The sequence below is a fragment of the Salvia splendens genome, chromosome 6 (assembly GCF_004379255.2).
Source record: "Salvia splendens isolate huo1 chromosome 6, SspV2, whole genome shotgun sequence".
Lineage (NCBI taxonomy): Eukaryota > Viridiplantae > Streptophyta > Magnoliopsida > Lamiales > Lamiaceae > Salvia > Salvia splendens.
Window position 1 is genome coordinate 35,652,993 of NC_056037.1, and position 139,003 is coordinate 35,791,995.

Below are 139,003 nucleotides of genomic sequence, written 5' to 3' on the forward strand. Positions count from 1 at the left end.
AAATTGAATCCACGTTCGATATCATCTAAATCGCTCCATCTATCTACTTGAGGATAGGTTTGGTTTCTAATCCCCATTTGAATAGGAGTACTTCATGTTAATGTGTCTTCAATAATCCTCTGATAGTCAGTCATAAACATCTCAATTATCAATCTTAATTCCAAAGTTCTGCATGCTAATAAGTACTATTTTCCTCAACTTCAACTATCCTTCTTAAATAAACACTTCAAGATTGATAAGAATTTTAACACGAAATTGATAAAATAAAATCGAGAATGGGAAAAAATAATTAAATAGTATAGTATTGATATAGTTGAATCCACACATCATTACCTATCATTAGTAGTGTCTGTAACAAGAATAAAATTTCTAAAACATTATTAGACGAACTAAAATGAGAATGAGAATGAGAATATTAAAGTACGAAGGGAATACAAATAATAGTAGCATAGGCACCGATTGCGTTTATGCGAGTATAGTTAGGCAATTGAAAACAAATAAACTCATCCATAGGTGTATATGCAAAAACAGACTCAAACTCATAAGTCTAAGCAACCTTTTGGCCAACAAAATTACACCAAGTCTCTTCCAAAGACCCTCGCATCCTTAAAAACCATGGTTTTAAAACTGAGCACCCAAGTCTTGAGACAAGCAGCGCATCAACGTCTTCTTTCCTCCCTAGAAGACATCCAACTCTTCGTACCAGCAGCAGCAGCAGGCTTGCGATCATCCCGCCACCTGTCACCAGCTGGAGGTTCCGCCCGGCTGCCACTGGACCATTTGTCAGCTGCTGGAGGTGGGGCTTGGGCAGCCGCCTCAGCACCTGCTCTTCTGAACCTCGGGACAAACTTGGCAGGTCCAGGCGCAGGTGCGGCTGCGGCTGCAGCTGGGCCAGCAGTAGGTGGTGCATCGGCTGGGCGTGGAGTAGAAAGATCGGCCTTGGGCAGCACAGGAGCAACTGATCTGCCAAAGAGCTCTTCCCTCCGCTGCCTTTCTTTCTCTTCCAGCTCCCTCTCTCTTTGCCTCTGCTTCTCAGCAATTTCATCCAGCTTGGCCTTTCGCTCAGCTTCCTCTTTCTTTCGTCTCTCCATCTCTGCAATATCCAGTGATTGAAAGACAAGTAACGTATCAAAACCAACTCAAGTGAAGGAACCTAGTTTCAAGCACAACAAAATTAATAGACAATATGACAAAGCGGGTCGTGCCATGGAGGGTGGCTAGACCTAGAAACAAGAGCTACTATGATCTAAAAATCAGTTTCAGATTTTAATAGAAAATTACCTTCAAGCTTCCGAGCCTCCTCCTCTTCACGGGCTTTTCTTTGCCTCTCCTCTTCAGTCTGTAGGAAATATATGATTTTCCTCTTAGCTTCCCTTTCCTGTTTACGTGACTGGATAATGTTGCTGATCGTCTCTTCTCTTTCCTTCCTAAGTCTGTCGCGTTCAGCTTTCCTACAATTTACCACACGTTCTTGGAAAACATTCTGCACAAGACCAAGAAAATATGCCAATTATATATACAACATAGAAACTAAACAAGATTTTCACATGGCCAATCGCTTGCTACAGAATATACAGAATGCTCCAAAAAAACCTTGTTCTCCAAGATCCTGCTCAGCCTTCTTTTCTCTTCTAGGTCTCCAGCATGGCGTTGCCTACTTAAATCAACCTCTCGCTGTATCAAGATAAGGGGAAAACAATTAATGGAGTAAATTTTATGCAAATTCAATTATAAGTACAAAAATCATTATTATCATATCACAGTGCATAGAATCTCCTGTGAAAAGGAGCACTAATAGATGAAGTTTCCACCAACGAAGATGACAAATTCAGACCTGATGCTCAAGCTCATGATGAACCTTCTCATCTTCTAAGCGCTTCTGAAATGTAGCTTCAATAACTGGGGCAGCCTCTTCCCTTTTTGCTCTCTCCAAATAATCCATCGTTTTTCCAAGCTTCTGTAGCCTTTTCTCCATCTCTTGCTTCTCCCTGAGCTGCTCACTAACGGCTAGGTCCATCAAAGACTGCTTGGTTAACTTTTCCTGAATTCATATAAAATTCGTTAATTAGAAAAATTAAGGTCAGTAAAACATCAAAGAGATCTATCAAAAGGAATCAATTCACTCACCCCCTCTAAGACTGTTTTCTTTCCTTTCTTCTTTCCCCGCTTTTCAGCTTCCTGCAGTAATGCTTGGGCTTCCTCAAGCTCACGTTCTTCTATTTCCCGGCGAATTCTTTGATTCTTCATTTGCTCAAATTCTATGGCAAGCCTTTTCTGCTCTGCCTCTTCAGTTATCTTCTGTAATTTCAGCTTCTTTGCCTCCTCCTCTCGTTCCTATGAATATAAAAGTCAATGATACTGAATTAGAAATCAAATAACTAACTCACCCACACAAATCCATCCCAATAAGTCAATGACATACCATTTCTAACAGCTGCCTCTCTTGCTCTTCTTTGCGCTTTTCAATTATTGACTTGCGTGCAAGCAGGCGTTTGTGTTCTTTTTCAACTACTTCTACTAAATCTGAAAGCGATTCCCCCAATTTAGGTGTTCCCTTCCCAGGAGGGTATATCATGACCCTTGACTTGCTAAGGGATTCAGCAAGAGTGGAGAGGTGATCTTGTAAACCTTCTGACTCGAGACTCTGAAGAGAAAAGATTCATTTACAGCATTCAATGGAGTCTATGAAGGAAACACACAGGAATTTCAAAACAGAAGTTCAAAAAACTTTAAATGCTGAAGTATATGCCCGGAGGGTATATACACTAGGCAGTAGGCACTAAATTTGTTGTAGGCAACAGGAAGTTGGCAAAAAAGGAATTTCATTATCTTGCAAAGGTTTGGCCCCTAGTGGACCTGGCTACTGAGAGGATGGTGAGGAAGGATATTGGCCATTCCAAGATGTAAGGGGAAATTAAAAACTGGGAAGGAGCATTCAGTTTCACAGCAACAAAAATGTGAACTGTAGCATCAGGGTGATAATAGTATGCTCAATTGGCCATGCTAAGAAACTCAGAAAGATAAAAAAAGGTTAGATGGTTACCTTGCTACCAAAGAAAATTGCACCCTTCCTGTAATTCACTTTCATTGATAAGAAATTATTTTTCACTGCATCAACAGAGATCTTCTCCACCATCGGAAAATCAAAAAAAGGAATTATATTTGATAGGTTTTCAATGGTTATAGTCTGATACACCTGTGAGACCTGGATATATAAAGAACAAAAAAACACAATTATAATGTAAGATACCAAAAGTGTTCCACAGGAAGTCGCATGACATGGCAATACATACCCGCTGAAGTAACCGAAGAGCAGCAAGCTTCTCCAGAGAAGGAACATACTGAGACAGATGTACTTCTGGAACTGAGGAAGCAGAAGCAAGTTTGCCTCCAATTTTTGATATTTTTGTTAGCAGGGGCTGTACTTGCAGTGCAAGGTGTAAAGGGAGAAATTCATGTTCCAAAATATGGTAAAGATCCTTCACTTCCTGAGCTACACAGTTCATAACACCTTTGGCCACCTGAAATGTCCAAGAGACTTAAGAATGACTGAAATGCCAAAAAAAGGTATAAAAATGTAAATCTACGCAATCAATTTTTTAACCACTAAGGTGTATTGTAGGATCTATACTTCAAAACAGTAGGCCTAAGCAATGATTTAAAATGATAAAGATTGTAGCTTACCAAATCCAAGAGCAGTGAGGACCGGCAAAGCTGAAAAGGAATAAACAGATAGTTACATAATCGACAAATTAAAAAAATAGAGTATCACAAAGCAAAAGATATAGCCAGGACAACTATTACCACTTCTCTGTTCTCTGGTTTTGACTCAACATCAAATGCAATAAGGTTTGCCACTCTGAAATTTCGTTCTTTCTCATTTCCAAGCTCCAAATGAGATGCTCCATACGAACGATCATAAGGGGTTACTGAGAGTGCAGCTAGGACAGCAGATGAAGCTATCATCTGCAGGTCCTTGTGATTAAGGTTCTTGTTAAAGCTTTTCTGGAGTGAGAAAAGCTTAAGCCATGCATAAGCATGATAAAGATGATTGGATGACATCCAGAAGATTTCTGAAAGCTTAGAATAGTATACAACCATCAACGAAGATTTAGGCGTTTTTTTAACCATGCACATCAATCCAAATATGTCCTCAATAGAACGAAAGGCTTCCTGCAAATCAGAAGTAAAGAATGAACTTAGAGAAAATTATAAGGATTGCACAAGTAAGTTATTAGCAATACCTAAGTGCATTTATGGGAATAAGAATAGATAACTTACTAACCTGCCAAAGCTCGAGCTCAGTTGCAACTTTCAGTTGCTCAAATCTGGTGTCCAGATACAACTGCAAACTCTCAGGAAGAGTAAGGTCAGGTCTATCTCTCTGGTCCCTGTATTTGTTGAGGTTTGCAAGGTGATTCCTGATTATTTCACATAATCTCCGAAACTCGGTAGTCCGTTTGTATTGTTTGCAAAATTGGAAGGCACGATGTGCAGTCATCTGAATATTCAAAATTAGAAGATTGATGAATATCATGCCAACACAGACTGCCAAATAAAAAAATGACCAACAAATAAGAACATGGTATGGCTCATCAAATAAGAACATGAAATTTTTTATACATCCCATTAAAAACAATGTTAAGAAAACACTTATATATGAATAAAATAAGGTAAAGGCAGGATCATGAATATACACATGAAGAACATCATGAACCAAACTGAATATAAATAGTACTACAAAATGAATGTAAACTATAACTATAATGAAGAAACTTACAGCATACAGGGCTTCCAATCTTGAGTTGTTGCGCAGAATTTCAAGAACACTTCTATACGTCTCCCACAAGAACTTAAACCATGGAGTGACAAGCTCCCTGTCTGATCTGTCCTTCCCTTTTTCGCCACTAACATAGCTCAGAAGCAGATCCTCGGGCCTTTTATCTGCTTCTAAATCATCAACATCTAAAGCCTCTTCCAAGGCCTGTGCTTGGCTGCGTGCAAGCTCAGCTTTCTCGGTGGACAACTGCATGAAATGCTTTATCACTTCCTCCAGTGAAGATATGTTGACCTGTTGGCAGATACCACGGTATTGGATAAGGCCATCCTTGGCATGTCTTCCCCTCCTCATGTCAACACACAGCTCCACATACTTGAACATTATTTTTTCATGAGTTCTTGTCCAGGCTCTATACCTCCTCGAGGTAATAAAACTATGAAGAGCCTCAAGTGCTTCTTGCTTTTGTCCAACATTGATCAACTCTGCATCAGCAAATTTACATGTCAATAACAGCTGAGAAAAAAAATACCATCTACAGCTCTATTTAAAAAAAATTATCCCCTTAGTTTCTTCTCTGGGTATTGGACTTCAAAGGTATACAACAAAAATATAACAGATCAATTTTAGAAGAAATTCCCTCCAACCCTTCACACCTCACACACAGTAAGAATTACTACTGGTTGATTTCCAATACTTCAATTATTAAGAAATTAAAAAAGGTTAATCCCAAGTTCCCAACATACTAACATATATGTCAATGTCTGGGTAAAATGACAATAAAAATTGGCAAAACAACAAGATGCACACTGATTTTTATTTGCAGGATAACAATAACTGTGACAGCTTCTTACCTTCAGCACGCTTTAAGGCATTCTCAGGTCTGGCAAAAGTAGCCATATTGGAAGACAATCCAACTGTTGGTACTCTGCAAAATTGGAATTAAGTCAACAAATGAATCATTTTTGTCGCCGTACCGATGTTAATCAGAAGAACATAGTGGTCACCACAATAGCCAATCCAAAAGGAACAAAAACAAAACGCTGATTGCAGCAGATTTTCACCCTTTAATTACAAATATACTGTTACTTATACAGCTTCTCCTCTCTTAAAACAAGGATATCGCTTTGATTTGAGGTAAATAGCGTGTTTATGGACTATCGGAACGAGAAACATCAAATTCTTCAAATTTATGGCTCAGTAGAACAAATTGCAGATTTTCACAGCGAGAAAACAAAGTCGATGTAAGAAACGCCTTGCAGATTTATACGATTCATACTTACAGGCTGAATGTGGAGGTGACTCTCGCGTCGGAGGCCGCAGCAGCGGCAATGAAATCGACGGGCGGCGGCGGCGGATCTGAACACCCGTGCGAAATGTAGTAGGGTTATGGTATCAGGAAAAAATTATGACAATATCTATATGGAGTATATGACCAATAATACAGTGGCATATAGTAGGAGTATTATTTACTCGATAAAACGAAAAAAAATAATGTGCAAAATATATATGATGAATATAAATTATTTTTAAAAATGCATAAATACAAACAAAAATACAAGTATGTCATTTGATTTATTTTATTTTGCATTAGAGTATGTATGATGTTGAATACTCTATGCCCAATAAATATCTTGATTGACACAAACTTTAATAAATTATTTGACGTTTTAAATGATTAGAAAAAATCAGTAAATATATAAATCCTACTTTTTCATTAATATTCTAATAGTTATGGAAAAGTGAAAATATTTAATGAGGATGAACGATATAAGATTTTGAAATGTGGAAATATATGAAAATACTTTTAATGGGTTGAGAAACAAAGCATCTCAAATATAAATATGAAATATAAATACATCAAATTATAGAGATTTCTCATAGTAACACTTTTACCTATAATGATAAACATGCAACATGCAAAGTTCATGAGTTGTGTGTAGACTAGAGTTCAAATAATTAAATTTAATCCCAAATACTCCCTCCGTCCTCAAGAATATGCACTTTGAGGACGGCACGAGAGAAAAAGTAATTAAAGTATTGTTAATGGAGAATAAGTTCCACCTCAATAGATAGAAAAGACTTTCCAAAACTAGAAATTGCATATTCTTGTGGGACGAACTAAAAATGAAAGAATGCATATTTTTGTGGGACGGAGGGAGTAATTTTTAGTGCGATTGTTGAAAACTCACCGCCACTTTAAAAATTCAATTCAATTAAGATATATTGATCTTAACCAAATGGTCAGGGGATTGATCCCTGCTAAGTATGGATCAGCTTTAAATCCCTGGGCTAGCTGTCTCACCCTTTGAGGTGCCTAAAAATCAGCGCGGGGAATAGTCAATGGGCTCGCCAGTGATACCCTCGGTAATTACAAAAAAAAAGATATATTGATCTTAAAAATCATAAATATTGTTTGAATTATGTTATTTTTCGTAGCCTTTAAAATTTATCTTTAAAAATTGTAAATTTTGCTTGAATTCTAATATTTGTCATAAACTTTAAATTAATTATAAATATTATAAATTTTTGAAAGTGTGTAATTTTCTTAACCTGGCCCAAATAGATCTTTTTTTCCACAGATTTGATCTTATGTCGCCCACTGTTAAGTATATGTAGCTTAGTTTGAAAATTGAATTATACATGAAACGGTGTCATCTCGATGTTCTAATTCTTAAATTCGATATTGAATAAGTTGAGCTTAATATAACAAGATACGCCTAGTAATTTTGACGAGTTTGGAGAATGATCCGTCATGAAAAATTGACATCAATCATAAAATCTATGATTTTTAATACTACTACTACTATGTTAAAGTTTATGAAAAATACTAAGTTTCAGCCACAGTGTTATGATTTTTATAACAAATATCACTTCAATTATAAGGTCTCGTCGTTGAAAGCATGAGAAATGGCGAGGACAAACTTTTAGCTTTTCACATCCGATGCTTATGGCCTTTCATCTAAAGTATATCCACATGTTTTATGAGGTGCCTTAATGCCAAGACCTTTCATGTGGTCTCTCATATCCTATAAATTGGTAGTTTTGAAAGATGAGAAAGACACCAACTAAAGAATTTTCTCTTTTCTCTAGCTCTATACATCTTAATGTGCACCAATCCGTAAGCACTAGTCGAGATGTATTTCATTTTGCGGCGAGAGAATACGTTTCTAGTTTTTAGTTCTTTTATAATAGTAAGAGTTTGCATACGTAAAAGCTATATTATTTCCAACCCACATCAACTAGAAAACTTTTTTTTCCATTATTTATCTAGATTTTTTCATATTTTTGTGTAATTTTAAGTTTGGACTATAAAAATCATTTTATGATCAAGTTTTTGTACTTTTGATTATAATTTAAGAAAAATCATCTTCAGTATAACATTTCTGAATCAATCCCTTTTGGGAGACTAGCGCAATAAACCCCAGTGGCCTAGCACTACCGCAGTGCAAGGTGGTGGTGCGTGAGGCAAAGGAGGCGGTCACGATGGGCGGAGTGAGGAAAAGGAGGTGGTTGCGATGGGTGCGAGAGAAATGGGAAATTTCCTTCATTGCAGGATGTTTTACTAAACATTTTTTTCACACGAGGGCGAGCGTGGGGCGAGATTAAAATACCGGACTTAATTTTTATCAATCACTTCTATACTTTGAAACACATTGACATCTCAAGTTCCCCAGCACATGAGCTCGAGCACTATAAAATGTGGACGACCCGAGCTCGAGTTTGCGAGTGTTTGGACTGCAGCCCTAAAACATGGTTGAAGATGCCTCAAGCTGAGTAATAACAATCACGACTTTCAAGGGAAAAATAACAAGTACGGTAACTTGATACTCCACAATTGAACAAGTTGATGATGCAATCTGCAAAGCCAAACAGCTACAAGGAATCACCAAAGCAAAGGCAAGAAAAGAGTTCACGAATCACAATCACCGCATGATCAAACAAGAAGATCTGCAGATTCAACTTTACCTTCTTATATTGGAAAATGAAAATCAAGATAGACCGATTACTCTTCCCGTAGTGGTATCAAGATCTATATCGTAAAAGCAAGGCCTGGTTGGTAAGCCAGGCATTGTACTCATTGTTCCGACTAAAGGATAGATGAAGCCTGCTCCAATGCTTCCTCTCACATCTCTGATTGGTAGAACGAACCCGCTAGGCGCTCCCTTTGCTGAAGCATTGTCTGAGAATGAATATTGGGTCTTCGCCATGCAGATTGGCAATCCACTGAATCCTTGTTTGCTATACATCTCAATCTGTTTCTCTGCCTATTTTATCCAAAACAATAAACAAAAACTAAGCTTCTGTCTACTCCTTGTTTCTCAATGACCAAATTAAACTATAATCAATTGCTACACTTATAATGAAATCTCTCTACATTTATCCTCATTAAAGTCTAAAACAGATCATTTGCAACTCCATTGTGCTTATGTAGTCCAAATCCCGACTCATCAAATTTTCCATTCAATATTATTCAACTGATATGGTCTCATGTGGTTCCCAAAATTTATTCCTGGTGAACCTAACATTGGTGTTGAAATAAAAATTTGAGGATGATATGAAGGTTTTCTACCCCAATTGCACATCATGCAGAACCCTAGAAACTTCCCATCACTAATAAGGCTATCAGTCATTTCTAAGTATTCGTGATTTTCTTCTAGTTTCTGATTATTTCTCCTAAGGAAACATTTATATTTCAATCATGTCTTAGATAAACATAAGCAAAGAGCATAGAACATGGAAAAAGATTTATAAAGCTATATTGATTCGATACCTGCTCCGAGTACTCTACACCACTAGCTCCATATGACTTTGCTATCGCCTCTATTTTCTCCTTGATACTCGCATCCAGAGGATACAAGAATTTTAAAGGTTGTGTAACATTCTCGCAGGCTTTCTGAACTGCAATTCCAAGGTCAACCTGAAATTACAAATGCCAAATGTTTTATTCACTTATGTCAAATGACGATCCAAGCAAGAAGCATATCTGAATATACAATCATAAGGTAGAGAGAGAACTAACCGCTCCTTTCCCTCCATGGGCATGATGTGTACAAATTACTGCATCAAAAGCACCAGCGGATAATGCCATACTCCTGACTGCATTGAGTTCAGCCTCCGAGTCAGTTGAAAACTTGTTCAAAGCCACCACCACATTAACCCCATAAGCTTTTGTGTTTGAAATGTGTCGTGCTAAATTAACGCAGCCAGCTTCAACAAGAGCCACATTCTCGGTCACATAAGCACGGTCAAGTGGCTTTCCAGCAACCACTGCAGGCCCTCCACCATGCATTTTGAGGGCCCTAATGGTTGCCACGATAATTGCACAATGAGGCTTTAAACCACTGTACCTACACTTTATATTCATAAATTTTTCAGTCCCTATATCAGCACCAAACCCTGCTTCTGTAACCACAAACCCGCCTGGCCCCACAAGCTTAAGGGCAATTTTATCTGCAACAATCGATGAGTTTCCATGAGCGATATTTGCAAAGGGACCTGCATGAACCAGAACAGGGGTACCCTCCAGAGTCTGCATAAGTGTAGGATTGATGGCATCTTTCATTAACACAGTCAGAGCACCTCCAAGTCCAAGGTCATCGGCAGTGATGGGATCACCAGCTTTGCTATTCCCAATTACCATTTTACCAAGCCTCTCCCTCATATCAGATAGGGAAGTTGTGAGAGCCAAGACTGCCATAATTTCACTAGCAACTGAGATGTCAAACCCTGTCTCTCTTACCATACCTTTCTCTTCAGGGCCCTGACCAACAGTAATTTTCCTCAAGAAACGGTCATTCACATCCATAACTCTTCGCCATGTAATGGATTCAGGATCTATATCAAGCCTGGCAAACTTTTTAACTTCTTCTTGAGTAAGCTCTTCAGGCACAGACTTTGAGATACCTAGCTTTTTCAACCGCCTAAGCATGATATCGTTGAAGCTCCGTTTCCCCTCTTTATTTGGTGGACATAAGCGGTTAAAAAGAGCTTTATCAGATTGAGACGATTCATGGAATATTCTAGTATCAATGGCAGCAGCAAGAAGGTTATTTGAAGCCGTTATTGCATGGATGTCCCCTGTCATATGAAGATTGAATTCATCCATCGGAATCACTTGGCTATAGCCTCCACCCGCTGCACCCCCTTTGATCCCAAATGTTGGTCCTTGTGAGGGCTGACGTAGGCATGTGACCACCTACAAATCCAAACATAACAAATAAGCAAGCAAAAACTCTTTACATTTGATGTTAACTAAATTACTTCACATTAGATTGATTGCAAATGGTAATTATGTCAAACGGCAAATCATTTTAGAGCATCTCCAATAGTACTGGACGTCAAATAGCCATCAAATAGCCTTCACACTGCCACATCACCAGCACTACAATTCTCCTGCCACATCAGCTTGCCACATCAACTGGACATCAAATAGCCCTCACATAGCCTTCACACTACCTTTCCACATCACTAATAACAATTATATAATTTAATTTACACTTGTATCAACATACGGAATTTAATTTACGAGACAAATACGGAAAATTCGAATAATAATATTAAAATTTAAAAAATACATTATTTTTAAAAAAAGGTACAATAATATAAAAAAAGTACAAAAATTAAAAAGTACATTAATTTAAAAAAGTAAAACAAAATCACTCATCGCCGCCGTCCTCGTCTCCGTCGTCGCCCAGCGCTTCTTCACCGTCGTCGCCGCCGCCTCCGTCGCCACCTACGCCGCGGCTATTCCCGCCGGTGTCCCTCCTCACCGCCTCCAATTCTTCACGCTGGCTCTGGAGCAATACACGAAGAAAATCCTTCACCTCGGGGTCCACCGCCGCTTGGAAGTCTGCTAAGGTCTTCACCATTTGAGCGCGCGTTTGTTGGCGCGCGAAGAATTTGAGCTCCTCGGTAGACCTGCCGAGGGGGATGCCGAATGGACGTCCTGGGAACTCGGGGTGCCCCCCTCGCAACCTGCTGGGCCCGCCTTTGCCCAACCGGGCGAGGTCGGCGACCGAACGACCGAGGAGTCGGGACCTCCTGGGCCGTCTCAGGGAGGTCTGACGAACCACCGCTGCTGCCGCTATAATCTCCGGTATAGTTCAGTCTCTGCCTCTTCGGCCAGCCAGCGTCGACGCCTGCCCGGAATTTCTCCGACTCGTTGAGCACAACGTAGCAGTTCCAGTAGGTGAACTCATAGTACTTCTTATCCGGATCGGGGTAGGCTCTCTCCGCAATCCTCCTGCAGTCTTCCTCTGTTTGGCCACTGGTCTGCATGCGGAGGGCGTTGGCGTACAAACCCGAAAATCGAGAGACGCCAGCCCTGATTCGGTCCCAGCACTTCCGGACCTCCTCCCCGGTGCACGGTCTCCCTTCAGGGCAAAATGCCCTGTAGGCTGCGGCTATCTTGGCCCACAAGTTGACGATCCTCTGGTTGTTCGAAACCAGAGGATCGTCGCAGACACTCACCCACGCCTTGGCAACCGCAACGTTCTCCGCGTCTGTCCACTTCCTCCGGCCTTGGATTTCGGCTTGGGGCTGCGACGACTCGCCGACCTTCTTCGCCTTGCCCTTCTTCTTACCTCGCCCTACTCCCTGGCTTTGAATGAGAGTTTCCGAAACCTCGTTAATATCAAAACCCAAGTCCGCTAAGGAGAAGGTCTCCGTATACTGTGCATCCGTTGGGGTCGATGTATGCGAAGAACTGGTGGAAAAATCAAAAGTCGGCCGATAGGCGTTGTCCCCCCCGTGCGTCCCCTGCGCCGGAGGAATCATCTGTTGCGCCGGTGGCTGCATGCCGGGTGCCCACCCCGGCATCATCTGCATAGGGGGCTGCATGCCGGGTGCCCACCCCGGAATCATATGCTGCCACGGGTACATGTTGTAGTACCCGCTCATCGGAGGCCAACCACCTCCCCCAGGAGCCGGGGAAGTATGGGACCCTGCCCCGGGAGTCGGGGGCGTCTGAGACCCTACACCGGGAGGCGGGGGAGTCTGAGACCATCCCCCGGGATTAACTGGAGTACCTTCGTAGTTGTTCTCCATTGCTCGTTATTGATCTTGTACAGAAAGTAAGGTAGAGAGAGAGTACTCGTTAAAACAAGTGGTGCGAATGAAAATGAGGTTCAACGCGCGTATATATAGTGTTTTCGAAAAAAAAAAAAAAAATTTAAATCCGACGCCGGTTTGGCGCCGATCCGGGACGCACAATGGCGCCCGTGAGAATCGGCGTCGGAACCGGCGTCAGCGCGGGAATCGGCATGGCGACGCCGATTTTGACGCCGATTTCGCCCACGCCGGTTCCAATGGTTCGGCGTCAAACCGGCGTGGGCGAAAAATCGGCGTCGCGGTGGTGACGCCGGTTATTGGAGATGCTCTTAGGGCCAGTATTATCCCACTATATGTGATTGAAGCATGTGAGCTAAAACACACGAGAATCAACATACTTTTCATCATCTACTAAGGTGAAACAGTGGAAAACAACCAAGCAAGCTAGCGAATCTATTAAAATCAGAAGAAATCAAATGTAAACTGTTAGACAACGATACCTTTTTATTGAGAAAAGCTCCGAGTGCCTGACAGAGACCAACGGTAGTAGTGGACTTGCCTTCACCCAGAGGCGTCGGAGTGATTCCCCCAACAACCACATAATAACCGTCTCCATTTCCTCCATGTTCATCCAGCGCCGACAGCAGCACCTACAATTTAACTGGAATCAGCTCAACCGTTTCCAAAACACCGAAAGAGATCTAAAGCAACCATGAATCAAGCACATCGCGAAAGCTACAGAAGAGCAGAAATAGACATCAGCTAACAGTAATCAATCACAACACAAAACACCTCTGTGTAAGCTAGATTAACCTTTTATCGATTATGTCTACAAAAGAGCAGATGATTACAATCGCGATCACACACACAGAGAAGATATACTTAAAATTAATTACCTTAGCCTTGTATTTTCCATACAAATCGTAATGTTGCGGGCTGAGATTGAGATCCTGAGCGATCTCGGAGATGTGAAGAGGCTCGATGGAGTTGGCTATGTCGATATCGGCCGGAACCGGCGAGACCACTTCGAGTTTCCTTGTTGTCTTTCCCATTCTGTCTCTCAGTCTCACTCTATCAGGGCGAAATTGAATGATTGAATTGGTGTTATCAATTCGCAATAAATTGGGATGTGTGTTTTGCAATAAATTGGGATGAGACTTCATTTCCAGCTAATGATTATCTGCCACGCTAGCTTAGGAAAATAGTAAATTTTAAAAATGAGAATAAGGATTTGAAGGTGCGATATCGACGACTGCTTGTCCGCCACGTGGAAAATAAAATGAAAAAATAAAATGGAGATGCGGGGTATCGTCCCCGTACCTCTCGCAGGGCTACACCCCCCATGTTGGACTAATCTAGTCTGGTTTTACATAATGATAATGCTCAATTGGATTATGAAAGAATTTAGGCCATGTTTGGTTGCCAGGATTCTGTCTGGGAAAGTAATCTGATTCCTTAAATTTTAAATTCCTGTGTTTGTTTCCGTTTTTAATCAAACTGGGAAAGTAATCAAAATCCTAAAACAAAGAAAGTTAGTACAATTTTCCAGGATTCTGAATCCTAACTTTTCTTAGGTATTCTTTTTTCCAGTTTTAGGATTCTTACATATTTAATGCAATATAGTACAATTTATTATTATTATTATTATCATCATCATCATCATTATTGTTATTATTTATTACAATGTTTTAAAAATAATTTAAAAGTATAAACCATACTTAATTTCAGGATAATAAATAACTATAATTCCAATTATCATAATTATAACTATATTATTAATATTTATATTTATTTTTATTTTTATTATCATAATAATAATAATTTATTAAATAATTAAATATAATTATAATTATATAATAATATAATAATTATTAATTTATAAATTAGTAATTAAAAATAAAATTGTAGTGAAATTTTAAATTATAAAATTTATTCAATTAAAAATTAAGTAAATATAATGATAATAATAATAATAATCTTATTTATTATTATATTATTATATATTATGATGTATAATCCATATTTAAACTATCCATCGTAATAATAAATAAAATAATATAATTATTATCATTTGTAATTAATAATTTATTAAATAATATGTATTATTATATTTTATAAATAAAAAATGATAAGTATATTTTTAGTTTAGTGTTTAAATCAAATATATACTTTCAAATCTTGATATTTTCCAAACACAGGAAAGTAAAGTTATTAGAAATCATATTCCCGAGAATCATTTTCCCAGAAATCATTTTCCTTACCAACTTTACTTTCCCGCCAACCAAACATGGCCTTAATGGTTAAGGAACAAAATAGCATAATGGTTTTTTGGATTTGATTTGTTAAGAAGTACGGGGGGAATGGGATGGATTTTATTTATGAAAACTATTAAATTATTTATTAGGGAGATCAGTTTTTATTAATTCGGGTCAAATAAATTTATAGTTTTATACAAAATATATCATACTCCGATTAGTTGATTTTAATTGATCTGTGAGCTATATGCATATATTGTAGTATATAGAAGTCCTTACTCATAAGTCATATCCTAGAATACATCACCATTACAAAAAATGCAAATCACACAATATGGACCAAGATTCAAGATGCGTAAAACAATGGAGGAGTACATTATTTAAATCCAAACTCAGTGAAATACAGATAAAAATACAAATATGTACAGGCTTGAGTTTCCTGTGCCAATATTAGCAAGAGTTATTTCTAATGAAAAATGCTCAAAATCACATAATGGTGAGCAGGCACTGGGCAGCAGAGTATTCCACAAAATACAAGCAAAAGGAGGAGAACAAAATGCAGCAAGCTAAAAACAAAAAAACCAAAGCCTATCAAATCCTTCGCTATCTACACCAATCCCACCAAGTCCTTACGACCATAAAACAAAAAACCATCAAAGAACAAACACGAGTTTCTTAACAAGAAATCGTTCGCAACTCATCAAATAAGTTTCTCAACATAGAACCACTTTTAACTCTGAGCCTCTGTATGTTAGTATTCTTCATTCGAGATTTCCACATATATTATAGAAAATGTGTCAATGGGAGAGGCACTGCAATGGCTGGAGAGTGCATACCTTGTTCAAAAAGGTTAAATGTTTGCTCATCCTTCCATACCAGCTGCAGCCAAAACTTTAGAATCATGCAATATCATCATCTTAAAGAAAGAAAAGACGGGTAGGAATATGCATCCGGCCATAATTTCTACCCTTCTTTCCTCATAAAGCATTTCCATAATATCGACTGCATAACATAAACTATCGATGCAAAATAAACAAAGCCACAGGGAGACATCAGTTACTATGGCAGTACTGGTTGTCAATGTATTCATATACTACCACTGTTGCCATTACATAGTACCCAAGATAATGAGCCAAAACAGACATCAATGGTATAGGACAAAAGTTTATGTGATACGGGACTGGGGTACATCAAAACTTCAACAAGGTTGTTGAACACTACTTTTCATGCTCAAATCGGACAAGGAGTTGACTTCCCAAAAGAGGAAGGAAGACACACTAAAAGAAAACACAATAAGCTTTACATCTTCTTCCATGTCTAGCACCGTGCCAAGATACTATAAATCCATGGATAAGCTATGTTGATATTGGGGATTGGGCAAACGAACACGGAATGCCAATAGCAGAAATCAACACGAGGAATCTAAATAAATAATGATCTTAAGGATTACAGTTTTGATATACGAATAAGATGCTCTGATATATGCTTAGAACTGTTGCAAAGATGCTACACATAACACAGAAACAGGCAGTAAGCATTGGAAATAGAAATCATAAAGATTTTCCTATTTGACTTTATATCACTATTGTAGGGTAAGAGAACTTACCTCCAACATAGCAGGCAACTAGGAGAAGATCTACAGACAGTAAGATTGTAATTTTCTCAAAACTTATACCAAAATTTTACTTTTCATAGTTTTCATCAGTTTTGATGTCCTCATATACTACCATTGTCATTACATAGCCTAGATAATGAGCCAACACAGACGACAATGGTATAGGACAAAAGTTTATGTAATACTGAACTAATGAACATCAAAACCTCAACAAGGTTGTTGAGTCTTGCAGCACACTGAAAGAAAACACAATAATCTTTACATCTTCTTCAATGTCTAGCGTCGTACCAAGGTGCTATGAATTCAGGGTAAGCTATGTTGATATTGGGAAAACATGGTCCAATAACAGAATATATATCAACATGAGGAATCAAAATGAAAAAATATTATCTTAAGAATTATGGTATTGATATATGAATAAGATGCTCTGATATATGCTTAGAACTGTTGCAAACATGCTATGCGTAACAGAAATACAGGCAGTAAGCATTGGAGATAAAAATTATCAAGATTATCCTATGTGACTTTATACTCCTATCATTTTTTGTAGGGTAAAAGAAGTACTTGCCTCCAATATAGCAGGCAACCAGGGGAAGATCTACTGACAGTAAGATTGTAATTTCCTCAAAACTTATACCAGAATTTTACTTTTCATCATTTTTTCAATAGATTGAACAAAAATCTCACTTACCTTTGCCATATATGTAAAAGTTAATTCCTATCATTGCAATGTTCCTCCAATCAAAATTTCATTTATTAATAAATATAAGAATGGAACATAAATAAAAAATTCTACTTATTCCATCCCATTCTACCACCCCCTTTTCTAACCCTGTTTGTGAAATGAAACGAAATCATATCCACCCCCTCACTAAATGATAGGAGACACTAAAAACTCTATAGGAATTACTCCTTCTAATTTTCTAAATTTCTTCAAAGAAAACCTCTTGCCTTTCTACCTATTAGGCCCATCCCTGCTCCAGCGCTAACTTTGCAAAAGATTAACTAAAAAGACAAACTCTGTACAAAAGACGCTGTCCCCGACCATGACAGCAAGCTATAGAAGAACAGCTCCATATATTTGCACAAGACTGCTTTTCCATTTATCTGCAAGGCAAGTTGACAAGAATCAGATGAGCATCTCTACTAGTGCCTGGAATCCTGGATAAAAATTGGACATTGCATGAAAGGCATCAAAACAAGCAGTCCATATAAAAAATTACAAGTCGAAACTGGCTACTTCTATATTGTATAAAAGCAGAAAGAAACAAGCATTCAAAAACCATGCTAGTACAAAATTATACGGCCAGGGTTGTAGTAAGTAGGAGTAACTTTGGTTTTGCTTTTGCTCGTTACACTTCAGAAGGAGAAGCTCATTATGATTTATGAAGCATAATTACCACATTTGATATAGAAAACTGAGGCTTTTCAACCCAGTACGGCACAGCAAATGAACTTCGCTATGTTTGCTTAAAGATGATCCTACAATAGCCACCATAGCAAAGATAGCATATACTCCAATTCGTGTGTTTCAAAGACGCCAAATGAAATGCCGTGTTATTTCTTGACAGAAATTCATCCCAAAATCAACAATCTATCTATCTCCTATCCATACCAGACTCCTTCATCGGTGATCCCCTCACAGCCGCCGACCGAGCAGGGCTTCAATTTGAAGGTGCTGCTGCCTGCCTCATAACCATGCTGATGCTGCTCACCTTCTATGGCAAGCCGAGGAAGAGGGGAAAATGGCGGTGTGCCACTTGATTTTCAACGAAAATTACCAACAGGTCATTACATTTGGCGTGTTTGAAACACGCCAACCCAATTGTCTTGACCAATCTGTAAACAAGCACGTTTTTCCCCTTTACATAATGCAAAAAAAAAAGGTTCCCTTTTTTCCATAACCACCCTGAATTCGAATTTTGCCTATGTATTAATGTAGAAGACCACTGGACAGTCAATTTAACAGCACACATACAAAATGCATTCTACAGTTCCCTAGAGGAGCAATAATTCACCAAACACAGTATACAACTACTCTCCATGTTAAACACATATAAATAATAAAACGACAGAATATCACATGAATAATGAAACGAAGTATAGAAGCAACATAACTCACAACAAATGCAAAGAACAACACAGAGCAAACATGATCAAATTATGAACACAGACTCACACAAACGGACATGCAAGCAATTGAAATGCCACAGATGACTCATAAACACTTACCAACAGAGCTCATGCGTCTCTCATCAAGGTATCCCCATCCGCATCGCGCGCGATCACTGATGCCCATCTCCGAAACCTTCGAATTTTGTAGGGCAATTCGCGACGGCACATGGGGCAAGTCTTCTTCTTCCGGAGCCACGGCGCGAGACAATCCTTGTGAAAATAATGCTTGCACGGCGTCACGCTAGCTGCATCGGAGCTAATATCGAAATCCTCTAGGCAAATTGAGCACGGCTGCGTCGACGGAGCTGCTGAAGTAGTGCTACTGACAACAGCAGGAGGAGGATCGTCCTTGCGCCGCCGCGTAGAGCGGGAGGAAGGAGGAAGAGGAGGAGGACGACGACGAGGCGCTGCGCAAATTGTGTGGTGGGAGATGAGGTGGCGGAGGTGGCAGCGAGGGCAGCGGAAGGGGGAGGGGAAGGCGGATGATGACGTGTCCGAGTCTGCGATCGCGGCAGCGGTGGGGGAAATATGGAAGGGGTAATTGCAGTTGTAGCACACGTAGGAGCGGCGGAGTAAGGCGGTGGCGCCGGAGAAAGAGGAGGCGACGCCGAATGCCGGAATTGAACGGAGAATCGGTGGCTGCATTGGTGATGTCTCCGCGAATTCTACTCTTTTTATTTTCCAACTTTTATTCAGTAAAAATATTCACATGGTGATTGGCGTTGGTAAGGATCCCATATCCTAATCCATCTCCTAATACATGCACATAAACATGATTAATGATGGTGGGTCCATCACTCATATTTGTGTGTATACATTAGGACATGGATTAGAATTTACCGTAGGTGATCCTCTCCGAGTTGGCGTGGGCTGAAAGCGACGTGGATGAAAGTCTATATTCATATGGTAATAATTAACCTAATCAAATTTCAATCACATTCGCGATATGAGATAATAATGTTTCTATATTTCGCTGACAAGAAAAATCAATTTGGTTTTTGAACTAATAACCGATTGCTTCGATTTCAGTCAATGGCAGACACATAAAATTATTTAATAACCGATTGCTTTGATTTCAGTCGAGGGCAGACACATAAAATTATTTTAGTAGTGTCTTTATATTCTCATTGTTAAGTTTGAAATTCTACAATAATAATTTTAGTATATTTCGTTGACAATAAAAAACACTTTCTATAAAAAAAATTAAAGGACCATGGTTCTATTTTGAACTTGGTATGGGCTTGATCCCGTTAGCGGTCCATCTTTTTCTGCCAATGCTTTCTAGTTACAGGTTTTGGGTGGTTTTGGCTAGTTAGTTATTTATTGATATGAAATCGTTTTTTCTCATTTTAGCTCGTAAGAGATAATTACAGTTTCATGATTGGAACCATTGGATTCAAATCTAGTTTAACTACGCATTCATATTAGCATGAAAAAAAACATTAATGCAATAGATCAAAATTTGAAAATATATTGTATAACACAAGAAACGCATCATCACAATCACTAAGACCATCAGTAGTGGGGCGCCCTAAGGCGCGCCCTATGGCGCGCCACGTCAGCATTTTTATCCTCCTCCTTCTCCACCTGCAGTGGGCGCCCTAAGGCGCGCCCTATGGCGCCACATCATCAATTTTGTAATATTTACAAAATACATACGAATTAAAAAAAACTAAAATATATTTAAAATACGAATTTTAAAAACTTCATTCATTTAATAAAAATTAATACATTACAATGCGAAATAATAAAAAACGCAAACTCAGCGACGGCGGTTACGAGCCCACACTTCTTCAATCATGTCGCTCATGAGCTGCGCATGCTCCTGTTGGTTGCGCATTGAGGCTTGCCTAGATAAAACCTCATCGAAACCTAACGGTAACCCTCTATCGGGTGTCTCGGTCGATGTGCCGGCAGAGCTAGATGCACGGTCGTCGTCATTCCAATCGGTGATGCTTCCGCCTTCACTCTCGACTATCATATTGTGCATGATTATGCACGCATATATGACATCGGTGATGACTTCCTTCTACCAGAAACGAGCCGACCCTTTCACAATTGTGATCAATGAATGCAAAAGTTATATGTCGGACATGCACAATCGTAATCACTTTAGTGAGAAAATTCTTTTAATGCAAAACGAATTTATGTGTAATGCAAATTACATATTGTTGTAAATGCTAATATTAGTGTGAATGAATAAGATGCTGGTATATTAATATTAATTAAGAAAACTGATATTTTGAGAGATTACCTCCATATGAAAAATAATGAACAAAGTCAGCAATTGAAAATAAAAAATAAGACAAAAATATACTTAGCTTTGCAAAACATGTAAATGACGTAATTTTACCTAATCAATTTCTATAATACTAAATATCAGGATATAAATATGTATGTGTTTTACTATAATAAGGCCATCCACAATAGCGCCTAGCGCACCGCCTAGCCGAGCGTCGGCGCTAGGCGGTCTATTGCAACCGCCCAGCCATTTTCGAAAAAAACCGCCTAGCGCTCGGCGGTTCCGTGGCGCTGGGCTATCCGCTCGGCGCTATTGCAGCGTCCGGATCGCCTAGCGCGATTATTTTTTTTTCGAAACACTATATATACGCGCATTGCACGTCATTTTCATTCGCACCACTTGTTTTAACGAGTACTCTCTCTATCTAAATTTATGTATAAGATCAACAACGGTAAATGGATCTCAACAACGAGCCTACTTCAGGGAGTAGCGGGTCTCAAGCTCAAACTCCCTCGGTCCCCGTGGGAAGTGGATGGAGTCAGATGCCACCATACTACAACATGTACCCGTGGCAGCAGATGATGCCTGGGATTCCAGCCGTGGGGAGTCCGCCGGGGCCCGGGGGGGTTTTCGGCGATGTCGGGGTGGGCACCCAGTGTCCAGATGATGCCGGGGTGGGCACCCGGGATGCAGATGATGCCCCGGGGGTACAGGCGACGCAAGGGACGTTGGCTGGCCGAAGAAGCAACGACTGAACTATACCGGTGATTTCAGCGGCAGCAGCGGTGGTTCCCACGACCTCCCCGAGACGGCCCAGGAGGTCCCAACCCCTCGTTCGTTCGCTCGCCGAACTCGCCCGGTTGGGCACAAGCGGGCTCAACGGGAGGCGAGGGGGGTCGCCGGGGGTTCCCAGGAGGTCCAGTCCGCATCCCCCCTTGACCAATTCACAGCGGATCTCAAATTCTTCGCGCGTCAACAAACGCGCGCTCAGATGGTCAAGATGATGGCCGAATGGCGGGCGGGCGGCGGACCTCGTGGGGAAGAGTTTGCTTCAAACATTGCTCCTGAGCATGCAGGAGGATTTGGAGGCGGCACGGAGGGAAGCCGGCGGGAGTAGAGGCGGCGGCGACGGAGGCGGAGGCGATGGTGGCGACAACGACGGAGGAGACGACGACGGAGCAGAGGAGTGAATTATTGTACTTTTTTTAATTATTGTAATTTTTTAAAATTATTGTAATTTTTTTAAATTATTGTACTTTTAAAAATTTTAATAGTATTATTAATGTTTCCCGTATATGTATCGTAAATTAAATTCCGTATATTGTGTGATTGTTAATTATTTCATTTTTATATAATTGTTATTAGTGATGTGGCTATTGATGTGACTGAGCTATTTATGATGTGGCTAGGCTATGGCTGGGCTATTTATGATGTGGCAGGAGGAGTTTGTGGCTAGGCTATGGCTGGGCTATTGCTGGACTATTCCTATTGTGGATGGCTGGGCTATGGCTAGACTATGGCTGGGCTATTAATATTAATTAAGAAAACTGATATTTTGAGAGATTACTTCCATATGAAAAATAATGAACAAAGTCAGCAATTGAAAAAAAATAAGACAAAAATATACCTAGCTTTGCAAAACATGTAAATGACGTAATTTTACCTAATCAATTTCTATAATACTAAATATCAGGATATAAATCTGAATGTGTTTTACGATAATAATAATGGATGCTATCATATTTCGGCAATAAAATATTACAAAAACATAAAAAATGAGTTATGTAACTTACCATATTGATTGAATCATGAGTAGCGCAAATTAGGCCCGTAAATTCGAGTACCCGAACTCGAAATCTCAAAAATATCATACCCAATACCCGGTCCGTATGTGAAATCGGGTACCCTAATACCCGATGCTGGTACCCGAACCCAACTAATCAGGTACCCATAAACCCGAAGTTATTATATTTCAAATTTATTCTTTTATATAAATTATATTGTGATGAGAATAAAAATTATTAAAGTTAACACAATACTACTATTTAGTGAGTATTATTAAAACTCTAAACTTCAATTCTAAATTTCTAATGTTTTAGCTTTCTCTAAATTTCTAATATATATAAAATAGACATTAGACAAATTGACACTACTTAATTTTAAAATAAAGAAATTTTTGGCATAAATTGAAACATAAAAGAGATTAAAACAATTTTTTAAGAGAATAAATTTACCCTAGATTTACCCTACGGGCAATAGGCCCTATACTAAATAAAAATATTTATCACAAATATATAATTAATCGAATTTAATCGGGTATTAGTCGGGTACCCTAATACGGGTTTCGGGTACTCTAAACCCGAAAAATTATAACATTAACTACCTAAACCCGTACCCAAACCCATAATTTCGGGTTTCGGGTACCCAAAACCCGTCGGGTATTAGGTCGGGGTTGGCGGATTAAATTTGCAGGCCTAAGCACAATTTTGCAATTTTAGGCAGTAGAAGAACAATATAACCTTGAACAATATATTAGTCTATTTCTAATTGACACAGATCGATGACGTGGCACTATCCTGACCATCTGTTTCAGAAATCGAATGAATTAAACTGGTGGGATGCTGTTCATCAAAATTGAGTTTGCTGCAACGAGTTACCAAAAGTTTGCTGAAACCCTAGTTCCATTTTGAGCAATTCCCGCACAACTCAGAGGTATATTTCCTTCTTCTTCTTTTTTTTTGGCTAAAATCTCCGTCTCAATCATTATCCGCGGTGCGATTATTCATAATTGTTTATGAAATTGTTGTTGTCTGATATTTTTGAATTGTGTTTATTTTTTAGTTGTCTGAATGCTGATGTTAATTCGTTGTATTTAGTTGGCGTGTATTCGGTAGGGAAGTGATAGGGTTTTTTGTTGCGTTGATCTGGATTGGACTCGATTTATTAATTTAAAGTGCAACCGATGGGGAGGAAGAAGCCTACAGGTCGTTTCGAGGAGAGCGCCTCTGCTGGGGATAGCGGGGCAGGTAAATCAAATAAGAAGGGGTTTGTGATAGATGATGATGAATACTCTGTCATAACTGAATTATCTGAGGAAACTGTTATTCCTAAAGAGGAGGGTGATGATGCAGCAATTACATTTGGTGTGACAAAAAAGAAGTCAAAGGCAAAGGCAAAAAGAGTGGAGATAACAGACGTGCAGGTGTTTCAGATTTTGGGTTGTTAGGAGTAGATGATGATGCTGATAGTAAGGAAACAGATGATGAGGATGAAGCATTAGGCTTGCCTGGCATTTCTTTTTCTGCGAAGAAGAAGCCTTCTAAGAGTAAAAAGAGTGTCTTTTCTGCATTCGAATTGCTTGCTGGAGAGGAAGAGTGCAGAGATAATGATGAGACTTCCGACGATGATGTTTGTATTACTTTCACTGGTAAAAAGAAGAAGTCATCAAAGGGTTCAAAGAAGACATCATTCAGTTCTGCATTGCTTGAAGAAGAAAATGATGATGCATCTTTTTCAAAGGGTGAAGATGGTTTTGGAAAAGGTGACCAGGAGGATGATATTTTTGCAAATAAATTTTTAGGCAAAAAGAAGTATTCAAAAAAGAAGAATATTGATGATGGTACTGCAGCTGGAATTGGATTTGGTGATGCACCATCTGATATTGTTGAGCATGGTGGTGATTCTAAGGATAACAAGCCAAACAATGAAGAAGTAGCTTCGAAAAACAAAAAGAAGAAAAAGAAAGGTGGGAAAAATCTTCTAGAGGAAGAAGAGGACCTAGACAAGATCCTGGCTGATCTTGGTGCCGGACCTTCTCTCTCTAAACCTCTTCAAGATTCTGCAGTTGCACCTCTTCCAGAGAAGAAGTTACAGAACCAACCTGCAGAACAAGAGGAGGCTGAAGAGGAGGGGTGTGTGGAGACTGCAACATCAAAGAAGAAGAAAAAGAAGAAGGACAAAGACAAAGAGAAGAAGGCATCTGCCGTGGAAGAAAAACCAGAAGATACAAATAGTAAAGTAACTGGTAAGAAAGTCCCGAAGCATGTCAGGGAGATGCAGGAGAGACTTGCTAAACTAAAAGAGGCTGAAGAGACAAAAAAACGGCAAGAAGAAGAGAAGTTGAGAAAAGAAGAAGAGGAAAGGCTTAAACAAGAAGAACTGGATAGATTAGCTGAAGAGAAAAAGCGCTTAAAGAAGGAGAGGGAGAAGGAGAAGCTCCTCAAGAAAAAACAAGAAGGAAAGCTTCTTACAGGGAAGCAGAAAGAAGAGGCTAGGAGGTTAGAGGCAATGAGGAAGCAAATATTAGCTAATGCAAAATTGGATCTACTCACTGGAGAGCCTCCAAGGAGACCTCTGTACCAGAAGAAAAAATCCAAGCCCCAAAACCAATCTAATGGAGCAGCTATTTCAGAAAATGGAGAGAGCACAGATGCAAAAGTGATTCGAGAAGATGTTGTGTCGGAGTTGGCTTCTGTTGAAGCAGAGAATGTTGAGGAAGTGGAGTCTCCGAATGCACCAGTTAAATCTGAGGTAACTGATGTTGTTGATGATGAAGAAGAAGATGATGATGAAGACTGGGATGCCAAAAGTTGGGATGAAGCTGACTTGACGTTACCAGGAAAAAGTGCATTTGCCGATGAAGAAGTTGGTTCTGAATCTGAACCCTTACCTAAGAAGGATATGAAGAACATAGGGACTGCACCTCAAGATGCTGAGCTGCATGCAAGCAAACTAATTGGCTTGGATTTGAAAGTATCTTCAGTTATGCCACCAACGGTGGTGAATGTGGACGTTCAAAAGAACTCTGAGGCAGATGGCAATGAAAAGGACAACAAAAAGAATTCTTCTAATCATGACAAGAATAACAAAATAGGAGCTGATGATGATCAGCCTGTTCACAATGGACAAAACCTTCGGTCTCCTATATGTTGTATTATGGGTCATGTCGATGCTGGAAAAACGAAGTTGCTTGATTGTATTAGAGGTACACACGTCCAAGAAGGTGAGGCAGGTGGGATAACACAGCAAATTGGAGCAACTTATTTCCCTGCCGAGAATATACGGGAGAGAACAAAGGAGCTGAAAGCTGATGCAAAGCTCAATGTCCCGGGTTTGTTAGTGATTGATACCCCTGGACACGAATCTTTCACCAAGTTGCGTACTAGAGGATCAGGATTATGTGATCTTGCAATTTTGGTTGTTGATCTAATGCATGGGTTGGAACCACAGACAATCGAGTCACTCAATCTTTTGAAAAGTGGAAAAACAGACTTTGTAATTGCCTTGAACAAAGTGAGTCACCCCGTATCTTGTCGATGCTGAATTCTTTATACCCATGTTGTTACTCTGTTTTCATTAGGTATTTCCTGTCTGGCAATATAGGTGGACCGACTTTATGGCTGGAAGACTTGCCCTAATGCACCCATAGGAAAGGCAATTAAGCAACAATCAAAAGATGTCATGATTGAATTTAACATGAGGCTAACCCAGGTCATATTTATCTCTTGCCTTATCTAGTAGGTCTCACTGTCTCAGCACCAATTTCTTTCTTATGAAATGCGTTTTTCTGCTACAGGTTATCACCCAGTTTAAGGAGCAAGGCCTCAATACTGAGTTGTACTATAAGAACAAAGAAATGGGGGAAACATATAACATTGTACCAACAAGTGCCATAAGGTTTTTCTAATAAGTGTTTTGCTACTATATGTTTCTATCTGGTTTACTATTTCATAAGTTCTCTCTTACTAGGCTATAAGTCTATGCAATTTCTGACTTGTTGGTAATTGTCAACAGTGGCGAGGGTATCCCAGATTTACTGTTACTGCTGGTCCAGTGGGCTCAGAAGACGATGATTAAAAGGCTTACATATAGTGAGGAAGTGCAGGTTTGTTCCCTCACCTGCATTAGAATGAGAAAGATACTCCAATGGAAATTCTCACCATTTATCTTCAAAATCTACCACAGTGTACTATTTTGGAGGTTAAAGTGGATGAAGGACATGGGACCACAATTGATGTTATATTAGTAAACGGCGTGCTTCATGAAGGGGATCAAATAGTTGTTGGTGGAATGCAGGTATGCATCCCATGCTTAATTTCTATTTTTGGGTTCTTTGGGTGAAGTTATTCACAAGCATTCTGATGGCTTTTTTGGTGCAGGGACCAATTGTTACCTCAATTAGAGCATTGCTAACACCCCACCCCATGAGAGAGTTTAGAGTCAAGGTGAAACTTCGCACTCTATTTTTAGTGGAGGAATTGGCTTTGGTTTTCTAGACCAAATTTTCCTTTCTATTGCTTTAGTAGTTGCTAAGATACCTATTTGTGCATGGAAGTAGTTCTAGAGTATGTTTTGGTTTACTTGGAATTTCAACTGTGGTTTATTGCGTTGGGTGCATGTTTGCAAAAGTTGTCATCTTGTTATGGTGCTGTCACTGCTGTAGCATGCATTGATTGAATTTAATACTTCCATTATTTCTTTCCAGGGAACATATTTGCATCACAAAGAAATCAAGGCTGCCCAATGTATCAAGATTGCTGCACAGGTAACTGTCTCATTCTCATAGCATTCTCACGTAATTAGTATTGTTTTCATCGCAGTACTGTAGGATTTGGGATTGGTAGATTAGGCTGTATGTGATCAGGATCTCCACAATCAGCCCGGAAAAGGAAAAATATTTAACGCACAATGATGTGTTATTTCAATTTTTGTTACTCATTCCTAAGTAGGATTTGGTATTGGCAGAATAGACTGTATGTGATCAGGATCTCCACAATAAGCCTGAAAAAGGAAAAAATGAGTTATGTAACACATGAATGATGTGTTATTTCAATTTTCCCTACCCATTATTAAGTTTATATTCGAACCGACATTGCAGTTAGAAGCCAGAACTGGCCATGTGATGTGATTGATGGACATAATTAAACTGCTTCTTTGTCTTCATGATGATTTATTTTATTCTTATGCAGTGTTTGTTGTTGCTTGTTCTCCCTATTTCTGTGGAAATTGAACCTCATGTAGCAATTAGTGTCATATGTTATGTTAGTTGCTTCGGGATATTGGCTAATACTTCCTCTCTTTCTTTCTTCAGGGACTCGATCATGCTATTCCAGGCTCTAGTCTATTTGTTGTGTGGCCTAATGATGATATAGAGGCTATCAAAAACTCTATCATGGCCTATGTAAATAAAGTGATGAATAGGATTCACGAAAGTGGTAAAGGAGTGTGTGTTCAGGCATCTACACTTGGGTCTTTAGATGCGTTATTGGACTTTTTGGAGTCACCGGCAGTTAAAATACCTGTCAGTACTATAAGTATTGGTCCAGTACACAAGAAGGATGTGAAGAAGGCGAGTGTCATGCTTGAGAAGAAAAGGGAATATGCAACTATACTGGCTTTTGATGTTAAAGTTACACCAGAGGCTCGGGAACATGCTGAGGAACTTGGTGTAAAAATTTTCTCAGCTGACATTATATACCACCTTTTCGATCAATTCAAGGCTTACATAGATAGTTTTAAGTTGGAAAAGAAGAGAGAAGCAGCGGAGGAAGCGGTTTTCCCCTGTGTCCTTAAGATCATGCCAAACTGTGTTTTCAACAAGAAAGATCCAATTGTCTTGGGGGTTCATGTTGCTGAAGGCATTGTGAAGGTAGAATAATTTACGTAGTATTCTAGTAAATTTTGCCTATTACACTATATATTTCTATCGAAAACTGCTCGCAGTTTGATATGTATTAAATGCTTTATGTTTAGCTAGTTCCCTGGTAGTTTCCTCTTTTTAAAATGATTGAAGTTAGAGGGACTTTGAAGATAGAAAGAAGGGGAGTAACTGCCTTTTGAATTTCTGCTTGGTGTTATTTTGAATTCTTAAAGATTTGAGTATAAAAATTTTCTTGTGTGTGTTTGAGTTTCGATATGACTTAAAACGAGAGATTCACTTTAAAGGGAATCGAGTAGTCAGATTTCTCATCAATAAGCATTTTGCATGCAAGAGGGCTGCTATATCTACACCTATAATCTATCTTGTAATGTGTTTCATTTGAGAACTCATATTTCTGCATTCTTCCATCATACAGATTGGAACACCTATATGCGTCCCTAGAAGAGAATTTGTCGAAATTGGCCGGGTAGCATCCATTGAAAATAATCATAAGCCTGTTGATTATGCCAAGAAAGGTCAAAAGGTGGCCATTAAGGTATGAGATGTGATTTTGAAACATTTGGCACTTGGCAGTATGCTGGATATTATGTGCTTTAGATGAGCATCTAAATATATCTCCTTCATTCATGTATGTTAGTCCATGGATGATACCTGGAGCTTTCTCTTGAATTTCTTTCCTAAGAGTTTGTTTATAAGGCTTTGAAATTGATTGTTTTTTTTTCTTGGATTCCCAATATACATAGAAATTTAATAATCTCTGTCCTCATATTTTCTACCATTCTTGTCGCTGGCCTAGAGTGGCACAAAAAGTGCAATAACTGTGTAGAAGGGGTAATTGTTGAATTCTAGGTTGATGTGATCTTGTGATTCAATAAGTACAATCTGTAAGTGAGCTTCTTCAAATCATCCATTTGAAAAATAGTCTTATTGGATACTTCCGAGAAACTGGAAATAGTTTATTCGGGGGGTTTCGTAGCCATATGAATGAGAAAGGACTTAAATATCTTAAATCTACCTCATTTTATGACTAGTCTTATAATATGTATGAAGTGTATTACTCCCTATAGTGTCATTTTTCCTGCTCTTGTAGTGTATTAAGGTTATTCTTTTCAGATAATTAGCAGCAACCCTGAGGAGCAACAGAAAATGTTTGGGCGTCATTTTGAGATGGATGATGAGCTTGTGAGCAAGATCTCAAGAACATCACTTGATGTAATTAAAGAAAACTACGCGGTTTGTACAATCTTATATTACTCCCTACTAGATTTATTGCAAAGCCCCATGAACAATAATCCTCAATCACTCCTTGCCATTGATGTGCAGGATGAACTGTCTACTGAAGAAACAAGATTATTTTTCAAATTGAAGCAATTGTTCAAGATAACATGATTTTCATCTATGATGGAGTTGGATAGCGCTGGGGCTGTTGCTAGCAGGCGACCAAAATAAGAGCTGAAACGAAGCCAGACATTACAGAATTGCACAATTCCCAGTTCTTTAGTGAAAAATGCTGTAGCCTTTTGTGAACTTTGGAAACATAAGTACTCGAGGAGAGCTTTGGTGTCAACTATCCCAAAATTGAGGTTTTCTTGCACACAATTTTTCTCTTGAATTATAGATTTTGTTTAGATTGAAATTACCTTCGTCATAATGACTATAGAGAAGACTTTGCAAAAAAATGGTTACTAGTGAAGTTTCAATTGGACATGCTTGAAATGTACTACAAAGTTTAAGACTTGGTATATGGTGAGCTAACATAAGAAGAATACTGGATGTGGAGACTTAGAATGAGAAGAATATTGTAACGAGCAGTTTTCTCATTCATATGTCAAGCCACTAAATTCAGTTTGAGAGTGCTATCTTTTTCTATTTCTTGCAATATTTCCTCAACAACGATGAAGTAATCAACTGTAGATCTTATATCCATCCATGGGATTGCCTACTCTAACTGTATGAGTGTGTAGCCATGTATTTATTTCCAAAAGCCCATATTTTTTATGGTTAAAAGTACCCTTCAAGCACCTCACAATCCAAACATCCGTTTCCAAGTAATCCGGCATCATCCTATGGTGAATATTGAAAATCCAATTAGCTGTGTCGGTATCATTGAAACGAGGAGGGTGTCCATTCGCACACCTTTATCCGTGAATTGGAGGAGACGGTGAAGGATACCAAAAAGATGTAGGACAAGGTCCCAGCGGAGTTGTGTAATTCTGGCGATCAAGGGGTAGTGAGCCCTTGAGGAGGTAGTGTATTCTGCCATGTATTGGTGGAATCCTGAAACTGCTGTGAAATTCCTGACCGAGTGTGGTGTGAAAGTGAAACTGCTGGGTAGTGGGCGGTTGAATGTAGTGGAAAATTGTTGCCTTGAGAAGTTATAAACGGTTGAGGATGGATATGTGTGTCAATAACCGCCGCAGGTTGCATCCAATGAGCAGCTGTGGAGAACGGAACAGTCGAGGTCGATAATGGCGGATCAGTATCTGGCCGAGCGTCGCTCAGATGCAGCCAATCTGGACTCCATATGGGACATAATCCACTCTAACTGAAGTCTGGGAATAGTTCCCGGGGCAGGAATGGCCACCGTCGGAAGGTTTGTATCAGGCCGAGCATCACTAGTCCGATCTGTTCCCGGTTGGGGATAATAGGTATATTGTTTGGATTGGTTGCCATGAGCACATCAATGAAGGCACCAGATGATACAATGATGATCGTATCGGGTGGCTGCGTGCGGAGGAGTCCTCCGTCAGACAGTCGTTGAAGTTTGAGAGTAAAATGTGAGAGAGATAATTTGGGAAAAGAACTTATCATTCATAAAATTGTAGAGTTGATGACAAGTTCCCTTTTATATTCTAGGACCTCCTATCTCTCGGGAAAGAACCACAAAGAATAAAAACGCTCGACTCACTAAACTCATAGTGCCCAATCCAAATCTAGTTAGGCTGCCCATCCCGTAAAGCAGCAGTTCAAGTACCTATTTCATTGACACTAAACAAGGTCCACAAGGATTCTTCCTCGTCTCACCCACCAAATCCCCACACACTTGGTTCAGCTTCCCATCCGAGAAGCCATACCACACAAGCTTATTCGAGGCTGACCAGTTTCTTGAGAAGAAACAAGGTCTCTGTCGTACTTCAGCCCGGCCGGATAGAATGACTAGGACATTCGGGTTTGCTGTGTGCACTGCTTCTGCTCCTTTCTGCATGTACCTGTACCTGTACCAGTCATCGACGTTTTGTTGAGAGCCGCGGAGCTCGTATGGCCACAGCCGCCCGTCCGGGTTGAAATACACATCTCCGAAGAAACCATTAATTACCATCAAAATTGCTGCAGCACCAACCAGGCTTGCTTCTGTGGTTGTCTACGATTATCATCACATTTTCCTTAGCAAGACTGTCCACCACAGCCTCAAATATGATATTGCTCACTAAATGAATATTTTTCATTTGAGACTCATTGAATTTAAACCCTACATTCATCTCAAAAGTTTGTTCTCATTTAATCAACTAAAAATAGTTTGTGCTTATGTTTGCCAACTTTTGGAAAATGGTAGTAGTATATCAAATTCTGGTCAATAACAATTGTTGTAAAATTATGAATTTTTTCTTTCAAATTTTCCATGAGATCGAATATCGGTGAAATTGTGTCTTTGCAACATTCAAAAATTCCATCCAATAGCGAATTTTATCATTTTCTTCAATAGACTTGGTACATAATTTATGAATGTCATCAATTTAAAAAATATGTGCAATATCAACAATATATTATAAATAGACAGTTAGAATATTTGTTTAGTAAAAATTTAAGAAAAATGTTAAAATTCGTAGTTTTTACAGATAATTTTGAAAATTGTGGAACATAACAAATTTTAAACAAAATCCATGATTTTTGTGATAAATAACCTTAAATTTATGATTTAACCAAGCTAAACAGAGATTATATACTTATATTTGAAAGGGAAATAAAATCAATTTTAATACCCCAAATTATAATATCTTGCCTTGCCATGATGCAAAGTGAAGTCAAGTTTATTTTAATATCCAAAAAAAAAAAACCTAATCAAATCAAATGCCAAAAAGATAATTAAGATGAATGTGCTGACTTCTAACATTAAACACGTGACTTATACCCTACAATTATTATGCTAAAAAGATGGGGAAATGGTAAAAGAGCAGTACTACAAAAATAGTGAAAAGTATCCATCTCAATATTATCTTGTCGGGTATACCAAACGCCACCTTACTTGACAACACAAGTTTTAAGGTAACTTATGAGAGAAAAAAAAAATGGATAAAACTGCCAAGAATAGATAGTAAATTGAATTTAGGTAACGGAACAATATGACTATTTTTTATGAGCGGAGCGGAGGGAGGTAGTACAAGTTTTATTTCAATCTCCATAGCTTTATCACAATGGAGGAGAAAATACAAACAAGTGATCCCACCACAAATTAAGCAGAGAAACAAAGGGATAATAAGCAGCAAAAATCAGCAAAGAGGACCTGCACATTTTCATTTTCAGCAACAAACTCGTTAGTGGTTTTACTAGTTAAATAAGTTGGAGTGGAGGAGCAGAGAGGGTGTTTAATGAATGTATTCTGCCCGTTCCCGCTTAGCTCCGCAGCATTCTGGATGACCCCCGGCTTCCCTAACTCGGTGTATATATGTATATCAAGTAAAAAGTGGCATTCCAATATTGATACTAATAACTGACGCAGACACTTCCCAGAGAGATCACAGATCTCACAAGAACATCAACGAATTCATCTGCTACAGGAAAATCATCCAGTGTTATTATTTCCACAGCTTAACAGAACTGTCATGGCTAGCGGAGGCAACCATTCCTGTCAGAGATGACTGTGCCAGTGAAGCAATTATATTCTCGTGTGCAGGAACCGTCATGCTCTTGTTCTCTACCATGTTCCACAACTCCAAAGCCTACGAATGAAGGGAACCAGCATGTTAGACAACCAAAGTAGGCAAAAGATTATTTACATATGTGCTTGAGTCCGGCTTGAATGAGAGAGAGAGAGAGAGAGTTGGCTACCCGTAGTCCTCCAATCACCAAGAGAGCAGAATAACTTGGATGGAATACACAAGAATGAAATTGGTTTCCATTAGAATTGAGCTCATGTATGCACTCTCCCGAGGCTAATGACCAAACTTTGATGCTGTCCTCACTGACAGAAGCCAACAGCTCACCATTGAGATCCCAGCAAAGATAGTTGACAACACCAGAATGTCCCTAATGAATCACCAAAAGTTATAAGATGACATATAAATTGCATTGCTCAACCTTAGGCCCAAACCCAAGATGTCAATAGCAAGCAAGAAACCTGGAATGAATGTGTCTGCCTGTCGTTTTCCACGTCAAAGATGGAAACCACCTTGTCTGAAGCAGCTGCCAATAGATGTCCAGTTATAGGTTGAAACCTCACTTGTGCACTTCCTACTTGCTGCATGCAGACAAGAAGATTATATTCAAAATTACAACTTATGAAACTGAAACTATTGGGGATATAGATATTTGTGAACAAAAGATGAGTTAGATACCCAACCTTCGACATGCGAGTGCAGGTGAATGGGTTAATACTCCAATAACGTATCTCATTTGAACTATCACAGAAACAAAAAAGATCATTCTTCTTAGGATGGAAGTCGAGGGACATGACATGGGAACTATGCCCGGTGTAAGCTTGAAGACAATAGCTTGGCTGTGCAAAGATAAATTAAACAGGGTAAGTGCCTCAATCAACACATATGACTTCATTATATAATCAAAATCAGAATGTAGGTTTTTTTTTTCTATGTTCAACTACATAATACTACTATATGAATAAGTTATGATTAGAATGTTCCTTGTAGGTGAGCAGGCACATGCTTCAATAGTTTTTTGCCAGCTATCAACAATTTAAAATTTATCAAAGCGAAGGGAAGAAGTAATTACATTAGCTGCATCCCACAATCTGACGGACTTGTCAAATGAAGCTGTAGCAAGTTGAGTAGAATTTGGCCGGAAGCGAACATCAGTAATTAAGTACTGGTGTTCTTCTGGGGTGCTCTCTGTTTGTAAGGTATCCATATTCCAAAGAACAGCCTAGTCCAAGGACCAAGAGAAGTGAGTAGAAAAGTTGGGGAACAATGTAACTAAACCTTAGGTAAACAAATGCAAACGGCATGTAATGACATGGAACACGTTCAATTTATTGAAACACGATATCTGAGAGCTTAGTCACCCCACCTTCTTGTCATGCCCAGCACTTGCTAACAGTTTCCCATCCGAAGAAAAATGGCAACAAGTCACTTTATTTCTTGTTCGAATGCAACCAACTTCTCCAAATGAAAAACCTTAAATAGGAAAATTATGAACGCGAGTTATAGCAATAGAAGCTGTATGAAGCAGCGGAAGACAACATGCCTAGATATCATATACCACCTTTAGAAGTCTCTGTTTTATGCTCAGTAAGATTTTGTTTTAAAGAGCCATACATATTGCCATCGCCCCCATCATGAGACAAGAAGGATTCTACATTATCTTCAAGGGAACCAACGTCACCAAAATTCTCCAAATCATCCTGTGAAAAAAAAACCAATGTATTAGTATGAAGACTCAATCTTACACAGATTATGAACTCCACATTGAATGCTCCTAAACAATAAAAAATGAAATACAAATAAATACTTTGTTAGGTGAAAATGAAATTCAAAATAAAATCAATAATTAATGACAAAACTAGGTCTCACAAGCTGATTTGTAGATGATGCGATTCCACCAGCTCCATCTCCACCATACATCATCATACTCTTGGAAACACTATTAACATTGTGCAGGCTGCTGGCTGTGGTCATCCCATCACCGGGTGTATGCGTTGATTGTGGTGAACCTGGGGAGGGGCCTACCGTATTTCCAGTACCTGTGCTATTGGCAGGTCCAGATGAAGAGTGTTGTTTCCTTTTCCTATTATTCTGTTTCACGGCAAAGCGATCATCATTTTATTATGTATGACAAAAGTCAGGGGATCGTCAGGGAAGAAGGATAGATGTACATGTGCCAAAGGAACAGTTAAAACAAATTACACATACGAACTGCCATAACTGAAAATCAGCACGATTCGGACAACTAAATACTATCAACATGTACCCTGGAATTAACTAACCTGCTGCAATTGCTGCTGCTGCTGCTGCAACTGATCCTGTTGTTGTGAGGACGACTGCTGCATTTGGCCCATTTTCAGCTGCTCAGAATAAGGAATATTATTTTCCACGTACAAAAACTTATTATATGCCACTAATCATAAAGGGAGTCAATTGTATTGTTCTGATTGTAGATAGCACATCTTAACTTAGCAGTTTAAAACTATCCAAATCAGCATATCCCATTGTCCTAGACTCCTTGTAAGAATAATTGATTTATTAGTATAAAGTAGAAAAACCTAATCATCTTTAGTAGTAGTAGTAGTAGTAGTAGTAGTACTTAACATATATCCATTAGACCCAAGTCATTGAATGGTAAGGCTAGCAGCTGGTTGTTAAAATCAATATAACAAAGAAGTCGGAAAAGGAGAAGACGATTTAACCCCCTTTCAAAGCTGTGTTGGCAGCATGCTTTACAAGCAAAACCCTATTCTTTAGCTGAAATTATAGAGACATAACATATACTCATCAAACCTCGGAATATTCAATCATCACAAGTGCATATATTAGTTTACAAAATCAATTCTTATGTTACAAGTGAAAAGGTACACTTTTAACTAATATTTACTAGTATGCTAAGCAAATTAATTAACACCCAACAATCCCATCCGAACTCACCCACTCACAGGGTACCCTAAGCCAAACTAGAAAATTAAAGATAGAGTTAATACTTCACGACTTCACATAATACCAAAAAATCTGAAGCGAGGGACCAAAACTACTGTGAGCTAGCACTGTACATGGTTTCTAGAATTCCACCTAGATTGATGGTTTGCCCATTGGTACATATTCAGGCTTGATTTGGAAAACGTTTTCCAGAGTCCCACAACAGTTTCAAATGCTAAAACAAAAAAATTGAAAATCTAGCATGATGAAGGTTCAAAGGTCAAATTGTGTTATTTAGAATTTCTGAGACGGTAACAACCTTAGGTGAATTGGACTGTACAGGGGAGTAAATAGATCCATCATTTCTTGGAGGTTGACCATCTTTGGCATTAAAATTTCCCCTTGGCACTCCTCCAAATCCATAGTTAGGAGAATTTCCAAGATTCCCCTGTGCCTGGGCCTGTGCAAGGGCTTGCTGCTGTTGTGATGCCAAAAGGAACTGGTTTTGGGTGGACAGGTTTGGCTTTTGCACTTGCAAACCCAAACTTGGCCGTAATTGATCAATTCCCTGTGTGATTTTGTAAGCATCAGAGCTCAAGAGATTCATTTAGGTTCTTCGTCAAAAGAATAGTAGACAAATAAAGCACAACAAACTCACTGTTAAAGGCCAACCCTTCAGTGGAAGACCAGTGACTCCTTGATTTAATCCTGACACAGTAAAAAAATATTACTCCTAAGAAAGAGCAAGAGAACATTTGCATATAATTTTGAGCAACATAAACTTTGATGCCAGATGGAGCTTAAAGCAATCATAACATGCCACAAAGGAAAATGGCAGGAGCAGCTCTTTCCCTTTAAAGATGTTATGACAAATGCTCAATGTACATACTGCTTACATTTTACAAGAGCTTGACATTGGCATGGAAAAGGAGATTACATGAACTACTTCATGAAACACTAAGATCAAAAAAAGGAAATTTGGGGAGGTCAGTAATGTTACCTGCACCACCCAGTCCAGACTTTGACTGGAGAACCTGCCCATAAATTGATGATGGGTCCATAGGCAAAGATTTTTGTGTTGCGCCCAAGTTAACTTCCCCTTTATTGTCCTAAATACGACAAGATTACATTTTTGTTATCTTGGAAAATACAATATAGCAAACTTAAGCATCAAACAATAAATATGGTTTTGGTACTTACAGTAGCCAGTTGAGGCCGTCCTTGCATTTGCTGCAAGGCTGCAGACATACCCCCAGAGTTGCCTTGTATCAACTGCCTGCATCAACCATAGGAAAAGAAACTAATTGTTAATTTAAAAACAATATAATAACTTCAAATTCACTGGTGCTGAATTTGGCTGTATCAGTTTTACCCTTGCTGACCAGAAGCTGATTTAAGAAGTGCCATCCTATTAGCTTCAATGAGGCCTGGAGATGTATCTGAATCCATGGGGTGAGGATGCTTCATCCGTTCTTCATACATCTTCATGGCCAATACACTGGCAGATGGCTGGCCCATCATCCCATCAGAATTCATGGGACCACCAAGCGGTTGATGATTAGGATCCCTTCTCTGTAACTGGGCACTGCGTTGCTGCATGAGTTGCAACTGCTGCATCTGAAGCTGCTGTTGTTGCTCCCTTTGTTTAAATTGTTGAGTCTATGTTTAGTTGAAAAAATTACAAGAATTTATTAAATGGTGCACTTCACACAAGCAACATGGTGCAAGTTCATAACGAAACTAAATAATGCTGCAAATTTTGACAAACCTCTATGTAAGCTGCAGCTGGTTCAGAATGCTTCTCGTTTGTCCTTGCAATGAAAATGTCCCAGAAAACAGACCACCATTCAAAAAGAAATCCTCCTGGTGCATCAATAGCTAAAACAAAACTAGTAGTTAGAAAGGAAGATAATATCCACTATTCCATATCTTTAGAATGAGGAGGTCAACGCAAGCAACACGAAATAATGCAGTTGCATAAGGTCAAGAATCAACAAAAGGATTCTTATCCAACACTAACAAACATATCCTTACCCACAGGATCTGTAGCAACTTTTCCTTCTGTCATGAAAGCTTTTGCAGAATCATGCAGTTTTCTTTTCAATAAATAGTCATGAATGTATACATCGAGCCTGTCAAACATTATCGCAAGTGTGAGTCTTATCAGCGGTGCTTCAGTAATCAAAATAACATATTTTGAAGCTGAAAGTCCTTTTCAGCAGGCAAAATAATGAGCATAAAACAGGGCAACAGAGCCTGTAAATCAAGCGATAATGCTACCGTTGGAAAGAACAATAAATGGGAATAAAGGAGATAATGTATGAACAATAACAATCCTTACATTTTATCAGCTTCCCAGTTACTCTGAGCCATGATTTTATTTTAATTCCCTCGGGGAATTCACTCCTCGAATATACCTCAATCAAGTGCACCTGCAAATACAATTTAATCAGCAAACCCGTTAACTCAAAAGAGTAGAAACAATCACAAGAACTAGAAACCCTAATTTTACGCCCAATCACACAAATTAGAGAGATCAAACCCAGCAATTACGATCCATGCAAGATCCCGATCAGAACTCGACTTCAAACTAAATTTACATAACAATTAACAGGAATCCGGTCCAATAATATCAAATAAACAAAAATGGTCAAGTTGGCGTACTTATTTCCGAATTCAGTTCACAAAACCGCAGACGCATCCAATCTCATCAAAACTAGTCCCTCGAATCATCAGAATTCCGAATCTCAAAGCAATCGCGATATCATTCAATCAAGCTTCTCCTTGCTCACACAAACACTCCGAAAATTGTACACCTCTCAATTTCTTGCTTCTCCACAACTATTTAAATTTTAATACCTCGTTCCAAAAGCAATAGATGGTTCTAAAATCAGATAAAATACAAAAAAAAAATTAGCAGGATTAACAAAAAATTTATAGTTCATGAAGTCCAGTGCGAAGAAAGAAACATAGCTGACTAAAAGAGTGATGAGAGAGAATAAATCGGCTACGGGAAAGGAAAAAATTAGCTGGAAAGCGGTCGGGATCTGAGCCTGAGCATTGTTAGGGGGAATCAAACGCCGGAGTTATATAGGTGCGGAGGCTCGGATGGAGGCTCGTTGTGGGGACTATGTTAAATGGGAGGGTCGGAGGGGTAGGAATGTGAAGGCGTTATATATCGAGCAGCTTTAATGTTAGTGAAGTGGCAGTGGAGTTTACACACGTGGGACCACTGCTGACCTGCTGGGGAAAGATGATCGATGTTTAAGCATCTTGATTGCGACGCGGGTATCACTATAATTGCTGAGCTGGAACTTAGAAGCAAGAGTGCTGAATTAAATATATTATGTTGCCTCGTTTCTTCTGAACCAAGTGGCTCGGGTGTAAGTGGTGTGGGACTCCGAGGCTTGGATTCTTTTTTCACTCGAAATATGTTCACATATGGAAATTTGGAATGTTAGGAGGTTGTATTTTTAAATATTTTGGTAATAATTATATCGTCCCATAAAAATATTTGGACTTTCCATTCTCGCTCGTCCCATAAAAATATGTGGACTTTCCATTTTCGTTCGTCCAACAAAAATATTTGCATTTCATTTTTAGAAAATTATATCAATTTAATAATGTAGGTCCAACTAATCAGTAACTATACTTTAGATATCATTCCCTTCATCTCTCTTATTTTACCAATTTTATCTTAATTATTGTGTCATTTCATTCGCCCATATTTTTATGGGACAGAGGGAGTAAATAATTTGAAATTAGTTACTCAGCCAAATTTTGTAATTAACTAATAATTAATTTTTGAACGTGGATAGAATTTGATAAATGAGTTGGCTGCTCCTATGAACAACAGAATCGGGTGTGAGGTTTAGTTGAATATGCACTATAGGTCATGTGATTTGTCTTTGGTCTGCGTAATCCGTGCACTTTGCACTACCCTTATTAGAATTCATAAAATTACTCCGTGCACTTTGCACTTTGCCCCTCCTCACCCACACAAATCCTTCTATATTTTTGTACAAATTTCCGAATATACATTAACTTTTTCACTAAATGCCTCCTTATTAGAATTCATAAAATTACTCTAGATATAATTTTCCCTCCTATGGTATGATTTTTTGGCTACGCCCCAAAATGTCATGGAATTTGAATAGTAATAGAATTATTTGATAAATGATTCGGTCTCGAAATCCATAGATCTATTGCCGCATTCATTTACGTAGATATATGCACCATTTGAGTCGATTTGCTTGAGAGCTTTTTCTTACCTTTTTATCATATTTAATTTCAAAATTCAATACACCTAGAATTAGTTAACCAACAAATTAATTGATCTGGGCCTTAATTAACATTGGAGATTTTACTACTTATAATTATCTGGTTACTAAACCCAACCCTAAAAAAGCTTTCAGATAATTATGTTCATAACTTTCAAATAATAAAATTTAAACAATCAGGGGTGTTCGGTTTGCAATATTATATCATGGGATTAAATATGTAATGTGTTTGGTTCATGAGATTCAATCCCATAACTCAATTCTAGAAGAATAATAGTGAAATAATTAGTCATAGATAACCCCCTATGACTAAAATAATCACACAACTCAAATCCTAGATTATATCTTAGTAGTATTTTATTTTGGAAATAAAACACCACCTCAAAGTTCAAAACTATTTTTGAAGTCATGATTAACATTTTCTTAGGAAATTTAGAGTTTCATATTTTTATAAATGATTGTAGTAATATATTAAGTAATGTGTTCTTTAATAAATATAGTAATAGAATTATAATGCGGAATATTATATACAAGGGGTTTGTTAGGTTCAGATTTTTTTGTCTAATTGAGAGCTAAGATGCACTTTCAGTCATTCATTCACATTTTTTGCGCGATGTCAACTACTGAGACATTATGTCAACTAGGGGGCATAATTGTTATTTTCGCGCAATGTCAACTACGATGTCAACAACAAATGATATTTATGTAGTGTCAACACCAAATGTTATTTATGTCAACTACAATGTCAACAACAAACGTTATTTATGTCCACTATTATGTCAACAACAACTTTTACAAATAATTAATGTCAACAACAAATATTTTCATGTCAACGACCTATATTATTTATGTCAACAACAACGTTTTACATATAATTTATGTCAACAACATTTTTCATATAATTTATGTCAACGACCTATATAATTCATGTCAACAACATACGTTATTATGTCAACGAGCAATATAATTCATGTCAGAAATAAACATTCTCATGTCAACGACCTATATAATTAATGCCAACAACAACGTTTTACATATAATTAATGTCAACATCAACATTTAACGTATAAATTTTGTCAATAACAACATTTTACATATAGTTGAAAAGAGGTGTGATCAAATACAAACTCCTAACTATAATAAAACTCCAAACTATGTCAACGAAGTGTACAAATTATGTCAACGAGGGCTGATGTCAACGAAGTGTACAAATTCTGTCAACGGGGGTGTACAAATTCTGATTGTTCGATATCAACGGAGTGTACAGATTTGTAGGAAATGTTGACATTAAAAAAATCTCTTATATTAACCGTTGATTACTTGTATTAAGTGAGTAGGATTAAAGTTTGTATAGTTTGTATTATAGAGAGTTTGTAGTTTATCATGACCCTAGTTGACATTATATATATGTAGTTGACATGGATTGTACATATTAAAATTTGTAAAAAATTTTAAAAATAAAATAAATTTAGTGAATAAAATTAAAAATCAATTATATATTATCATTCTGCCCTTTTCATAATTAATCAATCTAAAAATATTTTTCATGTGACAAATTCTGAACCACTCATTTTATAAAAATGAGTGGCTGATAATGAATCTCAATTCTCAAATAGGATAAAAAATCTCAATTGATCATAACCCTTATATACAGTATATATCAGACATTCAATATATATTTACACAGATATGATACTACATGTTTATTTTACACCGCATTTTTTTGTATTATCATATGTCTGGTATACTGCGATATGGGAAAATTTATATATTTACCGTACCAAAATCAATCTGTAAGATATCATATTGTATCATAAATCGGTATTTATAGTATTTTTTGATGCGATAAGTATTTTCAGTATTTCGGTACTCGCCCGTTTTCTAAAATATAAACCCTTCCATTTTTATTCCGTTTCTTTAAAATAGAAACTCTTCATTTTGGGAAACTTCTTTAAGGGGGAACCTATTTTACACTAGTACGCTTTTTCCTTTAACTCTCTTACTTTATTAGTTTAAAATTAATACTCGTACTATTTTCAAGGTTTTTATTTTCGGAAAAAATATTATTCTTTAACCCTAATCAACTTAAAAAAAAACCCTAATCAACTTTATTAATTTAAAATTAATACTCGTACGGTCGTACCATTTATAAGGTTTTTATTTTTAGAAAAAGTATTCTTCAACCCTAATCTACACATGGATACCGTAAAAATCAAATGTAGGTGAATAAACTAACTAAAAAGGATTGTGTTATACTTAATCCCTCCGTCTTACTTATTTTAGAAGTCTCAGATTAATTATTTTTTTAGTGTCCGTCTTATTTTAGAAGTCTCAGATTAATTATTTTTTAGTGTCTCAGGATATTTTTTTTAAATTACTTTTTTTAAAATTTCTTAAAACTCCTGCGAAAGTCAATAAACTTAGGAAAGATAGGAGTAATATTATTCAGCTATTCACTAGATTTGTCATTTGACGGATAATCGCCATAGGGGTATGTATAATGTATCCCTTCCATTTTCTCTCATTTTCAGAGAATAATCTTCACGTGGAAAATCAGGTTCGCACACTCCCAATCCTCTTCTCCTCCAATCCTTCACACCTCTGCTATTTAGCCACATTTGTTTGTTCTTTTTTCTTCTCTCAAAACCTTTTATGTCTCCTCACTACTTTAGTTATTCAATTTGTATCATGTTTGACGAATCTGAATTTCGTTTCGGGTAACCTTTCGTTGACTTTTGGCTCTACATACATTTCACTTGCCAATCCAGATTCGCGGAATTTGAACGCCAATTTCTTTTGAATTTAGTATATTACCTAATGTGAATGAATTAGCGCCATTTGGGTTTTAGATTTCCATGAATGAACCTAGAGCTGATTTGCTCTTCTAGTGTGATTTTACTTATTTTTTAGCAATAGTGGAGATTTCCAGCTGCGTTGTGGTGTTATTATGTCATGTGGCCTTCTTTTTGTTGGTACTGCATCGCAGTTGCATTGTTGTGTGCAGTTTACTGATTTGGAATCGGAAATTTGGTTGGGGAGAATATTCGCACATTGCTTATAATTGGCATTACACGCTTTGAATTTGTTTATGTTATGCTTTGTGTGGTGTTGACACAATTTGCACTGATTATTTTGGAAATGGTGTCATAGACCTAAAGGGTAGAAGAATGTTGAAACACTTGTAGCTGAAACCCCTTCTCGGTAATGTGAAGTGTATGATACTGTTTTCTGCTCAGCTATCTGGTAGCCAAAATGATCATAATGTACATGAAAGTGAACAGTCAGCTGCTATTTCTTTCATCCCATTTAAAACGAAGAAAACAGGGTATCTTGTTGTAAGGTTAATTACTCAGCTACTTATAATTCTTTTATAAGATAGATTTTCTAATGCAGGCTTTAATGTATAAGAATCAGTGTTTTGCGTGTATTATAACTCTTTATGGTTATTTAAACAAACATCAGAATATTGGTTTTTCTTTTAGGTGCTAATCTGAAACATCTAGCAAATCGAGCCTTTTCTATGGTGTCCATAAGCCCAAAGAGGACGTATTGAGAACTTGTATGGTACCTTGCAAATGGCAGAATTTGCAGCCATTCCACCTCATGTCAAGCTGCAAGTTCGTGGCACTCTCTTAGAAGAGTGGTCTTGTCTGCCAAAAATTCCTTATAACCCCGCCAAAAGGTTTGACCTTCTTACCCATAGCTTGATGTCTCATATGATAATTAACATCATGGTAGCGAGTTGGAAGGATGAACCCTATTTTCACTAGTATAATAATGATTACTTTATTCTTATTGTGACCTCGTTGAACTGGCTTAAAACTATAAAATAGATCTTAGATGCTGGGGTTACTTTCAGGCAAGTGCTACGTAGTTTCTCTCCAATGTATAACAAGAAGAATGAGAACCAGAACTGAGAAAGTTCCAGACAACAAAACTAAAAGAAGAATAAAAAGAAGGAAGAACGATAGGACTGCATAAGATGACTTATGGGCTAGAATGCATATAATTTCAAATATTACTATTATTTAGCTTGGGCGCATACAGACTATTATATCTGTCGCATTGTATGATTACTGTTGATCTTGATACTTTTTATATTTGCTTCGGTCTTGTCAGTCTTCCAGTCAAACTAGCCCACTCTGGACATTAACCCCTTCAACTTTATACACTTTGACTTATTATGCCAGATTTATAATTTCCAAAATCTGTTTTTATTTCTTCTTAATTCTTATTATGTTGATTAAATTCATCGCCTGCTTTAGTTTTACCTTGTCCGGGATATATGTTCTTTTCTAGAAGTCATACTTTCCACTTGGCCTTTAACAATCATAGTAATGACGTAGTGCATGCAAGTTGTGCATCACAAAAATCAGTAAGCTTGATCTCCTTGCAATCATAGTAGTAGTGTAACGTGTGAAGGTTTGTGTCTGCATTCCAAAAGTGTATACATTTAAAATTCTAGGTTTTCCATAACGATCTTAAACTTTTTTAAGCAAGGAGGCTCACTGCTGCTTAATTGAACTGCTCAGTTTTGTCTCTTAATCTCCACTGCAGGGTCTTTCCTAGTGGAAGTAAAAAAGTTAGTACGCTGTCTTCCTGCAGAACCATTGCACCTCAAAATAAAATCCTCAATGGAAGTCCAAGATGGAAGACTACCAGGTGCTATTGCTCGAATGCCCTAGCCAATGTTGGTGCTGTAGCTGCAGCTGCAACTACTTCAGACTGGGTCCCGTTCATTGATCAAGTCCTACTTTTGGCAAGTATTAGCCTTACGTATATGGCTGGAGTAGTTCCTCAGGAGAAATCTCCATTTAATACTCAAACAAGTGTGCCACCTTTTGACGTGGTCCCTGAAAACTCTTCCTCCTCGGGTAGGTAAGGAAGGTTAGTGGATGAAATATCATCATACATTTGACGAGTATCGATATGCATAAGATGATAGAAGCACTCTACTCATTGAAATTTAAAGTTCTATTTTTGAGGTACTGTTCTATTCAATTGCAGTTCAGCGACAAATGATGATGAGGTTTGGTTGCAGTTTGCCTGGGATGTTGTAAGAGGCAAGCTAATGGATTCATTATCTACTCTTAGTGATGGGGTAAATCCTAGTGATAACAGTGGGAAATTTGAACTAAACCCTGCAACACAGCCTTCAAGCTTATATGCTGTTACTGAAGGTCCTAGAATAAGACTTCTCTGGAGATCATTTCAGTGGCTTAAAAAAGAGGCAAGCATTTTGCGTATTGTTGCTTTAAATTTGTATTACTGCTTTCATAGCTTAAGCTTTTTTTCTGAAGTCATAGTAGAAGGTAAGCATTGGAAGTGTGAGAAGGGACCTTTTAGATTTACTTCTTCCCCACTATCTTAGCACCTATAGAGCATGTACCCGTCCTTGAAAATAAAGAAAAAGGTTTAGCCAAGCTACATTTTTTCTTTCCTTTCCATGCCACTATTTCTATGTCGTTTTTCCTTCACTACTAAAAAAATTGAAATTTTGTCCTTCAGGTGACCAATATTTCTGTGAACGCTGCTGAAAAGTCTGGAAAGGAATTTTTGGCTGTCTTTGCTGAAACTTTTCAAAAATGCTGCCGCCCTCTATTCATGGCATGGCTTGAAGAGGAGATTCGCCTCATCTCGAGAAAACCTGACAAAGTATCTTTATGTGATGTTTCCCCTACAAGTTGTATAAAGTACATGAAATGAATTAAGATGTATTCCATTACTATAATTTCTTTAATGTTCTCTCTGTCAGGACCTTCTTTCTTTGGCCGAAAGTAAGCTGAATAGATATGACAGCATATTTCAAAATATCAGAAAGTCAGGCAAGGAGGATCTATATGCAGAATTGGTATATGCCCTTAAATTTGGTTCTTCCAGGTAAAAGGAGCATAATTATGTTTGGGAGCAACTTTGGGGTTCCTTCCCTTTGTTTTTTTGCCAGCTCATTTCTTCACTTTGGTTGCATTTCACTTTTAACGCATATAATATTGTTCCTCCCAGAATCTTCTATTCTCTCTACTTGATTAGTATCTTGTTTAGATCCACTGAATGGATTAAGGAATGACTGAGAAGATGCACCAAAATAAGTAATCTAAAGATATTATGATGGTGTAAGATGAGAAAGCCTTTCTTGAAGGAATTACAATGTATTGGTACCTTCAGAATCTTCCATGAGTGCGCCAAAATATGAGATCTGTAAAACCTGCATTCGAAAGGGAGGGCACGACTTCCGGATCCATACTAGGGTTGGATTAAAGAATAGGGAAAGAAGTTTGGGAAATGAATTGAACATGCGCTGAAAGGATCAACTTATATAAACAAAACATACATAAAGTATATGACCATGGTCAAGAAAACCCCCCAATGTACCTCAACTTATGCATTGACAGGAAAGGTGGCTACTATAACTCTACCTTGTTCATCCACCATGGAGTAGCCATATTAGAAGATTTGCTGATCACATTAGCAGATGGCATTGCAAGCATGTACTTGGAGCTTATATCTGTGGATAGTAGCTTGTCCAATGAAATGAACAATCTTGGTTTGAGCTTGTGTAACCTCTCGACCAGATCACTTCAGAGATTACGCAATGAGGTATTGCCTTATATTTATATTTTTATTCCCATTTTGTAATTTCCATCCTTTTGGTTTCTGTGCATATGAACTCATTTTTTGTATCTCGACTGTCTCTGGAAGTGTGGTTAATCTGTAGGGAAATTGGTCTTTAATATCATGAACTTTGCCCAGATTTTGGGTTTTCCCATGAACTTTCAAATTAGTACCATAAATCATGAACTTTCAGATTAGTTTGGTATTTCCCAATAATCAAAAAAAATTTGAAAAAATTCCCTAAAATGTGTTCTAGCGTTTATGAAAGAGAGAAACAAGGTTTTGTGTGTTATTTTTTGTAGCGTAGCGTCACACGTGTGTGTTTCTAATTGAATTCTTTGTGTTTTTATTAAATTTATTTTGTTCTCTTTATTTTTAGAGTTTTATTTTGTTAAATAAAAGTTGTATTGTGTTTAATATTCCAAATAAATACATTACCAAAATGCTGCCAACGTTATATTTGGACCTGTTTAATTCATAGCTGTTGTTTCTGATTCAAGCAAACCGAGTCCTATGAAGAATAATATTTATGTTTTTCTTGATGCAATAACATATACATGTACTCAACAGGAACTTTGCACATTGCAGCTTATTTTTGAGGATACAAAATGCACTTTATAATTTTTTTATTATTATACAATTCTGATAGTGTTCACTGTTCAGGACCCAAGCAAGTTACAACTTACAACTTACAAGTGGGAAAAATGAAATTTGAAATCCTTAGAAGGGTTGAAAATGTTATTCCGGAAATTAATTGCATAAATGAACCATCTGCTATAATTACTTTCCATAGGGACTTGATCCTTATTCCTGTCTTAGCCTTGTCATATAATAATGGATCCTCAAGTGGCAAAACACTAGCAAATGATAAGTACAAATAGAAGATGGCCTCTGATGGAAAAAAGAACAAAGACAATCTTCCCACCCAAAACCAGATTAACTGAATTACGTAAAGCTGCTAATGAACCAAACTCTGAGGATCTGAGGATCACTGTCAAAATCTGGATAGTTGTGCTGATCTCTCTCACATTGTGGGTGATACATAAAGGACACAAGCAAGATTAGGTCTATTAGCTAATAGTATGTGGTTAGGATGTTCTTACTTCACAGGGTTGATGACTAGGATATGGTTTAGTAAATACTGGGTTTTCAAAACGACCAAAATACTATTGTGCTTCCATTTGTATCTCCTTTTACATATCATGACAGGAAAAGGCCTCTGGATGACAGGTGGCAATGCATCAATGGTTGCATCAAAACATGGCTGCAGTGGCATCTATGTATGAGGACCGATTTGACCTTTGCATACTTGAAAGTCAACCTAATGAGTCCAGAGGCAATGAGACTGAACTTTTTGGTTGGTTAAAGAAGATTAGTTTTATGAGATCAGATCCCGTATCATCTGCACTACGTTATGTTACCATCAATAGCATATCTGTACCTGTTAAGAGGACCAAGGAACTGAGGGCCTTGGTTGGGTGGTACGTTCTACTTTGTTTACCATTCACTTGTTATTTATCTGCGTGACTGAGTTAATAAGCTCATTTTTTTCATAGTTGTTTAATATTAACACGTGCACTCATTTCTACATTCATTCCATAATAAATGTGATAATATATCTTCAGTAAGTCCAGAAGCGAAATATGGCCCAATTGCAAATATCTACTGGGATATTTGTGGAAATTCAGATTCTTCGAAGTTTTGTATTTATGATGATTAAATGGCTTTGACATCAACATTGGAGACAATCTTATTTCACTGAAATGCTTCCTAGTAACATAAACTTTCCCGTGACGGAAATAAGATACCCCTCTCTTTAGTCAGGGAGTACGTAGTATCTCTGGAAAGTGTTTTTTTTATAATGTTGGAAGAATGGTTTTGTGGATGATTTTTAAATCTTAGAATTTTTCTGTAACACATTGAATGGACCCATTTTTTTGCATCTTCCTGCTCGCTCCCTTAGATGATGCAGTTATAAGAAGCCACCTTCTAACGTTTTCAACTCAATTATACACTGTATTTGCTGTTGCAGGAGGTACTACTTCAGTCTCTTCCTTGAATTGGCCGACATCAGCATGCCGATTGTCAAGAAGCTTGTTGCAAAAGTCAGTGATGCTATCTCGTTCGTCCTTGTCTGCTTGATAGGAAGGTCTCTAGGGCTAATCTATTCTGGAATTAGGAACGCCTTACGACTAAAGTGAGGTAAAAATAAGCAGGTTGCCTGTTAACATCATACGATGTCCCTAAATTCATGAAATTTTTTGAAGGCTCTTTGTAGAGATAATTGACTTTAGATATAATTCAAGAGAAAAACTTGAACTCCTGCAGTTTAACTGTATTTACAATGGAACCTTCCTTTATTTTGAAGAACATAGAAGACTATTTTGAAAACCTGTTGTATCTCGGTAGTCTGTACATTTCATTCATATTTCGTTTCAATAAGAAAACCATTATGCCCGTGGCCGTGACATTATGGTATGAAAATTATATTGAAAAATGCTTGAACTCTACTAAAAACATGATGCTGGATTAGAGCCTTAGATGGTTGGCTGTCTTAGGCAAGGTTTTTGGACTTCTTCTTATACGTAGCCGAGTTTGCTTAATATAAGACGATTAATATATTCGTTTATCATTAGGTCATTACCCTTTTTCCCTTATTGGGACGTCCCAACAAAGTGATATGCGGAGTATCATCTTTTTGATAAATATTAACCTTTTTTACTATCTACTAGTACTATATTCTCTCTTCACTTATCTACTATATTCTCTCTTTACTTTCTTAATTCTCGTGTCCAAAGTATCTCAATTAACTTGGGATGAAGTTAATTTTTATGTATGTGATTGGACCCTAGCTAGAGTGGGAAGTAGGGATAGAGTGAGCAGAGCTGAGCAATGAGAAATTGAGAATAAAATATATTGGCCTAAAAGAAAAGTGATTCCATTTAGGCATGCAAGTGAAAGCTACATACATTCCTTTGACTGTAAAGTTGTTTTCAAGGTGATGATAAGATATTGCAGAATAATGAGATTTTTTTATTATGGCTATTTGCTCATGCATTATATAGTAAATGAACGTATGATTGATTGTCTCTTTATTCTATCCTGATTTTGTTGTTGAAAAAATTATTTATGAATTTAATTTTCAATTTTTTTTAAAAATTTGTTTTGTTACTGTGGAAAGTAATGGTGGGGAACATGGGAAAACGACATGCAATTGCTAATAGTAATAATCATAATAATAATTCTTTCTAAAAGACCAAAAACAAAGGTATATTTTAGATAAACCCTTTTTCTTTGTGACCCACCAATCTTTACACGACATGAAAATCTTTCTAAAGAAACTTCTTCATTTTCAATTTACTTATTTTAATCAATTTCTTGTTTCCCACATCTCTATAAAGTGAGACCTCACTCTTTCATAGAAAGGGGAGAACAAAAAGAGAAAAAAATCAGTGGACGATTATCAACTTTTACCATTGTATGCATCACATTTAGCTAAACTTAGATCACCATGAAATGTATTCATTTTTGTTAGATGACATGAAACGTCAAGTGTTTGGTATAATTTCTACAAAAATTACTTCATTCTTTACTCCTTTTGAAGTTGTTTGATTGTTGAATTCTAATTAGTTTTAGAATTTAGAGTAAATTAGATTATATAATTATATGGTTTCTCCAAAATTTACGCAATACGAAGAGGGTGTTTGGGAGAACTTATGTTAGACATTTTGAATGTTTCAATGGTTCGTATATATGTTGGGATGATTCAACTTAAGATTTTAATTTGAAAACTTTATCAACAGTAAAAAATTATTGGACGCATTATTTGTTGGAAGTCGTTGATTTCTAAGAGAGCACTAGAGATATGTGGTGGTCGACATATGATTGTGATGTCTTTCTTTATTTTATTTTTTCAATAATTTGGTTTGGACATAGCTGTATGATCTGAAGCTAGACAAGATAATCAGAGAAAACTTGGGTTTCCTAAAAGAGGAGTATAATACAATGATTTTTCCATCAATAGCCATATTGAAAATTTTGAAATCTCAATTCCTATAGACATTTCAAGTAAATGGGGAAAAAGTCATACTCCTACTAGTAAATAATCGGAACATTCATTTATGTAAGTCACTCACTTCTAATTTATTGTAGATTTATTTAGGCTATAGCACTAAAAATTATTATACCTAATAAGTAGGCAATGCAATGGGGATATCACCACATCGTTTTAAAAGGAAAAATTGTTGGGTCACTGGATTACCAAGAGTGATTTATCCATTCATAAAATTGTTGAAGATTTCTAAATTTTAACTTACATAGACATCTCGGGTAACTGGCCATTAACTGGCAACTGAGGCAATAAAAAATGAACACCAATGAATAATAAAAATATTATGATTTATCATTATCTAAGGATGAATTATCTGGCATTGATTTATCTGATTAAGAAGAACAACAGTTGATTAAAAAGTGATGGGACCTGTTGAATTGAAATTGATCACGGAGAAATAAAAGTAGCATAATAATAGGGTAGATCAACAGTCATTATCACGACAATTTGTCTCTATACATATAATACTACTACTTAAAGTGTTAGGATTACTGTTTTACCTAAAACATGTTGTAGTTAATCTGTATCTTCTGATCAATGACTGGAACCAACTTGTTTGATTAAGAAAAGGCGACTTAGTCTTGTAAAAAATGATCAATAATATTTTCTCATTTACTCTTATGATTATTCAAACCTTCGACTTATTGGATCAATGGATGAGAGACGTCTTACCAACTAAGGTGCGCTTCGTTGGTCGGATACAGTGAAGTAGGTCTTAGCCGGAGTCGAAAGACAGAAGCGGTGGTGCGACAACCTTCACTAACAATATGAATCTCAATGTCTAGGGTCGGAGTGAAGCGTGAAATTGACAACTTCAAATGCCAAATTTAATTGTTGTTTTTAACATAAAAATTATAATTTTTGTTTTGCCTTTTATGTATAATTGATGTTAGTTTATGCTGCTTTTTTATTTAAGTTATTCATTTCTTTTTATGACAATAGTATATACAAAATGATCTTGTTTCAGCAAAGATCTCAAATAGTATAGGTGACAAATGATACATGAAAAAGAAGAGCGATCCTATTTTAGGTTTTACTCATCATAATTGCACATTGCTTACCTCATATTGTTGACATGTTTGTACATAATAGTTTTGAAAAATAATGCACTTAAAATCATGAGTGAGCATCAATTTATATACATCAACGGAAACTGCATTAATTTAATTGTCTATATCTTATCTCGTGTCTTGTCTCGAAAAGTTGAATATCATTTCCTAATTTCTGGGTGACCAAAAACAAATCATGTTCTTAATGATAATGTCATTATGAGATTTCTTCTCCATTGACTTTACACGTAAATTGTCGAAAATGGAAGCAAAGGCACATGAGATATCTGTGTATTCTTCTTAAAGAACGCATTTTTTGTTCGACACATAATCTTGCGTAATACAATATTCTGTACCTGTATAATGGAGTGGAGACGTTGCTTTTCGGTATGAAATTTAAGAAATTAAGTAATGATTAATGATCCAATTCGTGGTATGTCATATGAATTCATTAATAACTGTCATATTGGATTGTTGAGTTTAGGAAAAATGGCCATGTAATTAGGTGAGACAAATAATTATATACTGCTTTAAAATGATAACCATATTTATGGTGATAACCTAATAACCTATCATTTTATGTGTCAAAAATATCATTTTTACTGAAAATGATATTTATACACTATAAAATGATATTTTTTCAGCATGCATAAAATGATACTTTTAATCTATAAAATGATATTATGTTTTATAAAATGATATATTTCATCCATAGAATAATAGGTTATTAAGTTATCACCATAAATATGGGTTATCATATAATCACATCCCTATACCCCTATATATCTTTCTTATTATAAGAAGGAATCAAAGAGTTAATAGAAAAAAATATTTATTTATTAAAAAAAAGAGAAAAGGAGAGGTATGTGTGTGTCGTTGGGGCCCATGGCAAAGACAAGACCTTATCTGGGCATTTGCTTTGAACTATGGTGATTGAGAGAATACGAACCATGCATTTCACTTTCTCTCTCCATTTTCTTTTTCTAACTTATACTGTTTGATTTAATTTAGTATTTGCAGTATCTTCATTCCCCTTTTCAACTTAATTTCCACCAACACTTTTTTCTTTGTTATGAAAATCAAACATGGTAGTTAACACATACTCCCTCCGTCCCACATAATTTGACTCAGTTTTCCATTTTTGGCCGTCCCACATAATTTGTCTCACTTCACTTTTACCATTTTTGGTAGTGGACCCCACATTCCACTAACTCATTCATACTCACATTTAATTATGAAACTAATATATAAAAAAGTAGGACCCACATTCCACTAATTTTTTCAACTCATTTTTCTTAAAACTCGTACCCGGTCAAAGTGTCCCAAATTATGTGGGACGGAGGGAGTATCTCTTTTTTCCAAACCTATTGTGCTTGAATTGTGGTTGTTAAATTCACATTAGTTATAATGCAAATAATTTCTAGCTAGTCCTTTCTTACAAAATAAAAGGCTCTAACTCACCAAGGGCGAGTATGAGTACGAAACATGAACAAAGTCCAAACAACATTTCGACACATCAAAAGATAACAACTACTCTAAAAAGAAAGATGGCAATTTTAAGATCATTGAAATTCTATCTACATAGTCAATTTTATATCTTAATTGGGTCGGAGAATCTAGCTAATAAGTGAAAATTAAATTTTAACCATAATAATATATTGAAATTGAAAGGGAAACAAAGTTGATTATGAAACATTAAGTAAGAAATTATGGAGAATTTTCATAACAAAAGCAAAGGACACAATGGCTTCAATCAAAACATTTATTATTCCAATCAACCAGATTTACAAAAAGAAAAGAGATAACAAAACTTTTTTAATCTGATGGATTTTTAAGAAGCATAACCGAAGAAGTAATTTTTGGTGTTTGATATGACCACTATGCACCTAACCTTTGTAATACATAAAGAAATTAGGAAAAAAATGATTATGTCTATAACTTTCAATGTATTCTAATATATTTTACAAATTCATATAATACCCTCACTTTTTCTTGTTTTCTATAAAATGTCTTAGTCATACAGTTATGTATGGTGACGAAAAATTGATTCATCTAGCTGGATCAGATATGATTTATTTAATGAAAAATGTAAAATGTCCTTAACTTTTAGAGTATTCCATAAAATGTCCACAACTTTCACTAAAAAAACTGAATTTTTAGTGTTTCTACTTTATATGTTCATAAAAAATCGATATATTTTCATTTTGTCCGTCTATCGAAATTAGTCTCTATTCTTTATGGTAAATTTATTTCTCTGATGAGACAAGTCTCATTTTCCACTATTTATTTTTTTTCTATGTCTTTATATCTTGCTTCATAAATTTTGTATTAAAATTTGTGTTGTCTACTACAAAAATTAGATTAAAGTTTTCGTCACCAATTTTATGTAGTGAGACATTTTATGCGAAAGGAAAACTAAAAGTTGGGGGTACAATTATGAAAATTGAAGACACCAACGTTAGGAACACAAAATACTAGTCTTAAGTTTTAATTTTTAGGCAGAATATTAGTAATTCTTACTTTAGTTTCACTACAAAATTACTGTAGTGATGAAACTGTTTTTTCTTCTAATTAATTTACAGTTATGACTTAAAACGCCTTAAACGTTGGTGTTGTTTACCTCGAAAAGTGGTAGTCACATTTGGCAAAGAAAATATATTTTGGAAATTTGGAATCAAACAAAGGTAGAAATAAAGGCATACAAATCCACAGCCTGAAAAGCAGGGCACAAAGTCAAATGTTACAGCCTTTATTTCATAAACACCACACCCCATATATTATTCCCCTAAACTTTCATCTTAAGCTAAATTTTCTTTTCTTCACCAAATGTGTATGGAATTTCAAAACCCCTTTTTCCACACACCACTTTAGCCCTAAATCACAAATCATTGTCTCTCTTGGTTCCTTCCTTTGGCTTGATTTCCTCAAACCACAACCTTTTTTTTTGTGGTTAATGGATATTGATTTCTCATCATCAATTGGGGGTGTAGGTTTTGCAAAAAATCTTGCATGGCAAAGAGATTGAAATCCAATTCTTCTTCTTTTTCAACTTTTTTCTGGTTTATGTTGTTCTTCCTCTTCGTCTTTGCTAGGCTTGTGAACTCTTCAAAACCCTCATCTTCAAGCATGGCTTCAACTAGCAATACTCTTCCATCTCATCATACGAGTGCGAAAACAAATGGTTTTCGCCCCAAGAAGAAGGAGCATCGGAGATCGAAAAGAGGGGAGTTTGAAGCAAGTGATCATGAAGTTCCAAGTGGGCCAAACCCTATTTCAAACAGGTAATTACTGATCATGGCAGATCTATTGCTAGATATCTATATGGAGAGGAAGAAGATGAAGAAGAAGATGAAATTTTGTTGTTGTTGTCATCGCTTTGAGTTATTACAGCTTTATATGGTTTGTTAAATTGTGATCTCTTCTCTCTATCAAAGACTACTATTTGTGCTCAGTGAGAAGTTTGTTACACCTTTCTTTTATGTGTAAAACTTTTGGATCCATGTTTTCATTAGAATTGTATAGTTAGAGATATATATAATATATACCATGGATTTATATATATATATATATATATATATATATATATATATATATATATATAGGGTTGTGATCAATTGAGATTTTTTAGCCTAATTGAGAATTGAGATGCATTATAAGCCACTCATTTTTATTAAATGAGTGGTCTAAAATTTGCCACATGGAAAATATTTTTACATTAATTAATTATGAAAGGGCATATTTGTAATTTCATCATATATTTTATTTAATAAATATTTTTTTTATTTTTTTTTAAAAAATTATTTTTTTTTCGATTTTTTATTTTTTATTTATTTTATTTATTTATTATTTTTTTTTTGTCAACTACATATACAATTCATGTCAACTACACACATGTAATGTGTCAACTACATATACAATTCATGTCAACTACACACATATAATGTCAACTACATATACAATTAATGTCAACTACACATATATAATGTCAATTATAAGCTGTTGACATTTGATGTGCAGAGCTATTGACATTTGATGTGCAGACTACACATCGTAGTTGACATAATGTCTCAGTAGTTGACATCGCGCGAAAATTTTAAAAAAATTTAAAAAAAATTAAAAAAAATTAAAAAAAATTAAAAAAAATTAAAAAAATTAAAAAAATTAAATTTTTTTTAGTTGTTGACATTTTAATACGGGTTGTTGACATTTGATATTCTGGCTATTGAAATGAAATGACGATAATACCCCTTAGTTGACATAATCTACTTGCAGTTGACATTTCAAAATGAGTGGCTGAAAATGCATCTCAATTTTCAATTAAGCTAAAAAATCTCAACCTAACAAGACCCTATATATATATATATATATATATATATTTTTTTTTTTGAATTTGAGAATAATTTTTAGTGTAATCTTTTCTAGTAGTAGTATTAATCTTCTGTTTAAAGTGGCACTATTTTTCTCCATTTCTCTCTATACATTTTGGAGTTGATTATTATAATCGGCATAGACCCTTTTGGCTCGACTTTTCATCACATGGTATTTACGATGCAAACTGTAAATTGCCAAATTAAAATTGGCTGAATGAGAACAATATTAATTGTGTGTGTTTGTGTGTATATTTCCGAGTTTGAGTTTTTTTAGGGAAGTTTATTGGGATTTCTGGTTAGCTTTGGATTTGATAGAAAGGATTAGAATCAATTTGGGAACAAAATATTTCATTTCATTTATCTAATGTGGTAAAATATATATGTTGACATATAAAAACTTTTGTGGTAGTTTTCGATTAGAGTTTTATTAAAGAATCTAATAGTAATTATTAGTGATTACTAGTACAATTTAATGTACATACTATATACTAGCAGATTTATCGTGCTAAAAAAAATTAAAATGAAAGATTTAGGACAATTAATGGTGTGTAAAGTGGTGGGTGACAAAACTTTTGTTGTTTTGCTGGATAGTCATTTGAATGGCTTTGAACTTTGCTTTTGTCTTCTCAAATACAGAATCCAAATAATTAAAGTTGATATGTACAAAAAGCTGGCTATTATCACCCTATCATTTCATAATTTCTTTAGTTCATACACACTCTATCATTCATATACATATAATAATGTAGACTGTCATTTGAATTCACTGAAATTTTCATTTGTTAAACTATTACTATAAACGAATAGTCATATGATATTATAAATTTATAGTAGTACTACTCTAGAAACTTCAGTCGATAACGAAAAAAATAGGATAGTATTAGTAGTGTAAAGGAAATTGTCATTTATTTCTCATTAATATTATGTCATTATCAATTGTATACATAGACACGAACGACATATAACAATTAAAAGGACTTGTGATTTTCGAAGACTGGAATATATATACTCCTTATATGAATTCTAAACTGTTCATGTATAATGTATCTACTAATTCATGAAATATTCGAATTGAGACCTTCTGTCGACTGTCAATCATGCATATTTCAATGTTCAATATACAGATTCGGCTCAATGTTTCTCAAAGTATAATTTCAGTGATCGGTTAAATTGGGTGAGTCGAATTTTATCAAGTTCGTAAAAGATAATTCCTTTATTTAGAATAATATTTTTGAAATTCATACATACGTATAACTATTTAATTCGTTCCATGCGCAGTTTTTATAGTATCGTTCAATCCATTCATTTGAGAACATTAACAACATGATTGAAAGTTAATTAAATTAATTAATTACGATGGGGAATTACAATGCTTTTTTATATAATTAAATGTGAAGAAAATGGAAAAAAAATGAGGCGTAAAATGAGCATAAGGTAGTTTTGATTGAGTGACAGTTATTTGAGATTTAAACGGGATCGGCATAAAATGAAGAATGGAAATGTAATAATATGTCAAATAGGTAGGCTTGGTTAATCGATTGTGTGTTAAAGAATCACTTCCTCAACGTCGAATTCCAAGCGAAATCAAGAAACGGGATGACGTCTAATGTCGAGCGCCCAACGCGGGTCGTGACTTGGACGTCAAAAAAAGTTGCAGCTGATCGCGGGGGATCCCGTCGACAGCTTGGGAGTTGTTTCTTGAGGCAAAAGCAATTGAACCAAGTATTGATAATTTTATTCATGAATCGTGTGATAACACATTGGCTCTATTTATAACTAAACCCTAGGGTTGGTTCGACCTATCCTAATACGTTCGGGAAAGAACCAACCAAGAAAACCCAAACGGGGCCCGTGAAAATGGCCCGACTCAATTGTAAACTAAAAATAATAATATTCTAAAAATAAACCAAAAAGGAAAAAGAAACGTAAAAAATAAGAATGCTGCTATTCTACTCCCGGAGCCGCTGAGGCTGCTTGATTCGGTTCCGTGGCCTCAAAGTCCTTGTCGTCGCTGGTGCGCTCTGTTTCTCGGCCGCAGCCGCTGGTGCGCTCTGCTTCTCGGGCGCAGCCACCCGCTCCACCTCCTCGGCGAGCTCCGTCTCGCTGCTGCTAGGGATACTCGTATCATTGTGTTAGTACTATTGTAAGTTGAACCGATTAATCGATTAACCGACAAAAAAAACGTTCCAAACTACCTAGAAATCAGAATCAAGCCGCAATCAGTTAGCCTACTAATCCATCGATTAACTGAAAATATTACATATAATGCTTGCCTTACACATGAGTATGACTACCCCATTTATCTCCTTTCAAACGATTTTTTCTTCCCATTATATAGCCTCAGCACCGGAAAGGGTGCATTCCACTTAGGGCATAGGGGAAGGAGGAGATGAAAAAATCGCTAAATTAAAAACATTTTTCAGCTTACTTTGTTCAAACTACTCCGTTCTCTTTTTACTCTTCTATTTTTTCGCTTGCATACCTTACTCTATTTTCAACAACTCTTTATATGTAGTATTAATTTCTTAAATTCCATGGTCAATGGACATAAAGAGTATCTATTTTAGATGTACTAAAATTGATTTCATAGTCATTCAGTTATACTTCCACAATAGGGACGGACGTCCCCGCGGATATCCCGACGGACATCCCAATAATTAAAGTTCACAAATTCACAAATTAACAACGGAATTAAAATTTCGACACGAATATGGGGAAAATGCAACCATTTTATTTCTAAAAAAGCATACATATTTAAATTTTCAAAAAATATACATAGTTCACCAAAAAAAAAACATCCCAAACTAAAAAACGATTCAAACAAAGTACATGTTATGCCTTTAATCTATATAGTTTGCCGTTAGCCGAAAGAGTGTCCTGACGGTATGATATGTTTTTGTTTAGGCCTTCATTTTCGACGATAAAACATGCGTTAGAGTTTTTTAAAAAATCGTATATATAGAGTTTGCAACAAGCCGTATATATAGAGTTTGCAACGAGCCGACCATATATATAGAGTTTGCAACGAACTGTATATATAGAGTTTAAAATAAATCGAAAATTTGGGACGTCCGCCCCGACGTCTGTCGTGTCGCCGCAATAGCGGTAATCACGACGGACATCGAGGCGGACGTCCTCGGAAACCGACGGACGACCTCTCGTCCGTCGATTTTCATGCAATAGCGGACGTCCGGGACAGATGTCCCGCACGCCGGTCGGACGTCCGCTATTATGGATGCTCTTATAACCAACCAAACACACTCAAAACTTGGAATCTGAACCGAAATGAAAGTTTTGATTAATGATTATCGATTAATCGATAAACGACATACCGATTAATCATCCCTACCCATATGTTTGTACACGCTAGTCTTATAAAATGATTATTATCGCAACACAAGGATCCGCTAAGGGTTGGGCTTTATTAAAATTAGGCTTTTTATTACCGAACATAAGAGGCGGCCCATCACAATCACAGTTACCCACCAGCCCATATTGTTCAATTGACCCGACCCAGTTCACTTTTCTTCGAATTGAAGTGCCGCTGTAACCATAAACCCTACTTCTCCCCTCTTTCTCCCTCTCTCTCTCGCCGGAACGTCAAGATGGTGAAGAAGAGCAAAAGTAAGTGAATTCTCACATTCCCTCTGTTCGTAATCAATTCACAAACTGTTTTATTTTATTGATTGATTGAATGGATGAATTGGGCGAACAGAGAGCAAGAGCAAGAGGGTGCCGCTTAGGAAGAAATACAAGATTATAAGGAAGGTCAAGGAGCACGCGAAGAAGAAAACCAAAGAGGCTAAGAAATTGGGGATCAATAAAAAGACCAAAGTAGAAAAGGATCCCGGCATCCCCAACGATTGGCCTTTCAAGGAGCAGGAGCTCAAGGCCCTCGAGGTCCGCCGCCAAAAAGCAATTGACGACCTAGAAGCAAAGAAAGCCGCTCGGAAGGAGAGGGTATGCTACATTTTACTTCCAATTCCTGAAGAAACAAAATTACTGTGTTTAGTTTAGCTATTGTATGGCTGTTTGTATAGGCTCGATGTATGTATATGCTTGGTGAATAGCTGTTGTAGCTTGTTGTTCAATTTGTATGTATTGTGATTTTGGTGATTGTGTAGGCTCGTAAGAGAAAATTGGGGATTTTGGAGGATGAAGAAATTAAAGAAGGAGAGGAGGGGGTGAATGAGAAACCCACTAATGTTACTAGGAAAGTAGGTATGTGACCAGTCCTTGTTAACTTGTTTTTTTTATAGTGTAAAAACCTTCTGCCTTTATGGTCAGTTTATGGATATTCTGCCATTTTGAACTTTGTTGCAGATAGTTCGGAGAAAGCATTCTACAAGGAGTTGGTGAAAGTCATTGAGGCTTCCGATGTCATATTGGAGGTTCTTGATGCCCGTGATCCCATTGGTACTCGCTGTTTTGACATGGAAAAGATGGTGTTGAGTGCGGGACCGGATAAGCGTCTTGTTCTCCTCCTGAATAAAATAGGTATGCTTCATTTTGTAGTTTAATTTCCATCTGAAGTTTGTAATATTGTAGCTATTTACACATCAGCATATAGTTAGATATTGATGTATTTTGTACACTATGTCAATTGTGATACGATAGTTCTGAACCTTTTTCTGTTGAATATGACTTTTCTCGATTTTTATGAAGATGTTTTTAATTACTATCTGGGTTCTTTATTAATAGAAGTTTGAAGAAGTTGTTTTAAATATGCAACCTTGACAACTGTTCTAAACCGCTAATATACATTACAGATCTTGTTCCTCGGGAGGCTGCGGAGAAGTGGCTCAAATACCTTAGGGAGGAGTTACCTGCAGTTGCCTTTAAGTGCAGCACCCAGGAACAAAAGTCAAATCTTGGGTGGAAATCAGCTCCAAAGACTGGTAAGGGTGGAAAGGGGAAGACTGGAAAGGCTAGCAATCTTCTGCAAACGAGTGACTGCCTAGGGGCTGAAACTCTTATTAAGTTACTGAAAAACTACTCAAGAAGTCACGAGGTACCGTTAAGTTTGATTAATAGGCTGGTGTTGTTGGTTATGTGATGGGCGGCCTATTGTTTTGTTGTATAATATTAATGTATTAATTTCTTGATGAGTGAGTGTTATGTTGACCCTTTTTTATTTTTACTTGTTTGGGTGCAGATCAAGAAATCTATTACGGTTGGGATTATAGGACTCCCTAATGTTGGTAAAAGCAGTATAATTAATAGCTTGAAAAGATCTCATGTTGTCAATGTTGGAGCAACTCCGGGGTTGACTAGATCTATGCAAGAGGTTCATCTTGATAATAATGTTAAATTATTGGACTGCCCTGGTGTGGTGATGCTCAAGTCTGCAGCAAATGATGCTTCAATTGCTCTCAGAAATTGCAAAAGAATCGAAAAATTGGATGATCCAATTGGTCCTGGTAGGTCCGCTTTGCCTTCTGACATAGCTACTAATGTTATGCTGTATAACACGCACTGGTTGGTAACAGTTTAGCTGTTTTGTTAACTGTGCAGTCAAGGAAATCCTAAAGCTTTGTCCTGATAAAGTATTGGTAACTCTTTACAAGATCCCAAGTTTTGATTCTGTCGACAACTTCCTTCAGAAGGTTGCTACAGTCAGGGGAAAGCTTAAAAAGGGTGGTGTTGTAGATGTTGATGCTACTGCAAGGATCGTTTTGCACGACTGGAATGAAGGTACAACGCCACCACTTTAATCGAAAAAATTATTATAAGACTTCTGTTATCTTGGAAATTTTGTGTGTTTTATCAGCCTGAGCTCTGCTAAACTTTATTTTTCTTGACTACTTCAGGTAAAATTCTGTATTATACCATGCCTCCCAAGAGGAATGCAGATGAGCCTTCTGAGGCAAGGATTGTCACAGAACTTGGGAAGGAGTTTAACGTAGATGAAGTTTATGGCAGCGAAACAACTTTTATAGGCAGTTTGAAATCTGTGAATGATTTCAATCCAGTTGAAGTTCCTTCTAATTCCCCATTGAACTTTGACATGACAATGCTTGAGGTTGGTTTTCTCTCTGAAGTAGCATGTCTGGATTCTGATAAAACTTGCTTGACTTATTGATTGATGATTCACATTAATCAATTAGTGATTTTGAAATTCCGATTACTTAAAATTCACGATAATTGATTATGCGCAGGACAAAGAACCACCTCAAGCCAACGATGTAGATCAGCCCATGGAATCTGGTGACGAAGATGAAAAAGCTACTTCTGTGAAGGAGAAATCTGCTACTGTGAGGCAAAATGAAAAGCTGTATGCTGAGGAAGGCATGCTAAATACAAAGAGGAGAAAAGCAGATAAGCAAAGGCGGAAAAAGGAAAATCAGCCGTCTGCGATGGAACATGATGGCAACGATGATTACGACTTCAAGGTTGACTACGTGGAGTCAGCCATGGAAACTGGAGATGATGTCGAAGCCGATGAAACTAAGAACAACAAATTTGGGCTGCCTTCTGGAGTAGAGTTGGATAATGAATGATCAAGAAAAGAACCATTCTGTGAAATTAGAAATGAGTTTGGGTTAAAGTGTAAACTTAAATTACTATACCCATTTTTGTTAGTGAATGGAATTGAGCTTATGCTGGTTGCTGTGGTGTTTTAAAATCATTATAATTTCATTGTATATTATAATACAATCTATGGAGATAAAACCTCAGCACTTGTTATGCCAACATTGTTGACATATTCTTTTAATTAGATTAAATAATTAAAATGAATAAGCATGCCATTATTTTTTCAAACGTAAACATCTTTTTAGATAAATCATTTGAAAAAAATAGTACTGTGTTTTTTTGAACCTCGGATTTATAGGATTAAAGAGTATTCAATCATATTTTAAGAGTTATAGAAACCAACAACATTAAAGAGCAATATTCATAACTGTATATGTAATATCTCTCAATTTTAAATTTACTATAATTAATTATGTTACTCAACAATTAATTTGTCTCCTCTATATTTTATATTAGAAAATATATCATTGATTTGATCCTTAAAAAACATCATTATAATAATTCTTCTCATATTTGCACATCTAATTTTGAATGCAAAATCGTGTTTAATTTTTCGTAAGTAGTAGTATTCTTTTCTTTTTTAATTTAACATAATGATTTATAATAATTTATAAACTTTGAAAATAGATTACCTAGGAGGAGTATACTTATATTCCCCTATTAGTTTCAATTTTATTTCTTTTATCTAACTATTCAATTTTTTACTCAATTTAATTAAATTTAAATAAATCAAATACTACTAAGTCGTAGGCATTGAGGGGGTAGATGGGGAACCATCGTCGATCCTCCTTAAAAAAAGTAGTAGTACTGCTATTTAGGCATATAAGAGCATCCACAACCGTGCTCTTGCCAGCGGCACGGTTGTGGGCCCGGCCCCACTTTTTCTGCCTGCTCTCTGGCAAGAGCACAATACCCACAGTCGTGCTCTTCCGCAAGGACGAGCACAATTAATTTAAAATTCAATTACACAAAAACATTTTCATAATACTAAAAGTCATTAAAAAACCACAATAAATATTACAAATTACAAATAAAATAAAAAAGACATAATTAAAATCCTAAAAATAAAAAATTACATAATTAAAATCCTAAAAATTAAAAATTACCTAATTAAAATACTAAAAATTAAAAATTACATAATTTAAAATTGTCCACCCGTAGCGCCCATCGGAGGCATCTTGGTCGTCGACCGGGTATGGCCGGTAGCCAACCGGAACGCCCGAATCTTGGGTGAGAGGAGGGGCCGAATAGTCCGTTTCCGGACTAGGAAACGGTTGTGAACCGAACCATTCGGGGTTCCAACCGTGGGAGCCCGTAGGGTTATCGTCTTGGCCGGACATAGTGATGTTGTAGGGTGTGAGAGAATGAAGATGAAAATGGATATGGGAGAATGAAGATGAGAATGGATATTGGAGAATGAAGATGAGAATTGTGTAGTTTGATGTGAATTTTTGGGTGTGAAAGTGAGGGTATTTATAGATGAAAGTGTGTATTTTGGGGGGAAAAAAAATAAAAATAAAATAAAAGTGTAAAAAGCGGTAATAAACGGTTATAATTTTTTTGGGAAGTGAAATTTTTTTTAATCATTTTTTTTAATTAAAAACCGATTTTAAATAAAAAAATTTTTTTGAAGGCAACGGCTATGCCGTTGCCCAATCCCGTGCCGCCACGTCAGCTGCTCGCTGGTGCGGCGCTGCTCGATGCTTGCCAGCGGCGCAGATGGCGGTGGCGACCGTCGCCACCGTTGCGGATGCTCTAAAGTTTGGGTTGAGCATTTTTACTACTCCATATTACCTTATCTTGCATGTGTAATAAGTCAAATTTAATTAGTACCTAGTACTATAATATTATATATTCATTAATTTTGTTTTTTACTTGTGTGACGAAAATAAATCACATATATGATTATATAATAATAATTGTCAGTTTTTAATAGTTTATTGTACTTTACATAAATACAGTTATAATACTGTGCAAATTAGTAGTTATCGTTTTGTATCATTTACAATTATATTTGAAGCAAAGAAATCATATACTACTATTGTTTTATATTTTCTCATATAGCGACGTTGATTCATTTTTAAAATATTAAACTTTCATCATGATTACATGATGTTATTTAAGTTATATTTTTTAAGTTAATGACATTTATAGTGTTAGTTTTATTGTAGTATTATAAATAATGCTCAATCCTATGTTTCTAGAGTAGATGTTTTTTCATTTTTACATGCACGCCACCAAACAGTAAATCTTAATTTTTAAATTTTTTTAATGTCAATTCTATATTTTGATTTTTAGTGAAATTATGTAAGAATATTTTATTTAATTAATGTAAATCATGTAACTTTATTTAGATATGTACTTAAAGTTATTGCATTTAAAATGGAAAGTGTGCTGTGTGCATGTTAAATCCCCATTTCTCTCTCAAGAAATTCAAATAAGTTTGTTTCTCTCTCTATAGACTTCTCCCCATACATAAATACACCAACACATTATTTCCGCTTCCTCTTTTCCTCTCATTTCCCCATTTTCCCCAACATCTCTATCTCCCTACGGTTACAGATACGCGCTGAGAGGCTTCGCCTAGGGTTTTTGGGGAGATAGAGAAATAGAGGTGCAGCGATGGGGCAGCAGTCGTTGATCTACAGCTTCGTGGCGCGCGGCACCGTGATCCTGACCGAATACACCGAGTTCACCGGCAACTTCACCGGGATTGCGGCGCAGTGCCTCCAGAAACTCCCCGCCTCCAACAACAAGTTCACCTACAACTGCGACGGCCACACCTTCAACTACCTCGTCGAGGATGGATTCAGTAAGCGCCGCTTCTTCCGATCTGTTTGTTTCTTCATGTTTTCCCTCTATTTCTTCTGCCGCACTTAATTATCTTCAAATATATGTGTCCGATTTGATTGATGCGTTTTTATTGCTTGATGATCGATACTTACACGATTGCAATCTACTGTATAATTTTATTTGGTTTATTTTGTTCGAAGAAGTCAGATCTCGGTTGACTGTTGATTTCTTTTGCTGAATAGATGCTTTAGTAATTTAAGGATCGGTTTGAAATTCAGTGAGATACATGGTTTGTTTTACTTTATTTAATTAGCTGAATCTGTAAGATTAGTATACTGGCGCACTTGATTTCCTTCAAATCTATTTCATCTGGAAATTGTTTGATTAGCTTGGACTGCTGCATCATTTTGCTTTGTTTACTTGATGATTCCCGAGCTGTGTTTAAGGGGATAGGGTTTACAAAGATTGTTTACGACAGTATTTGCATTATTTGATTCCTGAATTTATTTTCCAGATATAATACTTCAGCATGAACTGATGTATACTGCATTTCTAATGTATGTTTATGTTTATGTTTTCTGATTTGCTTGCTATAGTAGTATAAATATTTTGGTATTTTTCTGGTCCTCATTCTTGTAGACCAGTGTAAACTTATATGTTTTTTTTAATGACAGCATACTGTGTCGTGGCTGTTGAATCTATCGGAAGACAGATTCCTATTGCATTTCTTGAGCGAATCAAGGAGGATTTTACTAAGAAATATGGTGGAGGAAAGGCTGCCACAGCTGTTGCCAACAGCCTGAATAAAGAGTTTGGGTAATTCTTCTACGTTCCATCTTTCATATGCTATATTATACCCATAATATTATTTCTCGTAATTGAGATAAATAATTTTACTTTATAATGCTTAGGCCCAAATTGAAAGAGCAAATGCAGTACTGTGTTGATCACCCAGATGAGATCAGTAAACTTGCAAAGGTGAAAGCTCAAGTTACAGAAGTTAAAGGAGTCATGATGGAAAACATTGAAAAGGTAAGCGAATTTGGATGCGTCCTTTTATTAGTATTACCTTTTTATGGTGTGTGTTTCATCTATTGATGTGGACATGTGGTATGAATTTAGGTCTTTTGTAATGGTAGTGTGGTTTCAATAAGATTCTTTTGCTTTTTCAGGTGCTTGACCGTGGAGAGAAAATTGAGCTCCTTGTTGATAAAACTGAGAATCTTCGCTCTCAGGTTTGTCATTGGATGTTATATTTATGTACTAGTATATTTATAAAATATGAACTTCTCTGATACCCTATTAATTAGTAAAGCATTTTCTCTTTCATATATTTGAAGTTTTTTTTGGTTAACCGCGCAATGGAAGATCCTATGTTGACTAGATCCAGATTCACTGTACTCCACCTGTCCCATTCAAGTTATCCGCATTTCCTTTATAATTTGTCCCAACAAAGATATCCTCTTTCCATGTTTAGAATAAAATTAGTCTCTACCTCATTATACTCTATAACTCCACCAAAAATCTTATGCCATTAAAGAAAGCAGCCATCTTGAATGGGACAGAGAGGGAGTATAGTAGTTTATTCATTTGATTTGTACTTGATGGTGGGTGGGTGCTTGACATTGATTCATAGCTCGGGGTGCCAATTAGATGACCTTAATATTTGTAATCCCCAAGTCTTGGTTCATCCTCTTGATATGTATCATATGATTAGTGAAAATGGGGTGAGTCAGTCTGTGATGTGTTATCGCTTTGTCCGGACAGGCTCAAGATTTTAGGACGCAAGGAACGAAGATGAGGAGAAGGATGTGGCTGCAGAACATGAAGATAAAGCTGATAGTTCTTGCCATTATCATTGCGTTGATCTTAATCATAGTTCTATCGGTGTGTGGTGGATTCAATTGCGGTAGTAAATAAGTGCCTGTTTGCATTCTAGAGATCTGTCCTCTCTCCTTGACAGAAACACCACTGTAATGCTTCTTTGCATTGAGCTTTGTATCCCCTAAATTTTTTGGTGACATGTTTTGCCCCTTTGCTCTATTCTGTATTTTTTGTGAGATAATATTTGTTTGTATATTTTGTATGCTGAATTGTCTTAAATATATTAGAGGAGTCGTTTGTGGCAACTATTCACACTGAAAATAGTTTTATCAGAGCAGGGTTTTATTTTAAAAATGAAATTTGTTTTCTATTTAATTCGAATAGTGATTCCTTATGTTCGCATTAGGTGTACTATACTATACAATAAGATCCAAACACGCCTCATTTAAATCTGCTATCCGTCCGTTTAAACCCATAATATAAGAATAAAATTAAAATTCTGTCCATCATCATACTCTAAACAATTTATGCATATTATCGAAACATATTCGAATAATGGATTAGAAGAGTTTTTCAAACATATTTCAAACAATTTGTAAATTCCCAAAATATACAGTTGATTCTCGCATCTTATTACTACCTCTGTCACCTAAAAATAAGAATTTTTGAAACAACACGAGTATTAATACAAAATTGATAAAGTAAAAGAGATAGAAAAATGTGTTAATGGATGATGAGTCCAACTTCATTAGAGACAGAAATTTCTTAAAATAGAGCATTTCTATTTTTAGAAAATAGACAAAAAAGAAAAAAAATTCTATTTTCAGGGTAGGAAGGAGTATTATATAGTCTTACAATCATCACACTACTATAGGATTTTGCTAATTGTAGTATATATACCGCTCTCATTTTTATTTCTCTACAATTCATAATCCTCCCAATCTACAACATAATCTAGTTACTTTACTTTAAGATACTACTCCCTTCATCTCATTAAATATGTAACATTTGCTTTTTAACACGAGATTTTATGTAGTATTGTTTTGTGAGTTAATAAAGAGAAAAGAAAAAGTAGAAAAAATATTGTTTCTATTTTTAGAAATGTTTCATTTTTAATGGGATAAACCAAAAAAGAAAGCACTTCATTTCTAATGGGACGAGGGAGTATATATTGAAGACAAATATGGCCAACCATGAGGGAGGGATTGAGGGTTTGGAGAGAATGGGAAACGAAAACAAAAATTATATAGCGAGTCAGAAATTGGTAGCTTGCTGTTGGCATATTTACATAAAAGAAATAACACCAGAAAACAAAGCTTACCCCCTTCATAAACATATACTAGGCAAAACAACCATCAGCTGCAAACCGGACTTTTCAAACATAGCAACAACTCAAACAAGGCAAGCACTTCTCCATAGCAAGCAAGGACCAACTACCAACAACTATTCTTGGTTGCCACCAACCCTCTGAGTCGCACGACCACCCATTCCTCCACGCCCACGGCCACCATAGCCTCTGCCACCTACACCTCTACCTCTGCCCCTTCCATATCCAGCACCTGTATAAATAAATAGGCATGCTCATCGTTAACCTTCATCAAGTGTACATAAACAATCCAGACAGTGTCAAAACTATATCACCTTTCAAGTATCCATCTTTCTTAAATAGCAAACTTTAATTACTTTTAACACATTACCAAAAATGGACTGAACTGTTTTTAGGTTAAAAGAACATACCACGATAGCCCCCACCATACCCTCCACGACTACCACCTCGGCCCCAATTGGAATATCTGCCAGCATAGCCACCTGAATTAGAATATCCACCAGAATAGCCACCATTATAGCCACCTGAATTAGGATATCCACCATTATAGCCTCCTGAATTAGAATAGCCACCATTATAGCCATCATTTTCTGCAACGAATGAAGAAGAATCTTTGATAAGAGAAATGATATATCATATCCATATATGGGCCACACGGAACATAGTTAATAAGTTGGTTGATAGTTCAAGAGTGAAGTACCCTGGTAGTTTGAATATCCACCTCTCTGCCAACCTCGCCCCCTCCCTCGACCACGGCCTCTTCCTCGTCCATTAGTATCTAAAAACCAGAAGTACGAGCAATTAATGTTTACATATGCAAATGTTTACAACAAGAAATTCAGTTAATTTCCTGAACCTCCATTACCAGCATTATAAATTGCATGTGCTTGTCTTGGAGGTTGATTTTGCTGCTGTGGCTGATAGTTGTTGTACTGCTGTTTAGTTTGATCCACGTTACCAGCATTATAAACTCCAAGTGCTTGTCGAGGAGGTTGATGTTGCAGCTGCTGTGGCTTGTAGTTGTTGTACTTCTGTTTAGTTTGCTCCACATTAGATGGACCTTGATACCTGATCCATGATGATATGTAAGAGACTGGGATAAAGGATTAACATACAGCCTTTTCTAAAACTAGAATTAGCTTTATATAAACACAAAGCAATACACATTGATGGAAGAAACATGTTCCTAACTATCAGATTAAAAGGATTTCCAACCCGCACATGAAGTATTCCTTGTAAGGGTCCAAAATACAATCCCACAGAAATTACCCGGGAGAGCTCTGGTTAAGCTCTTTAGTCGAGAGAGTAATTGAAATCATGGACACGTGGCGAGTCTGCTCCACACTGTAGACATAAGTATATGCATTAGAGACTCCAGTAGCACAATATATACATACATATAATTGATTATAAAAAGAGATAGATGCTACAACACAATGTGCATCAGGACTGACAAGTTTGAGCCAAAGGGAATAAAACTCCAAACTCACATCTGAAGGCCCTCTTCAATGGGTTCGAAGGTATCAGTTATGCTGATTGAGCTGATGGCAGTGTCCTGATGCAGTTGAGGAACTCTTCTCTATATCCAAAGGAAAGCACTGAGTCCTTCACATTGTGCGAGAGAGAGAGAGATAAAAGTATCTTAGGAAAGGAAATTAAATTGCAACCTTTAAGAATTCTGCAATTGCCACAGTTTTGCTTATTGCCTGACCCATTGCCTTTAAGACAATCTCTTTCACTTGTCTCTCCTGAGAAAATTATTAATAACATAGCAATCATTAGCAGGCAATCAGCAGGATAGCCAAAACAAAATATCCATAAATAACTTATAAAGACACGCATGAAAAAAAATCCTCCTAAAGATGCATCATCTAAAATGAAAAACCATTCCAATACAAAGAACAAAGAAGGCCATCAAGCTAAACCAAGGGAATTCACCACCCTTAGGCCATACCGATCATGATAATGATATCTAAGTGACCAACCTTTCATGTAATAGTGCTAGAAATACACTGGCATGGAAGATCCATAATGCATGCATGATTCATAGAGGTCAATAAATATTACTGTATCTCTACAGAGTGATAAGAACACCCTCAAGGAGCTACACTATCTCACATTAACTAAAAAAACCTCTGCGCAACACTCAGCATCACGTCAAGCAAGACTAATCTAGTCACCTTCATCAACACAACTAAACTAGCCACCTCCATTAAAACAACAGAAACAGATACTTGTGAGTATGCAAGGCGATAAGCACCAAAATACAACAAGACTAATCCCTAACTATCATGCCAGGGCACATGATATAATGGTCCACGAGCAAATTCCATAGTCACATTGATAAATGCAGAGTAATAAGTAGTCCAATAAGATATAAACGGCCTATAGCTAGTTCATTACTTCACCAAAACCAACAAACATACACATTAGAAGTACTAGCAGCAGAAATGATGAGCGGATACAGAAAGATCCCGATTCTGTTAAAATATCAACTGCACAATTTATGTGTTAAAACAACATTATTATAAGACGATTCATGTATAAACAAGTAGTATTAACATAGCAATATCTCTTAAATCCTTGTAAGCAAATTCGAAATCAGATGAAATGCCACTGGATAACACACATCAGCAGAAAATAAACGGAAGTGGAAGATCCGTAGCAGTGCATAAACGATACCAAAAGAACTTAATCAAACAGAAAATCGCAAAACAAACAGAAAATAGAGAGATGAGTGAGAGCGAAAGGAGGATAAACCTGAAGCAGGGTGGAAGCGTAGCTGAGGTAGTTACGAACAAGGCCTTGAGACGTGATACGGATCTCATTCTCGTTAACAGGAGATTCAGGCTTCGGCTTCTCCACCTTTTGGTATCTATCCATTTTTCCCTCAAACCCTAAAAACCCTAGAGAGAGAAAGAGTAAGAGAGAGGGAAGGAGGGAATTTTTTGGTGTGATATATATTCAATAGAATAATCAGTAATCTAGTGAGGGAGAATCAGAATTTAGCTCTCACATCATGGTCCGTTTTTATTGGGCTCTCGGCCCGGTTTTGGAGGGCCCGTTCTCGACATGGGCTTCCATATTATAGGCTCTTTAACTCCATAATTGGGCTGCTTGTTTTGGGCTTTGACAGGTCATCTCATCCACAAAATTTACCAAATTTTCCCACCAACTTTGAAATTGGCAAATAATATAACGAAATTTGCCACGAGTTTGTTATTTCCCACCAATAAAATTCCGGCAAATAATATCATGATATGGATTTTTTTTTCGTAATTTCTCGACAACAACTTCGAGAGCTTCAAGTTTTTCAATCTTTGGAATAGTTTTTTTTAAGCACACCCTCCAAATTTGTTCTTCAATCTATTAATATAGCCGGAATTTTTCATTGGTGGTAAGTAACAAACCCGGGTCAAAGTTCGCAATATTATTTGTTAATTTTAAAGTTCGTGAGAAAAACTCAAATTTCTAAAAGTTTCATAATATTAAGTGCCAATATTCCTTGAAAGAAAGATTATATGTTAGAATTTTACATGGAGCCGTCTCGTTCAAGCCCTTTTGATATTATCTTTAAAGAAACAAAGATTTAATGGATCTTTATAGATTTTTTGTCCGAAAATATTTGCTATTGGTCTTTTTTACAGAAGAAATGAAAAATAAACTTGCATTACCAATTGTTATAGTATATCACAAATTGACTATATATGCACAAGCACACCAAATATAGGGTTGAGGACACAACTAACAATGGCGAAAGTGCAACGAGGCGCCTCGAAGATAACTACACGGTAATAATCATTCTTGAGCTGCCTAATCATTGGTTGTTGTTTATGCTAGGGATGATAATCATTAATTTTAAATCAACACTCAAATTTTGGTTCGTCCAATTATTTTTGAAATTTAAATATTAAATTATGAACTTTCAAATTTTCTCAATTTTTCCATCCATACAAAATACTGTTGTTTAACGATGACCAAACCGACATATTTCTTTTTGTGAGTATTCAATTAACATCACTAGACTAAAATTGTGTACAAGATAATTGAGAAAAATTGAATCAAACCTCATGATTTAAAAGAAATAATCTGAATAGCGTTGAGTTTTTAGTTATAGGGTGATTGAATTAGCATGCTTCCCGATGATATATTAGTTGAGTTTTCAGTTATAGGGTGATTGAATTAGCATGCTTCCCGATGATATATTAGTGTTAATATTATCTTCCTTGACCTTGAAAGATGCTACAAGGACTAGCATACTTTGCTCTCGATGGAGGTACTTGTGGACCCTCACACCTACATTAGATCTTCATGTCGATTGGATAGATACATTGAGAAATTATGACATAGACAAGTTAAGATGCAAATATGTTAGATGGGTTGATAGGCTACTCACCAAACTCCCCAAGGTCTCCACCACTTCGATTTTACTTCATACTTTAGTGATCGGATCGATGATTGGCTTAGCTACGATGTTAATAGAAAGGTCGAGAACATTGATTTGACCTTAAAGGCCAATTTACCAAGAGATTGTTACCCTTTCCCATACAAACAAGGCAAGAACATTGATATGACCTTGAAGATCAATTTACCAAGAGATTGTTACCCTTTCCCATACAAACAAGGCAACTTCCCCGCGAATCTTAAGCTGCTCAAGAAGCTGAGTTTTAGTTATGTGAATGTGAGTTGCGAGGCCGTGGCATTTTTGTTGGGGAACTGTCGTCTCCTTGAGCAACTTTCCCTATGTGGATGCCCGCTTTCGTCTCTGGAGGTTATTCGGACCTCGCTCATGTTCAAATGCCCTCCTTACCGAGCTTTGGATTCAGGTGAAGGCTCATAAACACTATATTTCTACTATCAGAGACATTTTAAGCATGTTTGATTCTGTGCTTCCACAACTACACACGCTCAAGATATACTCTATGTCCAATTATACCCGCAAGGTACACTTTTAATTGATTTTTTCATTAAATTAGGTTAATATAATTTGATTAATGTGTTTAATTTATTAAGATGTGCATATATTGTTTTTTGTTTAATTATACCCGCAAGCAGCGGCGGACACAGTAAGGGGTGGGGGAGGGCTTAAGCCCTTCCCAATTCATATTTTTTTTAATATATTTTCTATTGAGATTTTTCTCAAAATTTTTGAAATGCATACTTAGCCCTTCCCAAACTAATGATACTTTAGACTAAATAAATAAAAGTTGGATGTTAAAAGGGGCTGAATTTGATTATTTAAACTTTAAAGAACAGTAACAATGGTTGCTCCTCTATTTGGAGAAGAACACTTATTTTAGAAGAAGAGTAAGACAAAAAAGTTAAATAATATTAGTATAATAATAATTTTTTTACATAAAAAAACGTGTGTGAGATTTATTTCAGATATAACTTGTAATTTCTCATATCCCAAGGATATTGCTTTTAAAAAATTTAATGACCTTTAAGGAGTGATTAATCATTCCATTAAGGGATTTTTTTAAAATTAATTACTGAGCAAAGCCTCCTTTAAATTATACTACACTCTAACCGGTTAACCTATGTTGAAAATTTCACTAACTTATTTCTTTACATTAAAAACTTATCTTTTACTATTAATTTTATAGGAAACTAAGATATAAATATACAGGGGTGATAATTGCTAACTCATCATTTAATTGCTAACTACAATTAATTTAAGACCATAGGATTTTAGAAAACTTGTGGTCTACAATTTGCCACGTATAATTTTCATTTTTATTAATTAAATCGAAAAAGATAAAAAAAACTACAAAATTAGGGTTTTGGATGAAAATGTCAATATAGTATTTCGAAAATATCAACACAATGCTTTGAGAATATTAACACATAGCTTATATTGACATTCTACATGTAATATATTGACATATTTTATATATCATGTTGACATTTGTTGCTGTACGAAAAAAATTGAAAATTTTTATTTTTTTTTCAAATTTTGACATCGGAGCATTTGCAAGTGAGATCTCGTTAGAATCCTTATGAAATTATCTTTAATTTGATATATGTTGTGCGAAAAAATAATTTAAATCGAGAAAGTTATATGCGCTTTTAAAGTTATAGGATATTTTTCAAAAGTTAGTTACAACTAATTTGTTGTAAATTAACCTTAATACCCTTATTCACGTTTATTGTTGATCGTATTGACATTCTGAGGCTAATGATCTAGGCCCTTAATTTGAATATCTAATGGCTATTATTTAGTTGTAGTTAGAAATTAACTATTGATTTAGCAATATAACACTCCCCTAAATATGCATGGATATATTTTTGTTAAATACATGTTGTGCTGGTTTTTATGGGTATAAAATGTTTATGTATTTTTATACTTATATGATTATTATTTTATGATTCACTTTATTTTTTCATATCCTATCAAAAATATCCTTTACCTCTTTAGAAAATAATTAAAATATATAATTATATTTCATCTCTCCTACTTTAAAACACCCAATAATATTTTTCCTCTTTTATTTTATTCATATTTCCTACTTTAAAATACTCAACAATATATTCACTATGTTAATTTATTCATTTTTACCTACTTTAAAACATCCAATAACCTTTACTTTTCTATTTAAACTCTTTAAAATGAACTTGCATAAAATCTCGATCGTCCTAAGTGTTGTCTATCATGGGAGGAGTGTATATTACAGCCCATGCTAGAAAAATTTTCTGCGCCCGCCACTGCCCCCAAGGTAAGCTCTACTTCAAGAATCAATGTCAACATTCTTTAGAATAACTTGTTTGATCATCTCGCAGTCTCAAATTCATTCCGTCTAATGATATCCTTTAATTGCAGAAGATGCATGGCAAATCTTGTCCCGCAAGAATCGTTGCAGAGAAGAAGTGGCAAACCCAATATCCTTTTAACATTAGAAGAAAATACCGAGAATGTAAAGTGAATCACTTGTAGTTATTAAAAGAATAACTTTCATCACATTTGAACATGAAGATCAAAACATCCAAGGAGTATACTTGTTTTTTTAATTCAAAGTTCCAACTTTATTGTAAGATTATGGGTCTAATTTTAATTATGACCGTTGATATTTCATAAATAAGAAAATGTTTTTATAATTTTTTTGAATCGGTCCATTCTATTGCTAGGCTGATTATGTTTCATGTTTGTCAGAAGTTAAAGCAGAAATGGAATCGACGGTTCCTTTAACTCTGGGCATGTCTCATCACACTCCCACATCCATTTTCTCTTCTTCCTTATTTATTCTTCCAATCTTCTACCAAAAATCATTTGCAATGCATCCGAGAGTTTTTATTTTTTGCTTAGTCTTTTATAATTGTGTACTTATAATTTTATTAGTAAATTATATTTTTGTAAATGCATACTAAAAGTAACAAAGAAATACTAATATAAATATACATTATATTAAGTGCTTAAGATTGAAGTGCTTTTCTATGCACACTTAAGTCATAGTTAAAAAAAATCATTACATTCATTTCATGCCCCACACATGTGATTAAAAACCTCCACTAAAATCGGCATTAAGAGTTGTCGTCGATTTCACGTGCAGCAGCTCGGTCCCATCCCTTTGAAATGGAGTTCATTTCCCTTGTTTGTTTGCTAGCCACGTCCGCCGCACTGCCTCCGCGTCGGTGATTTTTTTCACTGTGTCCGACCCCATGAGCTCCGTTTCTTGGACGTGCTCAACTTTGTGCGATCAACACGTATGAGGTAAGTCAGCCGCACGATGAAGTTGTTGGTGACAGTTCCAGCACAACAACTAGCCAAATTAAAGCAAGTAAACATGAGATAAATACAAAGATAAAAGTATATAATGAATGTATTTCTTTATAGTAAGTGAAGGAAGGGAGGAGGCTATATACATACATTCAGAATCAGTGGTGATCCACTTTTCTATAGTGTTGATCCACTTTTCTATCTCATCATCTCTAAACCTCATCTTTGGAGAATCCGCGTCATAATCCACCTGCTTTGAGCCTCCCTTCTTCCAATTCACAGCCCGTTTGAGCAACTCCTTCATCCTCGAAACTGCTTTCTTCGTTGTCGCCTTCTTCTTCTTTTTCGTCTTGTCTGAATCAGCGAGCTCGTTGCTCGACCAGGACTGATCAGACGAACTAGCTATGGGTAAAACCTTATTCTCCGATGTCTTCTTCTTCCTCTTCTGCAACGTATTTTTAGTGATGGGAGTTGCTATTCTCGAAGTTTCTTGTTCTGCTAGCTTCAATAGCCACTGAAGGATCTGGTGTCACACATAGTAAAAGTGTGTTAGTAGGTGTTCTCATTTTATGATATATTCTGCATGGTTTACTTCTATTAATGATGCATGCAATTATATACCACATGGTTATAGAAAAAAATTTAGGTAATTTCAGACAAAAAGTTCCAAGAATGAATTTGTTATATGTTCAAATGACTATTTGTAATAGAGCCACATGCATAGGAAAAATAATGTTTATAACTGATTAGTAGTATAATCATTATAAAAAAAGGAAATGCAAAGCCAGCTTACCTGCATGTTGGCTCTAATTGAAAATGGTATGGCTTAAATAAATTTGGTTAAATGATGGAGTACACAATCAAAGGGTTCTTTTGTTTAAATAAATAGAATCCGAGAGAGAGAGATAAATAGAATCCGAGAGAGAGAGAGAGTTTGGATCAAGTTAGTAAGTGAGTGAGGTTTTGTTGAATCTGAATAACATAAGTTTGGCTATATATAAATAGCTAGAGTGATAATCTAATTTGAGGATACATGATGGAAAAATAGTCTATTTGGCACTTCATTACACCATACAAGTGTAGTACTTATGTGGTCTTGGATTAATTGTAAGTGGGCCCTATTCCACAGCTAAAAATTTAGTAATCTTGACACATTACTATTTAGTGCGTCCAGTCAATTATAATTGTACAAGCCGTTTTTTATTTTACTTTGTCAAATTTTCAAATAACGTAGTAGAAACTGAATGGTTGCATGAATATAATTAAACCAAACATTTAGTTCGTGAGTATTTTTTTTCCTATATTAATTTTTCAGTTAGTCTCAAAATCTTGAAATTTCTTGTTATGGGATATATTCCAAATTGACCATGAAAAACCATAAAACTTAGTTGTCCAAAGTTTCTTATTAAACTTGTGAAATCGAACTTATGAAATGGCAGAGCCACAAGATGAGGCACGTCAAAGGATTATTGGAAAGACAACCCTAAAATTTTGCATCTCAATAGATGCTCAATTGCTTCAGGATCTTCTTTGCATAGTGTACATAGGTCGTCATCGATCTCATCATGATAACAATGCTTCCGAACCTACAACAGTTTAACCAAAATCTCGTATTCACTCCATCTCCCATGTCCCAACCCGCCACCCGCATCCTAAATTACACCTAATCCACCCATTAATTATTTGCTTGTCAATAATCCCGATGGCTATAGAGTTTTATTTTGATAGTAAATATTATGCAAATATTTTAATTTTTTAAATAAATTAACTGGATTTAAATAACTCATCATACCCCTAAGTAAAAAAAAAGTACTGGTTATTAAATGGTTTTATGATGAACCGAAATGTAGTAGTAATTAAAAGCAAAGGCATATAAAATTGCTTATTCAAAGTAATGGGATAAATAAAATTAGATTGAACTAATATTAATTAAGTGATTTTTTTTTGGAAATGAGAATGATGAACAGGTATGTAGAATCGATGAATAAGAGATGAATGAATAAATAAAATCCCTCACTTCTAACATAAATATTCGAGTTCAAATGTTTCATTCATTCAGTTATAATATTGGTGAGAGATGATAATCATTTTTAACTCTTCATTAAAAAAAGATACACGATCGGTATTCGATAGATGCATCTCCAAACCAAATGAGTGCATCATGTGGATTCGAATTTAATTAAGAGCAAATATTTTTTTATTTATAATTAAGTTCATCTCTTTTTCTTTTATTTTATGTGCTTTATTTATAGTCGTTCTTGCCACTTGCAAGAAATATCAAAATAGTAGTACTATCTCACAAATAATTATTTAAGTCCACTGGCATGAAAGAAGCTAACAAGGTTTTGTATCCCCTATATTACACGTGTCAACAATCCTAATTTCTAACTTTTGGAACAATGGAACCCACGTAGAGGAATGTAGCTTAACAAATACCGTTCATGTCTTTTTCTACTTATAATGGGGCATTTAAATTCATAATTAATTATACAGGTCGACCGTGACTCTTTTCTACGTATGAAAAATTATGGTAACTTAAATAGTACAAAATTTGTTCATTTTATAATTTATACCAAACGCTAATAATGGAGGTTTATATTATAACTGTATTATAGTTTTAATTCTCTCACTGATTTGGATTAATTTAAGAGAAGTTGTATACTTGTATATGACATGAAAGCCAAAGTTTATAAATTCTTACACAAATTTGTTTTTCTCTCCTCACAAAAAAGCTATATAAAATATGAAATATAAAATTAAACTAATGTATTTTAGGTTACACGTTATTCACAAATTTCCCCTAAATCTAAATTAGTAGAATAACTGAGAAAGTAAAACATTCTAGTCTAATCTACGGTATCTAAGTATCTGCCATACATATAGAATATAATGGATAAGGTTGTGATCAATTGAGATTTTTTAGCATAATTGAGAATTGAGATGTATTATCAGCCACTTATTTTTATTAAATGAGTGGTCCAGAATTTGTCATATGGAATATACTTTTAGATTAATTAATTATGAAAGGGCAGAATGGTAATCTCATGGTATATTTTATTCAATAAATACGTTTTAATTTTTTTGTCATCTACATATACAATTCATGTCAACTATACACATATAATGTCAACTATGTGTACAATTCATGTCAACCACACACATATAATGTCAACTATATATACAATTCATGTCAACTATACATATATAATGTCAACTATAAGTTGTTGACATTTGATGTGCATGCTATTGACGATAATACCCTCGAGTTGACATAATTTATTTGCAGTTGATATTTTGAAAATGTTGTGGATGAGTGGCTGAAAATGCATCTCAATTAAGCTAAAAAATCTCAACCTAACAAGACTCATAATAGATATAGAATATACAATTTGAGCATGTGAATTTTGGTGTGTGATGAATCCGCGAAAATTTGATGTTGATGAATGCAGGAAAATGCAGATCACGACACAATGAATTTACGTGGTTCGATTTACTGAGGTAAATCTACGTCCACGGGAAGAAAAGAGGGCAGAGTTGTATTGCTTGATCTGTTTTCTACAGCTTACAATACAGACTTGCTATTTTGTATTTGATCTCTAGAAAGCGAGACAGTCTAACCCTATCTATCTGATCTAGGTTCTATTTATACATTGAACCAAGATCGTGGCATGCAGCCATTTACTAGGTAGTGGATGTCGTGGAGATCGTGGCGATCTTGCATGGGTCCACTATCCTGCATGAGTTAATGACTGCTTGACACCACTAAATAGATCGTGGGTGTAGTGGAGGTGGAAATCCTGCATGAGTCCACTATCTCCTAGTTCGGTCGAATACTGAGACCGAACTGCTGAATTATTGCCGAGCAGCTTTTGCCGATCTGAGAGTAGAGCTTGATGCCGACCTGAGAGCAGAGTTTGATTGGTTGGCTTTTACCGAGCTGTAGGCTGGGGCCGAACTCTTTGGTTGTGCCGAACTGAACTTCTTTAGTCATGCCGGACTGATACTCTTTAGTCATGCCGAACTGATACTCTTTCTTGGGCTTTAGGCTGATGGGCTTTACTGCTGTTGGGCTTGTTTAGTACGTACTCCATCACTACCCCCCCGGAAAGCGAAGTGAATCACTTCGGCATTCTGGATAAAGGTACGGGGTAAGTTGATGTTTGTCCTCGGTCTTATGAAGTGAACTCTTCTTTGACCGGACTCGTCTTTGGTCTGATGAAATAAACATCTTTGACCGGACTAAGCTTGTGTCCTAATTTGGCGAGTTTTATCGCTCGGATCGGACTTTCCGTTGTCCTAATTTGGGGATCGGATTTTCCCTTGTCCTAATTCGGCGAGTTTTATCGCGTGGATCGGACTTTCCCTTGTCCTAATTCAGGCAAGTTTTATCGCGAGAATCGGACTTTCGTTGCAGTTCGTTTCAGACGAAGTGCTTGATTCTTAAGCTGAATTGTGGTCTTGTATCCTCTTTAGAAGCTTGGACTTCACAATCGTTGGCTTATTGCAGTTCGTTTCAGACGAACTGCTTGTTTAAGCTGAATTGTGGTCTTGTATCCTCTTTAGAAGCTTTGACTCACAATCGTTGGCTTGTATATGTTCTAAGAAGGGGATCAGCCTTCGAAGAACAAGATACCTCAGTAACATTTGTAAGAGACGACACGCACATAGACAGACAACGCATATAGACAAATAAAAAGCACATAGAGACAAACAAAGACCAAGTAAACCAAATAAAGCACATTGACCGAACAGGACTCAAGACTGACTGACCGGACTGTCTCTTACAAATGGAACTTTTTGAGGTTGGAAATGTGCCATGTTCGGGGTACCTGTTCTCCTGACATGTGAGCCAATTTGTAAGACCCTTTGTCGAGGACTTCTGACACCCGATATGGACCTTCCCATGTGGGTTCGAGCTTGCCCAGCTTTTCTGCTCGGCTTACTTCGTTGTTTCTCAAGACGAGATCTCCCACTTGAAATTGCAGCTTCTTCACCCTTTGGTTATAATACCGGGCTACTTGCTCCTTGTACTTGGCTGCTTTTATGCATGCCAATTCTCTTCTTTCTTCGGCAAGATCTAGCTCGGCTCTCAGTCCGTCGTCATTCATTTCTGCTGAGAAATTTAGAGTTCGGGGACTGGGTACGCCGATCTCCACCGGAATTACGGCTTCAGTGCCGTACACCAGACTGTACGGAGTTTCACCGTTGGAGGTTGTGGGTGTAGTTCGGTAGGACCATAGGACTTGAGGGAGATTTTCTACCCATTGTCCTTTGGCTTGTTCTAACCGAGCTTTTAACCCTTTCACCAGGATACGATTTGTTACCTCCGTTTGTCCGTTTGCTTGTGGATGAGAGACCGAAGTGAACCGCTGTTGAATATTCAGCTCTTGGCACCAATTCTTGAACGTCTTGTCGGTGAACTGAGTCCCGTTATCCGAGATGAGGATGTGGGGTATGCCAAATCGGCACACTATGTTCTTCCAGACGAAATCCAATGCCTTCGAGCTCGTTATCGTAGCTAATGGTTCAGCTTCCACCCACTTCGTAAAGTAGTCCACGGCAACGATTAGGAACTTCATTTGCCGAGGAGCTTGAGGAAGTGGTCCCACTATGTCTATGCCCCATTGCATGAAAGGCCAAGGGCTTTGCATAGTGGATAGATCGGTCTGCGGTATCCTTGGGATATTTGCATGGATTTGGCACTTCGGGCATGTCTTGACGAGCTGCACTGCTTCTTGTACCAAGGTTGGCCAATAATATCCCCATCTCAGAACTTTTTTAGCTAAAGCTCTGGCTCCGATGTGGCTACCGCACGATCCTTCATGAACTTCTCTGAGGATGTAGTCCGTCTCTTCTGGTCCTACGCACCGCAATAACGGCTGGAGGTAAGACTTTCTAAAGAGGACTCCTTCATGAAGTTCGTACCTAAGTGCTCGGCACGTGATCTTCCGAGCTTCTCTCTTATCCTCGGGCAATTGTCCTTGATCCAGATACTGCAAGATCGGCGTCATCCAGTTCGGCGAGCTGGATACTGAATGTACCTCGGCTTCATCAATGCTTCGATGCATTAATTCTTCCGCCTTTGAGCTCGGATCTGAGGCCAACTTACTTAAGGTATCTGCTCGGCTATTTTCCGCTCTGGGAATGCGGATTATCCGAAAATAAGAGAAACTTCGGCTGATGCTTTGCGCTTTGTCCAAATACTTCTTCATTCTCTCGTCACGAGCTTCACTTGTACCCAACACGTGATTTACTATGACTTGTGAATCACAATGGACTTTGAGAGATTTGACGAGCAGACTTTGCGCTAACTGGAGTCCGGCCAGGAGGGCTTCGTACTCGGCTTCATTATTAGTAGTGGGGAATAGGAACCGAAGTGAATAGGTTACCTCGTGTCCATCGGGAGCGATAAGCAGAATACCAGCTCCACTTCCCGTTTTATTCGAAGCTCCATCTACGAATCCGCTCCAGCAGTCCGGCGGCTCTTCTTCGGATTCCAAGGGCTGTGCTAGTTCGGCATTGGCAGAATTTTTCTGTTCGGCAATGACAGGGATTGCTTTATCGAACTTGGCCTCTGCAAGAAAATCTGCCAAGGCTTGTCCCTTGATGGCTTTCCGAGGTAGGTACTCGATTGAGTGTTCTCCCAGCTCTATGGCCCATTTGGCGATTCTGCCTGATGCTTCTGGCTTGGTCAAAACTTGCCGAAGAGGCAGATCGGTTAAGACGCATACCTTGTGAGCATAGAAGTATGGCCGCAGTCTCCTTGCTGCATTTACTAACGCCAGAGCAATTTTTTCCAGAGGTTGATACCTTGTTTCTGGACCTCTTAATGCTCGGCTTGTAAAGTAGATGGGAAACTGCTTTAGGCCTTCTTCTCGTACAAGCACCGCGCTGATGGTTTGATCTGATGCCGCTAAGTATAAGAATATTACTTCGGCTTCGGTTGGAGCAGAGAGAATAGGAAGCTCGGCTAGATAACTTTTGAGCTCGTCAAAGGCCTTTTTCTGCTCGGCTCCCCACTCGAACTTTGGTGCCTTTTTCAACACCTTGAAGAACGGCAGTTGCTTTTCGGCTGCTTGGGAAAGGAATCGATTCAGTGCGGCTAGACATCCGGTTAGCCTTTGCACGTCATGTATGGACTTCGGCATTGCCATGTTCTGAACGACTTGAACTTTTGAGGGGTTTGCCTTGAGTCCGTCCTTTGAAACCAAACAACCCAGAAACTTTCCCGAATCTACCAAAAAGGTACATTTTTGGGGGTTAAGTTTGAGGTTGGCTTTTCGGAGCACGTTGAGAGTGGATTTGAGGTTGTCTTCGTACTCCGAAGTGCTTTTGCTTTTGACAACTATGTCGTCGACATACACTTCAACCTGTTTTCCGATTAGGTGCCGAAAAAGCTTATCTACCATCCTTTGATAAGTGGCTCCGGCATTCTTTAAACCGAATGGCATCTTTTTATAAGCGAAAATGCCGAAATCGGTAATGAAAGCTGTTTTCGGAGCGTCACTCTCATCCATCAACACTTGGTGATATCCTTTGTATAAATCAAGAAAACAGAAAATTTCGAAGCCGATCAAAGCTTCTACTTTTTTATCTATATTCGGAAGGGGATAGCAATCTTTAGGACAGTGCTTGTTTAGATCGGTAAAATCTATGCACATCCGCCATCCTCCTCCTTTTTTCTTGATCATCACAGGATTGGCCACCCAAGAAGGATATTTCACCTCGTATAGTACATCCGCTTTTAGTAATTGGCGGACTTCGTCATGGATGACTTGGCTTCTTTCTGCCGCAAAGAGTCTTTGCTTCTGTTTTACTGGCCGGATTGAAGGATCAATATTTAACCGATGAGTGATTACCTCGGGGGGCACTCCGGTCATGTCCAACGGAGACCATGCAAAGACATCTTTGTACTCCTTGAGGAGCTGAATGGTCTTTTCCCGGAGTAGAGGCGTTCCTGCGAAGCCGATCTTGACCGTTCTGGATGGATCATCTTCGTATAACTGAACGGTCATTGAGTTCGGCTCTGAAGTGACTTCGGTTATCTTGCTTGCCTCTGACTCCGGTTGCTGTGATTGCTATGCTTGATGGTGCCGAACTGATTGCTCGGCACTTTTAAGCGCAATCTGCAGACATTCTTTTGCTCTCTTTTGATCACCTCGGATGACCGCTATCCCACCTTTAGTGGGGATCTTGATGGTGAGGTGATAAGTAGAGCAAACGGCCCGAACTGTGTTGAGCCAGTCTCTCCCCAGGATGATGTTGTACGGGGACCGAGCTTTCACCACAAAGAACTCGATCATCGTATTGGAGCTTGTAGGCGCTTTTCCCACCGTGATCGGAAGGCTGATAATACCTTCAGGGCGGGTGTCCTCCTGGGCGAAACTTTTCAGAGGAAGTGGAGCCGGACTGAGCCGAGCTGGATCCACTTCCATTTTATCGAAACATTCTTTAAAAAGAATGCTGACTGACGCTCCTGTATCCACAAATACTCTGTGGATCAGTTTGTTTGCCACTCCGGCTTGAATGACAATAGCGTCTTGGTGAGGAGAGATGGCTGGGACGGGATCGGCATCTGAAAATGTAATCACTTCGTCTTTCTTCAGCCTTTTATGTGTTGGCTTCTCTTGATTGGAACCTCTGCGTTCTGCTTTTAGGGACGACTTAGTCTTCCCGGCAGGGAGAGCATCAATAGTCTGGATTACTCCATCATATTGCGGCTCGTCGTCGTCTTCGGGATCCTCATGCCTTTTCGGATCCTGAGGATTGCAGTTCGCACCTCTCTGCCTTTTGTTCTTTTTCGGCTGCTTGCTTTGGTATTTTTTTAACGTTCCTGTTTTCACAAGAACATCAATACCTGCAGCCAAATTTCGGCACTCCTCGGTATCATGCCCGTGGGTTTGATGGAAGGAGCAATATTGATCCTGAGGTCGCCGCGCGGCTGATTTCGTCATCCGCTTTGGTCTTTCGAACATATCGGAATGTAGTTCGAAAATTTCCGCTCTTGACTTGTTCAGCGGTACGAACTGAGCGGGCGGCTTCTCGGGATTGAGACGGGGTCCCAATCTGTCTTGCACTGGAGCCCTTTGAATTCTTTCAAATGGAGTCCGGCGAGGATGCCCCTGATCGCTATGATCGGGCTTCCTTCTATCTCCTCGGGACGATGAGCTGTCTAACGACCGTTTGCGACGGTCTGCCTCATCGGCCCGGGAGTACTGGTCCACAATGTCCCACATTTCCTGAGCTGTCTGCGGACCGCACTCAACGAGCTTCCTGTAGAGAGCTCCGGGCAGGATTCCATTTTGGAATGCCGAGATGACAAGCAGATCGTTGAGATCGTCTACTTGCAGGCATTCCTTGTGGAATCTTGTCATAAAGTCGCTGATTTTTTCGTCGCGACCTTGACGAATGGAAAGCAGCTGAGCCGAAGTAATTCGGGCTTCCGCTTTCTGAAAGAACCTCCTGTGGAAAGCATCCATTAGATCTCGGTAGGATCTAATGCTGCCTTGAGGAAGGCTGTCGAACCACCTTCTGGCGTTCCCGATGAGCAGCTCGGGGAACAGCTTGCACATATGGACCTCATTGAGACCCTGGTTCGCCATATTATACTGATAGCGTCCCAAGAAGTCATGAGGATCCACTAGCCCGTCATAAGTCATTGACGGTGTCCGGTAGTTCCGCGGCAAAGGAGTTCGGGTGATATCGTCCGAGAACGGAGTCTTTAATGCTCCGTACATGGCGAACCCGACATCTCTTCGGTACGGAGGAGATGGAGTTCTCCTGTTGTTCCGGTACCGAGGAGGAACAGGAACATGTCGGGGTTGAGGATTCTTTCTCCTGGAAGACACGTCACTACTGCGGTAGTGACTTTCATGCCTAGATGAGGAGGGAGAATCCGTCGTTGTCTTCTCCGGCTGTTGGCTCTTCTGCAGGAAGGTTAAGAACTCCTCCTGCTTCTCGGCCAAGAACAGCTTGACAGCTTCATTTAAATCGGGCTGCTGGGAAGACTCGGTGCGATGACTCCTGGAGTGGCTTGTTCCTTCACCGTGAGAACTGGAGACAGATTTCTCACGAGGCTGTTTTCCAGGCCTATGGGCTGCTGGATTAGCTTCCTCATGGTTATCACGGACGGAGGCACGGGTGTTATGTGATCTGGTATGCATTTTTTTGGTAGAAGAGGATCAAAAACTCGCTTTATCACAAATTTGGTTCTCTGTTTCCCACAGACGGCGCCAGTGATGAATCCGCGAAAATTTGATGTTGATGAATGCAGGAAAATGCAGATCACGACACAATGAATTTACGTGGTTCGATTTACTGAGGTAAATCTACGTCCACGGGAAGAAAAGAGGGCAGAGTTGTATTGCTTGATCTGTTTTCTACAGCTTACAATACAGACTTGCTATTTTGTATTTGATCTCTAGAAAGCGAGACAGTCTAACCCTATCTATCTGATCTAGGTTCTATTTATACATTGAACCAAGATCGTGGCATGCAGCCATTTACTAGGTAGTGGATGTCGTGGAGATCGTGGCGATCTTGCATGGGTCCACTATCCTGCATGAGTTAATGACTGCTTGACACCACTAAATAGATCGTGGGTGTAGTGGAGGTGGAAATCCTGCATGAGTCCACTATCTCCTAGTTCGGTCGAATACTGAGACCGAACTGCTGAATTATTGCCGAGCAGCTTTTGCCGATCTGAGAGTAGAGCTTGATGCCGACCTGAGAGCAGAGTTTGATTGGTTGGCTTTTACCGAGCTGTAGGCTGGGGCCGAACTCTTTGGTTGTGCCGAACTGAACTTCTTTAGTCATGCCGGACTGATACTCTTTAGTCATGCCGAACTGATACTCTTTCTTGGGCTTTAGGCTGATGGGCTTTACTGCTGTTGGGCTTGTTTAGTACGTACTCCATCAGTGTGGTAAATAACAAATACTCCTAATCCGTGATTCTAAATAAACGCACTTTTCACTTCATATGTCGTACAAAAATCTAATTAAAAAAAAGGAGTATGATGTTTTATATACCGAATAAGGGGTATATTTTAATTCTTGAATTTATATTTTCACTTGAATTTTTATTTTCACCCCTATATATACTGCTTTTCCTTGTGCTAACTAGCCTTGTGGGATTCATTCCTGCACGTCGACTTGAATTCGACATGAAGGAATTAGGATTGATATATTCCACCAGAATTTCAACATGTTTTACTACAAAAGTAATTTGAAATATTATATATGTTGTTAGCGAAACATTTTGATATTTAATATTGAAATAGTCTGTTAACAATATATACTAGTTATATATATTGTTATTTCTTCTATCGTAGTTTTTGTGTTAACAATATATACTAGTTATATATATTATATATGTGTTTACAAATTTTGTTTACTTGGGTGCTACTTCGGTTTTTCTTTTTGGTAATATCGCACTCTCTAGAGGAGATTTTCTTTTCTTTCAATAAAAATATATTGCCACAGGGTATATTACTATATAAGAATTTTATAAAGTAAAATTAATTCATTATGAAATAGTGCTAATTAAACAACCCAAAACTCTAAATAGGAAACAAATTAAGGTGCAACTGGTGACCTAATGAGATGATAAAGTGCATCTTAGATGGTAAGACGCCCCCTTTTAACTAATAGACCGGGGTTCAAGTTACTATGAAGATAGATGAGAAACCATTATTGATCCTCTCTAAGAAAAAACAAAATTGGTGCCCTAATAACAAAAATGAGAAGATGTTTATTTAAGTTACTTCCTCCCATTGTCCCTGCAAATTTATTATATTTCATTTTTACTATTTGTGCCTTATTTCACTTGTATTGATTCAAGTGCGACAAACTTTGTAGGATATAAAGTAGTAATTTAATTAGTTGTCTATTGTTCTTGGTGGGTGGATTCTAGTACGTGCACGTTGTTACTCCATCTACCTCTCTTTTAGGAGATGAGAACATTTAATAAATTGGCACAAATGAAGTAAATGATTGGTATTTATGCCTATCCATACACACGGGCATGTAACCATCGACCAACTTAATGCACACATTTGATTCCAGAATTTTTGTAAATACATATGTCGTCGAGTTGTGGATGATTCAACGAGGGAATCAATTAATGTTGATAGTCACGTTGTAGCTATACATTTTACTATTGTAGCCACTAATTTTGGGACATTGCAAAATAATTAACCTAAGTTATACTAGCCAGTTCAAACTTCAAACAACGTATATAAGCAGTTACAGAAACTCTTATTACTTGTTAGGGATCACACGTATCAAGATTTAATGTAAATTATAGAGTAAAAGCCTCTACAAATTATCTACATTACTCAAATATATATACTTTAAAATAAAATTTAGAAATTTTAGCCCCGATGATAAATATTTCTGCGTCCGCCACTAGTTAGGGATCACACGTATCAAGATTTATACTCCATGACGATAACGTCGTTTTATAAAGGCTAAAAAATCACTTATTTTGGCTTTTTTTTATCCTATATCGTATGATGGATATCGGAATATATTTGAAAGATCTATCTCCAAGCAATACTGTGACTTCCGTCGAATACGATTTTCCTATTCAAGTCTTATGTACTTCCACATCCCTTTTGAGATTCTGAAAAATAGGACAAATTCATTTTCTCAAAGTTTCAGGAACACATAAAATTGGCCATTAGTATTAACAAAAGCAGAAAGAACACTAAGGACGAAAGCACTATATTTAGTCAACACTGGTACTAAAAAATAAAAACAATAGCTAGGGGAGCAAATGGGTCTATATACCCCTAATAATCCGTGTCGTATTCAATAATTGTTGTAATCGTGCTTGGTCAAGTGACTTTGATTAATAATAAATGTTACAAGATATTTAATTTTGTGAAATTAAATGCAATCGATCTACGTTCCGAGTAGATGACCGTAGTATATTCATTTTCTCAAATCCGATTCCCCGTGAGTGAGAAATAATATATTAAAGTTGGTCACAATAAAACTAGAAATGAGCTATGAGAAAAACTAAGGTATTAATTAACTGAGTGTTAATTATCTCACGTCAGGGATGATAAACTTCTTTGATGAAGTATTTAATAAGATGAATTATTATGTGTAATAATTATCGTGGAATAAGATGGGTGACAGAGCCCACACGTGCGTTCCGCCGCCGCCTGCCCGCGAGCCGTGCACCGTGACTCGTGCACCGGGCACTGGCGTCGTGTGCCTTGGATCTTGGAAATTGGTCTTGGGTGGTCTTTGGGATGTTCTTTGGAGGTGGTCGTTGAGCGTGGTTCAAGCCCCGCTTGTTCTTTTTAGACCACCTCAAACTCCACGTTATCCCCGACGGACCCCGACTCATGGTGGTCTTCGTCCACGTTATGTTCCCGACGAACCCCGCCGCATAACGGGAGACAAAAGGTCCCCGCTGGACCCCGACGGTCCATGGTGTGTCCCGTCGTGTAGTGTGTCCAGATGCATCGTGTCTCTTCAGCTACCAACGGCTAGTGCACCAATCAGTAACCCCCGGCGGTTACGGTCAATGGCCTTGATGACAGACATTATGTCTGTTGACTCCAGCAACCCCTGCGGGTGGATTTGGCCTATAAATAGGCATGCATCCATTGCATTCTACACACAAAAACTCAAGCATTCTTGCATACACGCTCTCTCCCTCTCTGCATAATCTTCCCTTTGAAGCACTGCCCCCGCCTTACTCCCGTTCGTCGGAGCTCTGCTGCTAGCGGTACTGCTACTTCAGAGACGAAACAGTTTTATCTTTGGGGACGACACGCCAAACCGAAAGCACTACCGTGGCGTATCTCATCTTGCGGAAAGAGGACTCCCCGACTCGGCTTACCGTTTTCCACAAGTTTTTCCGTGTAATTTTTCAATTGTTTCTGTGTAATTTTCTCCTTGTTTTTTCCGTGTAATTTTACCCCGACAAGTTTGTACCTCAAAGTTCAACATTCGCAAGACGAGATATTCTTGCCACTAAAGGAGTTTACACACACCAACTAAACTTAATCAACACCTTTGCTTGGAGATGTCGACTGACCCGTCTACCGCTGCTGCCACCGTTCCATCCACTGTGTCCCTCGTTGCACCCGTCAACACATCGTCGAACATGACGATTATTCCGACTCCTGGCTTTTCAACTTTTTCCTCAACAACTCCTTGGGTGATTGACAACCCCTTTGGGACGGTTTCCGGATTCACCTCGAGTGGATCGGTCGGTTCCACTTTCAGTGGTTCCATTGGATCCTTCATTGGGTCGAGTGTTGGGGCCTTCGGGCATGACACGGGTGTTGGATCCTTCGGGGTCAACATGAGTGCTAGCTCCTTAGGGGACAGCACGGGTGCTGGATCCATCGGGGTCGGCACGAATGCGGGGGCCTCCATGCTCCACGCAAATATGGGGGGTACTGTGCCCCAACCAATTGTTAGCTCCTACGGGGGCAACGGACTTAGTCCCTTTCATGGGACAAACTCGGCACCAATGGCACCAAGGATGATGCCACCCGCCGAGAAGCCATCAAAGTTCACGGGAACGAATTTCAAGAGATGACAACATAAAATGTTGTTCTACCTAACAACGTTGGGCATCGTGAACTTCCTCAAGGAGAACGAGCCAACCCCGCCAAGTGAGGACGAGGCACGTGTTGAGATGTACGTCGAGTATGACGTTTGGCGCAAAGGAGACTATCTTTGTAAAATCTTTATTTTAAGTGCTTTAGATGATAGTCTCTACAACGTGTATTGCACTATTCCCACATCAAAACAAGTGTGGGAAATGCTAGATAAGAAGTATCGTAGTGATGATGCGGGCACTAAGAAATTTGTAATAGCCAAGTACTTGGACTACAAAATGGTCGACTCCCGACCAATCATGGACCAAGTGCAAGAGTTCCAACTGATCATCCACGACCCTGCCGCCGAGGGAATGACCCTGCCTGAAGCTCTCACGGCGGGCACGGTCATTGAAAAACTTTCACCCGGCTGGAAGGACTTCAAGAGCTACCTTAAGCACAAGTGAAATTAGATGAATCTTGAAGACTTGATCGTGAAGCTGCGCATCGAGTCAGCCGTGCGCAAATGCGATGATTTGGCTAAGGGTCATGGCCCACCTGTTGCAAAGGCCAATCTGTTGGAGTGGGACGGTCCCTCCAACAAACGCTCCCGTCCAACTGCAAAGGACAAGGGCAAGGGGAAGCAACCTGCGAGGAAGGTTGAAGGCAACTTCTACAACTGTGGCAAACCTGACCACTTCTCCAAAGACTGCCGCAAGCCGAAGAAGTCGGCTGCCCACGTTGTTAAAAAAGAGTTCAAGGACTGGGATGAAAGTGGCCTTGTTGCTGTGGTCACGGAAGAAGTCAACCTTGTTGATAACAAAGGTGGCTGGTATATCGACACTGGAGCTACTGCTCACGTCTGTGCCGATAAGAGCAAGTTCACCTCCTACACCGCTGTTGAAGAGAGGAAAATCAATATGGGGAATCAAGCCTTGTCTTAAGTCCTCAGTATTTGGGACGTGAATCTCATGATGACGTCCGGCGTCACCATCACTTTGAAGGATGTGTTGTACGTCCCGGACATTCGCAAGAACCTAGTTTCGGAATCAATACTAGTGAATAAGGGATTTAAATTTGTATTCGAATCTGATAGGTTTTCTTTGTACAAGTTTGGAAAGTCACTCGGAAAAGGTTTTGTAACCGACGGACTTTTCAAGCTTAGTGTAGCTACACGCCATGTCCCTAAGCTGTTGTCTAATAATAAGAATTCATCTACTTCTTCTTACTTGTAGCATAATAGATCGGGACATTGTAAATCCAAATGTCATTAAAAGATTAGTAAGTTTAGATTTACTAAAGGCAAATGAAGTAAAAACTCAAAACAACTGTGAAACTTGTCTTGAGGCGAAAATGACTAAGTTACCGTGTCATTCGGTTGAACAGAACACAAAACCCCTTGAATTAATTCACACGGATGTATGTGACTTAAAATTGGTGCAAACGAGATGTGGTAAAAAATACTTTATCACATTCATAGATGATTGCACAAGATATTGTTATGTCTATCTTTTAAAAAAGTAAAGACGAAGCAATAGAAGTGTTCAAAAATTATAAGAACGAAGTCGAGAATCAACTTGGATGTAAAATCAAAATGATTCGAAGTGATAGAGGAGGCGAATACGTAGCCCCGTTTGAGGAATTATGCAACGCAAGTGGTATAATTCATTAAACGACAGCTCCATATTCACCACAATCTAATGGTGTTGCAGAACACAAGAATCGAACTCTCAAAGAGATGATGAATGCGTTACTGATCAGTTCGGGGATGACCCAGAACATATGGTAAGGTTTTTCGCTTTGTATCGAATTAAAAAACGCATTGCACCGCTTATGCGAGCCCCCCTAGATTCCTTTTAACTCCATTCTTGCAAGCGTACTCTCAGTACCTACAATAGTTAAAATGTTTAACACTCGGATCCATCTTTTTATGTTATGGTCTATTTAGTTCTCACTTTGTGCTTATCCCCAATCGATTATGGTGGTGTGTGAAAGTTATGAAATGGGCTTCTTGGCAAGCCCAGCGCTTGGGTTGTGTTTTTTAGGCCATGAGTCCATGACCTTTAAGTTTAACAATTTGATTCATTATAAATAGTCTACAATTATACTAGTATTATAAAAAAAAGTCTACAATTATAAAAGGCGAGTTTTGGTCTTTTTTTAAATATTTATATGCTTTGTCCTCATTCTAAAATATTTATAAGTTATGGGCCAATTTTAAATATTTATGAAATAAATTTGAATATTTTTGGGTTGTGTTTTTTCGGCCATGAGTCCATGACCTTTAAGTTTAACAATTTGATTCATTATAAATAGTCTACAATTATACTAGTATTATAAAAAAATCTATACATATATAAAAGGCGAGTTTTGGCCTTTTTTGAAATATTTTTATGCTTTGTCCTCATTCTAAAATATTTATAAGTTATGGACCAATTTTAAATATTTATGAAATAAATTTGAATATTTATAAATAACTCTCATGAATATTTATTTAGATATTTTAATGAGCACTTTGACCAATTCTTAAAGCACTACAATGAGTAACCGACGGTTACAAATTTCGTAACCTCTATTGTCTTCATTTTATAATTTATGATGTTTTAATTCCATGATCTCCATGTCCTAATTTTGTGCCTATAAACGGCATAGAGTTGTGGATGAATTACACTAACAAAAGCATTCTCCATTCTCTCTCAAGCTCTAACATTTTATACATATTTTAGGAACATTGCTTTGTTCGATTTTTGGAGCCCATCAAGTTCATAGGTGCCTAGCGGATATGAGATGTTATATATGTTAGGATGAAGTCGTTTCATCTTTGAGGATAATACGTCAATTCGATAGCACTAACCGTGATGCAATTTATATTGCAGAAAGAGGGTTTTTCTTGACTAATTTTCATTGTAATTTTCATTCATTTATTGTTGTTGTTTTTCTTTGATTACAATAGTTAGAGTACCGCGTGTATATGGTTCGAGAATTATATCCCAATATTTCTTACAATTATTAGAGAGGGAAGAATTGTAACATCCTTAACTCGAAACATGCATAATATTTATCCTCATCTTCACACAATTTATTATTTTTGTATATTTAGTTGTTCAAACAAAATAAAATAGTCTGTTACTAAATTTTGGTTTACTAATAATATTATTGTTGAAATTAACATCTAGCACTTAATTGTATCCCATGGAGATACTCCATATTTTTACAAAAAGAAAATTTGTAGTATTGAGAATTGTAAAGTAGCATACAAAATAGTATAGATGTTTCATGTTCCAACAAGCCATGTTTAAAAGCGCAATAAATAAAGATAAACACTCTAACATTCAAAAGGGCTATCAATATTCATTAATGTAATAATGTTAATTCAACCTATTAATGTAATTTTTTTTGCGTAGTTTATTATTTGAATTTTTTTATGGTCATAATTTTTACGTTTTGAATATTATGAGTTACGATTCATTATTTTGTTAAAAGTGTTATTTACATTATTTTTAGCAGAGAAGTGTGAAGGATTGTTTTAAACATATTTTTCAAAAATGTCAACACTTGATATAGTCTCTTCATTATTGTCCAAATCATTTTGTTTGTCTTGATTCCATTTTAAATATGTTTAATTTAGTGTCTTTAGGTGTAAAATAAATTGAGAAGTATACATTTATTGAATTTTTATTATATAGTATATTTATCTATTTTAAATCTTATATATAGTTATATTATTTCTCATTTTAATTAATTAATTTAAAATTTAAAATTTAAAATTGTCGAAAAATATTTTGTTTTGCGATGCACGTGAGTTAATACTAGTTAAAATTAAAGATATACTCATACTCCTTGTTTTCACGTGCATCCATTGCTACTCTTAGACAGTTACCTCAATCTTACAAATTAAAAATTAAAGATATAATAATGACAATCTAGTTAAACGATAAAATTACAAAGAAGCTGTAAAACACGAATTTCGCATAATCCAAATTGCAAATTAAGTTCATTTAATTATAAAATAACCATCAAGAAGAAAATTTAGTTAATCTCAAATCCATCGATCAACTCATTAGTCAATATTTTATTCATACAAAAATACATGGACGGTGGTGGAATTCTTCCATGGTCCATGCCAATATAGTCGGCCAATAATTCACTAGCATTTTGAATTCGCATACAACAAGGTGTGTTGAACTGTTGATTATTTTATTATATTGAGGGAAATGCATTTTCAAAATTTAAGGAAAAAGACAACAAATATTGTGGAAATCAAACAAAACGATTTGCTACAAATATTTTGTGACAAGAGGACGAATGCCTTTTGAGTTGGCTTTCAAATTCAAACATAACCATTACTTCTTTCGCTTTCAAGTTACCTACGGCCAATCAAGGAAAATTAATCATTATCATTCATTTCTTTTTCTTCATAAAAGTATAATCAGAAACCTAAAACTCTCTTATTATTCTTTGTTTCTTACTATTTCTTATGCATTTGGATGTATGGGATTTGAGCATCTTTATTTAGACGTCACCACGGTTCGGGAACCGGCGGTTCACGGTTCGGAACCGCCGGTTCCGGTTCGAAAAAAAATGGAACCGGAACCGAACCGGCCAAGGATCGGCGGTTCCGGTTCCGGAACCGTGAACCGCCGGTTCACGTGAACCGCGGAACCGCCTAGGTTTGCCCGGTTCATCCGGTTCATCCGGTTCGGCGGTTTTTTTTTTTTTTTTTGCATTTTAAATTTGTAATTCAAGTAAAATATGTAGATATATTTGCATAAATAAAATTAGAATAAAGCGATGTTCAAATACAATTTTATTGATACAAATTACAAATTTAAAATTACAAATTACAACTTTAAAATTACAAATTACAACTTAAAATTTACAAATTACAACTTTAAAATTACAAATTACAACTTTAAAATTGCAAACTACAAACAACTTTAAAATTACAAATTACAACTTAAAATTTACAAATTACAACTTAAAATTACAAATTACAACTTATTACTTAACATTACAAATTACAACTTTAAAATTACAAATTACAACAATTACAAATCGAAAAATCTAAATACAAGTTACAACAATTACAAATCGAAAAATTTAAATACAAGTTACAACAATTACAAATCGAAAAATTTAAATACAAGTTACAACAATTACAAATTTACAACTTACAAGTGTTGACAAAAAAGACTTAGAAGATCATTAAAAGATATTCCTCATTTGATAAGTATCTTATTGGTGAAAAAGTGGGTATCTTTGGGGCAGATGGTACTGGAACACAAATTTATATATGGAATCTGGATGAATGAAGATCAGATTATGGTTTAAAATGGGAAGCTGGGTTCACTGGCGCGAGTTCGTTTCATCGTCGGACTCAGATGAATATACCACCCTGATGGCCTGATGAAACGAACTCCCGCCAGTGAACCCAGCTTCCCATTTTAAACTATAATCTGATCCCCATTCATCCAGATTCCATATATAAATTTGGGTTCCAGTACCATCTGCCCCAAAGATACCCACTTTTTTCACCAATAAGATACTTATCAAATGGAGAATAGAGAAATTGAGATTGAGAGAGAATTTCTTATTAACACAGTTACACAAGAATGAGGTGAGTAGAAATGAAGAGGATTGGGGGGTATTTATAGGGGGAAATTGTGATTTTAAAAATTTTTTTTGAAAAACACGGCGGAAACCGCCGGTTTAGGCGTCCGTTTGAATTTTCAAAATTTGGAAAAAACGGCGGGAACCGCCGGTTTTTCGGCGGAACCGGCGGTTTTGCCGGTGGAAACCGGCGGTTTCCGCCCATGGTTTCGGTCAAATCCGGCTGCCGCGGGTCCGGTTTCTGAAAAGGCTAGGAGTAGGCCTGAAATTGTGCCGGGAACCGCCGAACCGGCGGTTCCGAACCGCCGGTTACGGTTACCGAAAAATTGGAACCGGAACCGGCCTGGCCGAACCGGCGGTTCCGGTGCCGGTTCGAACCGCCGCCGACGGTTCCGGTTCCGGTTCGGAACCGCCGGTGACGGTTCCGGGCCGGTTCGTCCGGTTCGGTTCGGATTGAGGACCTCTATCTTTATTGATTTTGCCTGTTTCAATTTTGAAGCTAGTCGATATTTGGTTTTAGTAATATTTTGTAAAAATTGAATTGTACCATTCACGGTTTGATGGTGAATCTATCAAAATTATAACACCCATTATTTTATTTTATCGATTCAATTATAAATTTAGAAATGGTTAAATATACTACAGTTGGCATTAGATACTAGCCACAATTACAGTTGTCATTAGATACAAGCCAATCTTTTTTTGGTAAGGATTTGGAATCCAACCTTCATGTTATCTCACCACTTGCTTTTATTGTCCATGAAGTTAGGGCAATAAAGAATCATTATTATTCGTGGGCTCTAATCTTATTTTGATAATAAATTTGTTCAAGATTGCTTATTAATGCTAATGCTAAATAAATCATGTTTGAGTATGGTAATATTAGCTCATGATTCCTGAACAAAACATATTTTAACATTTTTATAACAAACAAATTGATATTTTAAATATATATAAATCTAAAAAATCATCGGGATGTTGTCATGTTGGTGTCCGTGTGCTTCATATTTATCCGAATCTATTCATTTAAGTTTGTGACATTCGAAATATTTAATAAATAAACTCTAAGATTCAAACTCGTTAATAAACAAAACAAGTTCAGAGTCTTTAGACAATAATTAAAGGCTAAAACGACCTATCAAATCTAACAATTCCCCATCTTTACCTCGTTAATTTTTTGTGAGTAGTTTAACAAGAAAACACATAATTATTTGAGCATATTTGGGAATATAAATTCATTAATTAAACATATTTATATTTTAAAACAATACGATGAATATTGAGTAGACTAGCTAGCTCCATTTAACCTACCAAGGATCCGATCATATAACGGGTTGGGTCGGGTCGGGTCGAGTTTCTGACCGTCTTCGAAAATGCCGCTCCGGCGCCCCAGTAATTGAAAACTAATTCTACTGTACTCACTCTCTCTCTTAACTTCTCTCTCATAACTCTTTCTCCTCTTTGGTGATCCAATATTAAACTGCCGCGCAAAATCTTATCCATTCTCCTGATTAGAGTTGAATTTTGACTGCCGATTAAAAGCAATCCATCAGGTATTGTAAAAATTTGAAAAGTGAGCAAAATTTTAATATTTGATGGGTAGTTTGCTTTAATTCCGTGGTGCGTTTTCGAATTGGTTTGGTTTTCAGCTCTTTGTACTGGATATTTATTTTGTGTATGATGTTTTTTTTGTTTTCAGGTGTATTGCTCAACATAATCAATTTTGATTAATGATCTGGAGAGGAAGGGTGAATTGGAGGAAAAGATAATTGATTGGTAGATTTTTCCGGGATTTCTGTATTGATAATCGCTCGTGCATAACTTATAGATTGGTTTTGCTAGTTTATTTGGTTACCGTGTAGTAATTTTTCATTTTATTGTAGATGCGTTAGAAAGTCTATTGATAACTAGTTGTCGAGCAGGGGTTCGGGTAGTGAAGTACTTAAGAGATTTAGATAATCTGACACGAATTTGTGGAAGAGATTAGGAAATGTGTAGATTTCCTTTCTTTGGCATTTTTAGGTGATGTTGGAGTATTATTTTAGTGGCTTATACAGTAAAATATGGGAAAATTGGCTGTAATTATTTAGATAGTCATCGTGTTCAGCTAAATAGGTCTGCTGATATTGCCGAAGCCATGACTGGCGGCCCCCCTGGCATCAATAGTCATCGTGCTCAGCAAGTTTCGTTGGACACTTTACCCAGAAATGGTCTGCCAACTAAGAAACTTGTAAATAATGTATCTATTCAGACTGGAGAGGAATTCTCCATGAAATTTCTTCAAGAATGTGCTGCTTCTAGAGTTGCTACTGAAGTCCATGGCGTCACTCCCAGCTACGAGGTGAATGTCGGTTTTCCAGATGTCCAGGATCGCCAAATGGTTTATGAGGAGCTTGCACGAGTTCTCGGTTTGCCAAGAATGGATTCTGCATGTGGCTCTGACATTACAGAATACGCTTCCGCAAAAGGATCTATGCCACGGGTTGATGCTGGAGTTCATGTAAGTAGTGAAAGCTTGCATTACACGAATACTGGTGCTAATGGACACAAACCTAGCAAGTCGACATCAGAAGTGTGCATTGACCAGGCTAGTTTAGTGTCCACCGCTCCACTATTAAGCCAGTCAGATTCATCTAGATCCTTATGTTCTGATGGTTCTCAGTCTGGGAAACTAAAGATCCTTTGCAGCTTTGGTGGTAAAATATTGCCCCGACCAAGTGATGGGAAACTCAGATATGTGGGAGGAGAGACGCGCATAATCTCCATTAGTAAGAATCCGTCGTGGGAAGAATTGTTGAAGAAAACAGCTGGAATGTGCGACCAGCCTCACTCAATCAAGTATCAGCTTCCAGGGGAGGATCTTGATGCCCTTATATCTGTGTCTTCTGATGAGGACATGCAAAATATGATTGATGAATATCATGGTATCGATAAGCCTGAGGGTTCGCAACGGCTTCGTATATTTTTGATTCCTTTGGTGGAATCGGAAACCCCTGTTGCCATTGATGCCAACATTACTCAGCAAAGTGACACAAACTATCAGTATGTTGTTGCTGTAAATGGCATGGTTGAAACTGATCCTAATTCCCAGAACAACGCTAAGCAATCTTCTGCCACTGATATGGGCAATTTGATGCCTAATGCAGAAATTAATTCAAGGAATGACAAAATCTTCCCCTTCCCATTACATCCTTTGGAAATCAATGATACCCTTGCCGACAAGTCGCAAAATTTAATCAAGTTTCCTTCATCAATGCCATTTCCCGTTCAGCAAGCTGATATGAGTCAGATGACAAATGTCAAGACAATACCACTTCCACACGAAGAGCCCATTGGTTACAGCGCTTCTATTTACCACACCCCTCAGGTGGCTGTAAATTTGATGAAGCCGTGCGGTCAGCAAAATATCAAGAACCAATTGATTTTAGAAGGAGAAAATTTGGCTCCCCTAAGAGTTGAGCACAGTAATAGAGTGTTATGCTCTCAGGAGGGGATTCCTCTTGTGGAAAAGATGATTAATTCTAATACTTCTCCTCCCTTATCTGATAATTTGGTAGAGCTATTGCCTGCGACTATTGACCCAGTTAGTTACCATGGAATCCCTCATACCTTTTCTGATTCCAAGCTTCAGGAACAGGGAGAAAAATCTGCTTGGCCCTCTCAGGAAGATATGACTCGTTCATTTTCATTGAACTTGGGAAGACACCAATCATCCTTTCACGAAGTATCTGCTGATTTTCCAGAAAAGCCTGTACAGTTGCATGGGAATGCTGGCTTTATTAATACTGAGCTCCAAAGTATGGCATTCCTCTCAGAGCCAAATAATCCTGTCTCAGTAATGGCGTCATGTCAAAATTCAAAGTTGAAAACTTTGGATGATCAATGCACATCAAGTGTTGAACCAGTGAATAAACTTGATGCTAGCCATCATCGGTTTGTCAGTGGTGAAAATGTTTGCACTAGCAACTTAGCTATGATATCCAAGGAGCTGACACAGGGATTAAAGAATGTTAACATTGAACCTGTCCCCTGTATTGACCTTGAGTTACCAAAGAAACAATCCCAGGTCTGCAGTAGCTTAGCCTCTGCCTCATCTTTGGTCGACATGACACATTCAAATGTTTTGGAGCTCAATTATCTTGGGAAAACCTCAGATGCTTTGACAAAGGGCGACCTTAATGGCTATTCATCTTGGGCCAATAACTCAGAAGTTGCGGGTCTTGTCCACAGCTCTCAACAACTTTCACATGATAACGGCTTAGTGTCACCTCAGACCATTTCCCACCAATCTATTGGGGATTTAGTGGATATTGGTTGTCAAGTACCTGAGGTTAGATGGCATGGAAATTTGGTTGAAAATGCAGGCTGGAGCATGACTCCGCATACCTCTGCTTCGTTCGAGGGAAAAGTTTCCCTCTTTGATGATCTGTCCAATTATGCGAATCACAGGGTTGAAAATTTGGACCGTGTCAGAAATTTTAATGAGCTTCAAAAATCAAAAGATAGCTGGCCGGTTAACGGAATCAAGCAAGTTCCACAGAACCCAGTCAATCATAATGCACCACCTGCTGAAATGCCACCATCCAATGTTCCAGTTAAATCAGATGCTACTAATTTGAATATACTCTCTCCCTTTGAAGAACCAGTAAATGCCTCACCTGATTTGGACTCGCAGGCAATATCCAGTTTTTGTCTTGTTTTAATTCTGCATGTTCTCTGTATCTTCTCCTGTATAACATATCAAGTGATTTCCTTGAACTGATGCAGGATCTCAATGCTGACAGTCACGATAATGAATTGTTCAGTGATGCAATGATAGCTGAAATGGAAGCAGATATGTTTGGTCTACAGGTGCGTTTTCCATTTCCCCTTCTAGCAATTGGTGTTAAGTTCATCTAGTTTACATATCTTGCTTGTTGCCATTACTCCAGTGGTTTATTAAAAATGAGTTCAAAGCATTGTTTTAATAACCTGTGCCTTATCATCTGCATCTATGCACTAAGTATATCTTTTCCATCTCCATAGCTAAGCAGATGGCTTGGATGCAACAAGTTGATAGTTCAATCTATTTTCGGACTCTTAACTCAACTAATCAGTGATTGTCTCCAGATAATTAAGAATGCTGATCTTGAGGAATTGCGAGAGTTGGGTTCCGGTACATTTGGGACAGTATATTATGGTAAATGGCGAGGAACAGATGTTGCCATTAAGAGAATCAAGAAAACTTGTTTCTCTAGTAGATTGTCAGAGCAAGAACGGTTGGTGGGTCATCCACAAATTCTCATCCAAATTATCATGTCCTTATATTAACAAAAGAGCTTTGTGGTGCAACTACATGAAAATTGAACTTTTCCTTTTTTTTATTCTTGTGTAGGCAAAAGACTTCTGGCGAGAAGCTTGTATCCTATCAAATTTACACCATCCAAATGTTGTTGCATTTTATGGGGTGGTGCCAGATGGTGCAGGAGGAAGTTTGTCAACTGTAGCTGAATTCATGGCAAATGGATCACTTAGGACAGCTCTAGTTCGGAAGGACAAGTACTGGGACCTCTTTTTTCCTTATGTATATTCTTGCAGCATCAAGTTTATAGTTGGCACTTGATTTTCTGAATTTCTCACGCAGATCACTTGATTATCGTAAAAAGCTTATCATCGCCATGGATGCAGCATTTGGCATGGAATACCTGCATTCAAAAAATATTGTCCATTTCGATTTGAAATGTGACAATTTGTTAGTTAATTTGAGAGATCCAGAACGGCCTATATGCAAGGTACTACAGATTATATTGAGAAACAGGAGGTTGTAGGTACATTAGGCGCGAATATGTCACTGGTATTTCACTTTTAACTGAAGTTCTGATTTTTTATGGTCAAGAATGCTATGACCGTTTGGACATTTAAAAAGATGGAGAACACCAATACATGAACAAAAATGCTTATCTAATGTGCTTGCTATGTGATATCAAAATTGTCCTTCATATAATGTTAATGCAACTTATCACAAAATAAGATTGCGTTAGAATAACTATGGTTGATTGCACTGAGTTTCATCACTGCAAAAAGATGAATATCGTACAATGTGATCTGTCTTAATTTTTCAAGAAAAATTTTGGCTTTGCTTGCTTCTGGTGTTGACTTAGTTGTCTACAGGTAGGAGATTTTGGACTCTCGAGAATTAAACACAATACTCTGGTATCCGGTGGTGTTCGAGGAACGCTTCCATGGATGGCTCCAGAATTGTTGAATGGAAGTACTAACCGGGTATCTGAAAAGGCAAGAAGCTACTATAGCAATCTTTGATCAATCTGCTAATTTTACGCAATCATTTTTTTTGTTGAGTGAAATTTTAGGCAATCACGAGATTGAAGAATAAAATAGTTGATTTTATTTTCAATAGGTTGATGTGTTCTCATTTGGCATAGTATTGTGGGAGATTCTGACTGGTGAGGAACCTTATGCAAATATGCACTGTGGCGCTATCATTGGTAAGTTGAACCCCTTATCCTATGCAAGAAAAAACAACTTTGGTTAATGTGTCATTTGAAATTAGCTGGAGTTACAATTATGGCGTGGAGCTAACAGCCCATATAAAATGTTGAAGCACTTACTAGAATCACATTTCATGATTAAAGCATTTTCGGATGTGGTAATATGTGAAGTGGTTATGGTTTTCTAGCTGCATGAGTAGTTGTTTTACTGATGGAGATTCAGCATGTAGCAGGAGATGCATCGCATGTTCACTTTTGCTTGGCCAAGTTTACTTGCTCAAGATTGTCCAGAATATCATAACACGAAGATATAATTAGCATTCCTTGAACTTTGATGTGTTAAGATATAAGAGAGCCTTAGCTTAAGATTATTCCCCATGTAATGATGGCTTATGTGGTGTAGGGTCACTAAGGTAGGTAATGTTTAGCCGTGAAATTGAATTGTAAAGTAGGTGAAATCTTTGCAGCATGTTATATTCATTCACTCACTGGAAGCTGTTTTTTTAGAGTTGTGATTATGTTATAATCCTCATTTGGTGAATTCAGAGATTGGTTTGAACATTTAAACATTTAGCAGGAAGGCTACGTCTTCCTTTGGCCCGTGTTCCTATGAACTTGTCAGAAAATATATTAGCATTCTTTAAAAGATGAAATGAGGAGTTGCCACACAATATGAACTAAGCAGTACTTTCAAGAAGAGGTAAAACACAGTTGTATAGGAACTGCGTCTGTTTGCAGAGAATCTGTTGTTAGACGTTTTAAATACCTTCCAAATATATAAGGAATTAAGGGCTTGACATACTTTCATTGGTATGATGTGATATATAAATGGATCTCGAAGCATGCATTTCTGGAAATCATTAGTATTATATCATCGGACTTAAGTTTAAAGTATGCATGTAGGAGGCATTGTTAAGAATACTCTCCGCCCTAAAATTCCCGAATGGTGTGATCCTGAGTGGAGGAAGCTTATGGAACGATGCTGGTCGGCTGATCCTGGGACAAGGCCTTCGTTTACAGAGATCACCTACGCGTTGAGATCTATGTCTGACGCTCTTCAGGCAAAAGTGCTGAGTGTTGCTATGTAAGTCGGAAGGCGAATGTTGTATAGTAGCCGCTGGGCAGAAGTTTTGTGATGTTCTTTTATTGTCCATAGTTTTTTCTGTTCTTTCTATTTTGGCATTACCAATACATCTGTTGAGTTGATTCAGATTCATTCTTCCTACAAGCCTCTTGTTGAATGGAAGGTTGGAGATTATATCTTGGGTTCATTATCAGCTATTTTAATTTTCAATTTTATTCTGTCGAATTACGTAACTTCTCACCACGTTATGTAATATGATTATGTCGAAAATTATTTTTTTGGAGAAAGAAAGTTGGCAGCAAAAGCAAGTTCTTTCCACAAAACAATATTTTCGACTTTTATGGCTTCTTCAGGAAATGACCTTTGAATCAGAATAAACTCTGAATCTGAACTTCCTTAAAAGCTTCATATCCTTTTCTTCTTTCTTATCTTTTGGATCGGTAGAGATGATAACTCTGTCTCTATTTTCTTCTTATATTTTCTTCTTTCTTATCTTTTGGATCGGTATAGATGCCCCTAGTGGTTGCCACATCATCAATTTTTAGGTGCCTCTTCTTTCTGCAATGGTTGCACCCTAGTGTGAGCCCTATCGATTAAACTCAATTTACATTTAATTTTTAATATTATTCTTTTTTATTTTTGATTTTAATAAATTAAATACCAAAATATATTATATTAAACACTACAAATTTTAAAAAAAACAACTACATTACTTAATAAAAAAAAACTATATCATACTTAGCTAAAAAAAACATTACTAAACTAAATTACTAAACTACTACATCATACTTAGATAGTATTGTGTGTAAGTGTGTGAAAAGTGAATGAGGGTATTTTATAGTGGTTTAATAAAGAATAAAAAATAAAATTGCAAAACCGTCGCTATCGGGCTCGGGCTCGGAGTTGCAATGGGCGCCCGAACCACCGGGCGCCTGCAATGGATGCCCGAGGACGACCGAGCCCGATCTCGCGCGATCAGGCTCCAGATCGGGCATCCATTGCGAATGCTCTTAATCTTATTTTATTGAACAATGTTTTATTTCGTTTAACAAAATATTTCATGAAATACATGGTATTGAGAATTTAAGATGTTTATGAAATATGTAACATGTAATATTTTTTGAAATAGTATTAGCTCCTCCAACATCCCAAAACTTGTTAGAAATATGAGGAAAATTTAAGTTGTGTTGTGTATTGGCAGTATTCTAACTATTATAATTAAAGAAAATAAACCATAAAATAGAATGAATATTACAATGAAAAAATAATAATTGCAAGACAAGTTGAAGAAAACTTTTTTTGTAAATTATGTTGCAGTTTGTGTTCTTGGATTGACACATTTCCCAGAATATAAATCGACTTTCTCATTGCATGCAGAAGTACCTCAAATTCGCCTAGTACTGATATACATAATGGAGTTATGAGAATCGAAAGTAATTTCAAAACACCTCTTTATATATAAAAATAACAATTGAAAATTTGATGATTGCTCTTAATCAAAATGAGTTGTTAAAAATGAAGTTTATACATATAAAAAGGACGTGGTGCGTATCATTATGTGCGCCTCCTAAAAGTTTAATTAAAATCTTAATTGTCAGTTTAATATTTAATTAGTAATTATTTATAATTGCATGGACGGAGTTTTATGTGATTGTCGTGTGGCATAGATTAACAACACAATCTTAGTCATGTTAACTCGACATGATAATGACTTGCAGGTGCAGCCAACACGACAATCACATAAAACAATTTAGGCATGGCGGCAGTGGTTGTGTCGATTGAATGCATATAACGAACTCGTGACCTGTATCCAATCCAAAATTATTTTATCATTGTTTAGTTAATCTGATTATAACATAAACATGATATAATTTTACACTAATCTAATAATTTTGCGTATGTTCATGTCGTGGCAAAAATTGTCGGACCTTATTTTTCCTTTTAAAAGGAATAAATATAAGAATACTTGAAGAACGAGAATCATTGTATATGCCAGCGTAATACTGATTCTACTTTAATTGATTAATAAATATAGCGTGATCCATCAAAAAGAAAAAATAAAAAAATAGATATTGCGTGATCCCTTGAAAAACAAAAATAAATAAATAAATAAATATTGAGTGATCCCTTCAAAAAAGAAAAGGAAATAAACAAATATCGCGTGATCCCTTGAAAAAGATAAATAAATAAATATAGCGTGATGCCATGATTTCAATTTACCGAAATTTAAAGAGAATAGATTTCGCCGCCAAACTTCTCAACTAACAGTGTATATTAATGAAGCATCATTTCACTCAAACAGCTCAGATCTGAGAGAGAGGGAGAGAGGGAGAGAGAGACAATGGAGAGAGCAATTAACAGACAGAGAGTTCTGCTGGAGCATTTGCAGCCCACTTCCTATTCTCGCCATAGCACTGAATCTTCTCTCTGCGTGAGTTTACATTCTTCACTTGCTGTTCGATTCAATTCCTCTGTGATCGCAATCAATTTAGGTGGAATATTTTATATTTTGTGGCTGTGTTTATTTGAATTGAATTGCTATGATTTTACTTGAATCGGTGGCATCACCAGCTTTCTCTTTCATTGAAATCCTTATATCGTAATTGATGTATTGCTTTGCAAATTGCAATGATAGAGGCTGTGATTCTATCAGGAACATTCTTACCAAATTTACACGATTATTTTAGAGAAATTTAACTACTTCTGGCAATGGATGACATTAGATTCTTTAGTTAAAAGAAAAAAAAAACATACTCCTCCAAAAAGGTAGAATGTAAATGAAGTACTAGTAAGTGATTGCTAGCGTTAAGTTGATGTGATTATAATATACAAGTAAGGTTGTTGGAATTCTCATTTTGATTAAATTCTCATTTTGATCAAATTCTAATTCTGATGATCTGGAGGGATCACATTGTTGTAGTGTTATAATTATGTGAGATCTTAACCCCATTCATCATCATGATTTTCTCTGAACAGCAATCAATATGTTCGGCGGGGGATGGCGGTGCTTATCAAAGAACAGCTGCTTTTGGAGATGGCATTGTTATTGTCGCGTGAGTCTCTTTACTTTAATCATTCCACAATCTTTTGTTTACTGTAAAATAGACTTGTGAAAAGTTGCATCCTACTAAGTGTTTCGTGCATCTATCGCGCTTTGCAGAGCTTATCGAACTGCCATATGCAAAGCTAAGCGAGGGGGGTTCAAGGATACCCTTCCAGATGATTTGCTTGCCACTGTACTAAAGGTAAACTTTAGTTTTCATTCAAGGACGGTTATCAGCTGGGATGGGACAAGATTTGCTGAATCTAAATCTGGGATTGAAAAGAACTTTTCTAACTTGTTTCTAGTTGATTCTATAATTAGGTATATGATAGTTCTCTTTTCCGCATAAAATTTTACAGTAAACAAAAGATTGACAAGAAAGACCTTCGCTAGAACTTTCTCAATATGTTATTTGTTGTCGGATGTTTCTCTGGTTTGATTCTTGAATTAGGTATAGGAGTACCTTTTTCTTCAACCATGATGTTCTTCTCTTATCCATTTCACATCTTTCTCCTGATTTCAGGCGTTGATAGATAGAACAAATATTAATCCTGCTGAGATAGGAGATATAGTTGTGGGAACTGTCCTGGCTCCAGGTTCACAAAGAGCTATTGAGTGCCGGATGGCAGCTTTCTATGCTGGTTTTCCTGGTATACTTTCTCCGAATGCAAAATCTCACTCCGTTCCTTCTTACATTTCATGTTGCTGAATATTGTATCCTTTCAAGTTTATTTGAATCTTGTGATATCCCATATTCCCATGCAACACGTATTTTCACCTTCGGACAATTTTAAAGCCCTGTTCTTTAGGTTGTTCCTCACCATTCTGACGCTTCATTATAAACAGATTCTGTACCTCTCAGAACAGTCAATAGACAATGTTCTTCTGGTCTCCAAGCTGTTGCCGATGTTGCTGCCTTCATAAAAGCTGGATATTATGATATAGGTAACAGTGAATCACTCAATTTAATGGTTAAAACACCATATGCTGACCCTCATAATTGACATTGTACAGGCATTGCTGCTGGATTGGAGTCTATGTCAGTAAACAATGTCGACCTACTCAAGTCAGATAACCCAAAAGTATGTGCAACTTATATTATGTGTTTATTCTCTCTGCTAAAAAGCATGCTAGGACTCAGAAAGCTGACTGCTTCCACTTTCATTTACTGTTTGCAGATAGAGAAGTTCACTCAAGCTCGTGACTGTCTCCTTCCAATGGGTATTACTTCTGAAAATGTTGCAGAACGCTTTGGAGTAACTCGAGAAGAACAGGATCAAGCTGCCGTGAGTTTCCTTCATTGTCGTTAAAAGTCGATATATTATATCTCGAATCAGTGAATGATCTATCCTACTTGAAATGGAAACAGGTTGTGTCTCATCAACGAGCTGCTGCTGCAATTGCTGCCGGGAAATTTAAAGATGAAATAGTTCCAGTTTCTACTAAGGTAAATATGAACTTGCGACATACTCATTGATGTGATGTAGATATTACCTTCAGGTTGTTTTGGCTCATGAATATTTCTTTGAAGCTTGTCGACCCAAAAACAGGGGAGGTAAAACCTTTTATAATCTCAGTAGATGATGGGGTTCGACCAACCACAAACATGAGGGCTCTGGCAAAGTTAAAGCCTGCATTCAAGAGCAACGGAACTACAACAGCTGGTAAAAGAATTATTTAATATATAATGCCATGTGAACATTAGATGAATATATGATACTTTCTTGAGTTGGTATATGACTAAGATAACCTTCTGATTTCAGGAAATGCAAGTCAGGTGAGTGATGGTGCAGGAGCTGTTCTGCTGATGAAACGAAGTTTAGCTATGCAAAAGGGGCTTCCGATTCTTGGCGTATTTAGGTGAACATCTCCTTGTGGATATGTATGCTTGTTACTACTGTAAGCTTGTCAATATTCTTTCCTAAAATATATTTTATACGCAGGAGTTTTGCTGCTGTGGGTGTGGAGCCTGGTGTCATGGGTGTCGGCCCGGCTGTTGCTATCCCGGCCGCAGTCAAGTCAGCTGGTCTCAAACTCAAGGACATTGACTTGTACGAGATAAATGAGGTATTTTTGTGATGATTAATAACAGTAGCAGTACTTTGGCAACTTCAAAATCATGTAATCACCATTGAATGTACAGGCATTCGCTTCCCAGTATGTATATTGCTGCAAAAAGCTCAACCTCGATACTGATAAAGTAAATGTAAACGGAGGAGCAATGGCCCTTGGACACCCCTTGGGAGCTACAGGTAAATGCATTATTGCAACATTAGACCAAAAGAGCGGTGACTGGTTGGATTGGTTGATGAACAATCTGCTTTCTCACTCAGGGGCTCGCTGTGTTGCTACAATCCTTAATGAGATGAAACGTCGTGGCAAGGACTGTCGATTTGGTGTCATATCTATGTGCATAGGTAACCATCCCCCTCTTTGCTCCAGTACAAAGTGGATAAGATTTTGGGCATGTACATGAAATCTTTTACTGGATATGCAGGTTCAGGCATGGGTGCTGCTGCTGTGCTTGAAAGAGGGGATTTCGTTGACGACCTCACCAACGCCCGCGCAACCAGTTGAATCACCTTCTTGTCCAAGGATGCAGAATAATGTACTGTGCTGTTTATCGATTTGTAATACTATTTGATAGAACAAGCCTGTGATTTGAATCATTGCATCTCTTAAAAACTCTCATAATATTAATAATCGTGATGCATTGTATCAATAATCAAAACCATATATAGGTTTAAAATGAAGATTCATTCTTTTTTTCTTTTTTCTCAAAAGCTTTAGTATTTGTTTACTTTATGTACTTGAAATAGGATTTTTCAACAACCTCACAAATAACACACTCAATTATAGTAACTTGTTAAATCTAATGAACCATATATGACGCATGGTTATTCTGATTTTTAATAGTATTTTTTTTTGGAAAATACAAATAAATTTGAGATGGTATTGTAGATTAAAACAGTGACACCATTGACCGTTCACTAAACTACAGAAGATGATCCCACATTCCACATTTCCAAGCTCAAGAAAAGAGAGGAATAGGCTCATAAGAACATGAATAAGCAAAACAAATTTAGTAGTATGATAAAAGGAAGAGAGAATTGACATTTCAGATGACACAAATGCTTGCTGAAAGGTCATAATACCAATCCAGTGTAAGATAAAAGGATAGAGAGAGATCACACATTCTCTCAGCAAGCTGAAAAGAATGAAGGATGATCTTGATTATTCTTTTCAAATCATGTGGGAAAATCACAGTTATATACAAACAAGCCCAGAGATAACGCAATCGACACGTTGATTATTCTGAGGTGGATCCAGCACATTTTGGTCGTGAATCAGGTCAGACCCTGCTTCCCTATTGTTGACCTCCATCCAGCTCGGCACGTGTTGTGCGTGTCAGACGCCGACGTCGTCGAGGATTTGGAGAAGCATTATCATTAAGATCGGTCAGTATATTAAGGTCTGTATCACGATCCTCATCGTCTTCATCCTCATTATGTTGATGGCCCAACAGACTTTCACCCCAGAGATAGCGACGCCTGGGATAGTTTCCAGTAGCTCGGCGATGTCTTGCAAACTGTCTTGACCGGCCACCCCTTGGCTCAGCTCCAGGTTCCAGCGAACCAAACATTTGAAACAAGAATAAGGTGCTTAACAGCCGGCTACCCTCACCAGCACCTCCATTTCTGTCACTTTCACCAGAAAGCCTATCTCCACCATCAATCACATAGTCACCAAAGACAACAGCACCTGGCATGGCAGAACGAATTGCACTAACGATATCATTGTATTCCCTCTGACCTTCAAGGCGATGCCAAGCTCTTTGTCTAGATGGGTCGACATCAGCCGGGCGCACTGTTGGATGAACTCTTCTTGCATGCCTACGCAGCTCTCTGTAACTACCAGAGAACGAACATGATTCATGAGAGCAACTTCGAGTCTTTAGGTTGAGGTACTTTCTAGTCTCCTCAATAACTTTCCAACCCAAAACCTTCCCACGACATAGAGGGCATCTCAGATTCGACACTTCTTCAGAATTCTCCATGTTGGGTTCCCCATTATCAAGGTTTTCCGAACTTCCTCCTCCTTGTTCGCCATAACTACGATTAGCATTGTGGATATTGTGACCACCCGAATCTCCCTGAGGAATGCCCGTGTGTCCCATAGAGCTAGTTTCTGTCTGGGTGTCATTTGCATGATTTGTCGTCACTGTCAAGTCCAAATTCCCACTCAAAACAGAATCATGATTACTTTCAGGTACCAAACTAGTTGCAGATAAGTTGTCTACATTTCCCTCTTTCAGTTGTTTATAACGATCCAAACAATTTGAATGCCTATAGCTAGTATCACATATGTACGAGCGACAACTCTTATCATGGGAGCTGCAAATGAGAAGAACAGCATTGTGGGGGTGGTCCATGCATATGGGACATAAGGCTTCATCCAATTCCTTGTACAGATGAGACACATCTGAGTCATTTGATATGCTTCTTTTCCTACTAGCCATTTTATGTGCACTGCGATATATTACTAATATTGAATGCATTAGCATAAAACTTTTAATCCATAGCAATAAAGGATAACATACTGCAGACAACTTTACGAAGTGGAAGCACTAATGCAAATAATTATATTTTCACAAAATAAGTGGATGTTTTAATCGAGGAACAGTTAGGAATGAACAATTCCAAACATGCTCAGTTCAAGTAAAACTAATACTCCCTCCAATCCTTAAAAATAAAAACCCTTTCCTATTTGGTCCGTCCCGAAAATAAAAAAACTTTACTTAAGGAAATTTCTTTTTTCTCTAAAGAGGTATGACCCATTTTCCACTAACACACTTTCCTTTCTATCTCTCCCTTACTTTCCAATTTTACATTAAAACTCGTGTCGTTTCAAAAGTTTCTATTTTTAAGGGACGGAGGGTACATCTCTTATCAATTCACCAGGTCATAAACAAATAAACACCAAACCCCAATACCCCATGCTATCATATAACCTTCAAACAACCAACTTCATTGTCATAAGAGCATACTTTATCTATTCTACACGTCATCACCAAATCCACAAAAAGAATAAAGAGACAGCCTAAACAATTTGATACATCTTACCAAAAGGGACCTCTTGAATTGAACTATGTAGATTTCTGAAAACTTAAATCTTCATTTCAATAGAGCGCCTCAATTTAACAGTAATGAGGGAAAAGGAACAAAACAAGAACAAGTTTATTAGGTTGATTAGACGAGTTCCAATACATGCTGCAACTTGTGAGTTGCGACTCAAGTAATATTACAAATTCAAGCATTATTGGTCACTATTCACACAACTTAGCAGCAGTAAAATGAGACCTGATTTAGAATATATATCAGATTTATTACTACACTGACCCCTAAGAACAGGTACGATATACACCAACATGCCACAAGTTTGCAAGGCATGATTCTTATTGATCTGTCATTAGAAATGCACCACTATATTTCAGGCCACCAAATCACCAAAAGAATCCTCGTAGGTGGTAATAAACCAAAACAGGCAACTACTTACCACAAAATAATTACCACTCACCATCCCTTACAATCTGAAAAGGCGAAGGACTGGGTAAATACAAACAAGGAGCACTGTGCTTATTTTAAATGACCACACAGCTTCAGCTGATACAGAAGTTTGCAGATATTTATATGACACAGAATGTCATGTAATCCCATCATGTAACATGAAATGTTATGAAGGTAATAACACATTCCTGTACACATCGGCCATATTAGTTTTACTCACCGCTAAAAGGCACTGAGATTTCTCTTTTACTGGCAGCTTCAGATCCTTAAAACACAGGGTCTGAATCTTATAACGTTCTGAATTAGCAAATGACACAAAACAATATCTTTAGTTGACTTTATAGCAAATCGGATGGCAAGCCTTCATGCACTTTTCATAACAACTATTCAGAAAAGTAGTGTATCCTAAAATTGTCGGAGTAATAAGGCTTCAAGTAAAGAGCTATTGCATATTTGTGGATCCAAGCAATCCAAAATCACCAAATGAGTCCCACAACCTGCAGTAGTATTATGGAACAAAAACGGTCATTTGCATAAGAATTATGATCCAACTCTGCTATTAAAACAATAACAAACATATTCTATCACTCAAGGTCCACTAAGACGAAAGGGCAAAGAAATAAAATCACTTAAACCATAATGCAGTGGAACCAGACATGCCAACAAAAGCTTGGTTAACTTGCTCAACTAATCTAACCCAAGTACCTAACTATTATCATTCTGCAAAATTGTCATGACATCAGAGTGTTTCATCTACATATGCCATCTTCCTTACAAACTGTAGCATAGAATAATTAATGCTATACAATCCAACCTACCAAAAATTTGTCCAAGCAAACATATTACAGGGGGTACAAAGCCCCTATATTCTCATCAGAATCATGAGCTACGACTTGACCAAAATGAATTCACGTCGTTGTTCTGATTAAACCCTTGAGATAACCTACTTGCTTCAAAGTAAACTTAAGCAAGGCGGTAGATTTTTTAAAAAAAATACGATTTTAAAAGTTTTGCATCGATTCATGAAAACAATTACTAATCCCCATCAAAATTCTAGAAACTCAGAAACCTTAAAATCCATTTCCCAATTCTACGCCAGTAAAACCAACAATCTTTGAAGTATCATCAGTAAGATCCTCATATTATCCATAAAATACATAAGAATAATGAAATCACACGACATCTCAACAAGTAAGCAATTGTGATTACAAACATCCGCACAATTGAACGTGGTAACATCAAATTGAGGTAAAATTAACCGAGGAAAATGCTCCACGTGAAGGGAACACAAAAACGACGAATTAAAGGTGCGGAATTACAGTAGAAATTAGAGATGGAGGTGCGATTATCCTTAGATTGATTGATTGATTGCGTAGGGTGAATTTCGGTTTAATTGAATCAAAGAAAAATTTTGGGGTGGATTTGACGAGATGAATTCCGATCAGAAAGGGTTGAATATGGTGAAAGAGGATAGAGAAGCCATAGTTGCAGTACTATTTATTGAATGAACAAAATAATAAAAATATATTTTGTTTTAGCAATAATTTCTTTTAGTAATAATCATTTTTTTAAGTGGATATGATACAAAACCGCCTCCAATTAGGGGTGAGCAAAAAAAACCGGAAACCGAATATCCGAACCGAACCAAACCGAAATTTTGAAATTCGGTTCGGTTATTTCGGTTTTTCGGTTCGGTTCGGTTTTGAAAATACAAAAATTTCGGTTTTTTCGGTTCGGTTCGGGCGAAGAAAAAACCGAATAACCGAATAACCGAATTATATATATATTCTATTAATTTAATATATTATATTATATATAATATATAGTATATTATTTTAATAAATTCTACTATATTATATATATTATATGCATTATTAATTTTATATTATATATAAATATTCTATTAGTATATATAAAATAAAATAAAATACAAATATATATATTAATATTATATTTATTTTTTCGGGTTTTTCGGTTTTTTCGGTTTTGTTCGGGTTTTTCGGTTTTTTAAGTTCGGTTTTCGGTTTTTCGGTTTCGGTTTTTCGGTTTTCGGGTTCGGTTCGGTTTGGATTTTGAACTAAATTCGGTTTTTCGGTTTTGGTTCGGTTTTGATAAAAAACCGAACCGAAACCCGAATGCACACCCCTACCTCCAATTTGCAAATATCTGGATGAATTGGTATAAAAATTATAAAATCTGGATGAATTTAAGACATCATCAAACTTTAAAAATTAATTTTAAATATTATAAAATTTAAATTTATGTAGTACGATATTATTTTCTCTATAAAATTGATATGAGCGTCACTTGCTAGTGACTTATATTATGTTGTCTTTTATATAAAAAAAATATATTTGTTATTTAAAACATTATAGCATTATCAATACATGCTAGGGCACTATTGCGGGAGACGAGCTGTGCGGGAGGGGCGCCCGAGAGCTAGGGCATGGCCGAGGAGCGCTCGGAGGTGGGACGGCGCCTATTGTGCACCGACCGTTGAGCCGATCTGATTTTTTATTTTTTAAAATTTTATTATTTTATTTTTTTAATATTTGATAAACACCAACAATTAAAATAAATCAAAATTGAAGGGCTTTTAGGAAGGCTATTGAGAGGGTTGTGGGAAGGCTAAAGCATTGGCTGGACTATGAGAATGGTGTGATGATGCGATAGGAGGTATTTTAGGCTGGATTATAGGAGGGGCATTGCTATTGCTATTGCTATTGCTTTTATGGTGGCACATAGAATTTTTTTTTGTTAGAGATGATTGCTAACAAAATCTGAAATTAAGATTTTTCTTGTGGATAGAAAAACATAAATTTTTAAAGGTTGCATCACAATGGACTCAAACTAAATACTTTTGACTTTGGACATTAACCAATCTACCATTAAACCACACAACATGTTATGATTCGACAAAATTTTTAAGGCTTTTATGACAATTCAATGTATTAATACCATAGCAACAGTATATAGTAGCACTCTTTTTCCCCTAAAACAAGATAAATATATTTGCACACACTATCTAAAATGTTAGCCCTAAAACAAGATAAATATATTTGCACACCCTATCTAATGTTAGCCCTAAAACAAGATAAATATATTTGCACACCCTATCTAAGATGTTAGATTGTATAGTACTTTTAAATATACTGATCTCAATGATCATAAGATTATAAAATTATGTATTGTAGTGATATAGTGATCTTAAACTAAAGAGTTAAAATTTACGATTTTTACGAACAAATTTAAATTCATGAGAATTGTCAACTTAAACAAAAATGTACTTGTAAATTTATGGATCAATAGTGTTGTTTACATGTTCTTTGTAATTACTCACGCAAACTTCTTTAATGATATTCATTTCATATTATTTGATCATGTTACATTAGATGTGTGAAATTATTTTATACGGAGTATGCATTAATGTAAGATTTCAAATCCTTATCATATTTCCACCTAATTAACATTACATGCCAATGAATATTTAATGAATGTATCTAATATTTCAAGGGGTAATTACATGTTTCATACAAAATATTTTACCTTTGTTTCAATTTTAGTACAAATAGTATTAAGCTCACATATGTCATACAAAAAGTTACATTAGTGTTTTAAATTAATACATTCCGTTAAATATTTTAAACACCGTTAGTTAGTTTACAATTTGTCCAACTTATCATCATAATAAAAGAATAATTAGAGATTTAATACAATTAATCACTCTAAAAAAATAACAGTCAATATCAATTCTTCCAGCAATTAATTGTGGTTTAAAAAAAATTCGTCTCTCAATATACTCTATTTTTTATTGTATTTTTTATAGAACACAAAATAAAATAAGTTCATATTTCATCTTTACAAAATGGCTAATTTGAGCTTCAAGCACTCAATAAGTTAATATTTTTTTACAAAAAAAAATTCAATATATTTTTAGTTGTATTCTCCATTGTTACATGAGAAAGCTTTGACAATAAAATGCAATTCGCTAATTTGATGATGAAAAGTGGTGAATTTTTGCTCTGTGTTTTTCATTTTTGTGAGTAATAAAAATAACAGTATTTGAAATAATTAATGTAAAGTTTTAATTTAAAACTTTTTGTACAAATTTGAAACATTGATGAAACTTTTTGTATGTATGATGTAATTGGAAGTAACGGTGTTAGTATGGACATAACGGAATGTATTATTTTGGAACACTGAGTAAACCTTTTGTATGAACTTAATACTTTTTGTACTAAATTGAAATAAATATAAAACATTTTGTGTCAAACATGTAATTACCCCAATATTTCAACCCCAAAACTCAATAAATTATTTGCATTTATATAAAATTTACAAAGTAATTATACTAGTAATAATACTATTAGTTTTACATTAAATTCGCCCGAGTTTGGCCTAATTTACCAAATTTTAGTTATGTGAGTTTTCTAAACTATAGATGATGAAATTTTTATGGATGTATATATAGGTAAACGTATGAATTCTGGGAGAAGGCGATGAACTCAACTCATAGCTTAGATTCGAAGAACTGAGAAAGGTGAATGAAGAAAATGGTTTGGCCAAAGGAGAAAAAGTGAGGAACATGTTCTGCGTTGATTTCGGCCACGCGCTTACCGTCGCGTTAAACAACCAAAATACTCCACTTTCACGAATTTTACGCAGAGTTTATGTATTTTAATTTGATTTAATTTTGCTTCCCACTCTTTTGAACGTGTCTGTGACCACGCATCCAATTCACTCCCACTGTGTGTATTCTACGCATTCGCGCACCGATAACCGCTTGCGGAAGTAGCTCTGGATATGGATCAGAAGCCGATGCATCCGGAGATGGTAGCGCCGCCGGTGCCTAAGCCGGATGAGGCAGGTTCTTCGACGAGCTCCGAAGAAGTTTCGGTGAAGTTCGATGAAGATGCCGGTGCTACCGCCGCTGCCGCGCTATCCAATGGAGGCGGCAGCGGTTCCTCTGGTGAGTCGCTGTTTTTGTTTAGTGAATTCAGTTAATGGAATTTAGGATTGTGAGTTGTGGTTCGGAGCAGGAGTTGGTGGTGAAATTGTAGAGGTTTTGTTTACAATTGACAGCTTGAAATTGGAATTGTCGCTCTGTTCGAGTTATTATGAGTTCGGTTGGGTTAATGAGTTTGTTAATTTGTGGTTAATTGTGATTGATGGTGGAAATACTATGCCGCCAGAAATTTTGAAATCCGAGAAACTAGAAGTGCTGCAGGGGTTGGAAAGATCGGAATCAGAGAGGGAGAGATGTGTTAACGCTCGTGCTGAAGAGGCTGCTCAGATTTTTGATGAAAGAATTCCGGTGCAGGAGAAGGTAACAATCCTTTTAATGTTATGCATCATTTTCGGCTACTGATGTCATTTTGGATCCGTTATAGTGGTTGGATTTAAAATTCTTATTCTATCTTGAATTAATTTTAGAGTGATATCCGCATTTTAGTTTCTAAAATCATGCTTCAAGGAGACAGGAGATTGTTTTTCAGCAAGCATTTTTTATGCTAAAACAATCAATTTTCACCTATTTCATTGAAATAATGTCAAATTAAAGATCTCGTGTTAATATTTGACAGATTACTTTGATGTGAATAAGCAATTCTTTTCTCTAACTCTATCAATTTGTCTATAGCTAAAGCGATTCTTTATTAGCTTGGATTGGAGATTGGTCAATCAGTACCATTTATATATACTTATGACACTAGTGCAAGTTCTATTCATAGTATACAGTTGCATTATACTTGTACCTTTTCGGCTTTTCCTCTGCTTGACTACTCTAATCTGTCAGTCTGTCTCGCTGCATGTGTAGAAGCTGGAGACTGTGCCTGAGTGACATAAATGCAATTTTTTTTATTGTTCAGTAATTGTGTTTTTCCTATCCTGGAGCATGTCCAATGCTTGTACAAGCTGAAAGTAATATGTAAAACCTCTAAAACCTAGACACAAAGGATATATTAGTGCAAAAATAGATTATGTTATTCGACTCATAAGTCTGTCTCACTGCCTGTGTAGAAGGTAGAAACTGTCCTTGAGTGACATAGAAGCAGTTTTTTAATTGTTCGGATATTTTGTTCTTCCTATCCCGGAGCATGTCTCATACTCCCACAAGTTGAAAGTAATACGTAAAACCCCTAAAACCTACACACAAAGGATATACTAGTGCTAAAATACATTACACTACTCGAATCATGGCGATGCATCATACAATTTTGTGAATATTTGCCATTTCAATAGAATGCAACATTACAGAATGCTTTGTGGGTCATAATTCAGTTATGGTTGAATTCACGGGATTGATAGAAGATTAGCGTACTGTGAGCATACTGGAATTTTTCGTTAAATATTAAAAACATTGCAGCTCAAATTGTTGAACAGAATTGCTACAGTTAAAGATGATGGAACTGTAGAATTTGAAGTTCCAGTTGATGTTGAACCTCGTAGCCTTGGAGCTGGTTCAAATAGCATATATACTGAAGTTGATGAAGAGGTTCTTGATACAACAGACATTCAGTATATTCCACCATTGCAGATTGTAATGCTTATTGTTGGCACTCGTGGAGATGTGCAGCCATTTGTTGCAATTGGAAAGCGACTTCAGGTTGAGTCAATAATATATTGCACTGGGCACTACAGTACTTGCTTGTCAGTTAATTAGAATCCTATTTATACTCTTTACTCTTTAGCAATCACAAAGGGACATTTTGGTCTAACAAACTATTTCTGTCTCATGTTTGAAGTTTCAATGCATATTGGTATACATATATTTATGCTTCCAATTCGCCCAAACCTGTGGTAAAAATCGGAGTCCTTTAGCACATGCACCAATTTCCATCTCATGTTTTTGTAGTCATCATTATTCTTATACTTGATCTTTCTTTTTTTTGCATCTGGAAGAAACTCTCTTTTATCTCTTAAATCGTCTTCACAGTTCTAATTCCAGTGGGGATTTGAGCAGCTGCTCAAGACAAAATGTCTAAATATATTTTAGTAGCCCTTGACAAATCATAACCCTAGATAAAGATGCTCAAAGTTGTGTGTTCCCTGTTCCATATGAAAGATCTTAGTATACGTCAAGGATTTTTCTTTAGTGCATCTGAATTCCATCTTTTAAGTCGTTAATGAAGATACTTGGTGCAGGATTATGGCCATCGTGTTAGATTGGCCACTCATTCAAATTTTAAAGAGTTTGTCTTGACATCTGGATTGGAATTCCATCCTCTTGGTGGGGATCCAAAAGTTCTTGCCGAATGTATGTTTCTATACCTTCGTTTTTAAAAGCTGATCTTCTGATTACTTGGGACTGGGTTGTGGTTTACCGTATGTTGGTGAAAATTTGTTCTCCCCTGCAAAATTTGATGATTGATCTTTTCTTGTCTTCAAATGTTCATAAAAAAACATACAATTGTTTTCCTTTGAGTTAAGGGCAAGTGTATTGTATGAATACAAGGCTTGACACAAAATGAAAGCATCATCATTGATCCATATATTTTTCTACTTCATTTAAGAGTTGATGTCAGGACGTTCTGCGTTAAGTACTTCCTGGAATGTGAATCTTGATATACATGGTCTCCCAATGTTATAGTGCCATTTGATCATCTTGATGGGATGCACAATTAATGAGTATAAATTTTTCTTTGCAGACATGGTAAAAAACAAAGGGTTCTTGCCTTCAGGGCCCTCAGAAATACCAATCCAAAGAAATCAAATGAAAGAGATAATATATTCACTGCTTCCAGCATGCAAAGATCCTGATATGGACACTGGGATTCCTTTTAAAGCAGATGCAATTATTGCCAATCCTCCTGCATACGGTTAGATAATGCAACTTATCATCATCTTGTCTCTCTGAAAACTGGCTGTTCGAATTCTCATTACATGGTTTCATATTTGCATCATTTTCCTTGCAACTTTCATGTTTCAGCACTTGTTGTTCATTTGACTCATGGAGAATTTTTATCTCATAGTTTTGCGCTTTTGCTTTAAAAAATTGGTGTGGCTTTTGGGGGGGGGGGGGTCCTTCCTTCAGTTGGTTTCCACCTTCATGAGTGTGTCTCCACCTGTTTGTTCTGAGCTATTAGTACACTGATATTGCTGATGGAATGACCATCTACATTTGTATCAATTGATTATTTCAAATAAATAGTATCTACTAACGGAGGTAACGCTGCAGGGCATACCCATGTCGCTGAAGCATTGAAAGTACCAATTCATATATTTTTCACAATGCCTTGGACGTAAGTATTATCTATATTGTTTTGAGTCATGGAAATTTTTGTTATCATTCTAATTTATCAAAGAAATATGATCTGAATCATCTGATGCATGTAATAACAAGTTGTCCTCATGCTATCATGCTCACTGACTAAACAATGGTATTTTGCAGGCCTACAAGTGAATTCCCTCATCCATTGTCTCGTGTTAAGCAATCAGCTGGATACAGAGTGCGTTTTAAGTGTCTAATTTAACTTGTATATCTTACGATTTGTGATTTTCTACAAAAGTTATAATCTCTCTATTTCTGCCTCTGATATTTTTTCTTTGAATTGCTTTACAGTTATCGTATCAGATTGTGGACTCCTTGATATGGCTAGGGATTCGAGACATGATAAACGATCTTAGGAAAAAAAAGTTGAAGCTGCGGCCAGTCACATATTTGAGTGGTTCACAAGGTTCTGAGTCAAATATTCCACATGGATATATCTGGAGCCCTCATCTTGTTCCTAAACCAAAAGGTTTTCACTTTCTAAATTTCGTGTTCTTTAAGAAAATAGTTTGCGCCAATGGATTAACCTTTATTATCTGAACAAGATACCAATCAGTTATCTTTCTTATCTTGAATTTTGAGATCTTTCATCCATACTTGGTACTGTTTAGTTCCATGTAAATTTCGATAGTGCTAACTGAGGATCGTAGCCATGTTGTATTGCAGATTGGGGACCAAAGGTTGATGTCGTTGGATTTTGCTTCCTCGATCTTGCAACAAATTATGAACCACCCGAGTCGCTTGTAAATTGGCTCAAAGCTGGTCCAAAGCCTATCTATATTGGGTTTGGCAGTCTGGTTAGTACCCCAAGCTCCTTCACATCCCAAAAGTAAACCCCAGACAAAGGAGAAACATGAAAAGTTAAGGACAGGGTTACATTTTTCTTTAGGATTTTAGAGGTGCAGGTATCTAGTGCCTGAGATTTGTTAATATATTTCTGGAAGTTTTCTTCTATAAAATGGGAGTTTGAATATTCACAGTGGGAACTAACAATATCTGTGATTCAATGAGAAACCAGTTAATGTTGTTGGAATGGTTTTAAACATTCAAATGGGTTATGGTTGTTAAACTAAATTTTTCATTGGAAAAAACTGTTTAACACAACATTTTGAAGTGTCGCAAAATACCCCAACCCCCCTTCCCGAAAAAAAATATGTTGGACAGGTAGTAGAGATATTTTAGTTGTGTCAAAAAGAATTATGATTTCAGCTTATTTGACTTGGTTCTTCTTTAATATGCATATTCTTTTTTCTCTTTCGATTTCAGCCTGTCGTAGAGCCAGAGAAAATGACAAAGATAATCATTGATGCTTTAGAAATAACTAAACAAAGAGGAATCATCAACAAAGGATGGGGTGGCCTTGGTAACTGTAAGTTCGCCTTTTTCCTGACTTTTCCTATCGTATATATATATATATATATATATATCCTAAAATCGACTCATTTGACTAAGGCTTCTTCTTGCTCAGTGGCTGAAGAAAAAGACTTTGCCTATCTTCTGGACAATTGTCCTCATGACTGGCTCTTCTTGCAGTGTGCCGCTGTGGTAAGCTGTTTGTATTAGTTTTCTTATTGAGTGCAGCATCCTATTCACCGATATTTGTACAAAGGGAAATATATCTGAATGACCTGGGAAGAGTTAAATGTGGTTTTGCTTCTGTTTCTTGAGCAATAAGGCCACCTTTTTTGATGTATCAATTTGTTTGCAGGTGCACCATGGAGGTGCAGGAACAACAGCTGCTGGTCTTAAAGCTGCGGTAATGTCTTGGAGTTTTTGTTGGTCTGACATTTTACGTGGACTCTTTAATTCACATTTATTGGTAATGCAGTGCCCAACAACCATTATTCCATTCTTTGGTGACCAACCATTTTGGGGAGAAAGAGTCCATGCCAGAGGCGTAGGCCCTCCACCAATTCCAGTTGATGAGTTTTCACTCGAAAAGTTGGTTGAAGCAATTAAATTTATGCTAGACCCCCAGGTACCACACCTTAGATATTACCATGCTTCCTAGTTGAAGGTTGTGCAAGTGTTGAGGCTAAGTGTATATGTTAAATAGAAGGAATGAATTTGTTAGTCGTCTTTGGTTTAAATGTCATGGAGATCGATCTTTTTTGCAGGTAAAGGAGCGCGCGGTTGAGCTTGCAAAAGCCATGGAAAATGAAGACGGTGTTACAGGAGCTGTGAAAGCGTTCTTCAAACACCTTCCGCGTAAGAAACTTGAGCCCAACCCTGAGCCTACGCCATCAAATATCTTCTCCTTAAGGAGATGCTTCGGTTGTTCTTAGAGGTGTAGGTAATCTTTGCTTGTCCACAATATCTATTCTTTATTTGTATTGTATCATAGTAATAGTTATATGACTTCAACTTGAGTGGTTGTCTTTGTTGACACTACTTTCTTTCTCATTTGCTTCTACGCAAAATTCCAAGAAATATCTACTCATCATCTAATTACTTCGCCAAATACAAGTTTTGAGCATGTGTAAATATCATATCCTTGATCACATCATCTAATTACTTTTCCGATTGTGATAGAGATGGAATAGCATTGATGAGAAATGTAGGATGTTGTGCAGCAGAGTGGCGGTATGAAGTTAAATAATGTTTCGCCTCTCATCTTAATAACATACTCCTATATTTATTACTGTGAAAGCAGAGCAGACTGCTGTGCAGAGTATATCATGAAAAATACTCACACTCTCGCACTCTCTCTCTCTCTCTCTCTCTCACACACACACACAGGCCCATGAATGGGGCGAAATACTTATCTAACTTGAGTCTGAGATTACTAAGTAAATCTAAATGCAGCTGCAGTGGAAATGAAAAACCAGTGTGTTGTGTGTGTTTTGGCAAAATTAATTCCAGAAATTGGAAGTAAATCAAAAAATCAGAGATGAGAATTTCGCTGATCTTTTTGTAGCACTATACACTTTTCATAGAGGTGTGCATATTTAAGAGACTCTCCATTGGATCTTTGAAGTTGGATTTTGACGACACCGATTTTGTATGATATATGGGGTGTTTCTCATTTTTGTTCATTTCGACTTAAAAATAAAAAGAAAAATATTTGAGGAAGTGCCAAAAAATAGACGAGGTTACATGCGCGAAAATATTTGGGTTGGCTATCAACTTGAAAAACTGAGCTATTGTATAATTTAAAGATCAATTATACTGTGAGGAGAAACTTATTTTTGTTTAATTAGTAGTAGTAGTAGTAGTAGTTAATTGCACACACCTAACCAACAGGTTTGGATTAAATGAAGAAAGACAAAAACAAAGAACTCAACCTCTCAAACACTTAAAGAGCCTGCAAAAAGGAAACACAACCTTAATGGTTGCCACTGTCAGATTGTTCAAAAGCCATCACACATTACTATCTCTTTCTCTTTCCTCAGAGTTCTCACCAATCATACACTAGTCTCTCTCTCTATCTTCTCAGAGTTCTCACCAATCACTCTCTGCAGAATGACTGTCTCAAGCCCATGCATCCTCTTGTGCCAATTGCCAACCACCCCATAAATGGATACACACACACACCAACACAATGTCTTAACATACTTGCTTTGAACTTTAAATAGATAGTTGTGATTCGTCGACTATAGAGGAATGGAGTGTGAGAGTGGGAGTGGAAGTGGAAGTCCACCAAACAATGCACAAGGTGCAACAACAAAACGTTTCCCTTGTTTATACTGTTCAAGAAAGTTTCACAGTTCGCAAGCATTGGGCGGCCATCAAAACGCGCACAAGAAGGAACGAAACGCTGTCAAAAGCCAAAAGAGGAGCTGCGAGCAGCACTCTATAGCCACCTTTCCGCCGCCGCCGCTTTTCCCTACCGTTGGCGTTCGCAGGCCTTTTCAGCCGTATATCGGCGGCGGCGGAGATGCGGTGGAGCGGCTTTGGAAAATGAATGTCATGAGATGCAGTGGTGTAGAAACTGAAAGTGATGGTGGCTGTGAGTTGGGGATTGGGGATCACAAGCTTGATTTGTCTCTTCGTTTGTAAGGAGATATCCTGTGTTTCATGTTGTGTTTTGTTATCTTGTTTCATTAGATATCAATATCAGTATATCTCTAGTAACTTTGTCTGAAATTCGGTTCTGTTTATGTTGAATCGCTGACCCAACATATGAGTGAAATGAAACTAGAAACTCAATTTTCTAAATCCCATTTATTAAATTGTCTTACTGATATTAACACTAACAATAAGGCCTATAGGCAACAAAAAAAATCCTATTATTATTTGGAAATGAAATGATAAACTCAATCCCTTAAGATGATGTTCACTTGTTATAACTCTTTAAGTTGAAAGAGATGGTTATAAGCATATGATTATCCATCTAAGATAAGATTAAATTGTGAGATTCAACCTCATATTCAATCATAATTATAAATTTTCATAGTTTTTTCTGGAAAATTGCCTTTTAGAAAATGTATTGTATGAAAAAACACCATGATAATGCAATGCACAGGCTCCCTTTTTATGCTCAAAACTGTCTTAATTGGGTAAAAATATTACAGCTCCATGCAAGTGCAAACTTGTTACAGAGCTCAAATCACCTTTGCAACTTGACACGAATGCATGAAAATAAAAATGTACAGTTTCCTGTTGAAAGGGACTTCAAAGTCATAAAATAAATGAGAAAGCCAGAAAATCCAGCTCTAAAAAGCATGGTATTCGCCGTTGTTTCGTCCTATAGAGCCTGCATCTCGATTTTAACCTGGTCGTTTCCATAGGCAGAGGTTGATGCTGAATCCCGACCATCGTCAGCAGCATTCATTTCCTGAACTGGAGGTGGATTGACCAAGGTCATCGGTTCCACAGAATACTCCGATAGGCGTGACTTCATCTCCCGGTGCTCCTGGCACAAGGCACAACAGTGCAGGCAGTAGTGCACCAAGCAAGGGTCGCATGGCGAATTCTATATGGACATTAAAATAACCGGGAAATTATAAACAAAAATGGGACTGACTACAAAATTTCTAGGAACAAGTAAAACAAATTTTTTAGCAGACAAATTGCAAAAAGCTATTTCATGAAAACAAATATTTCAGGAAACGTAGCTTCTTAATGACGATGAGAGAGACTAATAGTCTATGACTCTATGCAAGGCAAAAATTTACATAACTGTAATTAGTTACAAAGCAATCTTAATCCTATAATCCAGGAATAGTATTTTCAATCATACAGTTGGGGAGCTGTCAAAGATGGTCCAAAAGGATTCAAAAGCGCGCGATTTTAGTCCTTTTTACAGGAAATTTTGATTTAGTAGTTTGCTATGGCCTATGGCATGTAGTCATTCCGCAGCCTTTTACACAAACGAAATCCAGCTTCAAGTTAATGCACGAAGACTTTAAGATAGATAGTGTAAGTTTTCTCCTAATATATTTCATCAAAATGGAGTTAAAATAGTAAAAATTAAATTAGGATTATTTTGCTTATCTCTCGAATTACAGGAATAATGACACTAATGTAACGGGACTGAATATGCATTTTACATTATCTTGCTCAACTAAACAAAATAAAACTTGAAAACCAACTAGCTAGATGCTAATGCTACAACCAGAAGTTACCCTAAACACGTGGGTCATTCATCGGCATCTAGAGTTTTCAATAATTTTTTTATCGTTTACCAAGTCTTTGAATTGAAAAGGTTGATACAGGTAGAAATACATTTTTTTCCCTTATCACAGCATTCAGATGAATTTCAAAGAAAAAAGAAAAAGCGCGAGGATTCTCCAACAACAGGAACAAGTTTGCATATTTTTTCAATAAATAGCATTAAATTTAAAAGGCTATTCTGATTCTCTGAAGAAGAAAAATTTGAAGGTGGTAGAAATAGGTCGGAACCATTTCATTATAAAGTCCAGTTCATAAATATAAACTGAGATCACCTTGAGATGATATTTCTTCTGCAGTGAATGCCTCACTAGGCCGGTGTAGATTCCACACATCCACCAACCAAAAAAGAAACCCTCGCCAATGAGAAAACATGTCCTTGGGTCAACAAAACCGTGTAGAGCAGCGGTTGTTGCAGCAACAGCAATGCCACCCTCTATAAAGATAGCATGACAAATGCAAGGTCCAGTCCATGGAGTATCTTCTCTTAGTTGTTCAACGTTGCGGCCAAACAGAACACAAGGGCAAAATAGTCCTGTCTTACCTAGTGCAGGTAAAGCATAAAATTTCAGAATCATCGATAAAAAAAACAGAATTAAGACCCAAATTATAAAGTAGAATCTCATTAATAGCCTTTGAATCAGATCGAGCCAGTTAATTAATTAAAAGATATTAAACGATCCTTAGCTGACAAAGCAATTGAAACCTTAGACTAATATTATTAAGATTGTGTGGAAGACATTTAAATTCCCACGATGACAGCTATTTAGTTAGCTGACAAAGCAATTGTCGACCGTCTACTGATGTTATTAAAGGTTTAGAAATTGAACTTCTCCTTCACTGGATACATAATAACTTACAACTTTCTGCATCTTCTGCAAAACCAAATATGCCGGTAGTCCAGGGTTCATCAGCCGGAGCTTGGTAGCTATCAGGTAGAGGCTGCCCACATTCATTACACTTTCGAACATGCAACTGCGGAATGAACCACAAAGATAGTTTCTTAACTATAAATATGTAAAACAAAGGGGCAATCAGGCTAAAAGCAAATGACATATCTGAAAAATGAAGTTCAATTTCCAATCATGATAAACACTTGAAGAAGTGAGGAGAAATTCAAATTAATAGAAAAGTGAACCATTGTTTCTGAGGTTTGCTAAAACAACTTAAAGAGGCCAAAACAAATCCAATCACTCTGACGAAATGGGACTTCCTTTATAACTTCTCTTTTCCAGAGAAAACAGCAAGACTTGAAAACAAAATCACTTGACAAAAAAAGGATTGTTTTTTATACAAACAAAGATAAATTCCTCATACATTTACACTCACTGAGGTTGAACATATTAAAGACAATGAAAGAATTCCATCAAAAGCAACAAGAGCTTAAATGTTTTGCCAGATTGAAGTGTGAAACAAATTTTTTTTTTTGGCAAAAGTAGGCACACCAAACAAGATCCAAACCCCCCATCACAAGACATAATATGTGCAAAATTCACCCAAATCAAAAGCTAAAATCTTCACAACCCAAGCTCAAGAAGTGTAGAGAAACAAAAAAAGGGGAAGATCTCAACCAAATCACCATGAAATCAGAGACCGATGAATACGGAAATTAAAGAGAAGAGAAATTGTACCTGAGGCACATCAATGGGCAGATTGAGCTCGCCGGGTTTGATGTCCTCCATGGGCGCCTGATCCTTGGTCAATTTGACATAACGCGAGGGGTGATCCTCCGCCATTTCTTCAGACCAACTTCAGCTCACCAACAAATGATCCACAAGAACAAACACGGGCTACATATAGTCAGTAGGTTTGGTTAGTACTCTCCATTTTTCAGAGTGAGCAATTTTCTGCATTGATTCCACCCCCCCCCCCCCAAATAAATTCACTACTGTTCAAAATGGATATAAGGCTTTGTTGAATTTCTTTTGATTTTCTTGGCTATTTTATTGCAACACAACCGATTGCTTTCATTTTTTCTAAGGTCAACTCAAACTAAGAGCATCTCCAATGGCGGACGTCTGGTCGGACATCCGGTCGGACGTCCGGAAATTATTATTTTTAAAAAAAAAAAAACTCTATATATACGGCTCGTTGAACTTCATTTGATTTGCCCGTATTTTGCTTTCCCGTATTCCGTGTCAAAATTATATTTCCGTTTTTACGTAATTAAATTATTGTGATTTTTTTAATTGCCGGATGTCCTAGTGGGAAGGGCGATGGGAAGGGCGGATTGTGCAGGGGATGTCCTAGTGACGTGGCAGTGGGATGGGAAGTCCTAGTGACGTGGCAGAAGGTGTTTTTGGGATGTCCTAGTGGATGTCGTAGTGGGATGTCCGCCCACTGGAGATGCTCTAATCATTGGCGTTGTCTTAAACTTTTTTTTAATTGCCAAATAAATACAAATTTTTAAGGCATCCGCAGTGGTGCGAATGTCCCGACGGACATCCCAAAAACACCTTCTAATACGTCATAAGGACTTTCTACTACACTGCCACGTCATAAGGACTTCCCACTGCACAGTGGCGGACATCCACAAGGACATCCCGACGGACTTCCCACAATAATAAAAATTCACAAATTCACCAAATTAAACAATTTGCGGAATTAAAATTTTGACACAAATACGGAGAAAATGCAACCACTTTATTTAAAAAAAAGTTACATAATTATTAAAAAAACATACATAATTTCTAAAAAAATACATAGTTAAAACAAAAATACATAATTCAACGAGCTGTATATATTGTTGGTTATTTTAGTGTAATTGGATTAACTTGATTGATCAATATTGTCATAATGAGACATCATATAAGTTTGGAAGTGCGGAGTGCACGCTTGTTTGAATTCATTATGATTAGGCAGGGGTTCGGGGGCAGCGCCCCCGAGTACCGGAGTCCAAGGGGCAGAGCCTCTTGGATATTTTTTATTTCCATTAAAGTTGTTGTGTAGAAAATTCATCCGGAAATATAATTTCTGATAGTCGAAGGACTGATTTACAATGTCCGAAACTCCTTAAAATCTCCATAACATATATAGAGTTTTTTAAAAAAATAAAAAATTGAGACTTCCGTGCGGACGTCCGTCGTGTCAACGCAATGGCGGACGTCTCGGGAACGCCGCGGAACTCCGATATCCGCAGCGGACATCCGTATCCGTGCCTCTCTCGCCTAATGGCGGACGTCCGGCACGCCGATCGGACGTCTGCCGGGACGGGCGCCATTGCGAATGCTCTAAAGACTCGAAATTCTAAAGTCAGCGCTGTAAAGATTCGAATCTATGAGTTTTGAACTTTTGGTCCGTGCATTAACAATTTTAGCATTGTCTTAATTGTTTCTAACTAATAGTTCTTTAGTTTATACGTCAATCCACGTGAGTATATTAAAATTGGAATAATAAAATAACAAAACTTTGAAAAAAAATTCAGTTGTCCTGTCTTAGCATATTTGAGGATATTGAAATTAAGTGAATGAAAAGGTGATGACCAGACTCCAGAGAATCGTGTATACTGAAAAAAGAGACGAATGAGTACAATTTAGCACATTTATTAGCATATTAGGCTCAAAATAGCACCGTTTAATTATTATGTCATCACATTAATGTGCGTTTGCCCCAACTTAACATTGCATTTGCCATAAAATTTATTGTTGGCGAATTGCAAAATTTTGAAAATTTGTGCTTTATCGTCCAATTTCGAGAAAATGAGAGGCATATCGGATTTTGAGCTAACTTCATAATTTTATAAATAACTAGCATAATTAAAATGTATTGAAAGGAGATAAATGCCGTACAAACTAAATTTACTTTTACTTTATAATCAAAATTTAGAAATAAAATTTATAAAAATTGCTTAATTTTAATTCCAAAATATTAAAGTTGCACGTGAATATTAAGAGATTTGAATTTAGCACTACTTTTCTTCCATCACTGAAACAAATGCAAAATTTAAAAATTTCAAGAATCAGAATAATTTTGTAAAACAAATGAAACCTAAAAGAAAAAGAATGATGCATCATGTTACTACCATTAGCTCCAAAAAAAAGCATGTTTAATCATAATTAGGGATTGCAGCGGCATGCTTAACCCTATTTAGGAATGTCAATTCCACTCAAATAGTATGACAATCCAACAGAGTTATATTTAAAAATATATAACTGGAAAAGAACCGCAACTCGAATGACCTTAAATCCGAATAATATGTAACTCAATAGAATAAGCCTCGACTGAGATAATTTGAGAATTATTTAATTTATAAGTTCATTAATTTTTTTTACTTTTAAAAGTTAGTCAAATAAATTTTCTCAAATGTACTCCATTATTTGAAAATTACACTCACCATTTTATAATTATATATTTATTAAAAATGATAACGGCTTGTATAAAATAAAAATGTAGAGTTACACTTAAAATGAAATAATTCTATTTTATATGTGCATTTATTTAAAGTTAGCTGATAGATTTATCTAAAATTCAAAAGTTTACTATTAAGATTAAAATTTTATAATCTGAAAAAATTACTCAATAACCCAAATGCCTAATATTCAAATAATCTGACAATTTGTTATGGTTAGCTGAAAATTAATTCGATTGACCAAATTAACATCCCTAAGGCTATCCACAATGGGACGGCCCGCCACTGTGGCTCCGCGGATGACGGACGATGCGTCGTCCGCGCCCGACGCTTAGTCCGCGGACGATGCAATTCGAAATTTATCTATTTATACCTCGATTGTTATTCCATTTTTCATACAAACATTTATCGCATCAGTTCTCTCATCTCTCACATCTCTCCAAATCTCACAAGCCAAAATGAACCACGACGACCGGAGTTCCTCAGAGGACAATAGTCCGACCTTGACTCGAGCCTTAAATGCAACCATGCACGACGCAATGGCGGAATGCTTAGCCATAATTCAACGCGAGGAGGCGGCGGAGGCAGAGCAGATCCCCAAGCCTATTCGACGTCGGAAGTCTGTCCGACGCGATCACGCCGCAGCTCGCGAACGTCTATTTGTAGACTATTTTGCCAAGCAACCACGGTGGGGCCCGACTGTTTTCCGCCGTCGGTTTAGAATGCCTCGTTACCTTTTTCTCAGCATTGTCCAGACGTTGCAGTCACGCGATGAATACTTCCAGTGTGGGCCAGTAACCGTCGTCGCTGAGTTTGCATATTTTTTTTATAATCTGTATTGTAATGTATTCATTTTGTAAATGAAATGAAGGTTTTCCCCAATTTTTGTAGTTATTTAAATATTCAAATAGAAGAAAATGCTTAGGGCGCGCCTTAGGGGGCCCCACTGCAGGTGAAATGGCAGGAGGATAACATGCTGACGTGGCGGTGCATAGGGCGGGCTTTAGGACGCGCCTTAAGGCGCCCCATTATGGATGACCTAACATTATCATAAATATATAAGCGAGTATTTATCCCTACACTTAAATATAAATATCTACTTGAACTCTCAACGTAAAAACGTTTAGCTCCGCCATTATACGTATGCAATTATTTACTAATTACTAAAAGTTAATGATTTTGTTATAATGAAACTAATAACTTTGAACGAGCTAGCTGGTTCGCTCTCCGCCATTGTGGATGCTCTTAGCTCCGCCATTATTCGTATGCAATCATTTACTAATTACTAAAAGTTAATGATTTTGTTATAATGAAACTAATAACTTTGAAATAAAATATTTTAGAATACAAATTTAGGTATTCCGAATAATAAATATTGTACTATAATTAAAATTGATATTCATCCGAATGCACCAATGACCAATCCCTTTAGAATAATTTCAAGAAAACCCTAATTTCCAGCTTACCACAAATTCATTTGTCACGTACAACCTCATAAATCTCCCCTGCCAAGCCCTAGGGTTTCTCATCGCAATTATCACAAAACTTCGAATCGGTACTATCGACTATCACTTTCCGTTTGAGCGCATCCAATTTTTGAAAGATGGATGCTCAGAGGGCTTTGCTTGATGAACTCATGGGCTCAGGTTAGCTATTGGCTCTAAAGCCCTAATTTTTAATATTTTTTTGGGTTTTCGTGTTCGTTCGAATTGTTTATCGAATTTAGCTGTGTTAAGCTTATTTTTGCAATTTGAGCTTGTGGCTCGGTTATCAGATTGAAAGGTTTTGGGGCTTATGGCTATCAGATTTCGCCAACCAGATTGCAATTTGAGTGCGAACTCTAAATTTAGAATTGAAAGGTTTTGGGGCTTATGGTTAATCAGATTTCGGTCAAAGCCTCCCCGTTTACGTTTTCAGTGTAGACAGCTGAACTTGTTGAATGTCGTTGTTTCTAATCTATCTCTAATTTACACCCTTTTCTTAAAACTGATTGATCTCTGGGAAGCCTAAACATATGCTAAATTGCGTTTAGAAAAGTGGCACACTGGTTCTTCGTTATTGCAGTTTTTAATTAGTATCTCGTTGGTCTGGCTATTACTGAAAGCACGCTTCTTGGTGCTCCTGTAGCACGTAATTTGACTGAAGAAGAGAGAAAAGGGCACCGGGAAATCAAGTGGGATGATAAGGAAGTGTGTGGTTGCTACATGGTCCGGTTCTGTCCTCATGATTTGTTTGTCAACACTCGGAGCGACTTAGGTAATATATTCTTTTCTTCCTGAAGCTCTTATATGATATTGTTTCTTAACTTGATATTCCTTTAGGCTAGACTCAATGATTGGTGCTAGTGGAGTTCTATACTGTAAAAACTGTGTTATTGGGCACTTGTAATATTCCTTACGGATGGTGTATGTTCTGTTTTTTTGCATCAGGGGCATGCCAGAAAATTCATGACCCGAAGTTAAAGGAAAGGTATTAGGTCTTCACTGATCCTGAATACTTTTTTGATTGGTTTTTGACCTAGGCTGCATGCATACTATATTTTGTGCTCTCTAGACTTGCTGTCTATCTTTTTGGTTACTTTTATATACTTCAATGGATCTAGTCTCACATTCATTTCATTTGTATCGGTTTCCTTCTAAAAATGCCTGAAGTGAAGCCTACTAACCCTTTTTTGAGCATCAAACATTTATTTTCTAAGTAATTGCACTAAAGCTTTGCATTTACTGTTTTAGTTCCCTTTTGTTTTGTAACTATGGTTATAGACTAGAGATTTTAGCAACATATTGTCATGTAGTCATCGAAAGTAATTGAGAACGGTAACTGAAATCACTGTCACGGTGACCATTATGCATGACTGCTTGAGTGATAGGGTAATGAGGTTTGTTACAAATGGTTCTAAATAGAAAAGGGTGGTAGAAATTACAGCAAGGACAATGAGGAGGAGAAATAAATTCCCAACTAAAGGCATATAGCTGAAATCACTTATGATTTTCTTTTTTCATGTAGCTTTGAGATGTCTCCTAGACATGATCCATTTGTTCCGAAGTTTGAAGCTGATCTCGCTCAATACTGTGAAAGGCTGGCAAGTTTTCATCATTACTATGAAGTTCAATATCTGAATTATTGTGATTGCTTAATCTGAGCCTCCACCAACACCTTTTGTCACGTCTCAGGTTTCTGATTTAGACCGGAGAGTGAGGCGTGGCCGTGAACGCCTTGCACAAGATGTTGAAGTCCAGCCTCCTCCACCAATTTCTGCTGAAAAGGCGGAGCAGTTGTCTGTTCTGGAAGAGAAGATAAAGAACCTGCTGGAACAAGTTGAGTCTCTTGGTGAAGAGGGGAAGGTGGATGAAGCTGAGGCACTTATGAGAAAGGTTTTTAGTTTGTTCACCAAGTGATGATGTCCCCTTTTTTACGTTTTTAATTTATTTCGTTAGTATTCCTATCTAAGAATATGTGTGATTTACATTGATCACTATGATTTGAAGGTGGAATTGCTGCACATTGAGAAGACTGCCTTAACTCAGCAACCACAGGATAAATTATTGATGGCTGCACAAGAGAAAAAAATGGCACTATGTGAAATATGTGGTTCTTTTCTAGTCGCAAATGATGCTGCAGAGAGAACTCAGTCACATGTTACTGGAAAGCAACACGTAGGCTATGGCATGGTTCGGGACTTTCTTGTTGAGTATAAGGTAATATATTGCAAATCATACTTTTCATCTGGAGAGTATTCTCTAAAAAGTTACACATGGTGATAATGTACGCTTTGATTTTCTTGTTATTTGTAGGAAGCCAAGGAGAAGGCAAAAGAAGAAGAAAGACTGGCTAGGGAGAGAGAAGCTGAAGAACGAAGGAAGCTGCAGGATAAAGAACATGAGGGTAAACGCAGAAGAAGTGGCTCATCTGATAGGGACAGGCCTCGTCACCGGGATTATGACAGGGAGAGGGACCGATATCGTGAACGTGATAGATATAATGGAAGGAATGGTAGAGGAAGCAGAGAGGTGGGAAGAGGGTCAGATAGGAAGAACATTAGCTCAAGTAATGGAAGAGAAGGGAGTAGGGATAGATATCGAGAACATGAAAGGAGCAGATCTCGTTCTCCTGCCAAACATGGTCGCAGGAGGTCATCCAGGAGTCCAGGCCGTCCATATTAGAGAATTGTGTAGAAATATATCTGGATTATGAAGAGGTAGATGCTTTCATAAACCACCATGTTTAACGTATGTGATTTGAGAGTCTAAGTTTGCTATCATTATGAGTGATTGTTTTCTGTTCTCACAGCTCTTTTGAGACTATACCGTCTCCTATCACCAATATAATTTCAGGAGAAAGATGAGGTAGGCATTTCATTGCCATAATGCTGATCATTCAAGTTTTGTTTTGACTGTTTTATGCTTTACAAGTGATATTGCTTCCAGGCTGCGGTTTTATTATCCCCCTTTTGTTCTGCTGCAAAACTGTTGCCTTCTCTTTAGCTATTCAGGGCAAGCAATGTCATTTCTTACTTGTGATTGTGCCAATTTTGCAATTGAGTGCATCTGCTAATAAGATCTCATTTAGATGTAGCTGTTGCACTTGCATGATGCTCTGGAATCGCTGGGGTAAATCTCTTGTCTGATTTGTTTTTCATTTATATCGAATTTGGCTTTATTAGTTAATATATGCAGATCTTGTCCATACATAGTGTAAGCACAAATTAGCTTGTTCTAGGAACAATCACAGACAAAATTTTACTGCTGGTAGTGCGATTTGGATAAAATAGTCATCTAGGTATGGAACATAGTCCTTCATTAGTGTAAACAAAGCGATCTTTGGTTTGTTTTGAATTTCTTGAAGCTATATCCAGGTAATGAGCAAAGGAGCACGCACCTGTTTTTGATAATTTTAGTAAACAAATCTCCACCCTGGCTAAGTCCATTATTTCAGGATTATGCAACGATGTTGAGGACTGCATTGAATTACATATCATAGCTTTTGTTGCCTTAACATTCGACCTTGCTGCTCGTGGAATGTTTTGCTTCCAATGGCAGAATATGTGAGGGAATGGATATATCTTAGGTTCAATGTTTTTTTGTGAATTAGTTATGACTATCCCCTGGCTATATTTGGCTTTTATCCCTTGTGCCATGTATATATCCAAGACAGCCATTTAGCTACATGGAATAAATTAAGTCAAAATGTTTTACTGTGAAAGTTTGCTCGATTAAGAGTCTGTCTTTTGATTTACCCTTACCAAAGGAAAGATGTTTCCCATATTAGTATCGACTAAGTCACTAACTAATATAGTGGTATGTATTCTTGTGGAAGTGTGGACTAATTTATAATCCAAAAGACTGTGTCAAAAGCTGTTATGCATTCTATGAATATAATGTAGACACCGATAGTAATGATGTGCTTATTGTGGAAAATAATAATTTAACGTTGTGATAGGAAATTATGGTTGTAATATTTATATAAACATATGAAAATTAAGGCAAAAAATAGATTGGATGGTAATTTCAGTACTATATAATTATTTGGTTGGATAATTTGTATTACCTCCGTTCCGCATTAACTGTCTCATTTACTTTTCTGTACTCGTTTTGTAAAAATGATAACAAATAGTTAAAGTCGAGAAATAGTAAAATAAGAGAGAATTGAGTCTTCTTTACATTATTCTCTCTTACTTTACTATTTCTCCACTTTAATTATTTATTACTTCATTTGTCCCTCTGTAGTAGAGGCGTTTCTTTTCGACACGGGATTTACGAAAAAATGTTTTAAATGAGTTAAGTAAAACGAGAATAAAGTAGAAAGGAAAAAAGATAGAGAGATGAAGAGAGAATATGATTTAGCTACATAGGGATGGAGGGAGTATCATTTTTACAAAACAAGTCTAGAAAAGTAAATATGAAAGTCCATAAAAGTAAATATAAAAAAACATCACTGCGATCATTTCGTAGCGTCGGTCATTAGGAGTGGGGTTTATAATTTCGTTTTGAACTGCACGTTAAAACCAACCAAATTTTACTAGTGTTTTGTTCACTTTGGTTTGATTTATAGTTTGGAGGATATGACTTGGGTTTTTATAAAAACTACGCCGTATGATTTACGCATAAAAGTTTGCACTAGATATCAACCTTCCATGAAATATTTTGTAATGAATCTTTCCCATGTATCAAGAATTTACTTTATATCTTTTCTAATTTGGAAATAATAGTTCATGCATCAAAAAATATTTTGCTCTACCCATGCCAAATTAATTACCAATTATTTAAAATTTATCTTTCCATTTTATAATTTTGAAATAATAGTTCATACACCAGAATTCTATATCTTTCCAGCTTAAATGACACATTTCTTTTTCGCACTTTTTTTGGGAAAATGATACCCTCTCCATCCTTATTAATTTGTCACCATTTGACTCGACATGAGTTTTAAGAAATGTAATAGAAAGTGGGTTGAAACAGTTAGTGGTACGTGGATTCTACTTTTATATATTAGTTTTATAATAAAATGTGAGTGGGAATGAGTTAATGGAATGTGAAGTCCACTTCAAAAATAGTAAAAGTTAAAGGTGACAAATTTTTAGGGTCGGACGGAAAAGGAAATAAAAGACAAATTTTCCGGAATGGAGGGGGTAATAAATATTATAGTTTGGTAAATTAGTGAAACAATCCCAAGTTAAATTATCTTTATACAAATTATCTTAATAAATTTGATTAATATGTTCTACACGTTTGGTAGACTATAGGAAATATTTCTTTTATTTTGTCGTTTGATAGGATTCCAAAATAATAGAATAAAATAGGTAAAAGACAATATTATCTTTTTAATTAACTTTCATACTAATAATTAGGGTTATTTTTAAAATTAGATAAAATGGTGTGTTCTAGCCTCCATCTCTGTTACACAGTCTCCTTCTCCATTACTCCATTCTCTCAATTCTCAAATCTCCATTACTCATTTCTAAATATAGTAAAGAGAACCGAGACTCTTATTCGCGGACGGAATGAGTACTTTGCATTGGTATATCAAAAGTTCAAAACACATTTTATTAGCCAAGGGATCCGAATGTTTCAAGAATGCAATAATGAATGAGTTAGGCTGCACAGAAATGAATCTTCTACTTTACTATTTATACTTTTAATAAGCAAAGTCCACCAATCTCTACTTATTTAATAGAAGTTGTTGGGGATTTTAACAAATTTCGGATGATCAGTTGAAGACTTGAACTAAT

The 139,003-nt window shown here is 36.9% G+C and overlaps 15 protein-coding genes, 1 long non-coding RNA gene and 1 pseudogene across 36 annotated transcripts; 9 read left to right on the forward strand and 8 right to left on the reverse strand.

Moving 5' to 3' along the window:
* Positions 1-395: 395 nt before the first annotated feature.
* LOC121808469 (eukaryotic translation initiation factor 3 subunit A-like) lies at positions 396-6,211 on the reverse strand. The gene is made up of 14 exons (XM_042208981.1): positions 6,061-6,211; positions 5,632-5,705; positions 4,781-5,262; positions 4,286-4,501; positions 3,805-4,173; positions 3,685-3,714; positions 3,294-3,521; positions 3,044-3,205; positions 2,423-2,644; positions 2,128-2,334; positions 1,835-2,041; positions 1,594-1,674; positions 1,282-1,483; positions 396-1,093 (listed from the first exon to the last, which is right to left on the reverse strand). Exons 2-14 carry the CDS (start codon positions 5,675-5,677, stop codon positions 660-662), a joined length of 2,886 nt encoding a protein of 961 aa, XP_042064915.1. The 5' UTR covers positions 5,678-5,705; positions 6,061-6,211; the 3' UTR covers positions 396-659.
* A 2,340-nt stretch (positions 6,212-8,551) lies between these two features.
* Positions 8,552-13,951, reverse strand: LOC121809862 (formate--tetrahydrofolate ligase-like). Of its 2 annotated transcripts, XM_042210690.1 has the most exons (6): positions 13,726-13,951; positions 13,330-13,479; positions 9,801-10,976; positions 9,552-9,698; positions 8,747-9,045; positions 8,552-8,637 (listed from the first exon to the last, which is right to left on the reverse strand). In XM_042210690.1, the coding sequence occupies exons 1-5, from the start codon at positions 13,879-13,881 to the stop codon at positions 8,770-8,772; spliced, it is 1,905 nt and encodes a 634-aa protein (XP_042066624.1). In that variant the 5' UTR covers positions 13,882-13,951; the 3' UTR covers positions 8,552-8,637; positions 8,747-8,769. The 2 variants fall into 2 exon arrangements, with proteins under 2 accessions (XP_042066624.1, XP_042066623.1); XM_042210689.1 differs by having other exon boundaries at positions 8,552-9,045.
* Positions 13,952-17,431: 3,480 nt separating this feature from the next.
* Positions 17,432-19,575, reverse strand: LOC121806733. The gene is made up of 2 exons (XR_006051705.1): positions 18,932-19,575; positions 17,432-17,806 (listed from the first exon to the last, which is right to left on the reverse strand). It is a non-coding gene; the product is annotated as an uncharacterized LOC121806733 (long non-coding RNA).
* A 4,112-nt stretch (positions 19,576-23,687) lies between these two features.
* LOC121807421 lies at positions 23,688-30,518 on the forward strand (annotated as a pseudogene).
* Positions 30,519-33,067: 2,549 nt separating this feature from the next.
* LOC121808392 (transcriptional corepressor LEUNIG_HOMOLOG-like) lies at positions 33,068-39,687 on the reverse strand. Its single transcript, XM_042208859.1, has 18 exons — positions 39,240-39,687; positions 38,917-39,007; positions 38,610-38,707; positions 38,344-38,453; positions 37,948-38,234; positions 37,776-37,851; positions 37,576-37,684; positions 37,234-37,283; positions 36,895-37,143; positions 35,933-36,010; positions 35,520-35,741; positions 35,212-35,350; positions 35,017-35,123; positions 34,723-34,872; positions 34,334-34,489; positions 34,112-34,231; positions 33,823-34,020; positions 33,068-33,713 (listed from the first exon to the last, which is right to left on the reverse strand). Exons 2-18 carry the CDS (start codon positions 38,946-38,948, stop codon positions 33,570-33,572), a joined length of 2,325 nt encoding a protein of 774 aa, XP_042064793.1. The 5' UTR covers positions 38,949-39,007; positions 39,240-39,687; the 3' UTR covers positions 33,068-33,569.
* Positions 39,688-43,278: 3,591 nt separating this feature from the next.
* LOC121808474 lies at positions 43,279-49,858 on the forward strand. 5 transcript variants are annotated; one of them, XM_042208994.1, is made up of 10 exons: positions 43,302-43,412; positions 44,006-44,195; positions 44,338-44,537; positions 45,413-45,733; positions 45,863-46,085; positions 46,364-46,510; positions 46,611-46,735; positions 47,248-47,452; positions 48,698-48,948; positions 49,500-49,858. In XM_042208994.1, the coding sequence occupies exons 3-10, from the start codon at positions 44,431-44,433 to the stop codon at positions 49,666-49,668; spliced, it is 1,548 nt and encodes a 515-aa protein (XP_042064928.1). In that variant the 5' UTR covers positions 43,302-43,412; positions 44,006-44,195; positions 44,338-44,430; the 3' UTR covers positions 49,669-49,858. The 5 variants fall into 5 exon arrangements, with proteins under 5 accessions (XP_042064926.1, XP_042064928.1, XP_042064930.1 ...); XM_042208995.1 differs by lacking the exon at positions 43,302-43,412 and adding an exon at positions 43,436-43,572; XM_042208992.1 differs by lacking the exon at positions 44,006-44,195 and having other exon boundaries at positions 43,279-43,412.
* Positions 49,859-60,544: 10,686 nt separating this feature from the next.
* LOC121809465 (guanine nucleotide-binding protein-like NSN1) lies at positions 60,545-63,605 on the forward strand. The gene is made up of 9 exons (XM_042210103.1): positions 60,545-60,621; positions 60,713-60,957; positions 61,122-61,218; positions 61,321-61,494; positions 61,767-62,008; positions 62,153-62,417; positions 62,512-62,691; positions 62,808-63,019; positions 63,156-63,605. Exons 1-9 carry the CDS (start codon positions 60,603-60,605, stop codon positions 63,495-63,497), a joined length of 1,776 nt encoding a protein of 591 aa, XP_042066037.1. The 5' UTR covers positions 60,545-60,602; the 3' UTR covers positions 63,498-63,605.
* A 2,409-nt stretch (positions 63,606-66,014) lies between these two features.
* Positions 66,015-68,456, forward strand: LOC121806792 (vesicle-associated membrane protein 722-like). Its single transcript, XM_042206944.1, has 5 exons — positions 66,015-66,343; positions 66,999-67,140; positions 67,236-67,356; positions 67,497-67,559; positions 68,092-68,456. The coding sequence occupies exons 1-5, from the start codon at positions 66,154-66,156 to the stop codon at positions 68,242-68,244; spliced, it is 669 nt and encodes a 222-aa protein (XP_042062878.1). The 5' UTR covers positions 66,015-66,153; the 3' UTR covers positions 68,245-68,456.
* Positions 68,457-69,373: 917 nt separating this feature from the next.
* Positions 69,374-72,428, reverse strand: LOC121806302 (RNA-binding protein FUS-like). The gene is made up of 8 exons (XM_042206299.1): positions 72,236-72,428; positions 71,143-71,223; positions 70,966-71,054; positions 70,745-70,819; positions 70,341-70,543; positions 70,176-70,253; positions 69,886-70,065; positions 69,374-69,707 (listed from the first exon to the last, which is right to left on the reverse strand). Exons 1-8 carry the CDS (start codon positions 72,356-72,358, stop codon positions 69,592-69,594), a joined length of 945 nt encoding a protein of 314 aa, XP_042062233.1. The 5' UTR covers positions 72,359-72,428; the 3' UTR covers positions 69,374-69,591.
* Positions 72,429-76,854: 4,426 nt separating this feature from the next.
* Positions 76,855-78,141, reverse strand: LOC121807220. The gene is made up of 3 exons (XM_042207439.1): positions 77,983-78,141; positions 77,340-77,712; positions 76,855-77,232 (listed from the first exon to the last, which is right to left on the reverse strand). The coding sequence occupies exons 1-3, from the start codon at positions 77,986-77,988 to the stop codon at positions 77,189-77,191; spliced, it is 423 nt and encodes a 140-aa protein (XP_042063373.1). The 5' UTR covers positions 77,989-78,141; the 3' UTR covers positions 76,855-77,188.
* A 20,615-nt stretch (positions 78,142-98,756) lies between these two features.
* On the forward strand, positions 98,757-105,122 carry LOC121807435. The gene is made up of 9 exons (XM_042207669.1): positions 98,757-98,916; positions 99,063-102,038; positions 102,131-102,214; positions 102,473-102,625; positions 102,738-102,901; positions 102,987-103,134; positions 103,514-103,636; positions 103,761-103,848; positions 104,755-105,122. The coding sequence occupies exons 2-9, from the start codon at positions 99,501-99,503 to the stop codon at positions 104,937-104,939; spliced, it is 3,483 nt and encodes a 1,160-aa protein (XP_042063603.1). The 5' UTR covers positions 98,757-98,916; positions 99,063-99,500; the 3' UTR covers positions 104,940-105,122.
* A 2,035-nt stretch (positions 105,123-107,157) lies between these two features.
* LOC121807436 (3-ketoacyl CoA thiolase 1, peroxisomal-like) lies at positions 107,158-110,761 on the forward strand. Its single transcript, XM_042207670.1, has 14 exons — positions 107,158-107,366; positions 107,912-107,988; positions 108,096-108,180; positions 108,502-108,628; positions 108,825-108,923; positions 108,993-109,060; positions 109,157-109,264; positions 109,348-109,425; positions 109,510-109,642; positions 109,742-109,838; positions 109,922-110,045; positions 110,122-110,230; positions 110,312-110,395; positions 110,476-110,761. Exons 1-14 carry the CDS (start codon positions 107,277-107,279, stop codon positions 110,553-110,555), a joined length of 1,359 nt encoding a protein of 452 aa, XP_042063604.1. The 5' UTR covers positions 107,158-107,276; the 3' UTR covers positions 110,556-110,761.
* A 285-nt stretch (positions 110,762-111,046) lies between these two features.
* On the reverse strand, positions 111,047-115,034 carry LOC121807598. 3 transcript variants are annotated; one of them, XM_042207862.1, is made up of 2 exons: positions 114,865-115,034; positions 111,047-114,042 (listed from the first exon to the last, which is right to left on the reverse strand). In XM_042207862.1, the coding sequence occupies exon 2, from the start codon at positions 112,540-112,542 to the stop codon at positions 111,346-111,348; it is 1,197 nt and encodes a 398-aa protein (XP_042063796.1). In that variant the 5' UTR covers positions 112,543-114,042; positions 114,865-115,034; the 3' UTR covers positions 111,047-111,345. The 3 variants fall into 3 exon arrangements, with proteins under 3 accessions (XP_042063796.1, XP_042063798.1, XP_042063797.1); XM_042207864.1 differs by having other exon boundaries at positions 111,047-112,507; positions 113,766-115,034; XM_042207863.1 differs by having other exon boundaries at positions 111,047-112,520; positions 113,766-115,034.
* Positions 115,035-117,951: 2,917 nt separating this feature from the next.
* On the forward strand, positions 117,952-124,262 carry LOC121809413 (sterol 3-beta-glucosyltransferase UGT80A2-like). 9 transcript variants are annotated; one of them, XM_042210021.1, is made up of 14 exons: positions 117,952-118,514; positions 118,762-118,871; positions 119,910-120,149; positions 120,689-120,800; positions 121,192-121,362; positions 121,722-121,785; positions 121,935-121,992; positions 122,106-122,283; positions 122,481-122,611; positions 123,081-123,183; positions 123,283-123,359; positions 123,523-123,570; positions 123,643-123,792; positions 123,932-124,262. In XM_042210021.1, the coding sequence occupies exons 1-14, from the start codon at positions 118,349-118,351 to the stop codon at positions 124,097-124,099; spliced, it is 1,776 nt and encodes a 591-aa protein (XP_042065955.1). In that variant the 5' UTR covers positions 117,952-118,348; the 3' UTR covers positions 124,100-124,262. The 9 variants fall into 9 exon arrangements, with proteins under 9 accessions (XP_042065955.1, XP_042065959.1, XP_042065956.1 ...); XM_042210025.1 differs by having other exon boundaries at positions 120,081-120,149; XM_042210022.1 differs by having other exon boundaries at positions 118,765-118,871.
* Positions 124,263-125,417: 1,155 nt separating this feature from the next.
* On the forward strand, positions 125,418-125,813 carry LOC121809199 (zinc finger protein 2-like). Its single transcript, XM_042209739.1, has one exon. The coding sequence runs from the start codon at positions 125,418-125,420 to the stop codon at positions 125,811-125,813; it is 396 nt and encodes a 131-aa protein (XP_042065673.1).
* Positions 125,814-126,285: 472 nt separating this feature from the next.
* Positions 126,286-129,311, reverse strand: LOC121809972 (cell number regulator 6-like). The gene is made up of 4 exons (XM_042210834.1): positions 129,059-129,311; positions 128,288-128,402; positions 127,703-127,971; positions 126,286-126,729 (listed from the first exon to the last, which is right to left on the reverse strand). Exons 1-4 carry the CDS (start codon positions 129,161-129,163, stop codon positions 126,502-126,504), a joined length of 717 nt encoding a protein of 238 aa, XP_042066768.1. The 5' UTR covers positions 129,164-129,311; the 3' UTR covers positions 126,286-126,501.
* A 3,883-nt stretch (positions 129,312-133,194) lies between these two features.
* Positions 133,195-136,977, forward strand: LOC121809968 (luc7-like protein 3). Of its 6 annotated transcripts, none has more exons than XR_006052339.1 (9): positions 133,195-133,421; positions 133,903-134,031; positions 134,205-134,244; positions 134,782-134,857; positions 134,949-135,149; positions 135,264-135,473; positions 135,570-135,973; positions 136,066-136,121; positions 136,203-136,977. XR_006052339.1 is itself a non-coding variant. In XM_042210831.1 (8 exons), the coding sequence occupies exons 1-7, from the start codon at positions 133,379-133,381 to the stop codon at positions 135,936-135,938; spliced, it is 1,068 nt and encodes a 355-aa protein (XP_042066765.1). In that variant the 5' UTR covers positions 133,195-133,378; the 3' UTR covers positions 135,939-135,973; positions 136,066-136,977. The 6 variants fall into 6 exon arrangements, 2 of the variants coding, with proteins under 2 accessions (XP_042066765.1, XP_042066764.1); XR_006052341.1 differs by having other exon boundaries at positions 136,631-136,977; XR_006052338.1 differs by having other exon boundaries at positions 135,570-136,121.
* Positions 136,978-139,003: the final 2,026 nt, after the last annotated feature.

What these genes read in the sequence shown, in the direction of transcription:
- LOC121808469 (XM_042208981.1), bottom strand. Translation starts at nt 5,677, where the DNA reads ATGGCTACTTTTGCCAGACCTGAGAATGCCTTAAAGCGTGCTGAAG. An exon ending in TGCCTTAAAGCGTGCTGAAG is followed by an intron (nt 5,263 to 5,631) that starts GTAAGAAGCTGT and finishes TTGCTGATGCAG; the next exon opens with AGTTGATCAATGTTGGACAA. An exon ending in CTGAGCTCGAGCTTTGGCAG is followed by an intron (nt 4,174 to 4,285) that starts GTTAGTAAGTTA and finishes TCTGATTTGCAG; the next exon opens with GAAGCCTTTCGTTCTATTGA.
- LOC121809862 (XM_042210690.1), bottom strand. Translation starts at nt 13,881, where the DNA reads ATGGGAAAGACAACAAGGAAACTCGAAGTGGTCTCGCCGGTTCCGGCC. An exon ending in GAGCTTTTCTCAATAAAAAG is followed by an intron (nt 10,977 to 13,329) that starts GTATCGTTGTCT and finishes TTGGATTTGTAG; the next exon opens with GTGGTCACATGCCTACGTCA. An exon ending in GTGTAGAGTACTCGGAGCAG is followed by an intron (nt 9,046 to 9,551) that starts GTATCGAATCAA and finishes TGGATAAAATAG; the next exon opens with GCAGAGAAACAGATTGAGAT.
- LOC121808392 (XM_042208859.1), bottom strand. Translation starts at nt 38,948, where the DNA reads ATGGCTCAGAGTAACTGGGAAGCTGATAAAAT. An exon ending in AGTTGCTACAGATCCTGTGG is followed by an intron (nt 38,454 to 38,609) that starts GTAAGGATATGT and finishes GTTTTGTTTTAG; the next exon opens with CTATTGATGCACCAGGAGGA. An exon ending in GATTGTGGGATGCAGCTAAT is followed by an intron (nt 34,490 to 34,722) that starts GTAATTACTTCT and finishes ATCTTTGCACAG; the next exon opens with CCAAGCTATTGTCTTCAAGC.
- LOC121808474 (XM_042208992.1), top strand. Translation starts at nt 44,431, where the DNA reads ATGGCAGAATTTGCAGCCATTCCACCTCATGTCAAGCTGCAAGTTCGT. An exon ending in AACTCTTCCTCCTCGGGTAG is followed by an intron (nt 45,734 to 45,862) that starts GTAAGGAAGGTT and finishes ATTCAATTGCAG; the next exon opens with TTCAGCGACAAATGATGATG. An exon ending in TTCAGAGATTACGCAATGAG is followed by an intron (nt 47,453 to 48,697) that starts GTATTGCCTTAT and finishes TCTGGATGACAG; the next exon opens with GTGGCAATGCATCAATGGTT.
- LOC121809465 (XM_042210103.1), top strand. An exon ending in AAGCCGCTCGGAAGGAGAGG is followed by an intron (nt 60,958 to 61,121) that starts GTATGCTACATT and finishes GTGATTGTGTAG; the next exon opens with GCTCGTAAGAGAAAATTGGG. An exon ending in ACTACTCAAGAAGTCACGAG is followed by an intron (nt 62,009 to 62,152) that starts GTACCGTTAAGT and finishes GTTTGGGTGCAG; the next exon opens with ATCAAGAAATCTATTACGGT.
- LOC121806792 (XM_042206944.1), top strand. Translation starts at nt 66,154, where the DNA reads ATGGGGCAGCAGTCGTTGATCTACAGCTTCGTGGCGCGCGGCACCGTG. An exon ending in AGCCTGAATAAAGAGTTTGG is followed by an intron (nt 67,141 to 67,235) that starts GTAATTCTTCTA and finishes TATAATGCTTAG; the next exon opens with GCCCAAATTGAAAGAGCAAA. An exon ending in CTGAGAATCTTCGCTCTCAG is followed by an intron (nt 67,560 to 68,091) that starts GTTTGTCATTGG and finishes TTGTCCGGACAG; the next exon opens with GCTCAAGATTTTAGGACGCA.
- LOC121806302 (XM_042206299.1), bottom strand. Translation starts at nt 72,358, where the DNA reads ATGGATAGATACCAAAAGGTGGAGAAGCCGAAGCCTGAATCTCCTGTT. An exon ending in CAATTGCAGAATTCTTAAAG is followed by an intron (nt 71,055 to 71,142) that starts GTTGCAATTTAA and finishes CTTTGGATATAG; the next exon opens with AGAAGAGTTCCTCAACTGCA. An exon ending in GTATGGTGGGGGCTATCGTG is followed by an intron (nt 69,708 to 69,885) that starts GTATGTTCTTTT and finishes TTATTTATACAG; the next exon opens with GTGCTGGATATGGAAGGGGC.
- LOC121807220 (XM_042207439.1), bottom strand. An exon ending in GATCACCACTGATTCTGAAT is followed by an intron (nt 77,233 to 77,339) that starts GTATGTATATAG and finishes TAATTTGGCTAG; the next exon opens with TTGTTGTGCTGGAACTGTCA.
- LOC121807435 (XM_042207669.1), top strand. Translation starts at nt 99,501, where the DNA reads ATGACTGGCGGCCCCCCTGGCATCAATAGTCATCGTGCTCAGCAAGTT. An exon ending in CACCTGATTTGGACTCGCAG is followed by an intron (nt 102,039 to 102,130) that starts GCAATATCCAGT and finishes GAACTGATGCAG; the next exon opens with GATCTCAATGCTGACAGTCA. An exon ending in TGTCAGAGCAAGAACGGTTG is followed by an intron (nt 102,626 to 102,737) that starts GTGGGTCATCCA and finishes ATTCTTGTGTAG; the next exon opens with GCAAAAGACTTCTGGCGAGA.
- LOC121807436 (XM_042207670.1), top strand. Translation starts at nt 107,277, where the DNA reads ATGGAGAGAGCAATTAACAGACAGAGAGTTCTGCTGGAGCATTTGCAG. An exon ending in TAGTTCCAGTTTCTACTAAG is followed by an intron (nt 109,426 to 109,509) that starts GTAAATATGAAC and finishes ATTTCTTTGAAG; the next exon opens with CTTGTCGACCCAAAAACAGG. An exon ending in CAACGGAACTACAACAGCTG is followed by an intron (nt 109,643 to 109,741) that starts GTAAAAGAATTA and finishes TTCTGATTTCAG; the next exon opens with GAAATGCAAGTCAGGTGAGT.
- LOC121807598 (XM_042207862.1), bottom strand. Translation starts at nt 112,542, where the DNA reads ATGCTAATGCATTCAATATTAGTAATATATCGCAGTGCACATAAAATG.
- LOC121809413 (XM_042210020.1), top strand. Translation starts at nt 118,349, where the DNA reads ATGGATCAGAAGCCGATGCATCCGGAGATGGTAGCGCCGCCGGTGCCT. An exon ending in TCCAAAAGTTCTTGCCGAAT is followed by an intron (nt 120,801 to 121,191) that starts GTATGTTTCTAT and finishes TTTTCTTTGCAG; the next exon opens with ACATGGTAAAAAACAAAGGG. An exon ending in TTTTTCACAATGCCTTGGAC is followed by an intron (nt 121,786 to 121,934) that starts GTAAGTATTATC and finishes GGTATTTTGCAG; the next exon opens with GCCTACAAGTGAATTCCCTC.
- LOC121809199 (XM_042209739.1), top strand. Translation starts at nt 125,418, where the DNA reads ATGGAGTGTGAGAGTGGGAGTGGAAGTGGAAGTCCACCAAACAATGCA.
- LOC121809972 (XM_042210834.1), bottom strand. Translation starts at nt 129,163, where the DNA reads ATGGCGGAGGATCACCCCTCGCGTTATGTCAAATTGACCAAGGATCAG. An exon ending in TGCCCATTGATGTGCCTCAG is followed by an intron (nt 128,403 to 129,058) that starts GTACAATTTCTC and finishes TTCATTCCGCAG; the next exon opens with TTGCATGTTCGAAAGTGTAA. An exon ending in TGCAGAAGATGCAGAAAGTT is followed by an intron (nt 127,972 to 128,287) that starts GTAAGTTATTAT and finishes TACCTGCACTAG; the next exon opens with GTAAGACAGGACTATTTTGC.
- LOC121809968 (XM_042210830.1), top strand. Translation starts at nt 133,379, where the DNA reads ATGGATGCTCAGAGGGCTTTGCTTGATGAACTCATGGGCTCAG. An exon ending in CAACACTCGGAGCGACTTAG is followed by an intron (nt 134,032 to 134,204) that starts GTAATATATTCT and finishes TTTTTGCATCAG; the next exon opens with GGGCATGCCAGAAAATTCAT. An exon ending in CTCAATACTGTGAAAGGCTG is followed by an intron (nt 134,858 to 134,948) that starts GCAAGTTTTCAT and finishes GTCACGTCTCAG; the next exon opens with GTTTCTGATTTAGACCGGAG.